The sequence below is a fragment of the Schistocerca cancellata genome, chromosome 4 (genome assembly GCF_023864275.1).
Source record: "Schistocerca cancellata isolate TAMUIC-IGC-003103 chromosome 4, iqSchCanc2.1, whole genome shotgun sequence".
In the NCBI taxonomy this organism is placed as follows: Eukaryota; Metazoa; Arthropoda; class Insecta; order Orthoptera; family Acrididae; genus Schistocerca; species Schistocerca cancellata.
The window spans coordinates 695,376,475-695,520,653 of NC_064629.1; the positions used below are offsets into that span (position 1 = coordinate 695,376,475).

The window sequence follows — 144,179 nt, forward strand, 5'->3', positions numbered from 1 at the left end:
GAGAGCATGTTCATTGACGGTTGGGTTATGCACTAAAATCTTCTGTTCAGTGGGAGACGCAGGATGCCATGGATATAAATCAACATACAGTCTTGCTGGATCAATAGTATAAGCAGAAAATTTCTCTGTCGTGTGTCCACTGGAAATAGCTTCTAGAGTAACACTGAATCTACAGATAAGTTGCAGAACTACACCATCTTCTGCTAGTATTTCCATTACTGCTGTTTCCACAGCCTTGCTTGGGAACATCTACAATTAACCCCAGTCGATTACTAGATGTTTCTTGTGTGTCTTTTTCTCTTTTGAACTGATTTGCCACTTCTTGACGTTTATTTTATAGGGAAAATACAACAAAAATTCGAAAAATCTAATTCAGGCATGGAGTATAGAATAGAAAGACTGAACTTAAGAGCTTATATATTTACTACTGTAGTTGTTGAAGTCTTTTGAAGTAGCCTTGTAAATACAGCATCTCATTGTTGATTCTGTCCTGTTGCTGCATCACAGACCTTTGCATCTACCACAGTCATCGGCAATGTGTTTTCAAATTTTTTTTAACTGAATTTGCGGTGAACAATCACAACCCCATTTACAGATAAGTTCCAATATATTTATGTACTCATTTGGAAGATCATTTAAAAATCCCTTCAAAATATAATGTTAGTCGTTCACGTTTGTGATTAAGCAAGGCTTGAAGTTGAATCTCCGCATATGTGGCGGTCACAGGGTGCCTCTTGAACGACACTGCAACAGGGATAGACCTTTTTCTCAGCTGTCAGCACTATATCATATTGTTTCCTTGACAGAGAGGCTTCCACAAAGTTTGAGAAGGCTTGGATATGAGAAAGTCGTTTTCTGCTTGTAAAAATTAAATGATCATGTGGCATCGTTGGCCAGGATATCCTAACTGGGGAAGTTGGACTGCTGGGTTGCAACTCTTACTTCAGGTGACGCCACAGTGGGCGACTTGCGCGTCGCTACTGCTGCTGATGATGACAACGCAACACCCAGTCCACGAGCGGAGAAAATCGCCAGCCCGGTCGGGAATCAAACCCAGTCATGCTGCATTGTAGGCAAACATGTTACCACTCAGCTAAACAGGCGGATGTTTTGCTTGTAAGCCGGCCGCGGTGGCCGTGCGGTTCTGGCGCTGCAGTCCGGATCCGCGGGACTGCTTACGGTCGCAGGTTCGAATCCTGCCTCGGGCATGGGTGTGTGTGATGTCCTTAGGTTAGTTAGGTTTAAGTAGTTCTAAGTTCTAGGGGACTTATGACCTAAGATGTTTAGTCCCATACCGCTCAGAGCCATTCGAACCTTTTTTTTTTTTTTTTTTTTTTTTTTTTTTTTTTTTTTTTTTAAAAAAGTCTCTACAACTCTCGTCTAGTGCTTGTGCATATTTAGCTCTTTGTGTAGGAGATGAGGTAATATCTTTAATTACTTTGGCACCCTATCGTTTCCACATTCTCAGAGCTTCATTTGAAAGGCATACGTTCATTCTGTGACTCCAAAATTGTTTCTCAGTGACTGTGTTTTATGCCTTTTCTGCGCTCGTTCAACACTACAGACGATTTTGATGGCCTACCTACTCCAGTTTTGTAACATGGAATTTTGATGGTACCTTGCAGCCAACTACAGTAATTTCTTAAAAAAGTGCGTTCAGCTTTGTGTGACACAAACCATCGTATTTTTAATTGTGACCTGGTAAAATACAGTTTATATTTAAAACAATATTTTCTCTGTTGGGGATAGAAGGAACAGGCAATATATAATTTTCCATAAATTCCTGTCCTTTTTGAGACTCTTTTTCAGAACGTCTCTTCATAATGTTTCCTTGTCATAATTTTGATCTTTCAAGGACCTAGCGTAAATACAAAAAGCTTTGAGAATTCATTTCGTAGATGACATTTTTTAAGAGCTGGCAACCCGTTAGTAATAGGGCAACAAGGACATGAGGGCTTTTTGTTAGTACAAATTGCCTACATTCAAGGGCAAGTATACATTCAGAGATAAGAATATTGTTTTCTTTTGACTGAGAGGTCCTTAATCCATTGTTCTGCTAAGAGGATTACAACCCCCTGGTGATAATTTTTCCTTCCGACAAAACCCACTACCCTCCCTCCCCTCCTCCTTCCAACACCTCAGGAAACCTCCAACCCTCTGCCTCCCCCTCGCTGATGCAGGTACACTTTCATTGACTATTTAATTAAATTGATCAGTTAATTAATCCCTACCCCTCTGGTAGACCTTCAACCCTCCCCACTCCCCCCCCCCTCGCATACTGGGAAACTGGCAGCTCTGTGCTGGAGAGGAAGGATTTGCCGAATACAGTTTGCAGGGGTTGCATCTCTCTTGCTCATCATTCTCTGCTGTTTGAGAAGATGCAGATCTTGTAAAATTCAACAAAAAGAAGTAATTAAATTAATCCCTTTTTTTATTTCGATCGCGCTAGAAATACCATCATGAAACAGTCATTACACGTATTTACACTGTTAAAAATCTTTTGATTACTGTCAGCCATTCATGAGACCACACAGAACGCCAGCTCACGCCACCTCATACGCACATCGCCCAGGGTCCTGCACAGCAACATGTCCGTCAGCAGCCCATGGCACATGCTGGTGTCCAAGAGTGTCCACTGAGGCCCTGCGACTGACACACTGGAAGCAGTGATGTGGGAAACGATAGTTGGAATTTCAGATTTCTACGTGAATTTATACTGTCATGGTTAATAGAGCTCCCGCCCACTACAGGTTTGCTTAGTGTAATTTCTTTTTTTTAAGCACTATAGAATTCCTAATATGACTGGTTCTCTCCGCTACACCAGGTCGAAGAAGTAGCGAGGAAAGCGTCCACCATGTGACGGGATAGTAGCAACAACAATAACAAAGGACCTATACAAGACAGAGTCCACTGTGATGTACTGAGATCGCCATAAATCGGGAATCTGTCTTCGCGATTGGGTTTTTAAAGTGCCATAGAATTCCTAGATTGATTCTCTCTGCAACAAAAATGGTTCAAATAGCTCAGAGCACTATGGGACTTAACTTCTGAGGTCATCAGTCCCCTAGAACTTAGAACTATTTAAACCTAACTAACCTAAGGGCATCACATACATCCATGCCCGAGGCAGGATTGGAACCTGCGACCGTAGCGGTCGCGCGGATCCAGACTGTAGCGCCTAGAACCGCTCGGCCACTCCGGCCGGCCTCTCTGCAACATTCGGAAGAAAGAAAGCTCTACTGCGTGATAGGATAGAGACAATGGCAAATATCACTGTAAGCCAGAGTCCACTGTGATGTACTGAGAAGCACTAAACACGACACACTTAAACCACGACCCAGTCCGTAACAGTAGTTGCCCTGGGTAGATGTCAGAGAACGCTGAAGCACTTGCACATCCCACGCACTCACTTCCCAGACATCCACACACAGCACACCCATCTCCTTGTACACTGACAGCACCGACGTTCAGCGACTGAAGGAAACTACCGCAGCAGCTGCAGCCACAGTCGTGGATGCTTGTGTATGCCAAAGTGCACCATCCCTGGCCATGGAGGACATCTAGGGATGATTGGACTGGCAGTACTTCAGATGTTATCAGTATGTCCAGCACAAACATCCATCATTTTGAATCTTCTCTCACACAACACACACACGTCCGCTCTGCTGTGCTCAGCCAGCCCACTAGTCACATCGCGAGCCCTCGCTGCCGTGGACAAGATCAGACAGGTCGGGACATTCTTTGTACCCAGCCCACGCTGAGCCAATCCGTTACTTCCAGTTGCCAACTCCTCATAACCACCGCTACAGGCAGCCACGGTGCAATGCCAAACAAGCAGCTGCGACTTGGACATATAAATTAGTTCTAAGGAATTCAATGTCGAAATAGACCCACTAGTTTAAAAATACCCTTTACTCAATCTGAAGAAGCGATGTTGTTGACAATACACCTCGAATTTCTCACGCGAAATGTAGATTCTTCCCGTTTCTACGAGTTTTTTTCCGAAGACAGAAGCAATCGGACAATGCACGCGTTTTCACATCACTAAAACGTCATTACTTGTGAAAATCCTGTACACGACTAAGGCATAGTATATACAGGGTGTTACAAAAAGGTACGGCCAAACTTTCAGGAAATATTCCTCACACACAAAGAAAGAAAATATGTTATGTGGACATGTGTCCGGAAACGCTTACTTTCCATGTTAGAGCTCATTTTATTACTTCTCTTCAAATCACATTAATCATGGAATGGAAACACACAGCAACAGAACGTACCAGCGCGACTTCAAACACTTTGTAACAGGAAATGTTCAAAATGTCCTCCGTTAGCGAGGATACATGCGTCCACCCTCCGTCGCATGGAATCCCTGATGCGCTGATGCAGCCCTGGAGAATGGCGTATTGTATCACAGCCGTCCAAAATACGAGCACGAAGAGTCTCTACATTTGGTACCGGGGTTGCGTAGACAAGAACTTTCAAATGCCCCCATAAATGAAAGTCAAGCGGGTTGAGGTCAGGAGAGCGTGGAGGCCATGGAATTGGTCCGCCTCTACCAATCCATCGGTCACCGAATCTGTTGTTGAGAAGCGTACGAACACTTTGACAGAAATGTGCAGGAGCTCCATCTTGCATGCCCCACATATTATGTCGTACTTGTAAAGGCACATGTTCTAGCAGCACAGGTAGAGTATCCTGAATGAAATCATGATAACGTGCTCCATTGAGCGTAGTTGGAAGAACATGGTGCCCAATCAAGACATCACCAACTATGCCTGCCCAAACGTTCACAGAAAATCTGTGTTGATGACGTGATTGCACAATTGCGTGCGGATTCTCGTCAGTCCACACATGTTGATTGTGAAAATTTACAATTTGATCACGTTGGAATGACGAAACTAAAATGAGCTCTAACATGGAAATTAAGCGTTTCCGGACACATGTCCACATAACATCTGTTCTTTATTTGTGTGTGAGGAATGTTTCCTGAAAGTTTGGCCGTACCTTTTTGTAACACCCTGTATTCCCATACTTGACCTTATCTGTCATGTCCTGCATCACAGGACTAGAATATTAAACCCATTTTTGGCTCATGATGGAGTGTTAAGGTCTACCATTGTCACAGGACGCCTCCTCACTTTTGGACTCTCTCTTAAGGTAACAGCACAGAGAAGTTGTGAATAGAAGATTTATTCTACATATAAGTTTATAAATTATGTAATACATCTGATTTTACTATGATAGTCTTCTCTGCCTGTGTAGGTGAGAGATTCAATATTCGTTGAAAGATATCGCCGCATCGGAAAAAAAAACGTCTAGCCAAGAAACATATCCGTGGTGCCCTACCCATCACCTCCAACCGCCCGGCGGCATGTCACTGATATCAAATTTATAGGCTAATTAATTAGATAGATCATTAGAGTCACTTTGCAAGGCGAGTAATTTTTCTTTTCCAGTAGTCAGATTACTCTCACCAGGTAGTTCAAATGAGAATCCCTGGAGGGTAGACAATGTTGTTTTCGAGGAACCGACATTAGAAGCTGACCACTGGCAACATACAGTTCGCATGAGGACCGCGCTGTTGAAAACACGATCACAGCGACTATGTTACCCTCACACTGAATAAAAAGCTGTCTTGGTTCTACTGACACACACAGGAGTCGCTGATAGCGTTACGCTTTCCGGTAGACATGCTGTCTGCGATTTGAAATCAAGTCTATCCAGTCAACCACATACTTGCGTTGGATCCTATTGAGACATCTTTTAATGATTATAGCCACTGTGAATCATATTCATGCCACTCTCATATCACGAAACGAGTCACCTTTTCTGAACCTATCTGCTACAACAAAACTCCAACGTGGCTTTAGGCAGTCCCTCTGTATCATGTAACTGTTCCTCAGTCTCTGCCCACCCTCCCTACAGCTTCATCCATGTGATCATCCCAATTTAAGTCGGAACTGAACAGAAGTCAGAGAGCGCTATATGTACCACCTTCTGCACCCTGTGGAGAAACAGGCTGAGTTGAGTTAATGCGACAGGACCGCCGTTTTTGACCAATGGGTGGAAATGGGGCATTTTGTCATAGCTACGCCAATGGTGTACGATGTGTCAGGCCAGTGCCAAAACTAAGCTTTCTCCTGCAAAATGAGGTAGTATAAAAGACAGTACAGCAACTGAAAGAAGGATGAGGATTTTGCTACTGCGCTGCTGTGCATCCCCAAACTGCTTACAGGTACTACAGTCTGAAGGAGATCTGCATCCCTCAGGATGCATTTGCATCTGTCACCCAAACACTCTCTCTATCATCATTATTTTGTACCTTCCAACAGAGAATTACTATGAACTATAATGTCTCCTCTAACTTCATCCAACAGAGAACTCGATGAGGATTTACCACATCTCTCTCTTATGATATATCGAAAACAAATACCGTCTATGTGCTGGCATCAAGCATATGTGGCGATCCTATTAAGTATACAGGTATTGATCCATCGGAGCAGGTGACCACTGATTGAAGTCACCTGCACAGACCAGTGTAAAGTTTCATCGCCTATATTGTTATAGGACCTTATCCCAATGACTATCAGTCACAAGAAAGATCCCTGTTTTGTTATCTGATACATTGTTTTTTCTGCTGTTATATGTCCAAGCGACATATTATTACAGTTTTGTACACTGCCATACATTTTGCTTTTTCCACCATGACCCTGAGGTCTGTGTGAGGTTCTAAACTGACATTAACACGTTTCGATCCATTGGCTCTCACAGAAAACTGGACATCACGTGGTGTGAATCATGTTGCTGCTGCTCCCACAATACACACACTGGATGATTCAAATAAATGAAAGTCATAGCATAAGGAGACTGGAACCGTTTTTCAGCATTGTAGAGCGTTTCCAAACAGCTGTCCAAAGGTGATTGATGACCTCTACATTTAAACTCATCTTTCACAGTGATGGAGTAGCAGATAGCTTAGTGTCCCATTTCGATTGATTCCTCATATTGCAGTCATGTACGTGATCACTGTTTTGATGGTGGCCATCCCCGAAAGGTGTTAGTCACACCAAGACTCTCTCTCCAACTCAAACAAGTGTTGTCAGTCAATCATTGTGCATTAATCAACAGTGTATCAGTGGACGGATGGGATGTAAAAAGACACTGTCGATGTACTGTGTTAAGCACCACAGTTAATAGTGTGATCAATTTTAACTATTTTGACAATTTTTTTCTCTAATTTCAATGCTGAACAATGACATGGCAGCATGCTTCCCAATTTCTGTATCTTCACTAAACCGCCCCTCCACTACTTTGCAAGGACCACTGCGAACGTATATAGATGACTGTGCAATATGTCCATTCATCTTTAATTCTTGAACGTATAACAGGCAGCGATTTACACATTTCTAACACTTCGATCTTAGTGTGCAATTTACAATTATGATTGCCAACCTTTCCCTATATGGATGGAAGTCACAGAGCATTCTCGCATTCTTAGGATAAAGTTAAAGATTGAAAGATCTTCTGGCATTGTCTTTGACCAGCCCTCCCTGTAACACTGTCATCAATTTAATCTGCAGCTGACCAGAAGTAGACCACTACTTTCCGCATCTCGTGAATGAGCAGAGCAAGCTGAGTCTGTAACTGATGTTCTGCACCAATCTTACTCACGGCACCCATCCAAGTACGCAAGATTTCTCCAGATACACGCATGTCGAGGAGGTTAGCACCCCTTATCAGTGTACCATAGAGAGGGAAAGTGTTATGATGATGTAACAGACAGCTAGGAAGAAGAAGAAGAAGAAACGTGTGGTTTTTACGCATGATGCAACTCCAGGCGGATGGAGTTTGAAGCATTTTCCGTAAATAAACTGTGCTATCAATTCTAAAGTAGTGTTCTAGTGTCTTGAGTCAGTACCAAGAAGGTATTTGTTCTGCCGTAACCACAAGCGCCAGACCGAAGAGGAAGAACGCAAGTCCAGAGAAGGTGGTGAGGCGACGTCAGCCAATAGCCCACTGGCAAGGTCCGTGCTATGACAGAAGCGACCTCTGCAAGAAGTGAATATAAGCGCCACTCCTGCCAGCCTCGGCCGGACATTAGTGAACAGTATTAGCACGGCCTACCATAGTGTGCTACGATATCAGTTATAAGTGATCAATGTCCATTGCTTGTTTGGACTTTGTCTATAGCAAAGAACATTAATGTATGCATGTCGCCCATCAGTTGCGACACTTGTTCTAAATACAAAGTTAAGTATTGTCAATCTGCTTTATTGAAATAAAACTACTAATGTTATTTGCTTGAATTGTTGTATAGCATTGCGAGAACGCAGCATCTCTTAGGCACCCTATCCAAGACGAGTGGGGAAGACCCCACAGTACTGGTAAGAGAGAACATAAATACACGCATGCCTAAGGCTACACGATTCTGCACGTAAAATGTGCTATAATGGTACTGCGGCGCAGCTTCCAACCTAGTAGTCGTGTGGAATGCAAGACTGTTAATACACACATCAAAAAAAGTTTCGAATCACCCTGGTTCCCAGAACTCCTGAAGATAGACGTTGACTGCGGATAATGTATCACAGACACATCCCTTTGATTGTTCAGAGATGTCATTAAACCTGCCTAAAGATGTAAACAACCATGTATGAGCAGCGCCTATTAGATGAAGGGGGTCCAACAACCGATCAGTTCCAGTCATTCCACCAGCAAGGAGGTTAACGGTTCATTGTTCAACCATGCCTAGGCGGTCAATAACGGCGGTTTTATGGCGTCCGCATTGTTATTTAGTGCCAGGAAGGCCTCTCAACAAGGGAAGTGTCCAGGTGTCTCAGAGTGCACCAAAGCGATGTTGTTCGGAAATGGAGGAGATACAGGGGAGAGGAACTGTCGATGACAAGCCTCACTCAGGTCGCCCAAGGGCTACTAGTGTAGTGGATGACCGCTACCTACGGATTATGGCCGTGTTACGACTCAAACTGTACGCAATAGGCTGCATGTTGCGCGGCTTCACTCCCAACATCCATGGTGAGGTCCATCTTAGCAACCACGCCACCATGCAGTGCGGTACAAATGCCGAATGGACCGTTCAGGATTGGCATCTCTTCACCGATGAGTGTTGCATATGCCTTCAACCAGACAGTCGTCAGAGACATGTTTGAAGGCAACCCGGTCAGGCTGAACGCCTTAGACACATTGTCCAGAGAGTGCAGCAAGGTGCTGTTTTGAAGTGGCATTATGTGGGGCCGATGTATGCCGCTGGTGGTCAGGGAAGGCGCCATAATGGCTGTACGATACGTGAATGCCTCTGACTGATAGTGCAACCATATCGGCAGCATATTAGCGAGGCGTTCGTCTTCATGGACGACAATTCGCGCCCCAATCGTGCACATCTTGTGAATAACTTCCTTCAGGATAACGACATCGCTCAACTAGAGTGGACAGCATGTTCTTCAGACATGAACCCTATCAAACATGTCTGGGATAGATTGAAAAGGGCTGTTTATCGATGTGACCCACCAACCACTCTGAGGGATATATGACGAATAACTATTGAAAAGTGGGACAATCTGGACCAACAGTGCCTCGATTAACTTGTGGACAGTATGCAACGATGAATATAGGCATGCATTAATGCAAGAGGACGTGTTACCGGGTAATAGAGGTACCGGTGTGTACAGCAATCTGGACAACCACCTCTGAAGGTCTCGCTGCATTGTGGTACAACATGCACTGTATGGTTTTCATGAGTAATAAAAAGGGCAGAAATAATGTTTATGTTGATCTCTATTCCAATTTTCTGTACAGGTTCCGGAACTCTCGGAACTGAGGCGATGCAAAACTTTTTTATGTGTGTATTTCAATGTAAGAAATATATACTCAACACATGGCATACATTCCCCATGCAAATTCTCTACGACAAACTATGGTGACAAACTGAAAAGTTATAAAACTACTATCTTGCTCACCAAATAAAACATCGATTCTTTGTAGCACAAACACTACATATGTTTCTAGAGGTGTACGACACCTGCTCTTTACGAAGTTCATGGCCGATTATGGTTAGGAAATTATGATACGTTCACAACAGCACTATAAAATTATCGCCGACAGCCGAAAATGCGTACAAAGAAACAGTGACATCTTAGGAGGGAATAAACACTAAGATCAGTAGCCAGTGGAGATGTAATAGTCTTACCGCACTTTACCACCGCTCTGGTGACCTTCCTCTTGCATACTTCCTATCGTCCTTCAACGCAGATCCATGTAAGTTTAGAGGCAGATGACTCTGTTTCCCAGGAAAGCATCAAAGACAGTAGTCATCTTGCATGGATCACTATTACCTCAATAGACACACAGTGCAATACTGTCATACAGCACCCGTTTGTTAGCTGACACTGCAAGGTTGTGATTGACGGAGAGTACTGAGAAGCACATTGTAAATGCTGTTTGCTAGGGTCTAAATCGCCTAAACAGTCCTCCACAGGGTCAAACATGCGATCCATTCTGTAGCTGTATCCGCAGTCAACCCCAGCCAGTAATACAACACTCTTTAGCTAAGGGCAGGTTCTTTAAAATTTGTAAAGCGTGGCCGATAACTCTGGGGTCACACCTGGGCTTTTGATCTGACATATATAAATTTATTACTCTGCATTTGGTCGTCACCCACGTTATCGCTGTTGATGAGAAATGACAATTTCCCTGGTTCCCGGTGTTTCCATGTCAATATTTTCTCATATTCGTTTTGCTGTTGCATGCTCGTTCCCATGTACAAGAATTGTCCTGCACCAAGCGGAAGACATGAAAAGGCTAGCTTAATTTTCCCGCAATTCAGTCCATTTTCCCTTAATTTATATGTATTTACCGTCATTTTTCGTAATTTTATCGATTTCATGTCACTTCTACCAATGCGATCATGAAATCACTTCTCGTTTCGTATTCGAAAATTACTTGTAAATGTAGTACCATTCCCAACACCTAGCGCAAATGTCGGATAGCAAAGTATAGCACTGAACTCGAATGCAACCAGTCACCACCAACCACATATTCTACAGTTGCACTTCCTGTACTGTCTTTCATATTAACTCGTCTTGCAAAAGAAAGCTTAGTTTTGGCACTGGCCTCACACATAGTACACGATTGGCGTAGCTATGACAAAATGCCCCATTTCCGCCGACTGGTCAAATAAGGCGGTCCTGCGGCATTAGCTCAGCTCAGCTAGGTTCTCCACGGAGTGCAGAAGGTGGTAGATATAGTGTTCTCCGATTTCTGTTCAGTTCCGACTTAAATTGGGATTGATCACATGCATGAAGCTGCAGGGAGGGCGTGGAAGAGACTGAGGAACATCTACATGATGCAGAGGGATTGTCTAAAGCCACGTTGGAGTTTTGTTGTAGCAGATAGGTTCAGAAAAGGTGACTCTTTCGAGATATGAGAGTGGCAAAAATATGATTCACAGTGGCTGTGGTCATTAAGAGATGTCCAACGCAAGTATATGGTTGACTGCATAGACTTGATTCCAAATCGCAGGCAGCATTTGTACTGGAAAGCGTAACGCTATCAGCGACTCTTGTGTGCGATTGTAGGACCAAAACTGCATTTTATTCAGTGTGAGGGTAACATAGTCGTTGCGATCGTGTTTTTAATATCATGGTCTTTACGAAGAATGTACTCATATGTTGCCAGTAGCAGAGACTTTCTGTGGTCAACTTCAAATGTCAGTTCTCAATAGTGTTCCTCAAAAAGAGTATTGCCTTCCCTCCATGGAAGTGTTGGGACAACCTATGTACCACTCCATTCTCCATTGTTGCCAGATGTATCCAAGATGACGCTGATGACGTCATCCAAGATGGCGGTATATAGACTTGGCAACAGCACATGATGTGCATAACGAGTAATTTTTCTTTTTCAGTAGTCAGATTACAGTCACCAGGTAGTTCAAATGGGAATTAATGAGTATTAGGTCAACTTATGTACCACCCCACTCTCCATTGTTGCCAGATGTATAAAAGATGGCGGCGATGACGTCATCCAAGATGGCGGATTTTGGAGGGAAGATAGGTCAATTTGGCTACCTCCACTAACCTAACCCTCCTCCCCTCCGCTCCCCTCCCCCAGAGAAATGGCGGGAAGTTCAACTTCCAACAGGATAATGCATCACACCACGGTTATCTATACTAACCTAAGAAAATCGTGGGAAGATAGGTCACTTGGGCTACCTCCACTAACCTAAATCATCCGACTGCCACCTCATCCTAGGAACTGCCACCAAGTTTGAATTTTGGCGAGAAGATAGGTCAATTGGGCTATCTCTACTAACCTAAGTGAATGGCGGGAAGATAGGTCACTTGGACAACCTCCACTAACCTAAGTCACCCGACCGCCACATCCTTCTATGAACTGGTGGGATGTTTCAATTTTGGCCGGAAGATAGGTCAATTTGCATATCTCTACTAACCTAAGAAAATGGCACAAAAGACAGGGCACTTGGACTACCTCCACTAACTTAAGTCACCTGACCACCACCTCGTCGTAGGAAATGGCAGGAAGTAGACTTGACCTGTGCTGGACATAAGTCTTTATTATTTTTCATGCACCAATCTTTATTTAAGCAATTATAGGCACTACCACCATAGAGTGTAGCCGCCACGGGATCCGGACTCCAACTGACCTAGTACACAGTACCACAGCCAGAGGGCGCTCTCATTCGTGACATAATCCAAGATGGCCGCCATGACATCAGCTGATGATGCAAGTACCATTATCCAAGATGGCGGGAAACGGTGTGTTCGCCACGAGGCCTGGACCTAGTACACAGTACCATCAAAAGAGAGCTCTGACGTCCGTTCCGTGCCATAATCCAAGGTGGTGGGGCAAATGGCGGCAGACACTGTCTCCACCAAGAGATCTAGAGTCCAACTAACCCAGTACGCAGTACTGCCACCAGAAGGTGCTGTCAACCCTCCTGTGATGTAATCCAAGATGCTGGTCTGGAAGAGCAAAATGGCACGAAAATGATTCAGCCTGCACTGGGCTGCTAGAGAGAATAAGAAAGGAGTGTACTTTATTTATTTTGGAACAGTCGCCATGGGTTCTGGAGTCCACTGACCTTGTACACAGTACTGCCACCAGAAGGCGCTGTCGTCCATTATGTGACTTAACTCAAGATAGCGGACTGGGGTGGGGGTAAATGGCGGGAAAAGGACTCTGCCTGTGCTGCACCTAAGTCTTTATTTTGTAGGCAGTGTCTCCACCATGAGATCATGAGTCCAACTGACCTAGTACACACTACTGCCACCAGAGAGTGCTCTCATCTGTGATATAACCTAAGATGACTGTCTGGAAGGGAAAACGTCTCAGCCTGTGCTGGGCTGCTAGAGAGAGTACGGAAGGAGTGTACTTTATTTATTTTGGATCAATTTATCTAGGGACAGATTTTGAGAGATAGCACATTTATCACACTGACACAAAACACTCGCCCTGATGTGATTAGGGTCACAATACACAGTCTGCAGACCTGCAAACTACTCGTAAATAATGCAACAGACACGCTTGCTAATTGTAAACTGTCGAAATAATCCATTCCACAGCCAACACACATGCAAACTACTACACTGAAATAATTTCAGTACACAGCACACAGACCTGTCGTAAGCTGTCAAAATAATGCATAGCACAGCCTACTGACCTATAAATTACTCCTAAATAATGCTCTGCAGACACGCAAACAACTCCTAAATTAGACCTGCAAACTGCTCCTAAATAATGCAGTACACTGATGTGCAGACACGATATCAACTCGTAAACTATCGAAATAACGCATAGCACAGCCTACGGAGCTGCTAGTGAAATAATACAACAGCCACACAATCAGTGTACGCAGACACTGCCCGCTGCCGCCAGTCCAACGGACCGCACAGGAGGCTACTGACAGCCCCTGTGAAGTGACGCGGTCGTCAGCTGTCAAACCATGTACAGGCCCCACAAGCATGAGGCTGTGACATCCCTTTCATACATGACACTAGAGAAATTCCTCTCAAAATATGTGTTCACCTAGGCACCGTTGCTGACACGACTGGTCAGGAGCGAAAACCTATTTGCAGAGCGTGCCGCGGCCGCCGGGAGCCACTGCCGGATGCAAGTCAGCGCAAGCCACCACTCTCACGCCGCTGCTACCTGCAGCAAGCAGATGAAAGTTGCTTCTATTTTCGGGTATGCACTTAAAGTTCTCCGAGTGTTATACTGACGTCACAGAACTCCAACGTGCGCTCACGCCAGTCCCATATGCGAGACACCTCTGGGCAGCACGTTTTTTTACCATTGCTGATGCGATACCTGGGGATACTGACGTCGCCGAATAGCACAGGGTACATTGTTCCTAGAGCGACATGCGAGATGCGTTTAACTGTGCTTAACTGCCCAGCGTGACTGACTCACTTCAAAAATGGTTCAAATGGCTCTGATCACTATGCGACTTAACTTCTGAGGTCATCAGTCGCCTAGAACGTAGAACTAATTAAACCTAACTAACCTAAGGACATCACAACATCCATGCCCGAGGCAGGATTCGAACCTGCGACCGTAGCGGTCGCTCGGCTCCAGACTGTAGCGCCTAGAACCGCATGGCCACTCCAGCCAGCTGACTGACTCAGTGCCGCGAAGTGTGCACGCATAGCTACAGACCATTACAAGCGCATTTAACAACGTTCTCAATGTTATACTCAGACCACATCGCTATCTGTAATTAGAACCGAGTCGACCTAACGGAAATTGTATAGTGTCTGAGAAATAGTTAATGCTCGCTTTCTTGAAGTCTCAGCTTGTATGCACAGAAATTTTTGCCTAACACAGAAGGCTCCCAGGACTCGTAGTACACCAGAGTTAGCATTCGAGTGTGAATCTTCCGTGCATTAGATCTGGAGCAATGTTGAGATGCAGATTCACAATATGCTATGCATGGATTAGGGTTTGAAGGTGGATCCGCCATGCACAGTGTACGAAGCGGTGTTGGGATGCAGATCCACAATATACCAGATCAGAGTTAGTGTTCAAGTGTGGATCTGCTGCGAGCTATATAACCAGACCGATGTTCGGAAGTGGATCTGCAATAGGGTTCACAGGTGGACCAACCGCGAATTACGTCCGAACACATATTCTATGTTCGAAGATTGGTCCACCAGCAGAGGGGACTGGGTCCTGGGAGCCGTCCGCGACACATGCATATACACAGACATACGGAAAACAGAGCAAACACTCTCCAAATGTGGAGGTTACTGGATACAATCGAGTACAGTGCTATACTACACATTTGGGGTAGGTGTTGTCATCTGTGCTACATTTACATGCAGTTTTAGAATACAGAATGAGAGGTTATGTCATGATTGCATGGACAGAACTGACATCGATAGAATTGCGTAAAATGACGAGGAATAGGTATAAATTGACCGAATATACACAAAAATGCGGGGAAATTGAGTAAGTACTTACGTATCTTCTGGTTTGTGCAGAACAATTTGTACATGGGGACAAGTATGCAGCAGCAATGGGAATCCGAGAAAATGGCGACATGGAAGCGAAGGGAATCAGAGAAGTAGTCAATTTTTTCTCTTTCAAGGTAGCATTATACTGTATGTCTATTGAGGTGCCAGTGATACACACGAGTTGACTACTGTATTTGACGCTTTTCTGGAAGACAGACCACTATCCGCCTCTAAACTTACTTGCATCTGCATTAAAGGATTACAGAGAGTGGACGGGGTGATCGATTGAGATGGAGCTGTAACGAAGTACAATTTAATGATAGACTGATGATGCATTCTAGAGAGGGAGAAGTTGCTACAGATCAATTTTTCCACTGTTCTGTAGGGATGCATCAGCCAAGTGACATAACCTGCATTCGAATCATATACAGCCATGTCTTCTGTATGTGATTTAAAGCACTGTCTACTTGCGATCGTTAACGGTAAACCTGTCGGTCATCAGAGCACTTCCATCTCATGTGTGATGAAACGTGACACTTTCCTCTAAACTAACTTTGATTTATGCGATGTACCCCATCCCCCTGTAGCATCTTAGGTGTAAAATCGATACTTCAGCTTCATAACTAAGTTAGCGATAGGTGCTTGTGAGTTACTGAAGTCCCCGTGTATACATTTGCCTGACAGATGTGGTGGTTACAGAGTTAGTGGCTGAATGACTTGTAACTTTCACATGTCAGATGCAACTGCTATGTGTCTATCTGTTTCCTTGTAAGAGGTAGCCCCCATTACTAATGATCATTTTGTATAGGGCTGATGTAGGCATCGTATGATTTCTGAACCTTGATCAGATGTGAACAGTGGACGCTATACGTCTCTGAAAAGCTATATTGTGCTCGTATCGTACAGAGCAAATGTTTTACGGAAGTAGTTTTTTCGTTTTACTATTCAATAACATAGTTCATCATAGAGAAACCGGGAAGGAGGATGTATGTCATGTGCTTGAAATATATTTCTTACATTGGAATATTAACAGCGCTACATTCCATACGACTGATAGGTCAGAAACCCAAGCACTCTAACATTATAGCCCATTTTAAGTTCAGAACGTTGTAGCCTTAGGAGTACGTGTGTTTATGTTCTCTCTTACTAATGCGTTCCTGGTCCTGATCCTAGACTATGGAATAATATTTTAAAATTGATAGCTTGGTTGAATTACGTAAAAATTCTTCGAATTCTGGCCATCTGGAGCTCCATCATCCAAAAAATCATCCATTTCTTGTTCTCCTTAACCGTCTGCTATTACATCACGACACTTTCATATGTGTTACTATACATCCCTAAGGAGTGCTAACCTACTCAACGTGGGCGCATCTCGAGAAATCTTGTGCACTTGGATGGATGAGGACTCGGCAAGCTTCAATTCATTCGCGAGACGTGGAGTGTAGCGGTCTTCTTCTGGTCAGTTGCAGATTAAATCGATAACGATGCTGCAGGGCGGGTTCGTCAATGACAGTGTGAGGAGAGTCTTTGACTCTCTAATTTTACCCTGAGACAGCGAGAATGCTCTGTGACTCCCGTACGGAGAGAGATAGATCATAAATTAAGCGCTCTGCTCGAGATGCTAGAAATATGTAGAGCACTGTCTGATATACTTTGATGGTGTATGTGTTCGAGAATTAACAATGAATGGACATACTTCAGTCATCTATCCACGTTCGCCATGATACTCAAAAAGTGGAGAAGGGGTTGTTTAGCTATGATACTGAAACTGAGAAACATGCCCTCACATCATTGGTCAGTGTTGAAATTACTGTAAAATTGTTCTCACTATCAACTGTGATGCTTATTATTAGAGTACATCAATGGTGTTTATTCCATCCCATCCATGCACTGGCACACTGTTGCTTACCACATAATGATTGACTGATATCGCTTGTTTGAGTTGGAGAAAAGGTTTTGGTGGATGGGCAGCACCTTCTGGGGTGGATAGCACCGAAAGAGTGATCGCATACATGACTTCAATATGATGAATCAGTCAAAACGGAACGTAGACTTATCAGCTATGTCGTGACTATGGCAGATGAGTTTAAATGTAGTGAATCAGTTTCGGACTGTAGATTAGAAACCATCCACAATGCTGCAAAAACTCCCCCAATTTGCTTATGTTGTAACTCTCTTTTATTTAAAATCATCCAGTGTTTGTGTTTGTGTGTGTGTGTGTGTGTGTGTGTGTGTGTGTGTAGCGTGTTATGGCAGCCTTAGTAATAACAAAATCTACATGGTGCAGCATCTAATTTTCTGGAAGAGGCCATAGATCAGAATGTCTTAATGTCAGTTCAGAAGCTGACTCAGACCTCAAAGTCATGGCAGAAAAACAAAATGTATGGCGATATACAACGTGTGCTACAGCAGAAATTAATAATGCTTCAAACAACGAGACAGGGCAACAGGGAGTGTCTCTTGCGATTTACAGTATAGTCTGCGGGATACGATCATCCACCTACAGTACAGGTGATGAAACCTTAAACTGGCCTCTGCTCTGGATCGAGAGCTGTATATTTGATAGAATTGCCCCACACCGACAGCAACAGCAGCCTGACGGGTACATTTAGTGATGGACGGGCTGTTAGAAGTGCTAGGAGGAATGCTATTCTGGGAAGCATTGTGACATCTCTCTATCTGCGCTGGACCCCCGCCACATCTATGCGTCATCGCACCAGCATCGGTGTATAGGTGAGTTCTATATCGAAAGAAGTCAGTGGAGCTTTTATAGTTCGTTATTTTTCTCTGTTGGATGGTGCAGAATAACGATGATAGCATTTTGGGCCGATAGATGTGAATTGACGTGGATCTGCTTCAGACTGTAGTATCTGTATCTGGTTTGGAGACGCAGCACAATGCATACATTTCCTCCAAATGGTTAAAACACAGTCCTGTTGCACTAACTCAGGTAGTTCTGTTTCTACAAGGGTTGCAGAGGGTGGTGGATATGGCTTTCTCCGACTCCTGCTCAGTTACGACTTAATTTGGGACGATTACATGCGCTAAGCTGTAGAAATGGGATCAATTGAAAGATACGTAGGAGCTGACTAAAACCATGTTGGAATTTTACTGTAGCAGACAGGTTCGAGAAAGGTGACTCGTTTCGAGATATGAGAATGCCAGAAATATGATTGAGTAGTGGTTGTAATCATTAAAGGACTTGTCAATAGGAGCCAATGCAGGTATGTGCCGATTGAAAAGACCTGATTCCAAATCATAGACATCATTTCTAGCAGATAGCGTAACACTATAGATCTTAAAAGCTAGCGTACATTTCTTATGACCTCAATCAGCACACCATCTACTACTGGTTGTGATCCTTCTTAATCACTAATCGCCTATGACTCAGTGGATATATCACAGAACCTCTCACATGGTATCGACACAGAATACGTTACAAATACTATAGTAATATCTAGCGATGTGAGGGAGTTGCAGATAGCAGTTTCATACCACGTTCCTTAGCCGAATCACTTTCAAAATTCAACGATTTTACACTCCTGGAAATAGAAAAAAGAACACATTGACACCGGTGTGTCAGACCAACCATACTTGCTCCGGACACTGCGAGAGGGCTGTACAAGCAATGATCACACGCACGGCACAGCGGACACACCAGGAACCGCGGTGTTGGCCGTCGAATGGCGCTAGCTGCGCAGCATTTGTGCACCGCCGCCGTCAGTGTCAGCCAGTTTGCCGTGGCATACGGAGCTCCATCGCAGTCTTTAACACTGGTAGCATGCCGCGACAGCGTGGACGTGAACCGTATGTGCAGTTGACGGACTTTGAGCGAGGGCGTATAGTGGGCATGCGGGAGGCCGGGTGGACGTACCGCCGAATTGCTCAACACGTGGGGCGTGAGGTCTCCACAGTACATCGATGTTGTCGCCAGTGGTCGGCGGAAGGTGCACGTGCCCGTCGACCTGGGACCGGACCGCAGCGACGCACGAATGCACGCCAAGACCGTAGGATCCTACGCAGTGCCGTAGGGGACCGCACCGCCACTTCCCAGCAAATTAGGGACACTGTTGCTCCTGGGGTATCGGCGAGGACCATTCGCAACCGTCTCCATGAAGCTGGGCTACGGTCCCGCACACCGTTAGGCCGTCTTCCGCTCACGCCCCAACATCGTGCAGCCCGCCTCCAGTGGTGTAGCGACAGGCGTGAATGGAGGGACGAATGGAGACGTGTCGTCTTCAGCGATGAGAGTCGCTTCTGCCTTGGTGCCAATGATGATCGTATGCGTGTTTGGCGCCGTGCAGGTGAGCGCCACAATCAGGACTGCATACAACCGAGGCACACAGGGCCAACACCCGGCATCATGGTGTGGGGAGCGATCTCCTACACTGGCCGTACACCACTGGTGATCGTCGAGGGGACACTGAATAGTGCACGGTACATCCAAACCGTCATCGAACCCATCGTTCTACCATTCCTAGACCGGCAAGGGAACTTGCTGTTCCAACAGGACAATGCACGTCCGCATGTATCCCGTGCCACCCAACGTGCTCTAGAAAGTGTAAGTCAACTACCCTGGCCAGCAAGATCTCCGGATCTGTCCCCCATTGAGCATGTTTGGGACTGGATGAAGCGTCGTCTCACGCGGTCTGCACGTCCAGCACGAACGCTGGTCCAACTGAGGCGCCAGGTGAAAATGGCATGGCAAGCCGTTCCACAGGACTACATCCAGCATCTCTACGATCGTCTCCATGGGAGAATAGCAGCCTGCATTGCTGCGAAAGGTGGATATACACTGTACTAGTGCCGACATTGTGCATGCTCTGTTGCCTGTGTCTATGTGCCTGTGGTTCTGTCAGTGTGATCATGTGATATATCTGACCCCAGGAATGTGTCAATAAAGTTTCCCCTTCCTGGGACAATGAATTCACGGTGTTCTTATTTCAATTTCCAGGAGTGTATCATGAGATTGCATTGTGGGCTATGTGTAACCGGGCTGCTGCTATGATAATATACACTCCAGTGATCACCGTCTCGGTATTTGTCTGGACAAAAAACCACCCATTCAGAGGTAATGTCGTACTTTGATTTATAAAGGAAGTGTAGCTTTTAACATGGATACTTGTGTGCACCTGAAGAACCAAGACCGTTTGTGACAGTGACATACAGTAGTTGTTGCGATCGGTTTTTTTTTTTTAACATATGAGACAATTACGGCTCTCTTTGTAAGACACAGTGGTATTACTCACAAGAAAAATTTGTGAGACATGTCACCCATAGCTGATTTTCTCTCAGTATTATTTTGTATCGTAGGCAACCAGTTATTGATGAAGTATTATACTCAGGAGTAGTAGGGGATGCGTGATAGGTTCACCCTGAGATTCAGAATATGTCAAGTCATAAGAATGATAGAGATAGTTCTATTCCCAGACCCACAGCCATCAGCAGGATGTATTCCTGATACATCACTTATTGTCAAATGTCATTCAACTGAAACCGCAATTGTAACATTTAATTTTAAGTAAAATGATAATACATATACAGGGTATTACAAAAAGGTACGGCCAGACTTTCAGGAAACACTCCTCACACACAAAGAACGAAAATATGTTATGTGGACATGTGTCCGGAAACGCTTACTTTCCATGTTAGAGCTCATTTTATTACTTCTCTTTAAATCACATTAATCATGGAATGGAAACACACAGCAACAGAACGTACCAGCATGACTTCAAACACTTTGTTACATGAAATGTTCAAAATGTCCTTCGTTAGCGAGGATACATGCATCCACCCTCCGTCGCATGGAATCCCTGATGCGCTGATGCAGCCCTGGAGAATGGCGTATTGTATCCCAGCCGTCCACAATATGAGCACGAAGAGTCTCTACATTTGGTACCGGGGTTGCGTAGACAAGAGCTTTCAAATGCCCCCATAAATGAAAGTCAAGCGGGTTGAGGTCAGGAGAGTGTGGAGGCCATGGAATTGGTCCGCCTCTACCAATCCATCGGTCACCAAATTTGTTGTTGAGAAGCGTACAAACACTTTGACTGAAATGTGCAGGAGCTCCATCTTGCATGCCCCACATGTTGTATCGTACTTGTAAAGGCACATCTTCTAGCAGCACAGGTAGAGTATCCCATATGAAATCATGCTACATCAAATGGGCATCTGCCAACTCCGCATTTGTAAACATTGCACTGACTGCAAAACCACGTTCGTGATGAACACTAACCTGTTGATGCTACGTACTGATGTGCTTGATGCTAGTACTGTAGAGCAATGAGTCACATGTCAACACAAGCACCGAAGTCAACATTACCTTCCTTCAATTGGGCCAACTGGCGGTGAATCGAAGAAGTACAGTACATACTGACGAAACTAAAATGAGCTCTAACATGGAAATTAAACGTTTCTGGACACATGTCCACGTAACATCTTTCCTTTATTTGTGTGTGAGGAATGTTTCCTGAAAGTTTGGTAATACCTTTTTGTAAGACCCTGTATGTGACCGGTTTTCTAGGATGATTCTGTCTATGTGTGGTCTGTGATGGGAGTGACAGGAGCCGTCTGAATGCAAAGGTCTGTTGGAATGCAGGAACGTAGCTGAGTTATCTGCATCGTCCTCTTGACGGCAGAATAGCGAACTAGTACTTAGTATGTATTGGATACCTTCCGTGATCGCGCAGAAATTTGAGAAGATTCAATATGGACGTGTGCTTCCACTGGACCTTTCTTCCCAACCATGTAAATTGTTCAGTTCATTGTTTCTGCACATTTCGCGCCTTTATTTAGTTGAGGGAACATGGATTGTGGTGTGTGCATCTAACAGGTGAAAGACACGTTTGTTGGTTCTCAAGACATGAGAAACACTTTATTTGACTTTCTAAATTATAGGCATGATTTGGAATCTGTTACATCACCAACATCAGTAGTAGCGACTGGAAATATTAGTTTCCTCTATTTTTATTTTGTCAAGTTTTTTTCACGTGAAGGTCCTCGCACACGGGATATGTTTCTAGGTACTCAGTGGTCTAGGAGAGTGTGGAGGCCATGTTTACAAATGCGGAGTTGGCAGATGCCCATTTGATGTATCATGATTTCATATGGGATACTCTACCTGTGCTGCTAGAAGATGTGCCTTTACAAGTACGATACAACATGTGGGGCATGCACGATGGAGCTCCTGCACATTTCAGTCAAAGTGTTTGTACACTTCTCAGCAACAAATTCGGTGACCGATGGATTGGTAGAGGCGGACCAATTCCATGGCCTCCACCTCACTAAAGTTTGGGGTTTGTAGAAAAATAATTTCCAGTCTATATCTTGGGATTTATGTCGTGCGAGCGATCGGTAGGATGCTGCCATGTGCCTGATATCGAGAAGTACCGCGAAAATGGTATAATATTATCGCAAACCATGTGAAAATACATCTGTTCTTGTAATCCCAGAGCTCGGTGATGGGTGTGGAAAGGAAGCAAGCAATCAGGTCCAGACCAGAAACGTGTTTGTGCCGAGGGGAAGCGTGCCCGAATTTGTAGCACTGTTCTGAGAGTGACTTTGGTCCACTGAGGGGCATTCTGTTCACCTGTCGGGCGTGGATGACCACGGACTTCACAGGGAAATATCTAGTGCTGCAAGGGGTATATGTACGAGTGATGTAAAGGGAGGATTTTGTATGGCGCAGGATACGAATTGTATGTATACTACATCGAGATGGTAGGTGGTGATACATTCCTGGGTTAGAGATCGGTTTCATGCTCTTATATTCAAGCTCTTGTCCTCAGTGGGAGAGCAGTGTAATTGAGTAAGAGTCTTTCCATATTTGACGAGATGTAGTGGCACTTTGCAGGGTTTAATTTGTCGATGCAATATGGCGATCTATATAAAATAGTTTTTTGCCTCTGAAAGTCCTGTCTGCAGAAAGAAAGAAAAGGCAGACGGTGCTTCCACACTGGCGGCATCAGTCATTCAGGGAGTAAGTTTGATAAGAGCCAATCATAATGCTTGATTCGTTCACAAGACATTCTTTTGTGGTGGGTTATAGGATTGGTTGGTTGGTTGTTTCGGGGAAGGAGACCAGACAGCGAGGTCATCGGTCTCATCGGATTAGGGAAGGATGGGGAAGGAAGTCAGCCGCGCCCTTTGAAAGGAACCATCCTGGCATTTGCCTGGAGCGATGTAGGGAAATCACAGAAAACCTAAATCAGGATGGCCGGACGCAGGATTGAACCGTCGTCCTCCCGAATGCGAGTCCAGTGTCTAACCACTGCTCCACCTCGCTCGGTGGGGTTATAGGAGTCTCTACATAACGTTGGGAACGTTTTTGTGTGTTGAAAGCAGGAAGGGTCATGTGATGGACGGGGTACCATGTTAGGACCGTGAGGAAGACTGCATTCGATGTTATTATGCGCTATTTTCGTGAACAGGTTCTGTTAGGGCGAGAATTTCCGTGTGTACAAGCTGAGACATCAAGAAAGCAAGTGTTAACTATTTCTGGGACACTACACAATTTCTGAGAGGTCGACTCAGTTCTCATTTTAGATAGTGATATGGTTTGAGTATAACATTGAGAACCTTATTAGATGCGCTTGCAATGGTTTGTAGCTACGCGCTCCCACTTCGCGGCATTGCGTCAGTCATGCGGGGCAATTAAGGGGAGTTTGCAGGCAAAAATTCGAAAATTTTCACATTTTTTTAAAACATGCCCTAGAATATTATGTACTCTTTCTTGCACAAAATAGTGCATAAATTATCTGTGTGTGACGTTTAGAAGTATTTTATTTTTAATTTTGAAGTGTTACATGCGTATCTGCGAGATCATCAAATTTTGAACGTGCATCTGTTTATATGTGAATATCTCGGAAACTACATTTTATAGAAGGCTATGATTTTCATCTCTGACATAAAAAACATGGCGCTCATGTTAGTCACACTGATATTTCGCAGTCGCTTGGCAATTGTTTGTTTGTTTTGAGTGAAACAGTGACTTTCGACGCAATCTGGTGCAGTTTGACATAATATAAACATGCCCAGAAGTGCTAGTCTATTCAAGAAACGTAAGTTTGGTGAAAACCAACACACTGCAAGTGTAAAACTGTGTGTTGTTCAAGAGTTGTAACCCATAAGCAGTGTAAAATAAAATAACTTTGATGTGCCACCAGAGAACAAGGGAGATGCGACCTCACCCAATGCAAGTAAAACTAAATTACATAAACAGTTCGAGGAACTAGGATTACTGCAGGATAATTTAGAAAATAGTACTTCTGGTCTGGGCTATGTTTTGTGTGATATGAACATTTTAATTCAGTGTTGTGTGATACACTGTGCTGTAATATTTGTGGTGGAAAAGTAATTATTGAAGAAGATTTTTCTGCAAGAATAGGACTCACTACGACAATAGTAATTATTTGCACTGGCTCAGACAACAAAAACTCATTTTTAACTTCAAATGAAAGCAAGAATAATCTTTATGAGGTAAATGTAAGACTTCTCTGTGCCATGAGAGCTATCGGAAAAGGTCTTAGTGCAGCTCAGTGTTTCTGTTCGGTTATGGTTCTACCACCACCACCTACAAAAATTCATAGGTATACTGAAGTTATAGGAGACTCTGTTGAATCTGTCGCTTCCCTGTCAATGAAGGCTGCAACAAATGAAGCTGTTGAAGTGAACAAAGGCAACATTGATTTACCAGTTGTATTTAATGGGACATGGCAAAAGCGTGGTCACACGTCGAAAAACTCAGTGGCCACAATCACAAGTGTAGAAACAGGCAACGTAATTGATTTTGAGGCACTTACAAAACATTGCTATAGCTCCTGTGACAAAAATGGAAAAAATGAACATAAAAACTGCCAGAAAAATTGTAAAGGAACTAGCAGAGGAATGGAAACTCAAGCCGCAATGAAAATGTTAAGCAGATCACTGTAGGAAAGGGGTGTACGATACACTCATTTCCTTGGGGATAGAGATACTAAGGCGTATAAGTGTGTTGTTGAAGCTAATCCATTTGAAAATATTGTGATAAAGAAATTGGAATGTGTTGGTCATGTGCAAAAGAGAATGGGCACACGTCTCAAAAAATTAAATCAATCTCTTTGCACGACCACACTGTCTGATGGCAAGCCACTTAGAGGTCGGCTGACTGATAAAACAATAGATCAGCTCCAGAAGTATTACGGAATGGCCATCAGAAATAACGAAAATGATTTAGAAAGTATGAGAAAAGCAGTCTGGGCCACATACTTCCACAAACTTTCAACTGACAGAAAAGCAACACATGTACTCTGCCCACCTGGATCTGAATTGTGGTGTAAATTCCGGAAGGCTGAAGTTTCAGGAGTTCTCTTGAATACAAGAACTCTATTCCTGAAGCTGTTATGGAAACAATAAAACCAATATATAGGGACCTAGCTCACCCAGACCTCCTCCGAAAATGTCTACATGGGCAAACACAGAATCCTAATGAATCATTCAGTAATATTATCTGGACACGAGTGCCCAAAAATGTTTTTGTAGGGCTCAATACACTAAAACGGGGAGTTAGTGATGCTGTGTTAACATTCAATGATCGAAATATTTGAAGAATAAGAGTTCTAAAACATCTTAACATCACTCCAGGCTACCATACTGTAAAGGACTTGAAATTATTGGAGAAGATAAGAATCGCCAAGACACAGCATGCAGCTCAGTTCACCACCAAAGAAGCAAGATTAGTCAAGAGAAAGAAGCTTTTGGAGAAGGAAGTTGGCAAAGATGGTGATGCTGACTATGCTGCCGGGTGTTTTTGAGACTTAATTTAAAATTACAAGTCAGTATTTATCATTTTATACTTTATATGTGATTTTCTGAAAATGACATTTTTATGCTTTATGTTCCTTTATATCAAAACCTACTTCTGATAGCTATATGAAACTTTGGCACCTATTTCATTATAATATATTGTATCTACTGAAACACAACCATAGCAATAACTTAAAAATAGAAGGCCATCTATGGCATTATGTGTACAATTATTTCTAATAAAAAAATAGTATAATGGAAAATACATATAGACCTCTCCTTCTTTTGTACCTCATCTCTTAATTCTGGTTCAGTAGACATAAATAACATGGATAACACATCTGTAAAAAGTGTACAGTGTTATCTTCATGGGTTCCAGAGACAAATGTACATGAAGTAGGCTAATTTAACATTGCCCGCACAGGCCCTGCAAAGTCCCCTTAAGCACGGTTAGAGGCATCTCGCATGTCGCACTAGGAACAAAGTACCCTGTGCTATATGGTGACATCTGTACCCCAGGTAGTGCATCAGCAATAGTAAAACACACGTGCTGCCCTGAGGTGTCTCGTATATGGGACCAGCCTGAGCGCACGCTGGAGTTCTGTGACATCAGTATAACACTCGGCGAACTAACTGTATACCCGAAAATAGAAGCAACTTTCACCTGCTCCCTGCAGGTAGCAGCCATGTGAGAGTGGTGACTCATGCTGGCTTGCAGTGGCATCGGCGGGCTCTGCAAATAGGTCTTTGCTCCCGTCCGGTCGCATCAGCAACAGTGCCTAGGTGAACACATATTTCGAGAGGAATTTCTCAGGTCTCACGTATGAAGGGGATGTCGCAACCTCATGCCTGTGGGGCCTGTGCGTGGTTTGACAGCTGACAGCCGCGTCACTTTGCGGGGGCTCTCGATAGCCTCCTGTGTGGTCCAATTGACAGGGGGCAGCGGGTGGTGTCTGCGTACGTTGATTGTGTGACAGTTGTATTGTTTTGCTAGCAAGTCTGTAGGCTGTGCTATGCATTATTTCGACAGTTTATGAGTTGATTTCCTGTGTGCACATCAGTGTACTGCATTATTTAGGAGCAGTTTGCAGGTATGCACTGAAATTATTTCAGTAATTTAGGAGTTGTTTGCTTGTCTGCAGAGCGTTATTTAGGAGTAGTTTACAGGTCAGTAGGCTGCGCTATTCGTTATTTGGGCAGTTTACGAGTAACAAGCTTGTCTACACATCGGTGTGCTACATTATTTAGGAGCAGCTTGCAGGTGTGTGTGCTGTGTACTGAAATTATCTCGGTGTTGTTGTTTGCATGTGTGTAGGCTTTGGAATTTATTATTTCGACAGTTTACAATTAGCAAGCGTGTCTGTTGCATAATTTACGAGTAGTCTGCAGGTCTGCAGACTGTGTATTGTGACAAGTGTTTTGTGTCAGTGTGATAAATGTACTATCTCTCAAAATCAGTCCCTAAATAAATTGTTCCAAAGTAAATAAAGTACACTCCTTCCTTACTCTCTCTAGCAGCCCAGCGCAAGCCCAGTCATTTTCGGGCCATTTTCCTCCTCCAGACCGCCATCTTGGATTATGTCACAGGAGGGATGACAGCACTCTCTGGTGGCAGTACCATGTATCAGGTTAGTTGGACTCTAGATGTCTTGTCGGAGAGACTGTCTGCTGCCATTTGCCCCACCATCTTGGATTATGTAACGGAACAGACGTCAGTGCTCTCTTGTGGTGGTACTGTGTACTAGGTCCAGGCCTCATGGCGAACACACCGTTTCCCGCCATCTTGGATAATGGTACTTGCATCATCAGCTGATGTCATGGCGGCCATCTTGGATTATGTCACGCATGAGAGCGCCCTCTGACTGTGGCACTGTGTACTAGGTCAGTTGGAGTCCGGATCCCATGGCGGCTACACTCTATGGTGGTAGTGCCTATAATTGTTTAAATAAAGACTGGTGCATGTAAAATAATAAAGACTTATGTCCAGCACAGGTCGAGTCTTCTACCTGCCATTTCCTATGATGAGGTGGTGGTTGGGTGCCTTAGTTTAGTGGAGGTAGTCCAAGTGCCATTTCTTATGCGCCATTTTCTTAGGCTAGTAGAGACACGCGAATTGACCTATCTTCCGGCCAAAATTCAAACATCCCACCAGTTCATAGAAGGATGTGGTGGTCAGGTGACTTAGGTTAGTAGAGATAGCACAATTGACCTATCTTCCCGCCAAAATTCAAACTTGGCGCCAGTTCTTAGGATGAGTTGGCAGTCAGATGATTTAGGTTAGTGGAGGTAGCCCAAGTGACCTATCTTCCCGCGATTCTCTTCGGTTAGTAGAGATAACCGTGGTGTGATGCATTATCCTGTTGGAATTTGAACTTCCTGCCATTTTTCTGGGGGAGGGGAGGGGAGGGGGGTTAGGGTAGTGGAGGCAGCCGAATTGACCTATCTTCCCGCCAAAATCCGCCATCTTGGATTACATCATCGCCACCATCTTTTATACATCTGGCAACAATGGAGAGTGGGGTGGTACATAGGTTGTCTCAATACTCATGAATTCCCATTTGAACTACCTGGTGAGTGTAATCTGACTACTGGAAAAGAAAACTTGCTCGCTATGCAAAGTGACTCACCATGCAAAGCGAGCGGTGACCGTGAAGATTCAGCAACCAGAAGTAACGGATTAGCTCATCTGGGCTGGGTACAAAGAATGTGCCGAACTGTCTGATCCTGCCCATGGCAGCAAGGGCTGGTGCAGCGACCAGTGTGCTGGGTGAGTGCGACAGAGAGAGGTGTGTGTGTGTGTGTGTGTGTGTGTGTTTTGCACAAGAGAAGATTCAAAATGATGGACATATGCATTGGACATATTCATAACACCCCAGTTCCTATCACTCCAATCATCCCCGGAGGCCCTCCATGGCTGTGGGTGATGAGCTCTATCATACACGCGCACCTGCCGCTGCAGTGGTTCCTTCGGTCCCTGATAGTTGGTACTGACAGTGTATGAGGGGATGAGCGCGCTGTGTGTGGATGTCTCGTAGGCGAGTGTGCAGGATGTGCAAGTGCCTCAGCAATCTCTGACATCTACCCACGGCAGCTACTACTACGGACTGAGTCATGGTTTAAGTATGTTGTGTTTAGGAGTTCTAAATACATTTCAGTCAACTCTGTCTTGCATAGGTATTTGTTGTTGCTGTTGTTGTTGTCATTGTTGCTGCATGGACCCTTTCCTCTCTCCTTCTCCATCCTGGTGCAGTGAAGAGAACCAGTGAACTTAGGAATTATATATCACTTTAAAAAAGAAAATACACTAAGCAAACCTGTAGTGGTTGGGAGCTCTATGACCATGGTAGTATAAATTCACGTCCAAATCTGAAATTCCAACTATCATTTCCTACATCACTGCTTCCAGTTCTGACATCAAATAATAATAGATTTGGATTATTTAATGAAATTTCTCTTCAAAAATATAGCATTCTTCTTTATGCATGGAAACTACTGTGCAGTGTTGGTCTTTTTGTATTTGAGTAGTTTCAAACTGTGTGAAGCAAATTGTTTAAACGCTATATTAACGGGTTTAATTAACATTTCCCATCACTAGTCCACTATATTAACCATTTCATTAATACTATCCATTACAAATCTTCTCAAGCAACATTTGTGATATCTTCAAGATGTGATACTCCTCGCCAGACTTAATAACTCGTGAAGCAGTTTGTGAAATGCAGCACAAGGAAGTGCTGCAGGTGGCTGGGGTAGCTTAGAGCCCATGACAAAATCGATTCTAAGTCAGGCATTTGCCATGGAAGCAGTTCTCGTGTGCATCAGTATTCGACAGGTGTTAACTGGGTAAACGCTGCTTCGGTTGTGATTCGGTCTAACCACAACCGACAGCGCATGCAGGCCTGGCATTGGCATGCTGCTGGATGAGAGAGAGAGAGGGAGAGGGAGAGGGAGAGGGAGAGGGAGAGGGAGAGGGAGAGGGAGAGGGAGAGGGAGAGGGAGAGGGAGAGGGAGAGGGAGAGGGAGAGGGAGAGGGAGAGGCAGAGAGAGAGAGAGAGAGAGAGAGAGAGAGAGAGAGATTGTACTGGAATAAGCTGTCGCCACCACACCAGGTGGCAAACAGGCCAATAACAGATTCGCAGGCAATGTGTTGCCAACACTCTCTCGACCGCCAGTATTTAGATCGCTGCCATGGACCAGAGGCCCAGTAAGTCATCCAGTGGATCACCGAATCGATTCATCAGTCACAGGCGCACTCAGTAAGTCAGTCACAGATAGTCAGGCAAGTCGCAGGTAGAGTCAGTACCTAGCCACTGGAGCAGTGTACTTAGCAGGACTTGTACTCCACCAGCAGTGAGGCAAACGTAGACTATTGTTTTAAGATAAGTGGGTCTCTGTTTATGCTAATAAAGAACCCTGTTAATATTTGTGTGCAATTCTGTTGTAGAAGAGGATACCGACCACCAAACAACATTCTCTCCTTGTTTCCTATGGTACAACCCTACAGTGACAACGAGACGACAGAAAAGAGAGAGATAGCACATGTTCTGATAGGAATTTCTTAGGTATCAAGTATCAAAGGGTTGCCGCCACCATGTGCTTTTGTTTGGGGATTAGCGTGATATTCGGCCTGTCAGTCACAGGGCCTCAGGAGACATTCTTGGACACTGGTATGTGGCGCATCCATTGACAGACACGCCGCTTTGCAGGACCCTGAGCAACCTGCACGTGCAGTGGCTTGAGCTGCTGTTCTGTGTGGGCCAGTGGACAGTTGAGGGCGCACTGTGTGTGCTTCACAGTCAAAAGATTTTTTACAGTGTAATTACATGTGATGACTGTTTTATGGTCGTATCCTTGCATGACCGAAATGAAAAAGCGATCGATTTAATTACTCCTTTTCGTTGTATTTTACAAGCTCTGCATCTTCTCAAACAGCAGAGAATAATGAGCAAGAGAGATCCAACCCCTGCAAACTGAATTTTTTTATAAATATATGGTATAACCTCTGCTATGTAGTTAAATTTCCTGTCGAGAGATTCTTCCTTTCTAGCACAGAGCCACCAGTTTCCAGGTAGGGGAGGGGGAGAGGGGAGGGGAGAGTTTAGCAGAGGGGTAGGGGTTAATTAACTCATCAATTTAATTAAGTATTCAATCAAATTGATAGAGTGGGAGGGGGTTATTCGAATGACTTGGGCCTGAAAGTGTACCTGTATCAGTGAGGGAGAAGGGGAGGCTTGGAGGTTTTCTAAGGGGTTGAGAGGAGGAAGGGCAGAGGAAGGGATGAGGAGGGGTTTCTCAGGAAAACAGATTATCCCCAGGGGCTCATAAACCTCTTAGTAGAACAATATGCCAAAGATCTGTCAATGAAAAGAGAACAACAGATTTGCCCTTGAATGTATACTTGCCCCCAAAAGTAGGCATTCCGCAGCAACAAAACGCCCTTGTGTCCTTGTTGATCTACTACTCTCATTAATGTAAAACAATCGTAAAAATCAAACTTAGGTATTCAGTGACTACGTTTTTGAATTTCCAGTAGAAGAATTATTTTTCTATCACACATTTTCTGTATCCAGAAAGGCTCGTACAGGACCTGCAACATGCGGTCGTACATTACCCTGCTGAAATGTAGGGTTTCACAAAGATCAAATGAAGGGTAGAGCCACGGGTCGTAACTCATCCGAAATGTATCATCCACTGTTCAAAGTGCCGTCAATGCGAACAAGAGGTGACCGAGATGTGTAACCAATGGCACCCCATACCATCACGTCGGGTGATACGCCAGTATGGCGATGACGAATACATGCTTCCAATGTGCGTTCACTGCAATGTTGCCAAACACGGATGCGACCATCATGATGCTGTAAGCAGAACCTGGATTCATCCGAAAAAATGACGTTTTGCCATTCGTGCACTCAGGTTCGTCGTTAAGTACATCATCGTAGGCGCTCCTGTGTGTGATGCAGCGTCAAGGGTAACCGCAGCCATGGTCTCCGAGCTGATAGTCCATGCTGCTGCAAACGTCATCGAGCTGTTCGCGCAGATGGTTGTTGTCTTGCAAACGTCCCCATCTGTTGACTCAGGGATCGAGACAGGGTTGCACGATCCGTTACAGCCACGTGGATAAGATGCCTGTCATCTCGACTGCTAGTGATACGAGGCCATTTGGGATCCAGCACGGCTTCCGTATTGCCCTCCTGAACCCACCGATTCCACATTCTGCTTCAGTCATTGGATCTCGACCAACGCGAACAACAATGTCGCGATACGATAAACCGCAATCGCGATAGGCTACAATCCGACCTTTATCAAAGTCGGAAACGTGATGGTACGCGTTTCTCCTCCTTACACGAGGCATCACAACAACGTTTCACCAGGCAACGCCAGTCAACTGCTGTTTGTGTATGAGAAATCGGTTGCAAACTTTCCTCATGTCAGCACATTGTAGGTGTCGCCACCGGCGCCAACCTTGTGTGAATGCTCTCAAAAGCTAATCATTTGCATATCACTGCATCTTCTTCCTGACGGTTAAATTTCGCGTCTGTAGCACGTCATCTTCGTGGTGTAGCAATTTTAATGGCCAGTAGTGTATATGCTTGCATTCAACATTCTGGCAGTTACACCATTCGTTAATGTAACAGCACTTCACATTTGCAAAGGCTTATCTCTCGCTTACATTAACATGTGATATTGCAATGTTAATCACTTAAATATTTTACCTAGAAAAATTTATTTCCGAAATTTCATGACTCTACGTTAATTATCTTTTGGTGTTGCGGTTTTTTTCGTCAGTTTATGTAGGAGGGTAATTAATGCCTTCTATATTTGTACTGTTAGCAGTCTCATGGCAAACTCAAATTTCACCTCTCATACACTACACGGTGGGTTCCTGAAGATGACACGTCCCACCAAAAAGATGTGACAGCATCAAGAAACAGGATCTATTTCAGTAAGTAATGTTCTCGCTCACTCTCCCTAGCACATCTTGAGGCAACTTGTTTACCTCCTGTCTTATAAAGATGTCTCATCGGATTCTTCTCCACTGGCCACAGACTTTGATGTGCATGTAGTAAACAGTGCACAACGAAGTGGCAAATGGGAAAAAATTCCGTGCTATTAAAAATGTAATTACAGAATATTGGTATACCATTTGATTTTATTTCTATTTATAGAACCATGATATCGAGCAAATGGTTCTGAGAGCCAGCCTACAATCAGTATTCATGGCAAAGTTTCCAGATGCTAATGATTTCTAGAGCACCGCAAAAAGACACAATAAAGTAGTCCACACGATTTTAGAATTCATGTGGAACTAACACAGTTTTAATTCAAAACAGTTTTAATAAGTTATTCCGTCTTAACGCGAGATCACATTTTTCACAAGGAAAAATACCCTAGTACTTCAGGGTCGTCCAGGTGAGACTTACTATCATGCACTGAACCATCTCTTTGCCACTTAGCTATCCAACTCCATACAGTATGGACATACAGGACATGCCTGTGATTGTTAAACTGCAGAGAGCTACTGCTGATTTTGTTTCAATGTAAAGCTCTACCACATTAACACGGTATTGCACAGTCCATTTCTCCATCATAACTGAATTTCCCACACCCTTGCAAGGCTGCTAGAATATCACTGACTACCTGTGCACACACCCATAGTCACAATAACCTACTGAAAAGGGGCTTTCTTTAAACTCAATCTGTGTTAACAACTTTCATTTAAAGAGGTATTGATGTGTAAGTAGGGACCAGAACTAGAAAATACCTTTTACCACACACTTAGCAATATCAAAACACTTCCAATAATGTGTACCACCGATTTAATGACCAATACAAAAAATTAGAAAATGTAAATATCGCCCATTATTGTTGACCTTTGCTCTCAACATAGTGTTTAATGTGTAAGGCTCTGAACCTGGAAATTTGAATATGACATTCATTGGGGAAAGTGACATCTGGTAATGAGACTTAAATTTTTGAGTTAAGTTTAACTTGGAAATTTAAAATATATGTGGAATCTGGTAGAAGAATTCCTTAGAAACAATAAATATTTTTTTTCAAACCCTTAAAGAATGTAACTGAATAATTACAATATTTTCAAAAGTTGGACATAAAGTACAACCCCCCCCCCCATCCTTGGTACTGCTAAGGTTAATTATCTTGTGACTGAACCAGTGGCACCTCCTGTGTAAGAGCATGTGAACAACCCAACTTTTGACACCTTGCGTATTTATTGGTTATTTTTATTTGAATGCTGTTAATCATAACATAGATGCTGCGATCTGAAGGATATGACACTTAAATCTAACACACAACTGCTCCTCTAGAGTGCGTGAAACTTGGCGACAGGGTGGCGAGCACACCTTCAGTTGTGCACGTTTTAAGGGGCTTTTGCACATGCGCAATTCGCGTGACTTAATGGCCTTACAGGCCAAATACATACGGATTTGATAAACAATGTGCACGGTTCACGATGTGCGAAACTAGACCTTGCTTCTAAACTACAAGCTTATGTGGTAGCACACTGCAGCAAAGTTTTATCCCCGTTCACTCGGCATAAATCCTGCTATATAAATGATAGCACTCTCCTCGCAAGGGAAACTCCTCATGGCAGCCCCCTCAGATCTAGTGGTAAGAGAGCCCAGTGGACAGCCCGTCGAAAAGTGAACACAGATCAAGCATGAAAGCAGGAAGAAGATGTTCTGAACTGTGAAATAAAAGCAAAATAGAAACAGTGAAAGGTCAAGGCCAACCAGTGCAACACAGAGCAGCTTCGAGGAGCAATGGCGTTGTGGTTGGACTGCCGAGTGGCCGAGCAGTGTTGAAATCTCCGTCATGCGAAAGTTTTTTTTTTCCGCTGTTCGCTGTATCCCAGTTTGTCTCTCTGTTGTGGTGTAATGTCCGTTTGCAACAGCGAGATGTAAGGTAGGGACCTATAATGATAGTTGATTCTGCATAATTACCGTATTAGTAGCTGAAAGGACGTGGCTTTCTAATGGGAACCAAAAACGTTTGATAACAAGGCGACAAGTCAACCGAATCCTCCACCGGAAAACACGTCTGGTGTGTCATACATGGCATTAGTGACAGTACGTGTGTCATATGATAGCACCTAATTTGTTTGCCCGGTGAGTGAATGAGATATGCCTCCTTGCCCAATTTAGGTGTTCATGTGAAATCCCAAGGGAATGGTGAAAACATAGTAGTTTGTCACATTAGCTGCAACAAATGAACGCAACAGTTTCACCATCACAATGTTTCTCTCTGCTGTGTCAAAACATGTGTTTTTAACATTTTTGAAGTTGTGTTCGGTTTTGAAAGTTTTGACTCTTGAATTCCTTTGTTGTAACATAGTTCACACCCATTTATCTGTTATTTGATTTCTGTGAGACGTCTATATGGTATCTCGCCTGCTGTCACTATTCGCCGGCCGGAGTGGCCGTGCGGTTCTAGGCGCTACTGTCTGGAACAGAGCGACCACTATGGTCGCAGGTTTGAATCCTGCCTCGGGCATGGATGTGTGTGATGTCTTTAGGTTAGTTAGGTTTAATTAGTTTTAAGTTCTAGGCGACTGATGACCTAAGAAGTCAAGTCGCATAGTGCTCAGAGCCATTTGAACCATTTTTTTGGTCACTATTCATCACACTTACGCCGGTAACGTATTGTTACCGCATTACTCATATTCTATAACCAATGTATAGTATGACAACGGCCAAGAATACACAAAGAGAAGATTTCAATGACTGGATGGACAGTTCATAATCTGGTGGAAAAAAAGGCATGAGGGAGTTTTGAACACTGCTCGTGCAAGTGTACAGTCCAACACCGTGACCACTTAACAACGCCACGGCTGTTCAGCTTGTCTCAGTATTGCGCTTGTTAAACTTGGACCGTCCACTGTTGGTATTCTGCCTTTTTTTTCACAGTTCAGTACATATTCTTCCTTTTTCATGCTTGGTCTGTGTTAAGTTTTTGACGGGCTATCCTCTAAGCCATCTTACCACTAATTCTGTGGGAGTTGCGATGATGAGTTTTCCTTGTCAGATATGCTAATTCACTCACTATATACTGCAGTAAAATTAGATCGGACGTCAGTATTTCTTAAAAGTTGTGATGACAGTAAACCTATTTTGTTGATTTCTCAATAAGTTGTAGTATACTAAATTAAGAATTTTCTAATACAGTAATCCATTTGAGGCACTGAGAATCGTAAGTGTCTGAAGCAAATCACCGTCAATTGTGAGATTGCAGCATTTATTCATGCTTCTGAAATCTTTTGATCTTATGGAGAGTCATGTTTATCTGTGATGTAGGCCGACATTGCATATATGAAAAGTCACGAAAAGCTGTATCACTGTTTTCTTTGATGTTCACTGAAATGTGGAACTGACGGCGGTGTGGCTTAGGACCTTATAGATCTCAGTGCTCATCTCTATTCTAGTCAAGTGACCATGTTGGTAGACATCACAGTCTGGTACACATCACTACTTGAGTTTCATCATTTCCACGAACGGCACTTTGTGTTTGGAGTTGGTTGTTTACTGTGCGGGAATTGTCTTTCGTGTACAGTGTAAACATGAACTATGTTAAATCTATTTTAAGAGCTGGCAGAAACTAAAGTTGTGAGGAAGAGTCATGAGTCTTGGTTGGGTAGCTCAGTCAGTAGGGCACTTGCCCGCGAGAGGCAAAGCTCCCGAGTTTGAGTCTCAATCTGACACACAGCTTTAATCTGCCAGCAAGTTTCACATTAGCTCACACTCCACTGCAGAATGAAAATCTCATTCTGGTAACATAAAAGTAAATTATAAAAAAAAATTTAGCCAGAAATGAACTAGGGCCTCCGAGAACATCCTTTGACTGAGAGAGTGGCAAAATCAAATAAGCGTGACTACAAGGAAACATTTAACAAGGGTAGTATACAGTTAGCAGAAGTTTTTGTGTGGGTGCAGCATAAGAATATCTGATTTTCAGCCCGGAAGTAAATTCGTGAACTAATACATCTGTTAGGGATCTTGTACATTTGTACGAAAAAACGGAAAAGCACAAAAACTCCCACTTACACAAAAGAGCGAAATGGAGAGTTGCAAAAGCTTACACATTATTTCATTATTGCTTCAAACTGTACTTAATTATGTACAAAACCAGGAGCTATGTTGAACTCACAAGGTGAGACGCCTTCTGTTCAGTTCTTAGTACGGCGTTTGGAAGGGACGATCTACCAGCGCAGCTTTATTCGTACAGAGTCTGCTACTGGATGGCTTTCCGTGCTGTCAACACATTATTGTTATATGAAGTATATAAAAAGCTTACAACAGACTGTGTCGCCATCACACCCTTCCTATACTGTATGAGTTGGCTTACAGAGGTCCTCTCCCATCTTTTATTTAGAACTTTTTACACCCTGATCTTTCAAGTCGGTGCCTTGTGTAGTACACTTCATCTACAAGGGATTGGGATACCTCAGGGATCTTTGTTACGTGTTACTCTCTTCTTAAGATCAATCAGTGGCCTTGCTGAATCTATGGGACTTACAGTCTTCCCAGCCCATCTCTCTCCACATTTCATTATATTTTATCATCACATTTTAACATTTAGTACAGGAAAATAAACGTCGCTTTAATGTGGTAAGAAGCATTCACGTCATGTTATGCGACAGATGGTCTTAGCATGTGAGAACGGTGTGATGAGTAAGAGCCATACCATGCTGAAACCTATACAGATTAGCGATTCACTTAAGGGCTTGGCACGAAGGAGTATAACTTTCATCATTTGTATTCACTTTTTAAGTTTTAATATACATCTTCGGCCATGCTTCTGACATTTGAACTCAGAGCTTGTTAATAATAATTTCAACGAATTTCAATCCTCACATAAAAACTAAATACACATTTCAGTTAATGTTGATAGTCGTTGATGGAAACTGTGGTCCAATCACAGGTGTGCCCTCAGCGGCCAGGTGCCAAATGCTAAGATGGCTCACTACTAGTCTGTGATCGTTTATGAAGGAGGCAATACATGACATTTATTCCCTGTAGTGAGAGGCATTTGCAAATTCTTTCCTCGCATACCTAATCTAAGATGCGTTATAAAATGTGGATTATTCGTGTTACCATATTGGTCAGTAGGCAATAGGAATCCTACATCTCATAGCATACATAACTCTTTTTTTTTTTTTTAAAAAAAAGTGGACAAAGCACATTCATTTTCTGTACTCTTAAAACGTTGTTAATATTTACAGATGTTGGGTTGATTAAATGAAAATTGGCATATTACAATACTAAATGCATGTGTGTTGACATATTACACAAACTACTGTGAGTCCTCAACTTCCAGGCAGGAGACACACATCACAATTCCTTCTGGACGTGTGTTACATAGATGATTACGACACAATCTACACTATTGTTTTGGTTTACTTAGATTGTTGTACTTCTGCTTCTGAGTTTAAGCTTCTTTAACACAAACATGGCTTCAAACTTCCCCTGCAGGAGGCTGATCTGTATGCGTTGTTACTTCTTTTATTTTCTTTTGTATAGTGATTTCCACTGACTGAACAATCTGGTTTGATAAACCTCTTATATCAGCCTGCAGTTTCACTGGCTCCAATTCACCTCACAGAAAAAAGTTAGTTTGTAGTGTTTCTTCTCATCCCATCTTGGATGTTGCTGCATGAATATGGTGGTTGCATTGATAGCACATATACTGATGGGAGAGTAAAATGCTGATGGAGACCACCTCCCTGTTCCCCTCTTGAAACACGTGTACTTTGAGGGGATAGGCAAAATAATGTGAACACCTGTACTTACTTGGGAATTGTTAATTAAAGAGAGATTGGGCCCACATTTGCCCTTAATACAGCTGCCATTCTCCTTGGAGTACTGACCTTATTGCATAGTCTCCAATGGAATGTCATGCCACTCTTTTTATGAGAAGGTCTTCTAACTCCTGTACTGACGAGGTAGGCGAAAATATGCTCCAGAGTCTGCACTCCAATACCGCCCACAAGGGTTCGGTAATATTCAAGTCTCGAGAAGACGCTGCAATTCAGTTGCATGCTCCTCATACCACGATTGTACTGTCCATGGCTGGATGAATGGGTGCATTATCGTCCTGCAATATAGCATCGCTGTTGGGGAACAACATTTGAATCAGGGACTATACCTGATCACCTAAAATATTCACATAATCGTTGGATGTAACACGGTCTTTGAGAGTAATGGTGGGACCAGCAGAATACCATTATACGGCTGCCCACGCCATCACACTTCCACCTTCATGCTTGACTGTTGGAATCAAGCAAGCAGGATTGTAGGCTTATTTTGGCGTTCTCCATCTACATCTATACTCCGCTAGCCACCAAGCGGTGTGTGGCGGAGGGCACTATTCGCGCCAAAGTCATATCCCCCAACCCCCTCTGTTCCTCTCGCAGATCGCGCGAGGGAAAAACGACTGCCTGAACGCGTCAGTAAGAGCTTTAATTTCCCTTATCTTTGAATGGTGATCATTGCGTGATTTGAAAGTTGGTGGTAATAATATATGCTCTACATACTCGGCGAAGATCGGATTTTCGAATTTAGTGAGTAGCCCCTTCCGTTCAGCGTGTCATCTATCTGCAAGTGTGTCCCACTTCAAACTTTCAATGACATTTGTAACGCTCTCGCGATGGCTAAATGTACCAGTCACGAATCTTGCCGCTCTTCTTTGGACCTTCCCAATCTCTTGAATCAGATCCAACTGGTAAGGATCCCATACAGACGAACAATACTCTAAGACTGGACGAACTAAAGTATTGTAACCAATTTCCATTGTTGAAGTATTGCATCGCTTCAGGATTCTACCAATAAACCGTAATCTACAGTTCGTCTTACCCGTTACACGTGTAATCTGATCGTTCCAACTGAGATTATTTCGAATAGTCACACCCAGATGCTTGACGGATGTTACCGCTCCCAAAGACTGGGCATTTATTTTGTACTCGTACGTTAATAGGGATTTTCGCTTTGTTATACGAAGTAGGTTACACTTACTAATATTGAGAGATAACTGACAGTCACTACACCACGCATTTATTTTCTGCAAATCCTCATTGATTTGTTCACAACTTTCGTGTGATTCTACTTTCCTGTAGACTACAGCATCATTGGCCAACAGTCTAATGCCGCTGTCAATACCATCAACCAGATCGTTTATGTAAATCTTAAAAAGCAGCAGACCTATTACGCTGACCTGGGGCACACCTGATGTTACACTTGTTCCTGTTGACGTCTCCCCATTCAGGACGACATACTGCTCTCTGTCTGTTAGAAAACTTTCTATCTAACCGCATATGTCATTGGATAGATCGTAAGCGAAAACTACGAGGTGCATTCAAGTTCTAAGGACTCCGATTTTTTTTCTAATTAACTACTAACCCGAAATCGATGAAACTGGCGTTACTTCTCGACGTAATCGCCCTGCAGACGTACACATTTTTCACAACGCTGACGCCATGATTCCATGGCAGCGGCGAAGGCTTCTTTAGGACTCTGTTTTGCCCACTGGAAAATCGCTGAGGCAATAGCAGCACAGCTGGTGAATGTGCGGCCACGGAGAGTGTCTTTCATCGTTGGAAAAAGCCAAAAGTCACTAGGAGCCAGGTCAGGTGAGTAGGGAGCATGAGGAATCACTTCAAAGTTGTTATCATGAAGAAACTGTTGCGTAACGTTAGCTCGATGTGCAGGTGCGTTGTCTTGGTGAAACAGCACACACGCAGCCCTTCCCGGACGTTTTTGTAGCAGTGCAGGAAGGAATTTGTTCTTCACAACATTTTCGTAGAATGCACCTGTTACCGTAGTGCCCTTTGGTACGCAATGGGTAAGGATTACGCCCTCGCTGTCCCAGAACATGTACACCATCATTTTTTCAGCACTGGCGGTTACCCGAAATTTTTTTGGTGGCGACGAATCTGTGTGCTTCCATTGAGCTGACTGGCGCTTTGTTTCTGGATTGAAAAATGGCATCCACGTCTCATCCATTGTCACAACCAACGAAAAGAAAGTCCCATTCATGCTGTCGTTGCACGTCAACATTGCTAGGCAACATGCCACATGGGCAGCCATGTGGTCATCCGTCAGCATTCATGGCACCCACCTGGATGACACTTTTCGCATTTTCAGGTCGTCATGCAGGATCGTGTGCACAGAACCCACAGAAATACCAACTCTGGAGGCAATCTGTTCAACAGTCATTTGGCGATCCCCCAAAACAATTCTCTCCACTTTCTCAATCATGTCGTCAGACCGGCTTGTGCGAGCCCGAGGTTGTTTCGGTTTGTTGTCACAAGATGTTTTGCCCTCATTAAACTGTCGCGCCCACAAACGCACTTTCGACACATCCATAACTCCATCACCACATGTCTCCTTCAACTGTCGATGAATTTCAATTGGTTTCACACCACGCAAATTCAGAAAACGAATGATTGCACACTGTTCAAGTAAGGAAAACGTCGCCATTTTAAGTACTTAAAACAGTTCTCATTCTTGCCACTGGCGGTAAAATTCCATCTGCCGTATGGTGCTGCCATCTCTGGGATGTATTGACAATGAACGCGGCCTCATTTTAAAACAATGCGCATGTTTCTATCTCTTTCCAGTCCGGAGAAAAATAATCGGAGGCCTTAGAACTTGAATGCACCTCGTATTTGGAGCAAGCGACAGTGTGGAAGCGAATCGAACACCTTTCGAAAGTCGAGGAATATGGCATCAACCTGGGAGCCGATATCTAGAGCCTGTTGTATGTCATGCACAAAGAGGGCCCGCTGTTTCCTACAACCGTGCTGTTTTCTGCAGATGAGCTTCTCAGAGTTTAGAAGGGTCATATTTCTGAACAAAAAGTATGTTCCATGATTCTACAGTAAATCGATGTCAGTGAAATTGGCTGGTAATTATGTGCATCCGATTTTCTACCCTTTTTATAGATTGCTATGACCTGGGCCTTCTTCCAGTCCTGTGGATTTTTCCGCTATTCCAATGATCTCTGATAGACGATGGATAAGAATGGTGCTATATTTGTAGCATAGTCAACATAAAATCTCATGGGGATACCATCTGGGCCAGATGCCTTCCTGGTATCTAAGGATCTTAACTGTGTTGCAATCCCAGATACACTAAACACTATGTCAGCCATCCTTGCGCTTCTTCGATAATTGAAAGGCTGCAGTCCTTTACCGTAAACGAGTTTTTGAAAGCTAGGTTTAGAATTTCGGCCTTCTGTTTATCATCATCAGTTACATTACCCATAGTGTCAGCAAGAGAAGGTATTGAATTATTTTTAGTGCTCATAGATTTTACGTATGACCAAAATTTTTTGGGGTTATTTTTAGAATCTGCAGATAAAATATTGCTTTCAAATTCGTTAAAAGAATCTCTAATTGACCTTTTGACAGCTGATTTCATTTCGTGTAATTTCTATTTGTCAGTGGGGCAGTGACTACATTTAAAACGACTGTGCAAAATTCTCTGCTTTCTCAGCAACTCCCTAATATGTTTGTTGAACCAAGGCGGATCCTTTCCCTCCCCTATATTTTTGCTAGGCACATATTTCTCTAGCATGTGGTGGACAATACCTTTAAATTCTGACCAAATATGCTCAATATTTTTGTGTCCCGCAGTGAATACTTGGAGCTGACTATGAAGATATTCATTAATGACACTTTTATTTGCTTTCCCAAACAAGAAAACTCTACGCTGTTTATTTGGTTTCCTTGCAACTTCCAATGACATAGAAGTCACAACGACATTGTAGTCCCTAATACCTTCTTCTACTTCCTCAAAAAGATCAGGTCTGTTTGTCGACAAGATATCTAATATGTTCCAATCTCCAGTTGGTTTTCTAAACAATTGCTCAAGACTGTATGTTAAGATCACTCCTAGAATAACTTCACACGAGTCTTTGCTTCTGCTCCCTGTGATAAACGTGTAATTTTCCCAGTCAATGGACGCCGGATTAAAGTCTCTACCTATAACTAATGGATAATTTGGATATTTATTTCCTATGTACTCAAGACTTTCCCTGAAACGTTCTGCGACGTTTGTTGTGGATGCTGGTGGTCTATAACACCACCCTAATACAATGGTAACTCCTTGTCTGATTGACAGCTTTATCCAGACTATTTCACAGTCCGACCCAGTATCGATCTCAACCGCTCCAGACATAAACCTGGCCCAGTGTTGGAAATAACGAAAACATTGACTTGTTGGACCATATGACATATTTCCACCGATCAGCCGTCCAGCACTTATGTTCCTGACACCATGTTTTACACTTCTTTGCGTTGGTTGTCGTCACTAATGGTTTCGGTACAGCGGCTCGTCCATGAATATTCGCTTTATGGAATTCTCGGCGGACAGTGTTGATAGATGCGGGGTCTCGAAAATGGCTATTGGGCTCTGCAGTCACTTTAGCCACTATAGTTTTGTGTTGTTTTGACACAATTCGTGTTAGCGTACGACGATCTCTGTCATTTAGTTTTGATTTTAGCCCACTATTACGTTTACACGATTATGTCTTTCCATGTTTCGTGTAGGCTGCCATGACTGCATGACTGTCGAAACAGTTGCTCTTTGAAACATTCAATAAGTTGGCTGTCTTGGTTACTGATGCTCCAGCTAATTGGGCCCCAACCATCTGCCCTATTTGGAACTCTGTTAGGTATTTCATTGCACGTCAACCTTGGCCTCTGAATGCAAATACAAAGTCTGCATTACTCACAAACAACCTGCACTGATGTATAGTCCGTACTGGACACACACAGCCAGCGTGACAAGTGCCTTACCTGCATTGTTGACCTTCAAACACAACCATCCCATTACTACCACTGTTCACATTTTTTTGCCTATCCCCTGTGCGAGCCGTTCGATCGGTGGATTCAATTCCGCCTTTAGTGTAATTACAACATGTATTTATATGAGTTTTATTCTTCTCCCTCCTTCAGTGCCTTGTTTATAAAATCAGCAAGTTTTTACTAGGTTTTGTTTTTACTGTGTCGGATACCAAAGTAACTGGTGGCCTACATGCTGTTGAATCTGTGAACAAGAAAACTGATGAGTACAGCTCTAATATGCTTCCTGTTTGACTGGAGAGTTCCCATTGTAGTAACTCTGTAGTCTTTAATATAACTCTCTTGCCAAATCTGCTGATGAGTTGTACTGGTCTGTGGTAATATTTTGACAAGTATTTTTCACAGGCACTGACAGATACTTAACAACAGCTACCATAGCTCGTTTTTTGTTTGGATGAACTCTGTACTTTACCTGCATAGTGTTCTATATTCATGATGTATCTGTTTACTGCATCTGACATGTGTATAAAGATACCACACTTGCCCGGTTTATCCTTCGTAAACACTTTGAAGGGGCAGCGTCCTCTAAACAAGCTGAGCATCCCATCAATGGAGAGATACACTCCTGGTTTATACCGTAGTGGAAACCTATCACCTACTTTGTTGAAAGATTCATGGATTGCTGTGAACTTATCTCATTCTTTTCTTTACTGATGGGTAGTTTTGTCATCAAATCTAATAATCCTGGTAAGTTCCTTGAAATGTTCTCTTGCCACAATACCCTAGTAAATGGGCCAACCCATTACGTTGACCAGAGATTGTTAACAATGACGGAATTGTTCTTATTTCTACCTGTTAAGTACCAGTATTCATATAAAGAGAGACAATTCTTTCTCATTAGTAGTAGTGTTTAGCCTAACTGCTTCTTCATTTGAATGTCTTACTATAACATCCACAATGTCAGATGTAAAAAGTAACACCAAGGCTTCTCCAGGAGATTGGTAAACACTGGCTGGAGTTACTCCTGACTGTTCTCTTAGTATATTTGCAAGAGACCACCTACATTTTCTTGCCTGTGTGATTACATACCTTCTTCCAAACTTGGCCAGTCACTTCCAAGTGGTCACTATCTGAAGCTATATTATCTTCATCTCTAACACATACATCACTTTCCCAGTCTGAATCATACTTCACAACACAATTCTCATCTTCATTCTCACTCCATGGGTGAGACTCTTCATCTAAAGGTTGATTCAGATCTCTTTCTAAAGATGATTCGCATTTTTTAGTCTCAATGTGAACAGCAGAGAACTGAACTAATTCATTAGAAGTATACAAGACAAATAACGGCTGAATGTCATCAAAAATCACCTCTTCTGAAAATAAACATTGTTGAGAATATCAAGAACGCCAACCAAAAAAGAAACAGACTTGCATTGTTGTAGAGGAAGGAAATAATAAATTTTGCATAGAAAAATTCTCTGTAGCACTGAGATCTAAAGGGGTATGGAGGGAGGGAGGGGGGGAGTGATGAACCCACACTGAAAGTTTCATCTTTTTTCTTTCAATGGAGGAGTTTTCTACAAACTGAAGTTTCATACAATATTCAGTTAACAATAACGCAAAGGGAAAATGTTGTATGACAATTACTTGGGCAGAGACTAAGGAACATGAAAAGTTGCAGGTTCAACAAACCCCCGACTTTGGCATCGTAGGCTTAAGGGAATTCCAGATCACTTCTTCTGTGTCACCAGTTCCAAATGGCACGTTAGGTTTTATATTTCTGATAGTATATCTCTGATGTTTTCACCTCTATGAAAACCTTTTTAGGTTTAAAACACAGTTGCTGTGATTTTCCAAACAGGATATGCCTCATTTCTTGGCTTCGATGAATTTGTACATCATTGTAGGGTTTCTTTCAGAAACAGAAGTTCCAGGGCTACAATTCGTTTTTATTTTATTTGTTTACATACCATTTCTTGCAGTATTATCACCTACAGACCCACAAATAGCACTCCCCTTCAAAAATAATGGAAAAGATCACGAAAATCATTGCAGCGATTGAAGTTTCGATCCACAAATCAACATACAACACTTGTTTGAAGACCAGGGAAGGTGGTGAGGGAGGGAGAATAGTATCTCATCGCCCTTCCAGTACCTGCCGTGAAATGTACACACAAATCAACATATGGATGCAATGTTTACAAGGTAACCTGTGAAAATTCCATGCAGACTGACTAACTGAAGTGATAGATTTCCTGCACTTTTTCATCAGCAAGTGCAACAGTTTTCTGCCCAAATGCTAGGTGCAGCATGTCTCTCCTCACTGACTGATCCTTTCCTATAGGCACATCACCATTGCCTTACCTTTCTTTGACTGTCTGACTCCCACAAATGTGACACTATTTACAGTAAATTACAACCACATTGTGACTTTCCTATTCATAAGTCCAATGCTCACACTTTTTTGGTACACATTTTAATGTAGTGTCAGATTAACAATGACAGTATGAGCAAGAGACTACTTGTGCACGCATGATCTGCTTAAGCTAATGTATGAATGCAAGGTGACCACTGCACACAGTAATATTTCCTGCTTAAACAGGCCTCACATTTGAGGCTCTTCTAAATATGTATCAACATATACATATGTGCTACTCCCCCCCCCCCCCCACCCACCTCTGACTCTTCCCATTCCTTAGTATTTTAAAGTTGTTGACAATGTTGTGATTAAAGGTAATCTAATTCCCCACATGACAGTTGCTAATAGGGAAAGAAGTTGACTGGAGTTTTGTAAGAGGGAGAAGCCTCATGTTTATTAGGAATTATTTAAGTAAATCTAAGTAAACAAATGGCAGGGCTGTAGTACAAAATTTTCAGCAATCACCACATAAAGTAGTTTGGTCCCACGGTCTATTTAAACAAAACATCTCCAACATTGATGTCACATTAGCTGCACTAAGAAATAAAGCCCAATGACTTGACCACTGTAAAGAAGCACCACACACTTTGGTTAGCCTGCTCACACTGATCTCCTATTAGCACACCTCTGAGGAAAAATATTGTGCACAAAGAGATTTTTCCTGTAACCGTACATGCACACCTGTGGTAGCTGTAACTATCTATGAGGAAAAATGGTGTGTATCACTTAGGTCATAAGTCCCCTAGAACTTAGAACTACTTAAACCTAACTAACCTAAGGACATCACACACACCCATGCCCGAGGCAGGATTCGAACCTGCGACCGTAGCAGTCCCGCGGTTCCGGACTGCAGCGCCAGAACCGCTAGACCACCGCGGCCGGCTGTGTATCACTTAGAATTAAGTTTAATAAATTATGGAGAAAAAGTTCAAATTTCTTATAATTAGAGTCTTTATTTAAGCACTGTTTACATCACACACACACTCATCTTAATATACACCACTTAAAATCCTTTTATATTTAAAATATTGTAAATACATCAGTCTCTGGTAAAATTAAATATCAAGTACATTTGAGGTTTCAGAGTTCAGAATTTGACACATCTATAACAAACAATATTACCTGTACAAATGTCATGCTACAATGGATACTGCAGCTTAAGTTAAAAAAATGTTTGCCTTTGGCAAGGTTGAACTTTGAACATCACAGCCATATAAGGATATAATGCCCACTGCAATAGACACAAACTCTGACTATATTTTATGTGTTTAATTAAATACCAATATATGGTCTATCATAAATAACACATTTCTTCACCAAGAAGTAAGGAACTATAAAAATACCACTACTGATCACTCCTGAAGGGAGGAGATACATTATTTATCCTATACATCACAGCTTTACATCACAGCCTGAATAGATAATACAAGTGTGTTCATAACTATGTTACAAAACGTATTACAAGTAGATCTTGCAAAAGTTCCATAAATATTGTGGTCTATTAAGTTATTAGTGTAAAAGTTGTTTCTTTATTTCAACTTGATTTTAAAGTGTAAAACATGAATGTCACAGCACGGGTTGGGGATTAACCAATTAGATTTTATTAATGATTAGAGCTATACACCAGAAATACTTACCCCCAAAATGATAAGTGAGACTGATCAACAGGAACAGAGAGCAAAGTTCAACTGACCCAGTATTATCATTTCTGTACAATCAAAGGAGCATAAGGGGTAGTTAGGAATGTGCTGTGCATAATCTGATAATGTTGGAAATCAATATGTTGGAAATCAATACGTTGGAATGTTATAGTGTCCTCTTAGCAATTTCTTTCTAGGTATATTAACTTTCCATTATAGAGCAGAGGATTCAGACAGTATTTCTTAATGAAAAAAAAACTGAACTAATTCTCTAATAATTAGCTTCTTTGAATTAGATTCAAATGGAGTAAGACTCCTGCATGGTAATATAGTTCAATTGTTTTCCAATCAATGGTGTGAGTCACGACTTACATTCACATTGTGAGAAGGCGACATTGGAACAAGAATGGCTAAATAAGGTTTTTAATTGATTACCACAAGACTGTGCTGAAGGGCTACTGGGAGTCTGAAAATAAATAAACGCAACTGAAGTAGCAAAAGTGTTAGTCATCCACCTGTTCAAATAATTACCTACATTTGGAATAAATTTGAAGCTAATAGTCCTGTTACTGATGTGAATAAGTGAAGATACAGGAGAAAACAAAAAAACCAAATTCAGCTACAAGTGTTGTATTCCACCACTTTACACAAATACTGAAACATCTGTGAATCAGCATGCACACAAATGTGGAGTATGGCAATCAGAAGAAACAACCAACTGTAAAAGGTGTAAAATGAATTGCTCATTTCAAAACTACTTACTGTTATGAACAAGCACAGCCTGGACTAAATGTTTCAGTATTGTGGTTAGTGTGGAGACCTAGGTCACAAGGATGAAGGGTTTTAAAGAAATAATAAAAGTGGTATGTCTGATGAGGTGTAAACTATCATAAATATGTGATCTCTGATCTTGTAGACACACATATTCTTGTGGGTATCAAAGTGAATCTGACAGGGGATCACTATGTTGTTCATCATCACATGGTTTGATTGATCAGTTCTTTAAATGTACTGTAACTGGTGAGGTGTATCTTAATATGCTCCAAATAATGATTTTTTTCTCCATTATTCCATCACTTTTAGGAGACGAGAAATTTTACCTATAACAAGATGACGATGATAATGATGCACACTGCTAACATTGACTCACGTCAATGGACAGATAGAAAATGCCTTTTGCCTGCCACACACTACGGGCCTCACATCCACATTTCTACCAATAGAAGATCATGTCTGAAATTTCTTAACAACTGCAAACTACAGTGAAGGTTCTACAAGAGAGCATTGAAGCATCATGTGCAGTCATCACAGCAGACACATTGACATGTGTAGTTGGTATAGCATTTAGTGGCACTGACACTTTAGTGCTTGATGATAACTTTGGGGACCCAGAATGACTCATGGATGGAATCTGTAGTCATACTGTTCCAAAGATAGTGAATGTGAAAGAGTGAATACTTCTTTATACCCTTTGGCAAAGCAAACTTCTCAAACTGCACTATCATCTTTCCTCTTTGAGAGTATCGTAAAAGAGAATCTATCATTTATCCTGATCTAAGTTACGCATAAAGTAAAGTTCTAAGAAAATATTTACTTACATACTTTGGGCACTTCTAATAAAGGACAGACAAAAGGAGACCAAACATATATTTAAGATTTCCATGTATACAGTTTAGGCAACAACACCCACCAGGGCTGTTTCCCCACAAGTAAATAGTTCTCAAATTTATTTTTACTGTATTAGTACTCATTTTAGGAATTCGGATCTACTCATTCCAATGTTCAGGAAACTAAACTATAAAGCAAAATATATATTTCAACATACTACTCACTTTTTTACACAATAATGATGATAGTGCATATTCTTATCTAAATCCCAGTATTTCAGAGAAAGTATGAAAGTTACAACAATAGTGATGTCTGCAATTCTGGACATTAGTATTGATATCAAAGTTTTATAACAGTGTAACAAATCTCTTCTAGAACTAGATAACCAGTACTATACACTTATTGTATCATAATTGTAAGTGGTATCTGTCAGTTTCATTCCAGCTACAATTAAGAATGGTATCAGTACAGTAATAATTACATATAAATAATATGGTAATGGGTAAGTTGTACCGCAGGGCCAAAGCCACAATCCCCGTCTAGTAGAATCTCTAATGTGATGACTGAGTAATGCTGCAATAAGTAACCATGAATATCTTTTCATCATAGAGTATTTCAGTACATAACCAACAACTACTCCTATACCAAAAACTAACAATGGTATTGATGTGCAGTGCAGGAATGGACGAGACTTCAATTGTAAAGCATTCTGAAACAAAAATTTAGAGTTAAATTAATTTCATCTTCTAAATCAATGATAATTTTAATAATTTACTTTTGTGCCAGTAAAAGTTATCAGAAAGAGTGGCCAAATGTGGTGAGTGGTGCAAGTGTTGACACAGTATCTGAGCAGTCTGTGTGTGGTGAGCATGGTAGCACATTTTGAGGTAATAGACTGAATGTGAGACGATAATCAGTGCAAGATACATCTGTTGCACAATATGGGGGAATCATAAGAATTAGGGTTTCCAAAGTCAACAAACAGTATCTATGATGCATCTTCAATATTGCAGAGACTATCAGAAGTGCTTGATGAATGGGAACTTATTTCTCCTAGGACTGTCCACAGAGGAATGCACCACAAGGGCTTCAGCAACTGATAACTGAAATCACATCCAGTGCCTTCCCACAATGTTTGGCACTCAAGTGTAGTATTAGAAATCCAGTGCCTTCCCAAGACATTTGGCACTCTTGGTGACAACACAACATTAAGTGATGCTACTTCCAGCAACAGGCCAAAGACATATTACTTAAATATGCCTTTGTGAAGGACACCTTCTTGTAATTCCCATCACCATTTCTCTACAGTTTATTTAAAGAAGCAGCTTGATATAGTTTACATTTCATATATTAAAAGTCACTGAAAAGAACTCTGTGGCAGGTATTTCCAGATTAGATACAACCTAAAAAAGTTAGAGTTTGTCCATAAACTCAAATTAACAATAAAAAAGGATAATATTCAACAGCTGGGATCCATTTATACTATGAAACAAATCTCCTTAGACCAACAAACAGGAATAATTAAAAAGGATTGATAAATCAATGCAGTATTCAGTATGAAGATGATCTTTCCCCACATCAGATTGCACAAGTTCCATCACTTATAAAATTACAATATGAATCCTGATTGAAATATCTCTATCAATTGTGGCAATTTTGTCCTTATGAAGAGTTGCTCCATTTTTTTCAATCAAATCTGCAGTACTGGAACATCATTCCTGAACATGCAAGTTTACTTTTACAATGACATTTTATGAATAATCTTTTGAGGGCATCCAAAATGATAAATCACTACAAATGTCTGAAATGAGAAAACTCGTGATATTATGAGTGATGATTTAAAGATGCAAATGTTTAACTAAACAGACAACTTTCTGTGGTGGTGGTGGTGGTGGTAACTGTCATCCACTCAAGATTCACTCCTGGATGACAACAACCCTGACACTTTCCAATCCATTGTAGTCTTCAGCTACGAACATCCACATTGCTTCTGTATGTTTTGTAATGTCATCTAGCCATCTATTGTTACCTCATTATCTTGGACTTTGTCTTACACCTCAGAATCCAGCAAAAACCTTTCTTGGTCCATTGCCATTCATTTTCCTTGGTACATGTCCCACTGACCTAAGTTAATTTTCAGTATAGTGATAATCATATTATCTACTGCATTTGGTTCCCTATCTGTTTACTTGTCTCTTCTAGTTATTCCCAACATGCACCTCTCCACTGCCCATTGAGTAACCTGGAAGTTTTGAATGTTTGTCACATTAAAAGTCCATTTCTGACTGTCACTAATAAGAACAGTTAATACCAACTGTAAAATTTTCTTTTTGATCTTATTGGAAGCTCAATATTGAAAACCCAATTTAGTTTCCCAACAATGTGCAAGCATATTTGTGCTGTTTGTTTATTCTGCTGCCCATCTAGTCAGTCTCCAACTGCACTAGATACAAAAACACAACTGGTTCTATGAAGTCATTATTAACAACTACAACTTTCCTTTCAATGTGTTGACTGTACATCATTTTAGTTTTGTCAAAGTTGATTTTTATACCTACTTTCAACCTTGTCCCACTTAAGTTCTTCCATTTGTTGCTGATTTTTACCTGCACTGGAGACGAACCGTATAATTTCATCAGCAAAATGAAGCTGGTTTAGATATATTCTACTACAAAGTATTTCTTTTTTCGTTTTCCCAGTTTATGGATATGGTAACTTCCTATAGAACTGCTGAGAATACTTTTGGAGATATGGAGTCTCCTAGCCCGACCCCCATTTCAACTTTAAATTTTTCACTATCCTTGTTAAATCTAGTGGAAACTGTAGCACTGATATTTATACTCTTCAGCATACTAACATAGATTGTTTCTCAAGGACTGTTTGTACAGAGTCAGTTTAAACTGAGTCAAAAGTTTTCTGAAAATCTATCAATTCCAGACAAAGTGTTAATTCATATGCACTACTCAATTCTATAACTTCATTCACGACCAGCAAATGGTCCACAGTGCTATATCCCCTTCTCAAGCCAGCTTGTTTCTCTGCCTTATTAAAACACAATTTTTTGTTTTGTTTTGCTTGGTTATAATTTTACTCAATATCTTTTACATTATAGAGAGGAGTCTCAAAAGACTAAAGTTTCTAATTTCTGTCTCATTTTATATCAAGTACAACAATAATAGCATTTTTCCAATTTTGGGAAATTATATTTCCCAACTGGTGTTCTGTAAATACATCTTCAAGTTTCTTTTCTTTTCTTTACCTTTCCTACGGCTTTCACAATTTCTATTGGAGCACCATCTTCAGGCATCACTCCTTTTTTCATTCCATGAATGATCTTTCACACGTCACCTTCGGGATGTTTTGGAATGCCAACTTCGTGACAGGCCTCACCGACTGATATCGATATCTCTCCTCAGTGCAGCACTCCATGAAGAATGGGCTTTTGAATGATGTATCCTGCTTTTTATACATTATATCAACTTACATACTATGCATAAAAAATTTAAGCCTGTAGGTGAACTTCATTACTGAGTAGCAGGTCACTGAAAATAGGAAAACTGATGCATGACTAATGATTGGGTACACACCCTTGAGTCTTCAAACATGAATTAATCAGAAATGGTTAGAGTTAGGGCAGTGCAATTTGGTAGTTTTACTATTACAACACATAGGTATCCATGTACCAAACATGGCTAAATTCTGAAATGGTCACCCTAGGATCCACCAAAATATCTGTGATTTTACACACAATGGCCCAGCATAATGTTATGAATCACAGTTTGGACCCCTCCAGCTCTGTACCTCTTTGACTGAAAAGGCATGTTCTGCTTTTACTACCACATGGTATATTTGGTTATTGAATTTCCGTGTTCCAAAATGCATTCTTTTGTGTGGCAAACAGGTAGTCTTCACAAGTAAATAATTTATGGCTGCAAACTGACATCACACAGCTCAATTTGCCATTAGTTTCTTCATGTAAAGTTTATCTCCCTGACACACTTCCACATTCATATAGGCCAACCTATGTACTAAAGTCTCCCAAAAAACTAACAATACATACTTTAAATGTCTTTATAAAACTTTTCTTGCATTCTTTCTGCTTGCTCTGTAGCAAGCATACACATCTGTTGTTATTGTTATATTCCTGAATTTTCCTTCCATTCTCAGCTCACTGTGTCTTTTGCTTATAAGTTAAATTCCAAGAGACTTCTTCTTATTTGTTTTGTTGTTATAAATCCTGCTCCTTGCCCTTGTCACTCACGTCTGCATCTACAGAGTACTTCTCATACCACTAACTGATTCCTCTCTTCCCTGATATACTCTCAAATGGCGCATGGGAAGAATGATTGTTGGTAGGCCCCTGTATTAACTATAATTTCTTGAATTTTCTCACTGTGATCATTTTGTGAGATTTATGTGGGAGGAAGTAATATGCTGTCTGACTCTTTGCAGATATTGCTCTCTCAATATTTGAACAGTAATCCTCTCCAAGATGCACAATACCTCTCTTATAAGTCTGCAACAGGAGTTAGTTCAGCACCTTTGAAATGCTCTCACAAAGACATTATGAGGGTGTTCATGTAGTTAAGGCACAAACAATACTTTCAGCCCAAAATAAAATCCATCATAAATCTTAGTGGTGTTAATTCACAACATTGAAGTCAGATTCTAACAAACTGCTTCTTTTTGTACTGACATCACTATATCTATAAAGGGCTACCAGTATTAAATGTGTGGTTCTGAAAACGAAATTGCCTAAAGGAACAGTGCAGCTAAATGTTTCAAATAAATATTTAAATACAATTCAATAATGTGTATGGCATTCTGAATCACAGGTCCCAACATTTTCAGAGGATCACAGTAGAGTTGAAGGCTGCCGATTACAAAAAGCAGATTCTCAAATCAAAGTTGTAACCATTTCTCTAGACAAATTCTTGTTCCACACAGGAATGCCTTAGGTTCACTTATTTGTCTTATGAAAATCATGCCTCACTGAAATGAACAGTATAGAAAGAAAAATAAATTAATGCAAAGAATATTCCTGCATTTTCATCCATTACAGCCCTACTTATATGGGTTTTTCTCCACAAATTTCTGTTAAATATAGGATGGTCCTACCGAGAAGTCATGACTGACAAATCCAGCATTTCTTGCTCATTATTGAGTGAATTGAATTAAATTTCTTATATTGAAGGAACTATGAAATGAAAGCTAGCAAGTAATGATTAAGTTGTACTTATGGTGTTCCATAAACCAAGCCATTTCGACTAACTGAAATGCTTTATACCACTTCGACAACACACAACCACATAGTCACCTTTCAACCTAACCTAGACCTTGGGCTATGCTGCAGGCCTGTCTGTAACCGCAAAAGACATTAAAAAAAAAAAAAAAAAACTAAGATAGATGCAAGAGAAGTACTGTCAGTGTCCTGCACTCTTTCTGTTTAGACATGTCTGGTGTCACAACACATCAGCATTACATTATGAAAGGAAGCAGATATCCAGTATCAGTAGGTTCAGATGATCCACCATTCCTCCCCAAGTGTTGCACATCAACTGAAGGCTCAACACTTGTCCTTTGCAATCGGACAACCAAATAATTCATTCTTTATAAGGAAAAAAATGATTGATTGAGGGAAACTCTCACCAAGCCTGCAAAGAAGTAAGATAGGGTTTCTTAGTGGTCAAATAAGATACATGATTTGAATACTATATCAGAATTTTAACAAACTGGCACAGGCTGGTCATCATTAAAAAGTATATCTCTGGTAATAGAAAACAACAGATTCAAGAGATTTAGATGAGTAATTTAATGACTATTGCAGCAACAGACCAAATTAGTTAATCCAAAAGCATTGTGCAGCCACACCTAAGAACCTTCTAAATAATTTAAGCATTACTCTTAAGTACGCATTCCTTCATGAAGTCACAAAGATTGAAGGTAATGCTGTCATTAAAAAATTAGGTATGAACTGCATGATCTCTCTGAAAAATCGTTTAAAAAGGCATCTCATTATGTAATACAGCCACTAAAACACATAGTAAATATATTCTTCTCAACCTGAACTTCCCCCAGTAGCTGAAAAACTCATTTGTACAATACATGGGCTACTAATAATGCAAGCTGCCATTATCCAGTAACCCAATTAAGTGTATTCTTAAAAAATAAGAAAGAGGCAAAGTATGAGCATTTCAGTGCTCTCTTTGAAGTATTGGGTGAAAGAGAGCATGCAACTGACACACATCATCTTCCTAGAACTGTCAAAAGCATTTGAAAAACTGTGACAATGGCATTTTTTCTCACAAACAAGCCCGATAATGTGTGAAGTCAATGGATAAAGTCTTAAAAAATGATACAACCAGTCTAGTCACAAGAAAACCATATCTATTACAAATGTTCCTGTTAATCCCTGGCAGCTGAAGTCGGAAGTCTAGCTTCAGCTGCCAGAGACTGTGGTCATATGTGTGCAAGTTGTGTTTGCATGAGTGTGTTTGTGTGTCTGTTGTTTTTCTTGACAAAGGCGTTGTTGGCCAAAAGCTCATTTTGTGACAGTCTTTTTGTTGTGCCTATCCGCAATTCAGCATTTCAGCTATATGGATAGGACCAACTGTCCTTCTCATAATATTGTTACATTCTATCCTAGATTTTCCATTGTTTGATTGTTTAGGAATGGTTAGTCATAATTTGTTTTTCCTTCACAAACTTCACTTTTGAGGCAAAAAAAAAAAAAAAAATGGTTTTAACAAATAACACTTTCAGACTCAAAATTAATGTGCACACATTTCTAGAACAATTGCCACATTTATGACAATACTGGTACTGACTTTGTAGCAATCAAATTTGTATTACACACACAGAAAATTGCTCTCTGTCTGCTGGATTATTCATTATTATCAAACTTATTATATGGGGATAATTATTAACCTTTAACTTCCCAGCATGTTCATATGGACACAACTGCTGTATAGTTCTCTTCTCTCTACATTGTCAGTTTAAAATAATTTTTTTGTGGTGGCAGTCATGTATTCTTGTCAGAGAGGGTCTGAATTTTACTTTCATTGTTTTAACGCTTCACTGGTACCATGTACATTGTAACTGTTACAGTCTGTTTTGTAGGTAGTGCTTTCATAATAGCAATGGAGCATACCGAAGCAAGTATGTTTTATGAAGAACATCATTTTTCCAAATGAACATTTTTGCTCTTAATCTAAATAAGTTTATTGAGATTTTTATTTTAGAGAAGTTGTCATCCATCGATTCACTTTCTGTTTATGATGTGAGTATTTCGAATGTGTCGATATGGACACACTGGGCAGTTGCAGGGTCAAAAATGATTCAATTTCTTTCTCTCTTGTATTTCATAACAGAGGGCTGGCACAATCTTTCCAGCATGGTTTGACTGCAGAATGTGTTAGACATCCCATCTGAGGAAACGAACCTTCCTCAGTGTGATGGAATTTACATCATACCCCCCCGATCCAGCAGTTTTCATGGATGAGGATTTAGGTGTTGGTGAGGAAGGGGAATACCAGATAATCTCAACACTCAATATCTCTGGGACAAAGCAGAAATAAAATACACAGATACGCAAATAGAAACTGATTTGAGAATTACACATTACAGACAGAGAAATAAGCAAAAACCTGGGTTAATGGGGCACTAATGTTAAATCTGAAATCTTTTTCTGATCCAAGCATTCACATAAATGTTGACAAGTCTGCTGTGGAAATTTTAGAGTCATTTCTTGATGTGATAGAATTCCTATTTGATGAGTCAAACAACTACACACTTTTTAGGAACTTTCCAAATTCTAACATAACATGAGAAGAAATGAGATGTTTCCTAGGCATCCTCGTCAGTAAGAGGTTATACTGGGATTCCAATCTCGGCACAAGAAACAAATTTGTATGCATTGCCATGAGAAGAAATGATTTTGAACAAATTCTTAGGTGTCTGCACTGTAACAACAATAACAAGTTTGATGAAAAGGACAAGATGTGGAAAATTAGACCCTTTACTGGAAGAGTAAGAGGCAAATTTAATACACTTTTTGTTCCTAGTTCCTCAGTGACATGTCTTATGATGAATCAATGATAAAATATTTTGGGAGACACTCTTGCGAGCAGTTTATCAGTGGGAAACCCATACGATTTGTTTACACACCACCTCTGTATATCTTGTAAATTTTTCCTTTTGTCAAGGAAAATTGCTACATGCAAATACAGCATATAAAAAGAGTTTGGTAATGCTGCTGCCCCACTCATTCAGGTGGCAGATGATTTAAGACTGAAAACTTCCATTTAATTTCTTTTTTAACAACCTATAAGCTACTTCCATTTAATTTCTTTTTTGACAATCTATTTACATGATTTGCTGTTCCGTCACTCCTGAGAAGAAAATGTTTTGGAAGAACAGGCACTATTAGAGAAAACAGAGTTCCCAAACCTTGGCCCATTTCTTCAAAGCAAGTACTAGTTAGAAAGGGGATATTTTGAACCTTCACTTTTCAAGGATGGTGGCGTTATTGTCAAAAAATGGGTGGACAATTCAGTGGTTGCTGTAGCTTCTACCTGTGAAGGAGTTGAAACCATATCATCCATAACAAGATATTCTGCAAAGGTAAATTAAGCAATTCAAGTACAATGTCTGCAGTTTATTGCAACTTATAATAAACACATGGGAGGAGTGAATAGGGTGGATCAAAATATTGCCATTTACAGAACAAATATTCAAAACAAAAAATTGTACTGGACTTTACTTTCTTGGCTCACTGACATACCCATACACAATGTGAGGCAGCTGAAAAAAGGAACAGGGGCTGCGATTATGCAGCTTGAATTCAGGAGAGAATATGTGAATCCTGTAAAGGGAGCAGGCAGGCCCTCTATCAGTTCCACATGTGGATATAATTTGCATGTTCCAAGTGATATAAGATATGATGGTATACAAAACTATATCAAGAAGACTGAGAAAAAGAGAAGATGTGTACATTTGTACTGCAAAGTGTGATGTAGAATTGTGTGCAGAATGTGTTGAAGTATACCACAAAAGTCCAAATTTTGCCTTAGCTGTAATAAAATGTACTTAATAAAAAATATCTGTAACTTAATTTCAATGCCATGGACAAATTTCAAACATGCATTACGCGCCTAGTGTGTTCACATGGACACATTATGTTACAGACACACTATGAGAAAGAAAGATCAAGTAATAGCTTGTTTGCATTATTTAGTTGTATTTTGCATTATTTCAATGTATAAGAAGCTAATAAACTGAAAATAAAGTAAAACATCCAATTCTGAAAAATGTGGATGGCTAGGGGTTAAGCAGTTAACAGAATTATTAAACATGATATGTACTGTCCTGAAATGTGATGCAATCGATTCCCAAAAGTGGTAAACTATTTTTTTTTTTAATCATGCACTTCTGCAAACTAAAATGTGTATTTCCTACTACTGTTGACAATAATGCAGCAGTAGTTGTGCTGTATTTCTTACTCTTGTTGACATAGTGCCCCCAGAGAATAAACACTGTGCTAGGTTTTCATGTTGTTAGTTGGGTACCCACCACTAGAATCTGGTACACATGGTGTTAATCAAGTATTTGTTGGAGAAAAAAGATTTTCAAGTGTTGTTCCTCCTGAATCTCTTTTATAGGTATTATTTGTTACATTCTGCCATATATAATCTAGAATGAAATGTTCTGATAAAACTTCCTAGTGCACTTAAATTTATTTTATGCAAATATCTTGCTATATTAAACTGGAACATGCAGGGTTACAAACGGAGTGCTTGGCCCCTTGATGTAAGAAAAAAGAAAGCCCATACACTGAAGGTGATGTTAAAGCTAATGGTTCTAGAAGAAGTGTAACCTCTATTGGGTCAAGATGAATGTTCAATATCAGTTGTTAGCTTTGGCCAGTGACATGACATTAATTGCTGCTGTCATGGTACCTTATGCTGCACATATTCACAGCTTTCTTGTTAGTTGGCAAAGTTAAGGAATATGAAAGTACAAAACAGGTTGTGGTGACACATTCATATGGAGCTTAGCTTGAGGTATAGGGTAAGTTGGAAGGTGACAGTTTGGTTGAGATCTGGCAAAGCCAACAAAAATGAAACTAATTAAAGCTGGTTGTGGTGACAGACTGAATGTAGCTTAGCATGTTTGGTTTTTTAAAAAATGCCAATAACATTACGTTATATTCCCCTTACTGTTTGTGGATTTGCCACATATTTCCTACGTCACTGGTCAAAGCTGATGCTCGTATCGAAAATTCCTCTATATCCACCGCTGTTTGCAGTAGTGAATCTTCTGCAAGTTTTGAGAATTTGCCTCTTCAGAGGATTTTTTTTAAAAGAGTGACAAACTTATGTCCAAGTGTGGTTGGTTAGACTTATTATCACAGTTAATAAACCCCAGAAGAGCACAGTAACTCACTACACAGAAGAGAAAGGAAACTGAGTAGACTGATTCGGATTCAAATATATCCCTGAAGAGTGATGAGAGCCTAGATGTGTCAGGCCCTTTGAAGGATCCATGCCAGATCCTACTATAATGACTACTCCAACACCTATAGATGGAGAAGATTATATCTTGGCTAAATTTCAAGGAGAAAAGAGATACTCATAGAGCTACAGGTATGTTTCAACCAAACAAAAAGTACTACAAAATGACATAGAATGAAAGTGTTGTGATACGGAAAAATGCCAGTTCCAGGGGGTGGGAAATTTCAATGAGGGATCTGCTTTGTGTTTAATGGTCCTGTTGATGTTCACGAAATATATTATTACAAATAGAAAAAAACCAATCAAGTAATTTTTGTAGTTCACTATTACACGTTTTATGCTATAATTATAAAAATACAGAAAAATACCCATTATATGTAGGCCTACATAATTTACTGGTTTCCCTATCTCATTTTTATGACCTCAACCTCTTGTCTTCATTGTACACAAGAATATCAGCGTATGTCATATTTCAGACCGGCTGTGTCATATTTAAAATTTTCAGTCAAAAAATGATAGCTTTCTAATTTTTTTCTGGTCTGCATTTGTAACTTTAAAGACTGAAACACAGTGTCATTTTGAAGTAGTTTTTACCCGTTCAATTGTTATAGTAAGGCAAGATAACATTAAATAAAATTTCATTAAATTTACAGCTGCCTTCATGAGGGTCAGGCCATGCTATTTTTTTTTTTTTTTTTTGTTACGGAAGGACACTTTTTCTGTGAAATCTGGGTAAAAAACTTTAATTAGAAATGGGAAACTAGGGCACAACATATATTCTGCAAACTGTTACAAGCAACAGGAATTTCTTTATGCATTTAAATAGTAATATTATGTTTCCATCTTTTCAATATTAATTATTTTACTGAGCGTTACGGAAGGACAAGAAAAAGCACATCTTTTTTGATACTTGAATATAAAGATTAATTCCTGCTCTGATATTTATGTTTCACTAAGCAAAATTTTTAATTGGTTAACTGCACCTGTTTAGTACATAAATAAGGGCATAATAGATTTTTTTAGCTCTTAGATTAAATGCTGCATCCAAGAAAGTGAATAGCTGCAGTGTTATGGAAGGACATTTTTTCCCAGCTATACAAATTTGACTTTTAACATAAAATACATTGTTATTTATTGAATTTTATAACAATAAATGCTATGATACATGTTACATATTAATTTATTATTGAAATTAAAATTATGTAGCATAGGAAATTGAAATTATTGTTCGTAAAATATAGACTTTGTACATACATAATTTAAAACACTGTTCTGAGAAAGTACCCTTCACATTTAATAAAGTAACACTGGAAAATGGTTTATAAATGTCAAAATAATTGAAAAAATATATACTTAGGCATAACTACTTGCTTTTTTGTTTTTTTAAGAAAGTACCAGGAAAAAAAAACTTTCATTTAGTTATTCTTCATAATCATCAACAGGATCTGAAAATTTATAAGTCTTTCAGAACTACCAATAATATATGGTTCACTTAACACAGAAATAATGTCAGCAGCAGAAACATTAAAGACATCATTCTGGACAATTTTAAATGTGTTTTTAGTATTGTCTGTTGACTTCATTCCCAACACTTCATAAATGTCTTTATCAGCATGAAACTTCTGTATAACGCATCCATACCTGTATACAACAGCTGTATCACTAAACACTTTGCAAAGTAAAAATGACTCATTAGACAAGACTGAATCATTTGTTAACTTGCTTTGAACTACTTGGTTCTACTGCTGCTTGAAAACACTTGCACTCTGAATAAGTTTGTAGGTCCTTCCACTACTATGCTGTATGGAAAAAACAGAATTTTACAAAAGTGTGAAGTGTTTTGTATCAGAAGAGGGTTGTGCAAAATGATATTTTTGAAGGCCACTTATAGGCAAACAGTTATTCCATCAGCTTTCCAACATTTTCTTTACTGCTTCAATTCTTGACTCTGGAACGTAAATCACAATAATACTTTTGGCAAGATCTTTTGTAGCTGTTGCAAATTCTTCTGCATTATTTACTACTATTTTTTTCCGTAGTATGGAACGAAAAATGACTTTCTTCAGTTCTCCTCCGATGTCATCATGGGGATCCTTTCCATGAGCTGTTTCGAAGTAACTTCGATCAGCTGTTACACAAAAATCTTCTTCAAGAGAAAGAAGATCACAAACAGAGAACCGGCTTTTGAACTGACTTGCAGCTCCATCACTAAAGTAATGGACATGTGAAACTGGAAACCCAACTTTTGTTTTCAGATGTGCTAAAACTGCCTGATTGAAAGCATGGACACTGTCCTTACTATTTTCTAAAGAATCAGATACAACACAGTAGTTTATATGCTTCAGTTCAGGACACTTGTAATAAACAATGGCTGTAAAAATAGACACACTGGGTGAACACCAGTGAGCCTGCATGATCTCAGATTGACGTTTTATCGAAAAGTTTTCCGAGAAATCCTCTAGTACAACAATGTCTGTTTCAGGAAGGACACGTTTTAACGTGCGCAACTCGGAGTGCTACCTACGTGCATTGTAAACATGCCTGGTCAAAGTCTGTAATTGTAAATAAAGTTGTACCTTTTCTTCCGACAACTTTGTTTGTATTTCTTGTTTCTTTGTACGACCTTCTTCTAGACACCATTTATAGAAAGTTATTCTTTTGTTTGAATCTAACCCTTCAAAATAGCTGTCAAGGTTTGAAGTGCCACACTCTTCACAATTCCTGCCTATACAGCTGATATTGGTGGAATCACAAACTGTTTTCCCAAGTACTTCATCTAAACTTTTTGGTATGCTTGGCACATGCTTGTTCAAAGACCTTAATAACATAGCAGCATTTTCATGATAAGTGCAGACACAAACTTCTCGATCTCTTAGTGTTATAGATACAACATGCTTTGGTCGTAATTGTTTAAATTTTGACAGTCCAATGGGTAACTCCCCATACTCTTTGCAGAAAAGTTCTAAATTTCTTTAACATTGTATAACAAAAATCTCTTTTGCCTGTACTCTTTACCATGTTTAATAGAAATGAATTCCTTTCTGCCAGAGCACTGCCAGCTAATGTTATCTCTTTCATAAAATTATAGCACCTTCTGTATTTTTTGATTTGGCACAGAATCCCTTCTTTTTTTTCTTTCAAATACTGATTGTTTTGATTTTGCATTCCTATCAGTAAAGCCAACAACTTCAGAAAAATTATTAAGTTTTTGAGGTGAAAAGGTTTTGACGAGTTTTCCAAGAACTTCGGGCTGCTTGGAAGGTGATTTTGGGAGATATCTCTTGATCCAAGTGGTAGCTTTACATAACGTGCTAGGTGACATGTTTAATGTTGGATTTGCACTGGTTTGACAAGCAAGGGTGCATTCCATATTTTTCTTATCTTTTTCATATTTTCATAAATGACCTATCTTTCCCTCAGCTATTAACTTCTGTCATTTTGCTTTCTTTCTCTCACAATCTTTTTGACGATACACTTCTGCTGTTACTAAATCATTCATTTTTCATTTTCTGCATTCCTTAGCACGCTCGGCATCAGTTTTGGCCATCACACCTGCACATATATTCAAGAAACTTGTTAAGTCTATTACTGAACCAAAGAAGCAATTGAATTTACATTACATTTCCAAAAATTTCATAGTAAGCCATTGATGTACATTACATTTTATTTGCAAGCTCAAAGAGTGAACGTATTTTCAACTCAAAGGAGACATGCCATGTTTGTTTAGAGTATAAATTAAAAATTACAAAGCCAAAAAACTGAGAAATTCTTTTTACATGTTTTAAAAAGTGTTGCACATAACAATGTCACCTAGTCTTTGCAGAGTAGGCTACGATATTCCTTCACTGTTAATAATTATAAAAATATTTGAAAGTTGTCAGATAAATACCAACAATATTAACAATATGCCTCAGCATGTAAATATTTGATACACTTGCTCATATAGCACATGAAATTATAGCCTACATTCTCCACTCAGGCTTTTGAAGTAATCAGGCTTATTTGATAAAAATGTTTCAGACTTATGCATAAATAAACAAACTGTGTTTGCATTAAACAAATACTTACTTTCAAATTGTTTAAAACCCGCAAATTTACACTTCCAACATGAACAGCCACTTGAAACCTATACAACAATGGAGAGTGAGAACAGAAAACTGGAGGGAAAACATCTGACAGAATTGTTTCATTGGCTAGCTTGGTAAAGACATGCTGTGAGTGGCTGGTTTCATTTTTAGAGGGAAACTCAAATAGGCATTTATAACAAATGTCCTTCTGTAACAAGTTTTACAAAATAAATATTTATTAAATAGTCATGTTTCATGTGGCTTTATGGTACTGAAGACATCATAATACTCTTCTGTTAGGAAATTATGGAAAAGAAAATTTTATATTAACTGTTCATTATATTTTATATTGAAATTATGTCAACAAATTGTTACGGAAGGACATTTACAACTTTGGGGGGAATTTTATGTCTTTGATAAACATACCAAATTCCTTCTTTTAATCCCAATTTATTCCTGTTAGGCTAACTTAAGTGCCCACATAGATTTTGTCACAGGATCATCAATTTGTGTGATACAAATAATAAAAATGAAATGTCCTTCTGTAACAGAAAATATTTTATTGTTTCTAAATTTGTGAGAAAAAAATCACACTAATAATTTTTTAAAAACGAAAATGACTATACCATATGAAACCACATAGTTTTCTGAACAAAATAGCAGAAGTTTTTTGGTGATCAAAAGGTTTTTGAATTTCAGTACTTGTGGCATACAATGTCATGGCCCGACCCATGAATTTCCACTCTTTCCCACTTCTACAATAATTAACACTGAACCATTCAGTCTTGACAACACATAATTTCTGAAATCGGCTACTGAAGCTCGAGAAATAATAATAATAACTACTAAGACTTTGTAATTCGAACAAACTGGAATCTTGTCTACTATACTTCATTCAGCTGGAAATATAGAGCCTGACAAGCATTCAAATAAATGAATTTCCCCCGTCTGCAAATGACTACGTTTTAAACAGAACTGGGGAAATGAGACAAAATAAACGTGCCCATAGCCACAACACATGAAGCACATATAATAGCATCCTGCATAACTATACAAAAGTTACTTTAGTGATTCGTACAAAATTCAGATAACTCACTAGCATAATCAGTCATTCAAAACAGCAGGGACAGAAAAAAAGGTCTGAAAATAATAGGATACTGGCTTTACTATATAAACGGTAATAAAGGGTTAGTCGTAGAAATTACTGGATCAGAAGAACAAATGGACTAACCTCAAGAGACACGGATCTTGCTGCTACAAAATGATCAACATCAATTGCAGAAGCTGCCAAACAACAAGCAGCAGACTCAGCTAATGAAACGTAGGCTGATACGTGTGCATAATGAACGCACACCAACAACCATGTTAAAAAACCAATTACTCCATGAGTTAAATTGTCTGATAATGACTTGGCTAATCGGTTGTCACTTGCACTAACCACAAAATCCCCAATCATTGGAACAATAGCCAACAAACAAGCTACAACATACGTCGTATAACCCATCACAACATTGGGATAACATGTCATAAACGTCAACACGCATTTCAATTCTTGCCCGCTTCAAGCAAAGTTCACACTTCACAAGTAAACAGAAACGTCAGTTATCATCTTTGATTGAGCCAGTGGAAAGAGCAACTTAAATGAGTACAGTACAACTGGCGTTCGGCTGAAACCGATGGAACATTAAAGAAAACTTTCATAAATCCTTCTTAGGTGATTTAAATATTGGTTCACATGTTTCCTGAATAATATATAAAGTGGTGCGCTATGGGATTCGAGTACGATATTGGAAGCTGGAGTAGCTTTCGATTGTTACTAAAAATCTTAAGCTAACCACGACACAATCTTTAGCAAATGTAACATTCATGATTAAAAAATAATGAAACACTGAATAATTTACGTATTTTTTCACAATTTGTACGATGCTTTGTCAAAATTTATTCTCATGATTAAGTACAAATATTTGCATAGATATTTTATCGGATGTTTCGGAAAATCGGACAAAAGAAATCCGTCCAACTGCAGTAAACTGTAAAAACACATGGCAAGAGATGCAGAACAACAGACATACAAACACTGTGTAAAATACCTAATAAATATTTTCTCTTGATGATAAAAGTAAAGTCTCGAAATGTATCATACCAAGCATAAAAATACATTACTAGCGCAGTGTTTCATTATTCAAATCATGAATGACAGTTGCAGGCTTTCCAAGAACATCAGTTGTGATGAATGGAATTGAGAAATGTCGTTACTCAATTAAGAATACAATATGCAAATGCGAGGGGCCATTTTCATGAGGGTAAATAAAAATGTTTGCTTTAGCATTACCAAAAACTTTTCATTATTCTTTATGTCCTCACTCTGTAGCCCATGAAGCAAATTCCAGTGAACACTTCGAGTTTCTCTTCTTGCCATCCACTGTTTCATCTCTCAATCGTTTCGAATTATCATTCTCTTCAAGCAATGTGCTCGTCACCAACAGATACTGCCGTACAGGGGATTCACTGTTTGGCTTCCGTTTCCAAACAACGACGATATAACTTTTTGCGATAGTGTAATCACTTGAGTCATGTAATCGGGTTAAAGAAGTTTGACGAAATCCTTGACATAGATCTTTTACGGTGTTATAGTGGCCTCGCGCTTCATTCGTTTGTGTGAGCCGGCACATTGATGACGTAATACGGATGTATTTTAAACATAGCTGCACAACAGCAACGGTTCCACGTAATAAAATTATAAACAGCCGACCAGTTGCAATGGATAAAGAATTCTTTACCTAGGTTTCAACAAATTTAAATTTGTCTTCTTCAGAAGGTGGAAATTTTACATTAGTAAGGACTAATGTACCATCGCCGTTTTTACAAATTTCGGCATAGATCCATTTGTCAAAATTAAAGTATAGCGCTAGAAATAGGGTTTGTCACGTAAATATAAATTAGTACATGGATCTTGCAGAGCTCACAACCGACAGATGTGTATTTATGGTTGAACACGCCTTTGACGCAAATGACGTCACTCACGACTCACCACGACCACTAGCCTCGGAAATCATCTTGTTCCAAGTGAGTCGACCAGGTCAGTTAAGAACAATATTCACGCTGACTGGTGCATTATTTGTTATTGTTTTTTCAGCTACTAATGTGGAGGTTATATAGCTGCAGTTATACTAACAGTAAGTATTTCTTAACTACTAGTATAAGTAGTTACGGTAATTTCTTAAAGGACTTCTCAGATATTGTTCCCAGGTTATATCTTAAGTTATACAGTTCCTGGCCAATTTATTAGATGCACTACAGTTTTTAAGCAAATTTTGATTTATATCTAAAGTAAATTGTTTTTAATACATAAATTGTCATAAAGTGATTATGTGTAGTCGGTGTCATAACTAATGTGATATAACAAATAAATAAAAGTAGTATTTGTTGAAAATATTTTATTTCAATACCTACAACAAAAATTAAAATATTGTGAAAGTGAAAACATTAGCTTTAATATCTTGTTGAGCCACCTTTTGAAACTATGAGAGCCTTAATATGATGTGGCATACTGTCATTGCAGGACTGTACTGTGTCCCACATTTGCAGATGATGATACCACATATGGATGATCTTCTCCAAGAACTGTGTTTTTGTTGTGATGACATCTTTTGCAACCTCCCGCTTAATTAATTCCCATACATTTCTACGGGGTTTGTGTTGGGACTATTACCTGGCTAGTCAAACAGAGGGATACTTTGTTCCTTTGGAAAGGATTTAACTGTCCTGGCTGTGTGTCAGAGAGGACCATCCCGCATAAAAATAAATGATTCCCCACTTGGGAAAAATTCTATGAGATGTGGTATTAAGCGTTTTTGCAGGACTTCCTTGTACTGGTCTTACCTCATTATCCTTTTAACAACATAAAGACATTCTGTACCCTTGTCAAAGATGACAGACCAAATCATCACCTTAGTTGCATGTTTTATGGTCTGAATAACGCTACCGCCATGAAATTTTCCCCCAGTTCGAAAGCGCACATACTGAGATTTGTTAGTTAAAATTTCAAACGTGCTTTCATCGCTGAAGCATACCAGTAAAAATCAAGAAAGATAATTAATATTCTATCAATAAATGTACGTAGGTTATACCATATCGTAAATAATAATTTTAAATTAAAATTACCGATCTCCAGAAGTCCGCAACCTTATCACAGCACTGTTTAGCCCACTCCAGACGCTTTCCTTTCAATGCGGCTGTTAACATAGGTTTTATAGTGGGCCGACAGGTCTTGAAATCAATTTCCTTCAACTTTCTGCAAACTGTGCGTTCAGAAGCAATCACGTTAGCGTATTCCAGTTGAGATTTTATCTGTTTTGTTATTATAAATCTGTTTTCTAGGCAGATTCTTTTGAAAAATATTTCTGACCTTGGGGTGAAAATTGGTTTTCTTCCACATTTATTCTTCTTTCTCGGGCTCAATTCTTCACCTGAATCAATTTTCTTCTTTATGCGCTTCATGCTATCTTCCGACATTTAAAAGCTTCGTGAAATTTCCCGATTGGAATACATTTTCGTATTAATGAGGGCTTTGACGTCCGATTTTTTACATGGTGAAATATCCCCTCTTTTACCCATTTTAAGGGTCACAACTAGTAGTATCTGGGTGTTAAACAATCGATTGTGATGTCGATATTACGAAATTGATAATCAAAGAGAACAAAGTATTACACCAGTTACATGTGAGAACGCCACTGAACAGGCCCTTTCCCTTATGCTGTACTATGCACATTAATACATACAATAAGTCAACAATACAATGTCACGTGGACCGAACGAGGTGCCGCAGTGGTTAGACACTGGACTCGCGTTCGGGAGAACGACGGTTCAATCCCGCGTCCGGCCATCCTGATTTAGATTTTCCGTGATTTCCCTAAACCACTCCAGGCAAATGCCGGGATGGTTCCTCTGAAAGGGCACGGCCGACTTCCTTCCCCATCCTTCCCTAATCCGATGAGACCGATGACCACGCTGTCTGGTCTCCTTTCCCAAACAACCAACCAACAATGTCACGTAACAACAATAGATACAAAATTCGACAATGTAATATGTCCCCTTAATAACTGTCATAAATTTTCCTATTATATGCATTAAATGTAATTATTACAAATAACATTAAAATGTGAAATGTGTCTAATAATTTGTAGAAATATATGCAAATACTTCTGTAAGTTGTGGATAAATGTTCTTTTCCAGACACTTAAAATCTCGAGTGACTGCAGTGTGGCTGGGTGTAGAAGTAATTACAAATCACAAAACGAAACAGTCACAACATTTTCTTCAACCAGCAATAAAGAACTAAAGGAAATGTGACTGAAGAATTCCTTGTGGTATCTCAGAATTAAATAAGCCTTTAATATCCATAAAGCAGTTTAGTGAAGAATGCTTGGTAAATGCAGAACAGTTTCTAGTTGATGGAGAAGAAGAGACATTCAAAGCTGAAACCAGATGCAGTGCGATCGAATTTCCTTAATTTGCTACTGTATTTGACAACATCCAGCGCTTATTGCTGGAAGTTATGTGTTGCAGAAAGTGATAATTATGAAAAGCAGTGATATTAAACTAGAAAGGGTGTATGGCGAACGAAATGGTATTAACAATTTAGGAGACATACAAATATTTTTCAAGTGCTTCTCATATAAACAAGAATCAATAGTGTGAGTAAACAAAATATAGTGCTGTGCTTAATTGGTACTGGTGATTTAATACCTAACATTATTAGATCAGGTAGCTGTTAAGACTGATCTGAGTGCCCTCTTTTCCTTGAGAAGGTATAAAACGCCCCAACATGAAGTGTACAATGAATATATGCCATTGAATTCCCAACATGTTAGTGTAATTAAACATGTTGAGTCAACAGCATCTTCTTTAGACACCTGAAACAAGAGTTCTGCAGCTCAAAACATGGTGAATATGTTGAAGGAGAGTTTTTCAGGTGACAGATGTTGACACCCACTATTAATAGTTGAAGAAACCAATTTATTAACAAAAATAACAACAATCAGGTACAGTATATATTTTAATAACTAAAAAGTTGTAAATAACATATTTGTTTTATTCATTCGCTTCCACTTCTCCTTACGAAAAATTTTAACTATGAAGTTGGAAGAAACATAAACAAAAGAGACTATTCAATTTTTAATTTTGCTTGAAAGAGAGATATAGGTTTTGGGACATACTCATTCATTTCAAATTTTGCCATGTACCACTGAATATGTACACAGTGCTTGATTTGGGACAGTACATACTGGTACCTCTGGCCAAATAAAACCAGAACCTCGGGTTTTGAGATGTGGTATGATAAAAATTTTTGGGAAAAAAATGTGACACTTGCAGTTCGCCTTCAGTTGAACAAAAAGCATTTATTCAGTATGTTTTGACAATTGTGAGCCTTCCGCTGTGGCCGAGCGGTCCTAGGCACTTCAGTCCAGAACCATGCTGCAGCTATGGGTGCAGGTTCGAATCTTGCCTCGGGTATGGATGTGTGTGATGTCCTTAGGTTAGTTAGGTTTAAGTAGTTCTGAGTCTAGGAGACTGATGACCTCAGATGTTAAGTCCCATAGTGCTTAGAGCCATTTGAACCATCTGACAATTGTGAGAAATTTGGTGGAAATTGTGAATACAAAACAAATCCCACAAACTAGCTTCTGTTGACAGATAACATAAAGACAGTTCCAGTGTTCATCTAGTCTATGGGAATCTGATCATCACTGTCAACAGAGCACTCTATTAACAAAAACTGTTTGTTAACTACTTTTTCTTAAGTGGAATGGCTGACCATTGCCTTGTTTTGACCCTTCAAAGTATGTGGAATCATGGCTGTTTTGTGGATGGCACTCCGCTATGGAGGCCAACAGCAAGCAAAGAGAGAGAGGAGGTACATTCGACTAAATCCTTTCAAAGATTTGGACAGTTATACAAACTGTAAGTTAAACCATTTAATATTTTCCCTCTTTCATTACCCTATGTTTCAAATGTATGGATACTCATATTACTGAAATTCATTTTTTGTAACAAATCGTAAATTGAGAAATAATGTTTAACTCAATTAATGAAACATCTAATAAAAGATTGCTGGTGAATATGAAGAGTTCTATTTTTATTTGCACAAATACTGTTTTAATACATTTAAAATGCTCAGGAAAGCGTTAAAATAATGTTTTAAGAAGTCTAAATTTCAAAAACACCCCCTAGGAAGATCACAGTACTGGATCCCCATTTTTTACAAATCATGCATTATATAACAACACAGAATTTGAAGGGTACAGTATTTGATGTAAAATTTTTGTGATGAACTTAGAAGAAAATTATGAATGAAAGAAAGTGCGCATGTGTGTTTGTATGTGTGTTCTAGTGATTTAAAAGAGTTAGAAGTACAGTACTTGACATAAAAGTTTTTGTAGTTAAGTTATAAACAGTCTTCATTTATGGAAATGTGTGTCAGGAAAACTAGTGGCAAGACAAAATATGAAGTACAGAATTTGCCATGAACATTTCTGTGGGGTCATTCCACATCAAATAAAAACCCACTGTCTCATTTTTTGGTATGACTTAGCTTGTTGTTCAAAATGGATCAAATGACTCTGAGCACTATGGGACTTAACATCTTAGGTCATCAGTCCCCTAGAACTTAGAATTACTTAAACCTAGCTAACCTAAGGTCATCACACACATCCATGCCCGAGGCAGGATTCAAACCTGCGACCACAGCAGTCCCCGCAGTTCTGGACTGCAGAGCCTAGAACCGCATGGCCACACCGGCCGACAGCTTGTTGTTCATTTTAAGTATCTATATAAGGAACCAAACTATTCTGCTCTGTCTCAAACAGCTTAGATTTCACCGTCTATTAAAGTTTTTGGAATTTAACAGATTTTGGTTGTCAGATGAAGGGAGGACAGTGTGTTCAAATACATAAAATAATTTATTTCTACCTTATTTACCAACGATTACTGATAAAATTTTAATTGTGTATGCATTAATGTGTAAATAGTTCAGAGAAATGTGAATTAAAAAATCATGAAGCTTCATATGGTCAGAAGAAAATACATGATTGCAATCTTCAACTTTTTTGAAAAACCAGGTATAGATACCCACATTAAGAATACTATCATCGAAAGAAAAAAAGATAATCCAATTTTTTGTCCTGTTCTAAAAGATACACTCTTTCAAAAAAGAAAAAAATTGATGGTATTTTCAGTCCTTCATGCTTCATTACTTCACAGACGAAAACAATTAAGAAAATTCACATGCTTACAGTGTGTTGAGTTAAAATTTTCCTTTTGTTTAAGAACATCCAATTTGTTTTAAAAACTTAAAAAGAAAAAGTACTGTTCGATCACAATATTATTGCATCTGCGACTGAGGTCACTTCTGTGGACTTATTGTGAGGTTTTTATTGCGATATTTCACGAGCATACACTGAACCACTTGGTGGTATATGTACAGATGAACTGAAAGCACTGACAGTGTTATGCATTTTCCTTAGTCACCACTGCGCTTGTTTACTGTAAGGTCACTGTGTGTTTCTGATAATGGCCACACGAGGCCAAGTGCAATAATATCATGGTTGTAAAATAATGTGTATAAAAACAAGATTACGTACTTTGTTTAACATGCAGGCAAGAAAACTATTTATGTAATGTGATTCTTCAGATTCTCTCGGCATATTTCTTGCTTGACCAGCCCACGGGTGTACTGTTCGAGCTATTTATGTAATGTTTTGAATTGATTGCATATTGCTTCTTTTTGCATGAATGTATGAATCAACACTATTTCTACTTTGGAGAGGTGTATAGCATTATAGAGTTGTTCTCATATTTCAGCAAAATGCTGAATTACATTCCTTTACACTGCATATGGGTATGTATACCTCAACTATTTTAGTAAATAATTCTTCAGTTTCAAATAGAAGGAATAAGATGTTAGCCATTTTTCTTTTCTACATATTTAAACAGTGTGAAAGTACGAAATTTTTGAGGTTTTCGTGGCCACTTGATGACAAACTGTCTATTTGCCTCTGTCTCGGGTTCTTTGGCCGACGTTCGTCTGATGATTTTACTGACGTTTTGCCAGCACGAGTGACTGGCATTGTCAGAGTTTTACCCTCCATTGCCGGTGGTGAACTGAAGCCGAGTTCACGGCCGCAAACGATATGTACCTGGCACGCTAACATCTAAGGTCTTCTCTGCTCTCATTTTCGGTGCGGTTCTCCTCTTGCTTTCTACGACGGTCGTTCGTTGCAGTACGGGAAGCCAGGATCCGTTTACCTTAAGTCATTCTTCTTTCTTGTTGAAGCTATTTCTGTGTTTGTGTATTTCTACAGCTTCTCTGAACAAACGGGTGTGATAGTGCTTCTCTACAGCCAGAACTTCTGTGTCGGTGAATTTTATAACATTGTCGCTCTCACTTAGCACGTGCTCTGCCACGACCGATTTCTCCACCTGTCCCAACCTGCAGTGTCGCTTATGTTCTTTGATCCTGGTGTTGATTAATTGTCCAGTCATTCCGACATAAACGATTCCGCATGTGTATGGTAAGAGGTATATTCCCGACATTGCAGGTGGGTCTCTTTTGCCCTTTGCCGGTCTAAGACATTCTTTGATCTTCTTTGTCGGTATGAAAATTGTTTTTACGCCGTGTTTGTGGAATATGCGGCCGATTCTATCCGTCAGTCTGGGAGTGTGTGGAAGAAAGGGCGTACCCAACATTTCTTTTTCTGATTTCTTACTTCGCCGAGTGTTTGGTTCTGTTACACTTCTGATATAATTTGTGGAGTATCCATTGCTCCTCAGAACATTTTCCATGTGTTGCGTTTCGCGTTTGAGGTGCTGTGGCTCACATATTCGTCCTGCTCGTGTTACGAGCGTATGAATCATGCCTCTATTCTGGCTCGGGTGGTGGTGTGATAGTTTGTGCAGGTATCGGTCCGTGTGTGTCGGTTTTTGGTACTCGCTATGTCCCAGGTTTTCGCCATCCCTTGTGACCAGCACATCTAGAAATGTTAGTTTTTTGTCCTTTTCTACTTACATGGTAAATTTTATGTTGGCGCGGAGGCTGTTCAAGTGCCTTAGGAAGTCACTGAGCTGTTCTTCACAATGGCAACCACACTATGAAGATATCATCGACGAATCTACACCACACCTCACGTTTGCAAGTCGCCGAGTCCAGTGCCTGTGTTTCGAAATGTTCCATGAAGAAGTTGGCCACCACTGGACTAAGAGGACTACCCATGGCAACCCCATACAGCTGTTTGTCGAAATTGCCATTCCACGTGAAATAGCTCGTGGTGAGACATGCATGGAAGAGCTTTGTGATGTCTTGTGGTAAAATGGAACCGATGTGCTCCAGAGTGTAACTGAGTAACACTTTCGTAAGCAAATAAATAATATCAAACCTGAGCAGGATGTCGTTTAGTGCAAGTTTTAGTTTCTTCAGCTTCTCAGTGAAATGTCCTGAGTGCTTTATGTATGTGTCGGTCTTCCCCACATGCAGCTGGAGCAGAGAGGCCAAGTGTTTGGCCAGTTTATACGTTGGTGAGCCAGGAGTGCTAACAGTCGGTCTTAGTGGACCATTGTTTTTATGGATCTTACGTAATCCATACATCAGTAAAATCATCAGATGAACGTCGGCCGAAGAACCCGAGACAGAAGCAAATAGGCAGTTTGTCAACAAGTGGCCACGAAAGTAGTAGTAGTAGTGGTAGTAGTAGTAGCTTTATTCATCCGTACATCTCTTTTTACAAGAATATAGGACATGTCGAAGTATTTACAAATTTAGATCAATTAAAATAAGCTAATTCGTATACACATATATTTACAGACTTCTAGTTAGAGACAATCTTTAGATTTACCCCTGGTATACAATACTTTTTTTACAAATAACTTATTAAATAATGTAATGCTACGTTGCTCACTCATATCTCACTATTAGTCACTGCACACACTATACACACATCGTTTCATAACACTTCACTCACTACACATACACACACACACACACACACACACACACACACACACACACACACACACTGGTGATCTCTGGGCCATTTTCTGCACCACAACTTTCCATTTGCTATCCTGAAAAACTGTGTCAGCATCCATGCATAAAGAGTGAGATATTGAGCTCAGAAAGAGGAAGAGGTGTCAGTATTGTGCTATGCATAGTTTGGGGGTAAGTATTTCTAAAAAGGAAAAAAAAGAAGGAAAAAACATAAAGTGAGGATGTTATGTGGAATTATGGATATTTTATAATCATTATTATTATTATTTATTTGTATAACATTTTTTATCAAACCCCTACTCTGTTTTAGTTATGTAATCCTTCAATGTATAAAATGTATTGCAGCACAGATACTTTTTAGCTGTCTTTTTAAATAAGTGTATTTTTGCAATTTCTCTAATCTCTTTTGATAATTTATGGTACAGTTTTATTCCTTGGTAGAAAATGCTGTTTTGAGTTTTATTTTTATTTTTTCTTGGTAAATGTAAGCTGGCTGTATCTCTTGTTGGATGGTCATGGACAGAGCCGTTTGTGCAGTAATTATCAATGTTATTTTTGATGTATGCAACTGACTCGTAAATGTATTCATATGGAGTTAAAATCCCCAGTGTTCTGTACAGATTTTTTGTTACTATTCTTATGGCTCTTTTCAGAAGTTTGATTGTGTTCATATTCTGTGCATTTGTTCCCCAAAAAGAATTCCATAGCTAAGAACTGAGTGTACATATGAACAATATTTAACTAAAAGACACTGCATGTGACATACTGATGATAGGATTCTAAGAGTATAACATGCTGATGACATTCTGTTTGCAAGTACCTTTGAGTGTTCACACCACTTCAACCGAGAATCAATATTCATTACTAGAAATTTTGCGTTTGTTACACAGTCTATAGAGGCGCCATCTATATTTAATTTAACATTGTCATTTTTCCTCTTCAAACTGAAATTCATGGCAATAATTTTCTTTATGTTCAATCTCATTTTATTACTTATTGACCAATCATAAACTTTGTTGAGAGTTTCATTTACTTTCTCGGCAAGGAGATCTCTTGTTTTCTCAGTTACTATAATATTGCTGTCATCAGTGAAGAGGATTTTTTCACCATGAGTAACACTACTGGAAAAGTCATTGATGTATGTCAGGAACAGTATTGGTCCTAATATGCTACCTAGCGGAACCCCTATATTAATGTATTTTGGTTCTGGTAAGTGTTTTACTAAATGTTTAGATCGATTTGAATTATGAGTTATTTCTACTCTTTGTACCCTATCTGTTAGGTATGATCGAAACCAGTCGTTAGCTACCCCTCTTATTCCTAATGCTTCTAATTTATTTAATATAATCTTGTGGTCGTCTGTATCAAACGCCTTAGAAAGATCGAAAAATATGCCTGTGGCACACTCGTCTTTATCAAGAGCATCCAGTGTAACTTTTGCGAATTCTACTATGGCTGACTGCATTTTTGCCACTCTGGAAACCAAACTGCGATTCGCTTAATAGATTGTATTTATTCAGGTAATTCATTAATTGGTCTTTCATAATTGCTTCTATTATTTTTTAGAATGCTGAGAGCAGGGAAATGGGCCAGTAATTTTCTATGTCTTCTGCATTACCTTTCTAAAGCAAAGGTACAACTCTTGCCTGCTTTAACTGCTCTGAAAATGAGCCCTGATGTGAAGGATTCATTTATTATATTTGTTAAGGGGCCTTGTATAATCTCTACGCATTGTTTCAGTACACACATTGGTACTTCATCTAAGCCTACTGACTTTTTATTTTTTATTTTTTGAATTGTTTTACTGACAGGTGTTGTATAAACCTTAACAATTTTCTATTAAGCCTCTATGGGGAGGAGATTTGCAGATTGTACCGACGCCTTTACCAACACCGGAAGAAGAAAGCGCGATTGATGTCCTCCCTCGCCTTCCTTTTGTGGTGCAGAGATGAAGATGCTACACTGAAATTCTTGAAATGTACGCGCCCATTCACCACCGCCCAAGCACATCGAATCTATGACGGAATGGAATGAGCTTTTCTTCGTGAGCGAATTCATGTAACATGGAGAGACTTGACAACGGATCAGGAATTTTGGACATGTTCTATCAACCAAGTAGCACAGTGCATGGAGACGACTGGGACAAGATCGACAGCATCACTCACAGGAGCATGCAGAACGAACTCGAGCGCTGCACTGAGCGACAGAAGAACAAGTTTGAAAGATGGTTCAAATGGTTCAAATGGCTCTGAGCACTATGGGACTTAACATCTGTGGTCATCAATCCCCTAGAACTTAGAACTACTTAAACCTAACTAACCTAAGGACATCACACACACCCATGCCCGAGGCAGGATTCGAACCTGCTACCGTAGCAGTCGCGCGGTTCCGGACTGCTAGACCACCGCGGCCGGCTTTGAAAGATGCTGGAAGCAGGCTGACAAGGCAGTTCCCGACATGTAACGAACAGTGGTCAACCTCACTGAACGACAATTGACCGAAGAGGAAGTGTCTGTTCTTCAAAAAGGAGGGAATTTCGCTATCATCCCGAGAACTATAGCTATGGAGGACATCACTGCTAACACCGAAGCGGCCATTCGGACCCTTCCTTGTGAAAGGGCAGAGGAAATACGCACTGAAACAGCCAGGATACTGCGTCGAGCTAAACCACCAGCTTGCAATCTGAAGAAAGAAGAGGTAGAAGTTATTAAGAATCTCAACGGCGAGAAGAGTATATTGGTACTGCCTGCTGAAAAGGGGAATGCGACCGCCGTAATGAAGATCGAAGATTATAAGCAAAAGATCCGAGACCTATTAGATCCGACGACGTACCGAAAACTAAGCGCAGATCCGACGCAGCGTATCACACGGAATATGAATCGGTTAATCAAGGCGTCTTCTCTGCCGGCGGACATACAGAGAATCCTGCGAAACATAGAAACCCTACCACCTAGGCTGTATGGATTACCTAAGATCCATAAGAAAAACGTTCCACTAAGACCGATTGTTAGCGCTCTTGGCTCACCGACGAATAAACTGGCCAAACACTTGGCCTCTCTGCTCCAGCCGCACGTGGGGAATACCAACACATACATAAAGCACTCAGGACATTTCACTGAGAAGCTGAAGAAACTAAAACTTGCACTAAACGACATCCTGCTCAGCTTTGATATTGTTTCTTTGCTTACGAAAGTGTCACTCAGTTACACACTGGAGCACATCGGTTCCGTTTTCTCACAAGACATCACAAAGCTCTTCCATGCACGTCTCACCACGAGCTATTTCACGTGGAATGGAAATTTCTACAAACAGCTGTAAGGCGTTGCCATGGGTATTCCTCTTAGTCCAGTGGTGGCCAACTTCTTCATGGAACATTTCGAAGCACAGGCACTGGACTTGGTGAAGGCAAACGTAAGATGTGGTAAAGATACGTCGATGATACTTTCGTTGTGTGGAGCCATGGTGAAGAACAGCTCAGTGACTTCCTAAGGCACTTGAACAGCCTCCGCACCAACATAAAATTTACCATGTAAGTAGAAAAGGACAAAAAACTAACATTTCTAGATGTGCTGGTCACAAGGGATGGCGAAACCCTGGGACATAGCGTGTACCAAAAACCGACACACACGGACCGATACCTGCACAAACTATCACACCACCACCCGAGCCAGAAAAGAGGCATGATTCATACGCTCGTAACACGAGCAGGATGAATATATGAGCCGCAGCACCTCAAACGCGAAACGCAACACATGGAAAATGTTCTGAGGAGCAATGGGTACTCCACAAATTATATTAGAAGTGTAACAGAGCCAAACACTTGGCGAAGTAAGAAATCAGAAAAAGAAATGTTGGGTACGCCCTTTCTTCCACACACTCCCAGAGTGACGGACAGAGTCGGCCATATATTGCACAAACACGGCGTAAAGACAATTTTCAAACCAACAAGGAAGATCAAAGAACGTCTTACATAGGCAAAGGACAAGAGGGACCCACTTGCAATGTCGGGAAGATACCGCTTACCATGCACATGCGGAAACGTTTATGTCGGAATGACTGGACAATCAATCAACACCAGGATCAAAGAACATAAGCGACACTGCAGGTTGGGGCAGGTGGAGAAATCGGTCGTGGCAGAGCACGCGCTAAGTGAGATCGACAATGTAATAAAATTCACCGACACGGAAGTTCTGGCTGTAGAGAAGCACTATCACACCCGTTTGTTCAGAGAAGCTGTAGAAATACACAAACACAGGAATATCTTCAACAAGAAAGAAGAATGACTTAAGGTAAACGGATCCTGGCTTCCCGTACTGCAGCGAACGACCCACACAGATAGCAAGAGGAGAACCGCACACCGAAAATGACTGCAGAGAAGACCTCAGACGTTGGCGTGCCAGGTACATATAGTCTGCGGCCGTGAACTCGGCTCCAGTTCACCACCGGCAATGGAGGGTAAAACTTTGACAATGTCAGTCACTCGTGCTGGCGAAACGTCAGTAAAATCATCAGACGAACGTCGGCCGAAGAACCCGAGACAGAAGCAAATAGGCAGTTTGCAGTGTGAAAGTAGCTGTGAATGACATACTCCAACTGAACGTTAAGCTGAGCCTCTAAATAATACAGTGAACAATAATTTTTTTTATGAGTGTGAACAGTTCAAGCTTTCTTTTTTTTTCAAATTTTTGTTTTGCTGTGTAATGGAGAAATGCAGTGTTGGGGAAGTAATCATAGCAGTTCTCATTTATTAAACTATGACAAACAAAAAGAATGCCATGGGTGTAAACATTAGTCTTCGCTACTGTTCAGTTTGTTACCACAACCACATTTTCTGCTTTCAAGTTCACTGTATTTGCCAACTTACAAACAAATTTTCACCTAACCTTGATCAGAAACTGTGCTATAGATCAATCTGTCACCGCAACCAAGATTTTGGGTTTCCAGTCCGTACGTTTAGTCCAAAAGGCCAAACAATCTATTGAAGACCCGTCTAAAAGTAATTTAACTCTCTGAAAACTGAAAATGGAAGAAAGTGTCAAGTTAACAACGATTTTTCTTCACCACTGGTGTGTTTTATTGAAAAAGCATGTCTTTTTCAGAAGCTTTGTCAAGACTCATTCAAGAAACATAAATAATCAAATAAGAAACACCTCAAATTCTAACGGTAGAATAGCAGAAAAGTTTTATCACAGTGAAAAAATGTGAAACCAGGACAGGAACCGAGTACATCCTGCAGGAAACAACTGACTGAAATTAAAAAATTGATCAGTGTGGTGTTGAAGTTATATTAAATGACAAAGATGAGATACTGGATGATGCTGGATTATCACCTGATGAAGTACTCCAATAACAGAAAAATACTGTCACTTGGAAGCATAACGCTTCATTCAGTGAAACTGGATGTTTCTCTAGAAACTGCATGCCCTTTGTGAACATAGCAAGTTCTGCTATGGCAAATAAAAGCTAAAGAGAGTACCGAACATGAAAATGTAAAACGAAAAATTTGAACTCTTCTCGAATTTGATTAACGATCTGAGGAAAGAAATGACTAGGAAATGGGTGTGGGGGGATAATCTAAATATATGGACATACTTGTTCATTTCATTAGAAGTGAATTACTCGCTACATCGCAAAACAAACAGATTAGGATGCTGACAGATCCAGTTGCACTAAACTGGTCTTGGAGTAATCGAGATTTTCAATGTATCTGATTCTTTTGTTCATAAAGCTAAACACTATTGAAAGAGCATAACTTGATCACAGATGGGAGGGGTGGAGGTGGGGGGAGGGGTTGGGATTGAGTTGTGAAACTACTGAATCAGTAAAAATGTTTTGTAAGAATGAGATACTGGATGATGCTGGATTATCACCTGATGAAGTACTCCAATAACAGAAAAATACTGTCACTTGGAAGCATAACGCTTCATTCAGTGAAACTGGATGTTTCTCTAGAAACTGCATGCCCTTTGTGAACATAGCAAGTTCTGCTATGGCAAATAAAAGCTAAAGAGAGTACCGAACATGAAAATGTAAAACGAAAAATTTGAACTCTTCTCGAATTTGATTAACGATCTGAGGAAAGAAATGACTAGGAAATGGGTGTGGGGGGATAATCTAAATATATGGACATACTTGTTCATTTCATTAGAAGTGAATTACTCGCTACATCGCAAAACAAACAGATTAGGATGCTGACAGATCCAGTTGCACTAAACTGGTCTTGGAGTAATCGAGATTTTCAATGTATCTGATTCTTTTGTTCATAAAGCTAAACACTATTGAAAGAGCATAACTTGATCACAGATGGGAGGGGTGGAGGTGGGGGGAGGGGTTGGGATTGAGTTGTGAAACTACTGAATCAGTAAAAATGTTTTGTAAGAATGATGAACAGTCCAGAATTTTGCTTGGTATGAAGGATGTTTAGGAATAAATATATACGAGTGAAAACGATAGATTTTATGTAATCTTCGTCAGATTGGAACATTCTGACTTAAAAACTCGTATTTCAAAATTTTGTTCTCTGTGACCTAAGTGGTCTGTTTTGACCGATGCCAGTAGCACATACGTACTCTGCATATGCACAATACCACAAAAGATTATTTTATTGATTCATGGGGTTGGTCTTGCAGGGAATAACCAAGAACTTACGTCATATTGTCTGTGAATTAGCAGGTAGGAGATGTATGGTGAGACATTGTGACAAACATCCATCAAAAGGAAAGGCACCCATACAATACCATAAGACGATCCAGTTTCTACTCTGTTAAAAACCTGCAGAATACCGATTTTTAAATCATTTTCTTGAAAGAAAATTACATGACTACACTATTCTCTTTTACCTGAGAGCTGGGGGAACAGAGGAGGCAGTGGCATGAATGCCCCCTGGCCCCCATGTGCAGGCACCCTTGATCAAACGAAAATCTTATCATTTTTTGCAAACATAATTTGAGGACATTGATGCACAGTATTGTGTCAAGTACAGTAAGTGGGTCTGAAGTGACGGAACTGTGATATTTGGGTACTGGAGCCCAGTTGGGAAGTTCATCGATAAGTTAGTGGGGCAGCTGAACAAGTTAATACTCCAGTCATACATAGCCAAGTCACAAGTCTTACTTTTTAGAACTTTAAACGGAATGACCTCTTCAAACACAGCATTCATTTCAATGGATTTCGGTAAAAACTATACTTACATAATTCAAGAAGAGGTTCAAGGTTACCAAAGCGTGGAGCGAACTGCCTCCGGCCACAACACTTATGGTATTTATACAGTTATAAAAAATTCCAGTACAATGATTCTTGACATTTGTGGATACTTCTTGAATGTACTCGAACCGAACATAGAAATTAAAATTTTACAGTTGAGGCGAGTTTTGAACTCGCAACCCTCAATGCAACAGTCTAGTATCATAACCACTACACCATTTTTTTTATTGCTCCACTTTGTTCGTTATTGATTGTTGTGTTTGGTCGTTGCGGACGTCATAAGACATCCTGTTCAAGTTCGGTGGTTGAACCTTCCACTCAGCTTTTTATTACAGAGGCTAACCGGCTCTCTGACAGAACACGCTGAGCTACTGTGCCAGTGTTCCATTGTCAATGTGCTACAGAACTTCTTCTGCGACATTGTTCCATCCTTAAGCGAACAGCGTCTCGGAGTTACGTCCTCCTAGTCCGGGAACGATTCATCGGTCCTTCATACTCCGACTCCCGATGTCTGATGTTCGCCCTGGCGGTGATCTTCTTAGAACGTCCTTTGCTGATACGCTCTTCTACACCTTTCCGCTTGTTGCCTGTCGATGGAGCTTCGAATTTATCCTGGTTTGCAGGATCCTTAAAGGGCTTCACTCAAGGGACGTGGACCGTATCTCTGATCTTTAGTCATCTTGTGTCGGGGTCGAAGTCTTCAACTTCATAAGTAACATCAGACAACTGTTTTAAAATCTTATATGGTCCAACGTAGCGCGTGAGGAGCCTCTCAGAGGGACCAACCTTCCGAACACGAGTGAAGATCCAGATGAGGTCACCAGGCTGGTAGACAACAGGGCGGTAGCTCGCGTCATACCTTCGGCGATAGTTTTCTTGAGCCTGCAGCGTGCAAAGTCGAGCTAACTGCCGAGCTTCCTCAGCTCTGGTTAACACATTGCCGATGTAGTCGTCGTCCACATCTGGATGTAACGGAAACACAGTGTCCGTTGTTGTAGTCGCCTCACGCACATGCACGAGGAAAAATGGCGTAAATCCCTATGGTGTCTTGTTTGGCGGTGTTGTAGGCAAACGTCACGAAAGGTAGCACCTCATCCCAGTTGCTCTACTCAACATTGACGAACATTGATAGCATGTCGGCCAAGGTTTTACTAACTTATTCAGTAAGCCCGTTAGTTTGCTGATGGTCGGCAGTCGTCATGTGAAGAGTAATGTAGCACCGACGGTTTATCTCTGGTACAAGATTCGATTGAAAAACTTTCCCTCGACCCGTAATTAACGACCTTGAAGCACCGTGTTTTAATACAATGTCTTCCACGATGAATTTGGCTACCTCGAATCCTTCAGCTGGTCCGAGGAGGTCAATCCCAACACGGTGGAAAGGCGTTTCGACTGGTGGGATTGGTATGAGTCGGCCAGGTGGTTTCTCAGGAACTGCCTTTCTCCTCTGGTACTCTCGACAGTGCGACACGTAGCGACAGACACTCGTAAATAAACCTGGCCAGAAAAATCTCTTGCAGATCCTACCATATGTCTTAATAAATCCTAAATGTCCGGCCTCAGGTGTGTCATGGAATTTCTCTAGAACACCTAAGCACATGTGTTTAGGAGTCAGTGGTACCCACCTCTTTCTAAACGGATCAATGTTTTTCTTGCAAAGTAATCCATTAACTACCTTAAATTATCCTTCCACATCCTCTGATCGATTTAAGGCAAGCATAATTTGAGATATCTTGGCGTCCTTCTTCTGCTCAGCAGAGAGATCCTGGAGCGCAGCGAGACAGTCTTCATCAAAGTCTTGATGGTCTTGCACAGGGTTTCTTGAGAGAAAGTCGGAATCTTGGTGTTTTCTTCCACTTTTGTACACTATGGTAATGTCATACTCTTGAAGACGTAGTGCCCATCTGCCGAGTCGTCCTGTTGGATCCTTAAGAACTGTCAGCCAACAAAGTGAATGATGTGAATGGCCTTCCATAGAGATACTGTCAAAATTTGCACATGGCCCAGATCACAGTAAGACATTCTCTTTCTGCAGTTAAGTAGTGTCTCTTGGCTTTTGTAAGTGTCCTAGAAGCGTAGTCTATAACCTTCTCTTCTCCATCCGAAATTTGCACCAGAACAGCACCGATCCCATACCCACTGGCATCTGTGTGTAGTTCTGTAGGTGCTCTCTCATCACACAGACCAAGTACAGGGTCAGTCGTCAGAGCTTTTCGCAGCACATCGAAAGAATCTTGTTGAGCACCATCCCAGATAAATTTAGCATTGGCTTTTAACAACACTTGGAGTGGCCTGGCTTTGATACAAAAGTCTTTGCTAAAACGACAGTAATAAGAAGACAATCCGAGGAAGCTTCTCACATCTCTAATACTTTTAGGAATAGGAAATTCCGTTATAGATCTCACTTTTTCTGGGTCAGGCCGTGCACCTTCGTTTGACGCAAGGTGTCCAAGTATTTTGATTTCTTTTGCTCCAAAGAGACACTTTCTTGGATTAAGTTTCAGTCCGCCTTGTTGGAGACACTTAAAAACGGCCCTCAGTCTTTTTATGTGTTCATCAAATGTCTCTGAGTACACTATAATGTCATCTAAATAACAAACACACACCGTTCACTTCAGGTGACTTAGAAGATTATCCATCATCTGTTCCAAAGTTGCTGGGGCATTACACAAACCAAACGGCATTACCTTAAACTCATACAGGCCTGCAGGGGTGATGAATGCAGTTTTATTACGATCAGACTCATCTACTACGATTTCCCAGTATCCCGAGTACATGTCCATGGTTGAGAAAAACTTAGCCCCCTTCAGACAATCTAGTGTATCGTCAATTCGTGGAAGAGGGTAAACTTTTAGTTATCTTATTAAGCTTCCTGTAATCAACACAAAAGCGCCAACTGCTATCCTGCTTCCTGACGAGAACTACTGGTGAAGACCATGGGCTGTACGAAGGCTGAATGATGTCATTCTTCATCATTTTCTCTGCCTCGCCGAGAATTATTCGACGTTCTGTTGCTGGTATGCTCTCTGGCTTATTGGTTCCGGTGCTAATCCGGTGCTTCACCGTCAATTTGTCTAATTTGCTCATCACCTGTGGATTGAAGCATTCAGAGAACTCTTGAAGAATGGGAAGTAGGTTATTCTGTTGTTCCTTAGTGAAATCTGGTGATAGTCGAGCTAGAAGATTTTGTCTCGTAGTGGTAGCGCTAATTTCGCCCACAGACTCAGCATGGGAGGTTTCTATGACGCTCAGCTGTTCGGCAATTAACAGCTCAGCGTTTGCTATGCACATGTAGCTTGGAAGGATCTGCAGTTCTCGGCGACCGTTAGCTATTCACAATTCACCAAATCTGTTTTTAAACGAGACAACAGAGACTGGGATGACCAAGTTATTCTTCAGTGCTATGCTTCTCTTACATTCCACTACAAGATCCATGGGTTGATGCATGGCAAGACGAATGACAGTTACCTTTCTAGCGCTGACTGTAGGAATGATCACTTCATCCAGCACAAATAGTGTGCACACACTCTGATGCACAGTAGCTCATCTCGTCTAGCACAATCTTTGAGTGACCACAGTTTATAATTGCCTGAGAAGCTTTCAAAAAGTCCCATCCGAGAACGATGTCATGACTACACTCTTATAAGATGATGAATTTTAAGGGCTGTGTATGGCCACTTATTCCCACACTAATGACACGTTTTCCTGTAGGTTTTACATATTTCCCATTAGCCACCTTCAGCAGAGATGTTTTGTTGTCGGCAAATACGGTTTTCTGCAACTGGCGACGGTACTTCGCCGAAATGACTGAATATAATGCTCCAGAGTCCACAAGAGCTTGGGCTGGTCGGCCATTCATGAGGATATTGACGTAGTTTCCTATCATTTTTGTAGTGATCGACGGCAGAAGATTTTTCTCTTCGGTGGCCTCACCTCCAAGGAAGGTCGCACCGTTTAGTTTTCCAGTTTGCGGCGACTAGGTGATCGGCTGGCGTTCCTAATGGGCGATGGAGACCTTGATCGGAGTGTTGGGGAGCGTCCTCTCCAGCGGCTAGCTTGCGGCAATGGTCACCTACGTCGTCCTGCACCCACATCTTCTTGTTCATCTTCGTCGTCCCGGAGTTAGCGTCGGCTAAGATCGGCCTGCTGTCTTCTGGCGCGGGCGTCATCAAATATCCGCCGCCTTTCTCGACAACAGCGCACCATATGTCTCGGTCGTCCGCAGTGGAAACCTACTGGTTGGTTATCCTGGGTCCTCTAGACGTTAGTCTCCTTTGGTGCCCAAACAGGTTCCTCATGCGATATTGTAGGAATGTAACTTTTCCTGGGTCTCGACTTTTTCACCGTTTTAAATGGAAATGAAGGACGAGAGATTGGGTTCAATGTCTGTTCCACTTCCTCCCTTATGACCTCTTTAATTGTCTCGGTTTCTTGTTCACCGTGCATTCCAAGTGCCTTCTGAACTTCCTCTTTCACTATCTGACGAAGAACACTTGTGAAATCAGTTCCTTCCTCCATCACAGACATCGATACGACGTTTCGAAGCCGTTCAAACTTCTTGCGTGTAATTCTTTTTTGATGCATTGTCTCGATATACTGGCACCATTTTATGAAGTCGTCTGCTGTCGAAACCTTCGTCAGGAGTAGGGCTTGATACATGTCCTCAGCAACATCCTTCATGAGATGTACAACCTTATCTTCCTCCTTCATTGTAGGATAAACTATTTTACACAGCTCCAAGACGTCTTGAATGTAGGATGCTGTAGTTTTTCCTGGACGCTGTGCCCTGCACTTCCATTTATCTTCAGCCTCGCACTTCTGTCGTTGTGTGTCGCCGAAATACTTGCGCAGTTCCACCTGGAATACTTCTCAGCTTGTGAACTTCTCCTATTTTTTCTCATACAGTGCCCTCCAAGCAGAAAAATACGTTAGCCAAACACACGGTGTCATCCCATATGTTAAATTTGGCTATACGCTCATATACCTTCAGCCACTTGTTTGGATCTTGCCCATCGTCGCCACCGAACCCGGAAGGATGTCTCACGTGGTGGCACACAGTTGCTGTCATCGTAGCGCCCTCTTCTTCTTCTTCTTCTGTCTGCGATAGATTGCGATCGTTTTAATATGGCTCGAACTCTGGTTTCTAGCTACGCAAACAGCGGTTCTGTCGTGTCCTGATGGGAGCCCCTGTGTCGTCGATAATGTGCGTTATCACAAGTTGCAGTACCCAGCGCCTCCACCAGAATAATGTCACGTAGGAGAAGGTGTAATTAGATGTATGACAAACACCAACTTCACTTAACGAAGGTTTATTCAGCACTTGCACATACAAGAGCGTTGAGCAAACTGCCTCTGGCCAGAACACATACAGTATATGTACAGTTACAGAACATTCCAGTACAATAATTCTAGACATAAGTGCGTACTTCTAGAATGTACTCAAAACGAATACAGAAATTAAAATTTTGCAGTTGAGGTGAGTTTTGAATTCACAACCCTCCATTCAACAGTGTAGTATCATAACCACTACATCACAGTGACTGTGCTACTCAGCTTCTACTGCGACAATATATATAATTTAATAAATATTTTTCTGAATCAGAAGCAAGCACTTTGAACTGAAAGTCCTGTGATTATTTTTTTGAAACTATTCACAGTAAAATAGAATTCGATAGTACAGGTAGTACTGTAAAATACTTAGCTAGGAAGGAAAGTCAACAGCGACATCTGGACAGGCAAATAATAACAAAAAATGAACTATTCGAATTTTGCAATGCCAATATTACAAATATTAACTTTAAACTTATCTTTTAAGAAACGACTGATTCAACTTGTCAGACTTTGTAGATTCACATGAAAAACATTCAGACTCTTCCAGGAACCATTACTTTCCACAAATTCTAACCAATGTATGACTTGAGAATAACTGAGGCTACAAGAATAATGATGCAAAACCAGGTTTCACATTCAACTTACTTAACAAGAAGTAAACCGTATTTTTGAAGCTAGATGATGTATATCCCCCCAACACAATGACTTGGAGAAGTTACAGATTCACTCAAGAATGCATGACGTGTTTTCATATTCAACTTTAGAAAATACTGAAGACACTTGTAGTGACAAGCATTTTTTGTTGGAGTTACGAAGACTGCAGTAACCTGTTTCACTGATTGTTATCTTTTTGTATGTAGTTCTTCTTTCTTGTTCTATGTATGATTTTGGCACAATGTGCAAGAGATATTTGGATTTTTATGTTAATATTAACAATTTTGTATATAATTTTATCTTTGTACATATTAACACACATTAATATATCAATTAATGATGAACACTTAAATAAATGTTGTTACACTATGTACAGAGAGATAACATTCAATCCTTCTTCTGTATGAGACTACATTGGGTTAACATAGAAAAATTTATTTTTGTAGAAATTCAATTAGTGTGTAAAACCAGTGATCAATCACATACAACTTCAATTTAGATTTGAAGTGGAAATGGAAATGAGCATTTGGCGTCATTGGCCGGGAGGCCCCTTGCGGGGCAGGTCCTGCTGCCTTGGTGCCAGTCTTATTACATTCGACACGACACCACATTGGGCAACCCGCACGCCAGATGGGGATGAAATGTTGATGAAGGCAGCACAGCACCCAGTCCCGAGTGGAGAAAATCCCCAACCCAGCAGGGAACGGGCCGGCCGCGGTGCTCTAGCAGTTCTAGGCGCTCAGTCAGGAACTGCGCGACTGCTACGGTCGCAGGTTCGTATCCTGCCTCGGGCATGGATGTGTGTGATGTCCTTAGGTTAGTTAGGTTTAAGTAGTTCTAAGTTCTAGGGGACTGATGACCACAGATGTTTAGTCCCATAGTGCTCAGAGCCATTTGAACCATTTGAACCAGCAGGGAACGAACCCGGGCCTGTAGGACGACAATCTGTCATGCTGATCACTCAGCTATATGGGGGGGGGGGGGATCTTTAGATTTGAAGAGACCAATGTTCTGTATGTGTTTAATGGTATCTGGTAAGACAGTGTATAGTTTGATACTATGGTGTATAAGATGGTTTTGAAATAACTTTGTGTTGGCACTTTGAACTGGTATATCCAATTTTTGTCTTGTATCATAGCTGTGTATTGTGTGATTTTGAGTGATGAGTGGTCTTTTTGTGTGTAAGTTGTGTTTTAAATACATTATATTTTCAAGTATATATATACAAGGAAGAAGTAGGATCATTCTTTTTTGAAATGATGGTCTGCATGATTTGTGATTATGTACCTGTTCCATCATTATTATAATTTTTTAAAATTTTGAATGTTTTGATGGCATTTCCAGAATTTCCCCAGAACAGAATCCCATACCATAGGTGAGATTGTATGACTGCATAACAGCCACACTGAAGAGTGTTGTAGCTGGTACAGTTTTTAATGTATGCAACACAAAACAAGAAGTACTTAATTTTTTGTTCATTTGTTTAATATGTGTTTTCCATTTCAGGTTGTCTTGTAGATGAAGTCCAAGAAATTTCGTACAGGCTGTTTAGGTAGTTGTCTGTCCATATAGCTCTAGACTGGATGATATCAGATTTTTTGTTTGTGCTGTATGTATATCCTTAGCTACAGTTTTTCCAGTGGTTATTATGAAGTCATTGATAACAAAGTAACATGTTAGCCTGTCAGCGGCTTCACTTATGCTTTTATTCTGAATTTCCTGTAATTAGAACGCTTGTATCATCAGCAAATTGAAATATTTTAGTGCTGCCATTGCTTGCATTTAGGTCATTTACATAGAGTAAGAACAGAACAGCACCCATTACTGATCCTTATGGCACGCCATATTTAACAGTTAGTAGTTTGGAATTATATTTCCTAATGACATTATCCCTTTCCTGATCTATTTCCACATATTGTTCCCTGTTCTTAAGACAAGAGCTGAGCCAGCTGTTAGCTGTCTACCTCTGATGCCAAGACTTTGCAGTTTGTGCAGCAATTTGTCATGATTTATGGTGTCAAATGCCTTTGACAAATTTAAAAATATGCCTATGGTAAGTTGTTTGTTATCTAATGCTAACAGCGCCTCAAACAGAAAGGAGTGAACTGCTGATTAGGTTGAACAGTTTGCTCAAAATCCATGTTGAGATTCTGACATAATGTCATTATCCTCTAAGAAGTCTGTTAGTGTCTTATTGAAGAGCCATTCTAATATTTTTGAGGAAACAGACAAAAGTGCCAATTGTCTGTAGTTGGAAATATCATCATTGTTTCCTTTCTTGTTCAATGGCTTTACTTTTGCTGTGTGTGTTTGTGTTTGAATTTCGTCATGAAATCTATTTAATAGCATCTCAGGCCACTAGACTAAGCTACCGGACGGAGAGCAGCGTTATTTTTCAACAATGCCACTGTCTTGCAAATTTTATAAAGAGATGTATCCGGAAGTGGAAGATGTTGTTATGATCAATACATGCAATATTGTGGAAATAGGGATGTACATCCAGTTATTGAAGTATAGCAGCATAGAAGAAAAGGTATTACTTTCACAAATTACCCATCGTCATATACAGTCAATCAATAAACTGATCAGGGTTGGAAAAACAGAACTTGTTTTTGCAATCAGGGTCGACAAAGAAAAAGGTTACATTTATCTGAGCAAGCAATGTTTTCGCCAGAAGACAATGAGAAGGCAAAAGCTGTGAATTCAGCTCTTTGGGATGTCAGAGAGCTATTGCAGTACGAAACAGATAAACAACTTGAAGAGCTCTATCAAGAAACTGCATCGCACTTTGAGAATAAAGTGAATAAGGAATTATCTCTTATGCTCTCTTCAAACAGGCAGTACTGGATGCATCAATACTGTTAGAATGTGTCTTAGATGAACAATCGAGAGAATTAGTTCCAAACAACATCAAGAGGACATTAACGTCATAGATAGTGAAGATTTGAGTAGATAATGAGATTGCCTTATATGGTTATGAAGGGACAGATGAAGTGAAAAAAGCTCTCTGAGCTGGCTTGGCTTGTTCGATGGAAAAACTGACATTAAAAATAAATCTTACTGTACTTCCACATCATGTTACGACAGTATCAACACCTGAAAAACAGGCTGGTTTAAAAGCATTAACTAGTGTAATCAAAAAAATTGAAGAGACTATAACAAATATGGGAGGAGTATTCGCAATTCAGATAGCTGCTAAGGTAGTACTATAACACATGAAGCAGAACTGGCAAGGCAGATGGAGTGTGCTGAAGCAGAAAATGTAGAAGCTGCAGGAAACGATGTGGTGATGAGGAAGAAATCCAGGTGTTCAGTGATGAGGATGAAGAAAGTGATGATTCTGATGTGAGGAGCAAGATACCATGAATAGGAATACCGGCAAGACTGCGATCAAATCAGAGCCACAGCAACCCCCTCAACACTCAGCGACATACAATATTACTCCAGAGGCAAGCTTTTCACATGCACCAACAGTATCTACAGTTCAAAGTAGGAACTCTGGAAATGGGAAAGTCTCCACCTTCTGGACTAAATAGCTGCATCTGTCTTCAGATAACTTATGGGTTTGCTGCCGGGTGACGTCGTCGAACACCGCCGATATTTCGACAGAAGCAAAGCCTGCCATTCTCAAGGCACAAATGCAATGAGGAAGAAATGTTCAAGGAAATTTAATACCTCGGTTCACAGAGGAGAAACAAGGAAGCTACCACACACAGAACAAGTGTCAACAGAGACAAAGGTAACCAACATCATAAATATCGATAGTTACTATTAACCAACAGGCGAGTAGCACTAATTCTGTCCCTCTGTTTTTTGATGAGAGACAGAGCTGGATTCCAAGCAGCATTTAAGCAAAATCCACCATCTCTGTTAATAAGGTTGCTTGATAGTTTGATTTCCACAGCTTCCTTAATAACACTATCCCAATAGCTGGACGTGCAAGCCAGAATCTCCGTGTTGTTGTATTCCATAGGATGACCGGTGTCAAGGCAATGTTCTGCAATAGCGGATTTGCTCGGCTGTTGTAAGCGTGTGTGACGCTTATGTTCAATACACCGGTCTTCCACAGTCCTGATTGTCTGACCAATATATGACATGCTACAACTGCAAGGAATACGATAGACCCCAGCCTTAGGCAAACCAAGATCATCTTTTACGGACGCCAGCAGGGCCTTAGTCTTAGAAGGTGGTCGAAAAACATATTTCACATATTTCCGCAAAATACGGCCAATACTGTTGGAAATGCTTCCTACATAAGGCGAAAAGGCCGTAGACTTAGGTGCCACTTCGTTGCTATAGTCACTCACCCGTTGCACAGAAGGCTGATAGCGCAACGCATGTTTGATCTGCCTCTCACTATAACCATTCTGACGAAAGATGACTTCGAGATGTGACAGCTCAGCTGCCAAACTTTCAGGGTCTGAGATAACGTGAACCCTGTGAACCAAGGTATAAAGTACTCCTTCACGCTGAGCTGGATGGTGACAGCTATCAACTCGCAGATACAAGTCAGTGTGAGTTCCTATAAACAGAATGTCCCAACGTACCATCAGTCTTCCTTTTGACCAACACCTCAAGGAAGGAAGGCATCCATTCTTTTCCACCTCCGTATTCTATGGTCAGTACTACGAACAGACTGATGGAGTTGCAATGGGAAGCCCGTTGTCACCTATTGTGGCCAATTTGTTTATGGAGGACTTTGAGGAACGTGCATTGGAGTCAGCGACCTTGAAACCTGCGTGTTTTTTCAGATATGTAGACGATACTTTTGTTGTTTGGCCTCATGGTAGTGAGACTTTAAACCGATTTTTGGAACACCTGAATTCAATCCGCCCGAATATTCGGTTCAGTATGAAGGTGGAAAAGAATGGATGCTCCTGTCGAAATATCAACTGTGTTCGACGACGTCACCGGGCAGCAAACCAGTAAGTTATTTGAACATTCAATTCGCCAGGAAAAGTTAAGGTCTCACAGCTGCATCTCTGATTCCAGCATGTAGATAGCACTTGTGCAACATAATGTTCTGGCTTCACTGGACAGATATCATTCTGTTGTGGCACACTTGGATTAGGCTAAACTTATGCATGAAAAAGATTTGTCAGCTTCACAAAATTGAGGTCCTTAAAGAAGGTTTATTTAAAGAATATTCCTTAACTCTAGAGAAAAGATTCATAAACTGTTATGAGAAACACTGATTGGTGACATGTCGCCAGGACAAATATTGGCGGAGCTAAAACCGTTATTCCCAGCTCAGACTAACAAAGTGATTGACAGTGAAGCACAGTTGACCATGGTATTTGTTTATTTATTTAATTCATTCGTGTTCTGTAGACCCATTAGTGATAAATCGCTTGGGTGTAGAACATGTCATTTACATAGATTTGAAACATTTGTTTATAATAATAGGTTGTACAATGAATAATATATTACATAGAAAAAATGTTTACAAGAATTGTTTTTTGTAAAAAGTTACAAATTACATTGAACAAACTTACAATAGATCAAAATCAATTCACATATTCCCATTAATAAGTTGGTCCAGTAAGTAAATGGTTTTACTTAGAAGATACTGTTTAAGTTGATCTTTAAAAGAAGGTAGATCGGTAACTGACATTTTTATTGCCTGAGAGAGAGCATTAAATATTTTTAGGCAAGAGTAGTGTACTCCTTTTTGCACCATACTTGGAGGCTTTTGTTGAAGATGTAGATCATTTTTTACCCTAGTGTCATAGTTATGATACATGCTGTTCGTTTCAAAAAGGGAATAGTTTTTACACAAGAAACACAAGAGAGAGAAATGTACTGAGTGACTGTTGTGAGTATTCTCAGTTATTGGAAGAGTTTCCTGCAGGAATTTCTGTAATTGACACCACACAGAATTCTAATGACTCTTTTCTGGGCTATGAGGATTTTGTTTGCCTTTGGCTGGTTTCCCCAGAATATAATTCCATAGGCCATCAGGACATGAAAATAACCAAAATATGCAGCTTTCAAAGTATTTAAGTCACTGAAGGAAGCAATCGCACGAATAGTGTAAATTGCTGAGCTTAGTTTTTTTTATATAGGTAAGGAATTTGTAAGTACCAGTTTAGATTGCTATTAACAAGTAGACCCAGGAACTTTGTTGACTCCGCTCTTGCTAAATTCCCATCATTGTATTTAACATTAATCTCACCACCTTGGCTTGTATGGAATTGAATCAACTGAGTTTTTTCAAAATTTAGTGATAATCCATTAGAGGTAAACCAGTTAAAGGTCTCCTGAAAAATTGCATTTACAGTGATCTCAAGATTAGTATTTGTTGAATTGTCTACCAGAATCGTTGTGTCATCGTCAAACAAAGTAAATTTTATCTTAGCCCTTGTACACATTGGAAGGTCATATATGAAAATAAGGAACAGTAGAGGACCCAGAATAGAGCCCTGTGGGACTCCACAGTTTATTGTACCCCAAGAAGAGGAGACTGGTTCCGCATTAGTGTCGTTTACCATGACTTTCAGTTTTTGATCCTTTAAATAGGAGGCAAGCCACATCCCTGCTTCTCCAGTTAACCCACAAAATTCTGCCTTTCTCAGAAAAATCTCATGGTTCAAGCAATTGCACACCTTAGAAAGGTCACAAAAAATTCCAGTTGGAGATATTTTATTATTGATTGATTCAAGAATTGCATTGGTGAAAGAATATATTGCATCTTCTGTTGAGATGTTTTTCTGGAAACCAAATTGGCTTCTATTGAGAATATTGTATTTACTAAGATGTTCAAGAATCCTTCTGTGTACAAGTTTCTCGAGAATCTTGGAGAAACATGTTAAGAGTGAAGTAGGACGATAATTGGTTACTTTGTTTCTGTCACCCTTCTTGTACAACGGTTTCACCACTGCATATTTAAGTCTATCAGGAACAGTTCCTATTCTCAGTGTTTCATTAAAGATGTGGCACAGGACTTCACAAATGAAAATGTGTGTGTGTTTCAACACTTTGATGGAAATACCATCAATACCAATTGAGTTTTTGTTTTTCGTGTCCTTATTATCTTCTTAATTTTCTCAACAGTGACAGGAGGCATGCTAATCTGGGGTGTTGCACTAAGTCCACTTCCTTGTAAAGGATTTAGAGCCTCATTTATAGAACCATTACATCCTATTTTATCCGCTGTAATAAAAAAATACTTGTTGAAAATTTTGCAACATTCTCACCTTCATCAATGATATTCTCATTATGTCTAACTTCAATATTTTCTGCATCGTTTGAGTAACTACCAGTTTCTCTTTTAATAATACCTTGGATGGTTTTTATTTTGTTGCCAGAATTATCTATTTCTGATTTGATGAACATACTTTTTGCCTTTATCAGAACTTCATTTAAGATCTTGCAGTACCTTTCATAATGAACTCAACTCTTATTTCAGGATCATTTCTATTTCTTTCTACATGATGTTTTTATTCCTTTTGTGAGCCACTGTTTGCTGGTATGGCTCTGGTACTTGTTCTTTGCAGTTCTAAGAGGGAAGACAGCTTCAAAGTGGCACATAAATGCATTTATAAATAGGTTTAATTTGTCATTGACTTTCAGTGCTCTATAAATTGGACTCCAGTCAATGAGTTGAAGATAACTGTTGAAGATCATGAGATTTTAATTATTAATTACCCTAAATGACCTTTTACAGACTTTGTCCTTCTTGTGTGGTCATATATGATTGATAGTTAGCAATTGGCCATCATGGTCTGAAAGACCATTTAGGTCTTGTTTTACTGTTGCATTGGTGTTTCTATTCTCATCAATGAAAATACACTCCTGGAAATTGAAATAAGAACACCGTGAATTCATTGTCCCAGGAAGAGGAAACTTTATTGACACATTCCTGGGGTCAGATACATCACATGATCACACTGACAGAACCACAGGCACATAGACACAGGCAACAGAGCATGCACAATGTCGGCACTAGTACAGTGTATATCCACCTTTCGCAGCAATGCAGGCTGCTATTCTCCCATGGAGACGATCGTAGAGATGCTGGATGTAGTCCTGTAGAACGGCTTGCCATGCCATTTCCACCTGGCGCCTCAGTTGGACCAGCGTTCGTGCTGGACGTGCAGACCGCGTGAGACGACGCTTCATCCAGTCCCAAACATGCTCAATGGGGGACAGATCCGGAGATCTTGCTGGCCAGGGTAGTTGACTTACACCTTCTAGAGCAAGTTGGGTGGCACGGGATACATGCGGACATGCATTGTCCTGTTGGAACAGCAAGTTCCCTTGCCGGTCTAGGAATGGTAGAACGATGGGTTCGATGACGATTTGGATGTACCGTGCACTATTCAGTGTCCCCGCGACGATCACCAGTGGTGTACGGCCAGTGTAGGAGATCGCTCCCCACACCATGATGCCGGGTGTTGGCCCTGTGTGCCTCGGTTGTATGCAGTCCTGATTGTGGCGCTCACCTGCACGGCGCCAAACACGCATACGACCATTATTGGCACCAAGGCAGAAGCGACTCTCATCGCTGAAGATGACACGTCTCCATTCGTCCCTCCATTCACGCCTGGCGCGACACCACTGGAGGCGGGCTGCACGATGTTGGGGCGTGAGCGGAAGACGGCCTAACGGTGTGCGAGACCGTAGCCCAGCTTCATGGAGACGGTTGCGAATGGTCCTCGCCGATACCCCAGGAGCAACAGTGTCCCTAATTTGCTGGGAAGTGGCGGTGCGGTCCCCTACGGCACTGCGTAGGATCCTACGGTCTTGGCGTGCATCCGTGCATCGCTGCGGTCCGATCCCAGGTCGACGGGCACGTGCAACTTCCGCCGACCACTGGCGACAACATCGATGTACTGTGGAGACCTCACGCCCCACGTGTTGAGCAATTCGGCGGTACGTCCACCCGGCCTCCCGCATGCCCACTATACGCCCTCGCTCAAAGTCCGTCAACTGCACATACGGTTCACGTCCACGCTGTCGCGGCATGCTACCAGTGTTAAAGACTGCGATGGAGCTCCGTATGCCACGGCAAACTGGCTGACACTGACGGCGGCGGTGCACAAATGCTGCGCAGCTAACGCCATTCGACGGCCAACACCGCGGTTCCTGGTGTGTCCGCTGTGCCGTGCGTGTGATCATTGCTTGTACAGCCCTCTCGCAGTGTCCGGAGCAAGTATGGTGGGTCTGACACACCGGTGTCAATGTGTTCTTCTTTCCATTTCCAGGAGTGTATGTGGCACTGAACAGCATCTTGTTGACAAGAACTGTAGTTTGTTACTCTTGGTTCCGTACTTCTCTTTTTACCAGGTATCTGCAGTTTGGATGAATCAGGCTCTTTCCATTCTGCACAGTGTTTCTCCTTACAGACTTTGCCAACAGTTCAAATGGTTCAAATGCTCTGAGCACTATGCGACTTAACTTCCGAGGTCATCAGTCGCCTAGAACTTTGAACTAATTAAACCTAACTAACCTAAGGACACCACACACATCCATGCCCGAGGCAGGATTCGAACCTGCGACCGTTTGCCAACAGTATTTTTGTGTATCTTCAAAGCATCTGCAGTTCCTCGACTTCCTTCCTAGAGGCAACAGGGTCATACCATTATCTATTTCCTTCTCGAAATATTTCCACATGAAGCATACAAACTCACGTATCTGTCCAAGCAAAATATGAGCAGATTTCTGAACTTTCATTTAGCCATCACACTTTTTTGCACACTTTTTCTGCTACCCTCAGAAATTCTGTAGCACAAAATAAACTTGCCACACAGAGAAACAAGGCACACAACGAAACAGACCACAACTGTTTACGTTACCTGTCACGAGCATCGTATACACTTGGCTCCAGTAGCCGCTATCTGCAGTAGCAGAGAGATTTGACAATGGTGAACGGAACAGGAGGTGCGGCCAATAGCATTGTCTGATTGGCTGTTGCTATGGCAGCAGCTCTGTAAACAGCTAGGTGCCAGTCACTTTGTTATTCTGATCTGGATGTAGCAAATAATCATTTGTTGCTAATAGATTCCCTCTTTTATAATGGCGTTGACAGCTTCTGCAAACAATTAGCACTGTCTTCATGGCACATGCTGATTTGTCTTTGGTAGCATTGACGGATAAAACGGAGGCGATAACTGTGTGTTCAGAATGTAAAGGTTGTGGCATTGTGCAGTAGACCGGCATAGACGTGGGCCCCGAATCGAGCTTCAGCAGTGAAGGTGGGCAGTGCAGCCCTGACACAAGAACGTCACGAGCCACATCCGCAAGCACAGTAGAACAACTGACTACATGCATGAAATATTTACATGCCACAGTGGCAGCACTGACACGTGAGCGAGTATTCACACTGGAACCTAAAGTAAAGGCATCTGAGTAGAGAATGTTGAATGATACCTTGTGGCGTTCATTCCATCAACACTTTGGAAAGAACATATGTCAGTATAACAGTCCATGCAATTTCCCAAATTTTTTCAATGGCACTGTCACGGTGAAGGTCACCGTCAACATAAAATGCGCGCTACTATTTCCTTTTCTCCTGCATCTACCGTGCCAGTTTTTAAGGAGCTGAACAACTCCATACACACACAATTCGTTACATACCCAGGTATGTCACATTGGAAGACTTCTGTGGGCTTCTAATTTGATGATTAGCGTTCAGCAGATAAGATACCTCTAACATACAAAGATACACTCGGAACAGTTTCATGCCTAAGGATAGTGCTAGCTGCAGTGGTTCACAGAAGTCTACAAGAAGAGAATCCATACCATTTGTTGATGGTTTTGAAAACTATAGATACGAAGGGCTCCAGTTTACAGATAGGATACAACTCACAAAGAAGTTTGGTCTAGTATGTTCCATGGAAGGACAGTCTCATCGATTATTTGTGAGGAACAAGAAGTCAGGAACAACATTTTTGATTGACACCAGCTCTGACTGCAGCATTTTACCAGGCAGGTACTTTATCAGAGGTGGTTCTCAGCTATGGATTATGCTAATGGCAGCAAATAATTCTGGGATAAAGATAACTGAAAAAATGTATTGTCATTGGGTTTAGGGCTACAATGCACATTCACATGGCCTTTCATCATGGCAAATGTAACAGAGCCGACTTTTTGCATTTCTTCCAGTTGGCCCCCCAATCTGCCAACAAACTGCTTAATCAGTTAGTGACAGTTACCACTGTATGTGACGCTGTTCTGACGGATTTCCTGGAAATTATGGAGGTTAGGAGATCAGGGACAACATGCAAGCATGAAATGCAGCACTATATTTGTACATCACCTGGTCGTCTCGTATAGGCTCGTTCTCGGGCCAGAAAAATTTGTTGTGGCTAAAGAAGACACTGACAGACATATAGTGAAGGCACTGTGTCCCCACTGCATGGCCGCATGGCCGGCCGGAGTGGCCGTGCGTTTCTAGGCTCTACAGTCTGGAACCGAGCGACCGCTACGGTCGCAGGTTCGAATCCTGCCTCGGGCATGGATGTGTGTTATGTCCTTAGGTTAGTTAGGTTTAAGTAGTTCTAAGTTCTAGGGGACTGATGACCTCATAAGTTAAGTCGCATAGTGCTCAGAGCCATTTGAACCATTTTAACCCACTGCATGCCCATTGGATACCTACTCATCTAGTCAAAAAGAAGGACAAAAATTGGTGCATGTGTGGGGATTACAGAGTCCTAAATTCCCACATATTCCCGACAAATATCCATTACCTCAGGTGGACGACTGCAACAACGTCATAGCAGGAGCAAAAAGAGTTTCAGCGTAATTGACTGCAGCAAGGTGTATGTGCAGATACTGGTGGCAAATGGCAATTGGAAGAAGCCTGATATCACTACTCCAATTCAACTTTATGTCCTTTTTTTCTAAAAAATGTGGCGCAATCATTGCAGAGGTTTATTCACCAAGTACTAAGAGGCCTGCCCATTCTGTTACATGGATGACATTCTCTGCTTCTCATATAGCTAGGAACAACATGAGGTGGATCTATGATCGCTTTTCCAGAGGCTTAAGGATTTTGGGGCGATGATCAATAAAGACAAATGTATTTTCGGTAAAGGGAGTGTGCGGTTTCTGGATTTCACCATTTTGGTAGGAGGTCTGTCTCCAAACGCCGATAGGATGGCGATAAATTGTGATTTTCCAGTTCCAAATACATTCAAGGAACTACGACAGTTTTTGGGAACAATTAATTTCTACCGACGCCGTCTCCTACAAGAAGATGTGGGACAGGCACCATTGACAGCATTTCTCAGGGGCAAATTAACCTCTCGAAACAAAAGTGTACCTTGGAACGAGAGATTGTTAGAGGTCTTCAAACAGATAAAGGATGCAATGGCCAATGCAGTACTATTACATTATCCTATCCATAATGCCAAAGTCGCAACCATGGTCAATGTCAGGAAGTAGGTAATCATAGTAACCTTACAACAGGGGATTGATGGTCACTGGCACCCTTATCGTTTTTTTCTCGTCTCGTAACAGAGGCACAGCGTAAGTAGAGTGCTACCGCACTGTTCGAGAATTGCTCGCCATCTACACAGCAGTAAAATTCTTCAGAGGATTCCTGGAAGGCAATACTTTACAGTATACACAGACCATGCACCACTTATGAAATTTCCTTTCAAAACTACAGACTTGGCTTTTCCACGACAATGTTGCATGGTAGACTATATTGCACAATAGCCTACGGGTGTTACGCATATCAGTGGTAAGAACTGTGTCGCTGCTGATTATTTATCACATAGTTGTGCCAGTGTGAAAGCAGTAAGCTGGAAGAAAACAGACCATGATCAACAAGACAATGCGGAATTAGCACAATTATCAGAAACTGAATCGCACACCTTGGTGTTGACCCAAACTGAATTGAAAGAGCTGGAAATTCCCTTATGGTGTACACATCACAGAAAAGGCATCATCCACACATTCCACTCAGACACAAACGAGATGTTTTTTGCGCTTTCCATAACCAAGCACAGACTGTGATTAAGGCTTCATTTAGATTACTGTCAAACTGTGTCATATGGCCCAGGATCAGAAAGGACACTCACTGTTGGGCACAATGTTGTTTACAGCATCAAAAAAGCGAGGTAGGCCAAGATGTACATACCATTTGGATCATGTGTTGAGCCTATCGCCCACTTTATGCATTTACACATTGATCTAGTGGGACCTCTTCCATGTTCAGAGACTTACAGCTATGTAATGACAGTCACGGATCGGTTGTCACTTTGACCAGAGGTATTTCCCATTTCCAACATTTTGGCTCAAAAGGTAGCTACAGCGTTACTCTCCAGATGGTTTGCCTGCTATGGGACTTTGCAAGTCATTGTGTCCAACTGAGGAAGACAGTTTGAGACCTGTTTGTTTCAGGAACTTCTTCTGATGAGCAGATGTCGACACATTCGGACAACTTGTTATCATCCAGCAACCAGTGGGTTAGTTGAAAAATTTCGATGGTTCCTCGAGTCAGCATTAATGACATATGGTTCAAAATGGACCAAGGTGTTATTAAGTCTTCGTTTGGCCATGAAGAAGGATCTAGGATGTTCATCTATGGAGTTGGTTTTTGGTGAACAAGTATACATTCTGAAGATATGCTTACCCCTAAACTGGCAGTCCTTCCATTTGATTAGCAAACATCAGATTTCTGTCGTTGTTTAAAAGGAAGAATGTCGCTGCTCAACATTGACTTCTGACAACATCATGGCAACAGAACAGTATTTGTACACAGGGATCTGGCTACATTGATGCACAAATGGTTATGGGATGATACTGTTCATCCTCCTCTTTGCCGACCACGTACAGTGCCTTTCCAAGTACTATGAAGATTATCAAATGACTGTGTGATAGATCGGAATGAAAAACAGGAAACAGTCTTCATAGGGCAGCTAAAATCCATGAACCTCGGCACAGATGACGTTGTACCTTCGAGTTTGGCAGCCACAAACAACAAACCTCGAGTTGCACCCTAGACCTCATGCTACAGATCTCACCAATGTACCAGGCAGCACTCCAACATCTGTGCTAGTGATTCCCAGGGCTGGAAGAGCTGTTCGCCACCAGAACCCCAGTATTACTTGGACCCTGGACTTAAAAAAGTTTGGCTGGTGTAGCAACAAGTCAAATCAATGAGAGCAACAAAAACTGCAATGACCTGTTTCAGTGTGTGTTAGCTTTATGTGTTTAAGCGTTGCTGCTTCTGGACCACGGGTTCCTGGTTCGATTCCCAGCCAGGTCAGAATTTTTCTCTACCCAGGAACTGGGTGTTTGTGTTGTCCTCATCATTTCATCATCATTTGGGCAAATGGCGAGACTGGACAGAGTAAAGACTGGGAATTTGTACAGGCACTGATAACCACATCGTTGAGCGCCCAACAAACTGAACATCATTATCATCATTTGCATATGTAGTTCTTTGTTTTTGTTCTATGCATGGTTTTGGTAGCAATGAGCAGATCTTCTAATTCCTGTTTTTAGAAAAATATATTGTGTTATCATGCACGTGTGGTCAGCTACTCGCTTTTCATCCCTGCCATCCAAGTTGAAGAAAATAACCAAATACTTGAAGAACAATGACCTACAATTTAGAATTATTTAACAAAGCAGCAAATACAATCCTACATATGTGTTTACAATGGCCATTTTTTAAAACTATGTTCTCTCAAGCAGTGTATCTAATCTTGTTTGAGTTACTCAGTACTGTTTACTTTTCAAGTATTTGAAGAAAAATGGATGGCGCTGAACAAAAGGAAATGTAAACTCAACACACTGTAAGTGGATTTTCTTACTTATTTTCATCTATGAAGTAATTAAACAATGAAGGAGTGACAAACCCATTAATTTTATTTTCTTATTTGTTAGAGGAAATCTTTTAGAAGAAGACTAAATGAAAGAGTTATTTGATTATCCTTTTTCCCTTTCAGAACAGGGAATCAGCGATCATACAGCGGTTACAGCATCGGTGATTTCAGCCGTAAATAGAAACATTAAAAAAAAGGTAGGAAGATTTTTCTGTTTAGCAGAAGTGGCAAAAAGCAGATTTCAGAGTACTTGAGACCTCAACACAAAAGTTTTATCTGAAGTACAGATAGTGTTGAGGATCAGTGGACAAAGTTCAAAACCAGCGTACAATATGCATTAGATGAGTATGTGCCAATTAAGATTGTAAGAGATGGAAAAGAGCCACCGTGGTACAACAACCGAGTTAGAAAACTCCTACGGAAGAAAAGGGAACTTCACAACAAACATAAACATAGCCAAGGTCTTGCAGACAAACAAGAATTACACGAAGTGTGAGGAGGGCTATGCGAGAGGCGTTCAGTAAATTCGAAAGTAAAGTTCTATGTACTGACTTAGCAGAAAATCCTAAGAAATTTTGGTCTTATGTCAAAGCGGTAGGTGGATCAAAACAAAATGTCCAGACACTCTGTGACAAAAATGGTACTGAAACAGAGGATGACAGACTAAAGGCCGAAATACTAAATGTCTTTTTCGAAAGCTGTTTCACAGATGAAGACTGCACTGCAGTTCCTTCTCTAGATTGTCGCACAGATGAAAAAATGGTAGATATTTAAATAGACGACAGAGGGATAGAGAAACAATTGAAATCGCTCAAAAGAGGAAAGGCCGCTGGACCTAATGGGATACCAGTTCGATTTTACACAGAGCACGCGAAGGAACTTGACCCCATTCTTGCAGCGGTGTACCGTAGGTCTATAGAAGAGCGTAGCGTTCCAAAGGATTGGAAAAGGGCACAGGTCATCCCTGTTTTCAAGAAGGGACGTCGAACAGATGTGCAGAACTATAGACCAATATCTCTAACGTCGATCAGTTGTAGAATTTTGGAACACGTATTATGTTCGAGTATAATGATTTTTCTGGAGACTAGAAATCTATTCTGTAGGAATCAGCATGGGTTTCGAAAAAGACGATCGTGTGAAACCCAGCTCGCGCTATTCGTCCAGGAGACTCAGAGGGCCATAGACACGGGTTCCCAGGTAGATACCGTGTTTCTTGACCTCCACAAGGCGTTCGATACAGTTCCCCACAGTCGTTTAATGAACAAAGTAAGAGCATATGGACTATCAGACCAATTATGTGATTGGATTGAAGAGTTCCTACATAACAGAACGCAGCATGTCATTCTCAATGGAGAGAAGTCTTCCGAAGTAAGAGTGATTTCAGGTGTGCCGCAGGGGAGTATCGTAGGACCGTTGCTATTCACAATATACATAAATGACCTTGTGGATGACATCGGAAGTTCACTGAGGCTTTTTGCGGATGATGCTGTGGTATATCGAGTTGACGCATGGTGCAGGGAATGGCAATTGAATCTCAATGTAGACAGGTGTAATGTTTTGCGCATACATAGAAAGAAAGATCCCTTATCATTTAGCTATAATATAGCAGGTCAGCAACTGGAAGCAGATAATTCCATAAATTATCTGGGAGTAGGCATTAGGAGTGATTTAAAATGGAATGATCATATACAGGGTGTTACAAAAAGGTACGGCCAAACTTTCAGGAAGCATTCCTCACACACAAATAAAGAAAAGATGTTATGTGGACATGTGTCCGGAAACGCTTAATTTCCGTGTTAGAGCTCATTTTAGTTTCGTCAGTATGTACTGTACTTCCTTGATTCACCGCCAGTTGGCCCAATTGAAGGAAGGTAATGTTGACTTCGGTGCTTGTGTTGACATGCGACTAATTGCTCTACAGTACTAGCATCAAGCACATCAGTACGTAGCATCAACAGGTAGTGTTCATCACGAACGTGGTTTTGCAGTCAGTGCAATGTTTACAAATGCGGAGTTGGCAGATACCCATTTGATGTATGGATTAGCACGGGGCAATAGCCGTGGCGCGGTACCTTTGTATCGAGACAGATTTCCAGAACGAAGGTGTCCCGACAGGAAGACGTTCGAAGCAATTGATCGACGTCTTAGGGAGCACGGAACATTCTAGCCTATGACTCGCGACTGGGGAAGACCTAGAACGACGAGGACACCTGCAATGGATGAGGCAATTCTTCGTGCAGTTGACGATAACCCTAATGTCAGCGTCAGAGAAGTTGCTGCTGTACAAGGTAACGTTGACCGTGTCACTGTATGGAGAGTGCTACGGGAGAACCAGTTGTTTCCATACCATGTACAGTGTGTGAAGGCACTATCAGCAGCTGATTGGCCTCCACGGGTACACTTCTGTGAATGGTTCATCCAACAATGTGTCAATCCACATTTCAGTGCATATGTTCTCTTAACGGATGAGGCTTCATTCCAACGTGATACAACATACTGACGAAACTAAAATGAGCTCTAACATGGAAATTAAGCGTTTCCGGACACATGTGCACATAACATCTTTTCTTTATTTGTGTGTGAGGAATGTTTCCTGAAAGTTTGGCCGTACCTTTTTGTAACACCCTGTAAAGCTGAACGTCGGTAAAGCAGATGCCAGACTAAAATTCGTTGGAAGAATCCTAAGGAAATGCAATCCGAAAACAAAGGCAGTAGGTTACAGTACACTTGTTCGAAAAACTGCTTGAATATTGCTCAGCGGTGTGGGATCCATACCAGATAGGGTTGATAGAAGAGATAGAGAAGATCCAACGGAGAGCAGCGCGCTTCGTTACAGTATCATTTAGTAATCGTGAAAGTGTTTTGGAGATGATAGATAAACTCCAGTGGAAGACTCTGCAGGTGAGACGCTCAGTAGCTCGGTACGGGGTTTTGTTGAAGTTTCGAGATTAGATTAGATAGATTAGATTAGTTTTTCGTTCCATAGATCCATGCTGAGGAGATCCTCGTGGATGTGGAACATGTCAACTTTTTTTTTAGCTGAAATAACAATACTAATAGAATGAATATATACAATACATCATTTGTTTCTATTAAAAAATTCGTCTATGGAGTAGAAGGAGTTGGCCGCTAGTAAGTCTTTCAGGCTCCTTTTAAAGTGATCTTTATTTGTAACTAAATTTTTTATGTTTGCTGGCAAATTATTGAAGATGAGTGTTCCTGAGTAGTGGACCCCTTTTTGAACTAAAGTAAGTGCTTTTAAGTCTTTGTGCAGATCATTTTTGTTCCTGGTATTGTATGTATGAACTGAGCTGTTTGTTGGAAAAAGAGATATATTATTTAGGACAAATTTCATTAAGGAGTAAATATACTGAGAGGCAGTGGTTAGTATACCCAGTTCTTTGAAGAGGTTTCTACATGACGTCTGTGAATTTACTCCACAAATAATACGTATTACACGCTTTTGGACTCTGAAAACATTTGTTTGCCTTGAAGAGTTACCCCAAAATATTATACTGTATGACATTATGGAATGAAAGTAGGCAAAGTATGCAAGCTTTTTCATTTTTATGTCGCCTATGTCTGCTAACACTCGAATTGCAAATACAGATTTGTTAAGGTGTTTCTGCAGTTCTGTGGTGTGCTCCTCCCAACTGAATTTATTATCAAGTTGTAATCCCAGGAATTTAAGACTGTCAACCTCTTCTATCTGCTCTTCTTCGTACTTTATGCATATGCTGGGTGGAAACCTCTTACAGGTTCTGAATTCCATGTAGTGAGTCTTTTCAAAGTTTAATGTCAATGAGTTGGCTTTAAACCATTTATTAATATCCATGAAAATATCATTAGCAGATCTTTCTAGAACTACACTCAACATACTATTTATTGCAATACTTGTGTCATCTGCAAACAAAACGAACTCTGCTTCTGGTAGTGTAACTGATGAGAGATCATTAATGTACACAAGAAAAAGCAATGGCCCTAAGATGGATCCTTGTGGGAAACCACATGTAATTTCTTCCCATTCTGATGATGACTGATGACTTAATTCACTAGTCCCTTGTACTGACACCCTTTGTTTTCTGTTAGCTGTTTTCTTGAACCATTTTGCAGCACTGCCCGTGACACCATAGAATTCTAATTTATTTAAAAGGATGTTGTGGTTCACACAATCAAATGCCTTTGACAAATCACAGAAAATACCTGCTGCTTGTAATTTGTTATTTAATGAATTAAGTACATTTTCACTGTAGGTGTAAATAGCCTTCTTGATATCAGAACCCTTCAGAAATCCAAACTGTGTTCTTGATAATATGTTGTTTGTGGTCAGATGGTTGAGATGCTGCCTGTACATTACTTTTTCTAAAATTTTTGAGAATGCTGGCAAAAGTGAAATCGGTCTCTAGTTTGATGGTATCTCTTTATCCCCTTTCTTGAATAGAGGCTTAACATCTGCATATTTTAGCCAGTCAGGAAATGTCCCAGTTATAATTGACTGGTTACACAAGTAACTTAGAATTGTACTAAACGCACAAGAACATGCCTTAATTAACTTTGTTGATATTTCATCGTAACCACTAGAATGCTTTGTTTTCAAAGATTTTATTATGGAAGTTATTTCTTTTGGTGAAGTGAGTGACATATTCATGTAGCTGAAGCTATTTGTAAAGGCTAGTTTCAGATATTCAAGGGCATTATTTACTGATCCTGACAATCCTATTCTATCAGTAACAGATATAAAGTGCTTGTTAAATAGATTTGCCACACTATGCCCATCGATTACTAATGTGTCATCTACCCTTAATGCTATTTGCTCCTGTTCCTTTCTGGTTCTACCAGTCTCCTCTTTCACTATATCCCATATTGTTTTTATTTTGTTCCCTGACATTGCTATCTTCTTCTCATAGTGCATTTGCTTAGCTGTCTGAATTACTTTTTTTAATATTTTACAGTATTCCTTGTATTTAGCTAAATCATCAGTATTGGAGCTATTCTTGGTCGACAGATACATTTTCCTTTTTGTCTTACAGGAAATCTTTATTCCTTGTGTAATCCATGGTTTTATTATAGACTTATGTTTAATTTGAGTAACTTTTAGAGGAAAACAGTTTTCAAACATGGTACTGACATTGTTCATGAATGTATTATATTTTTCATTCATGTCATGGGCACTATAAACATCTTTCCAGTTCATATCTTTGAGCAGTTTTCTAAAACACTCAATTTTTGGTTGACTGGCTACTCTCCTGTACTCAGACTTAGCAGTCTTGATAATCCGCTCAGAATTCACATCTAAAACAAGGAGCTGCATGTCATGATCTGATAGTCCATTTATTACAGGTTTTATGATATGATTTTGTCCTTTGATTTGTCTATAAAAATGTTATCAATGGCTGTCCTTGAGGATTTTGTGATCCTAGTTGGAAAGTTTACAGTGTGAGTTAGATTGAAAGACAACATTACTAACTGCAGTAAATGTTTACTGGAAGATTGCATTAGAAAATCTGTATTAAAGTCACCAGCAATCAAAATTTCTTTGTTTCTTCCTGTTAAATAGCCCAAAAGAGCTTCTAGATGATTTATGAATAGATTATAATTTCCTGCAGCTGCTCGGCAAATAGTTACTATTATATAGGATCTGTTATGGAACTACTTCTGTTGCACATGCTTCTAGATGCTGGTCTAAACAGAATTTATTAATGTCAATGTTCTTGAATTTATAGCAGTTTTTAATAAATGTGGCAACTCCTCCTCCATCCATATCTATTCTGCAGAAGTAGGAAGCTAGCTTAAATCCTGAAATGTCTAACATATCTATGGCAGTGGTCACTTGATGTTCAGAGAGGCAGATTATGTCAATTTGGTTAGATGAATTCATTTCATCAATACAAATGAGTAGTTCATCAATTTTATTTCTGATTCCCGGAATGTTCTGGTGTAATAAAGATAACTGATACTGCATACTAATGGGATTATAACTGCTTTGGCGAAGATGAACTGGCAGTTTCTGATTACTTTCTGTTAAACATTGTTTAAATGGAATCTGTATGCTAAAATCTAACTCCTGTTCATCTGTTTTCTCAAACTGAGTGTGTCTGCCAATCTCTTAAAACTCGTTTTCTTTCTCCCTTCCCTATCCTAAAAAAGGCATCCCTCTGACACCTGTGACCACTGGTATAACGTATCTTCACCGAAGAGTCAAGCAGTATATTGCTCCCTCATACGTATATCTCGCGAAGAGACCATGAGGATAAAATCAGAGAGATTAGAGCCCACACAGAGGCATACCAACAATCCTTCTTTCCACGAACAATACGAGACTGGAATAGAAGGGAGAACCGATAGAGGTACTCAAGGTACCCTCCGCCACACACCGTCAGGTGGCTTGAGGAGTATGGATGTAGATGTAGATGTAGATGTAGAGGCAGTTAATAGAAATTGTGTTCCTTTCGCTTCAACAGTGAACAATAATCCACAAATAGCTACTTTCATTTTACTTAATATAGTGCAGCATGAGGTTTTGCACATCTCAACCCATAGACCATTAGCAGCCACTGTTCAGATACAGAACTACTCTGCTAATGTCATCAAAGTGCACCCAGGCCAGTATGTTTAGTCAGCCATGCCTATTGGTCAAAGTTTTGTAAATAGTTAGAAGTCTTATCAATACTGATATTGGCACAGGCTTAATGAAGGATGTAACACAGCCCGCCAGACAGCATTAGGCACATGTCTCTACTGTGGCACCAGTTGCCAAACAGCAGTCAACATGGTAAGAAAGAAGATTTGAGTGTGGTAAACTTTGAATAAGGTGACAGACAGATCCATAGACTGGATTGGAAGGTAACAGACTGAAGCCAATGAAAGTAATTACGAATTACTAATTGAATGATGGGCTGATGTGCAGCATGTACCAGGTCTAGGTTATCAGTTTAATTAAAAAACGGATGAATATATTGTAGTTATCTCAGTTTCCATTGAAAGTTATGTATTGGACCCTCCTCTACATTTTTCGGTGTGGCATGGACATAAACATTTGTATTCCCTACCAGTCAATTTGTTACCACAATCTTTATTTGGCTTTACATTCGTTGGTTTCACTATCTCACAACCAAACTGTTGCCATCCAACCTAACCTAGACCCTGGGTTGCTCAACAGATCAGTCTATTATCACAACCAATATGTCATGGGGTGTAGGTGAAGTGTTGGCAGAAGTGCCAACACCTTGTAGCTAGAGGAGGCCGAAATGCACGCTATAATCTCACGCAGACTGGCGTGAGGTCTGGAACATTACAAGGTTATTAATATAGCAAATAAAGTACGTCGTTGAAGTAATACTTAACTTTATTCCATAATTGGAGAACATAGGTCTTGATTATACATAAGTGCAATCTCCATCAATTGGTAATGGCGCCTTGCTAGGTCGTAGCAAATGACGTAGCTGAAGGCTATGCTAACTATCGTCTCGGCAAATGAGAGCGTAACTGTCAGTGAACCATTGCTATTCACGTCGGCTGTACAACTGGGGCGAGTGCTAGTACGTCTCTCTAGACCTGCCGTGTGGCGGCGCTCGGTCTGACATCACTGACAGTGGCGACACGCGGGTCCGTCGTATACTAGCGGACCGCAGCCGATTTAAAAGCTACCACCTAGCAAGTGTGGTGTCTGGCGGTGACACCACAGTAGGTGTGCCCAATATCACACTTTAACCCAATTTCGTCTGAGTTGGAAGCACTTATGAGTACTACATTTTTGGAAAATACATAATTAGGGTCATGATAAAGTTGTTTACGTGTGCATACTTTGTAATCAGATAAGTGATTTAAATATTGCCAGTACAAGGTCAAATGATCATAAAAGTTATCTCTATGCCTTTAAACTTTATTTACACTGTCTCCATATTGTTGATACTAATAATTACACACTGTGTAGTTACTTAGTTTATTTCATGTTCTACGGGTCATGGAAATTCTAAGGGTAAGTGTGAACTATGTAGGCAGATCTTAAGAAGTATTGCCAATATCAAAACAGAGAAAAATGTGACAACCCCATTGTCAAAAAAATTAAGTCCTAGACCATTTAAACTGGCATCTTGTGCAGCATATTCAGCTAAGGTTCCTTTACAGATGTAAAAAAAAATATCAGGTTGTATAAGTGGTGGAAGGACTACTGGCTACTGATTTGACAACACACTTAAATGGGTTATCATGTGCCAGTGACACGTAGGGCACTCAACACACTAGAGTCAGAATTATTGGGATCTGCAGCAGCGACCACAAAAGTAACGAAGCTGAGAAGAAAGAAGATTTCTACATTTCAGGAGGATTTTTGGTATCCTGTACCACAGAGGAAGAGGTATATAAGAGGATCGGCAGCCCAAACGGCCAGTACTTGTGCTCAGTGAAATTACCCTGATACCTAATAATTCTAAATAGGTGAAAATTTAAACAAGTCTAAATCTGTACCAATTTCCTTCCATAACAAAAGATGACATACTAAAGAAATAGATCAGTTAGTAATGAATCTAATTGATATTGAATGTGAAAAGCCATTTGACATATTATTTTTTGCAGAACACCATGTCACTAGTGGATCTCACAGGCTGTGCACTGGCAGAGTCAGTTTAGGATCTCATTATTGCAGATATGCCATGGACAAATGGGAAGTAATGATTTATGCTAGAAATCTACATCTACATCCATACTCCGCAAGCCACCTGACGGTGTGTAGCGGAGAGTACTTTGTGTACCTCTATTGATTCTAGTCCAGTCTCGTATTGTTTGTGGAAAGAAAGATTGTCAGTATGCTTCTGTGTGGGCTCCAATCTCTCTGATTTTATCCTCATGGTCTCTTCGCGAGATATACGTACGAGGGAGCAATATACTGCTTGACTCCTCGGTGATAGTATGTTCTCGAAACTTCAACAAAAGCCCGTACCGAGCTACTGAGCATCTCTCCTGCAAAGTCTTTCACTACAGTTCATCTATCATCTCCGTAACGCTTTCGCAATTACTAAATGATACTGTAACGAAGCGGGCTGCTCTCCGTTGGATCTTCTCTATCTCTTCTATCAACCCTATCTGGTACAGATCCCACACTGCTAAGTAATATTCAAGCAGTGGGCGAACAATCGTACTGTAACCTACTTCCTTTGTTTTCGGATTGCATTTCCTTAGGATTCTTCCAATGAATCTCAGTCTGTCATCTGCTTTACCGACGACTAATTTTATATGGTCATTCCATTTTAAATCACTCCTAATGCCTACTCCCAGATAATTTGTGGAATTAACTGCTTCCAGTTGCTGACCTGCTATATTGTAGCTAAATGATAAAGGATCTTTCTTTCTATGTATTCGCAGCACATTACACTTGTCTACATTGAGATTCAATTGCCATTCCCTGCACCATGCGTCAATTCATTGCAGATCCTCCTGCATTTCAGTACAATTTTCCATTGTTACAACCTCTCGATATACACTCCTGGAAATTGAAATAAGAACACCGTGAATTCATTGTCCCAGGAAGGGGAAACTTTATTGACACATTCCTGGGGTCAGATACATCACATGATCACACTGACAGAACCACAGGCACATAGACACAGGCAACAGAGCATGCACAATGTCGGCACTAGTACAGTGTATATCCACCTTTCGCAGCAATGCAGGCTGCTATTCTCCCATGGAGACGATCGTAGAGATGCTGGATGTAGTCCTGTGGAACGGCTTGCCATGCCATTTCCACCTGGCGCCTCAGTTGGACCAGCGTTCGTGCTGGACGTGCAGACCGCGTGAGACGACGCTTCATCCAGTCCCAAACATGCTCAATGGGGGACAGATCCGGAGATCTTGCTGGCCAGGGTAGTTGACTTACACCTTCTAGAGCAAGTTGGGTGGCACGGGATACATGCGGACATGCATTGTCCTGTTGGAACAGCAAGTTCCCTTGCCGGTCTAGGAATGGTAGAACGATGGGTTCGATGACGATTTGGATGTACCGTGCACTATTCAGTGTCCCCTCGACGATCACCAGTGGTGTACGGCCAGTGTAGGAGATCGCTCCCCACACCATGATGCCGGGTGTTGGCCCTGTGTGCCTCGTCGTATGCAGTCCTGATTGTGGCGCTCACCTGCACGGCGCCAAACACGCATACGACCATCATTGTCACCAAGGCAGAAGCGACTCTCATCGCTGAAGACGACACGTCTCCATTCGTCCCTCCATTCACACCTGTCGCGACACCACTGGAGGCGGGCTGCACGATGTTGGGGCGTGAGCGGAAGACGGCCTAACGGTGTGCGAGACCGTAGCCCAGCTTCATGGAGACGGTTGCGAATGGTCCTCGCCGATACCCCAGGAGCAACAGTGTCCCTAATTTGCTGGGAAGTGGCGGTGCGGTCCCCTACGGCACTGCGTAGGATCCTACGGTCTTGGCGTGCATCCGTGCGTCGCTGCGGTCCGGTCCCAGGTCGACGGGCACGTGCACCTTCCGCCGACCACTGGCGACAACATCGATGTAGTGTGGAGACCTCACGCCCCACGTGTTGAGCAATTCGGCGGTACGTCCACCCGGCCTCCCGCATGCCCACTATACGCCCTCGCTCAAAGTCCGTCAACTGCACGTACGGTTCACGTCCACGCTGTCGCGGCATGCTACCAGTGTTAAAGTGACGGCGGCGGTGCACAAATGCTGCGCAGCTAGCGCCATTCGACGGCCAACACCGCGGTTCCTGGTGTGTCCGCTGTGCCGTGCGTGTGATCATTGCTTGTACAGCCCTCTCGCAGTGTCTGGAGCAAGTATGGTGGGTCTGACACACTGGTGTCAATGTGTTCTTTTTTCCATTTCCAGGAGTGTACTACAGCATCATCCACAAAAAGCCTCAGTGAACTTCCGATGTTATCCACAAGGTCATTTGTGTATATTGTGACTAGCAACTGTCCTACGACACTCCCCTGCGGCACACCTGAAATCACTCTTACTTCGTAAGACTTCTCTCCATTGAGAATGACAGCAATTTTTGTATTGAGCAACACTTTGAAATTTGTGATATAGAACTGACAGCAAGTAGTACATCAATTTTCATATTATAAATTTATAGGGACCCATATGGGATCTGGGAATCTTTTCCAAACAGAGTGAAGCAGTCTAGTCAAAATTGCACGAAAACATTTCAGTAAAATTACTATAAGACTTTACTTTAAATTTATTGGCTGAAAGTAGTAACAGAGCAGAACTGGAACAATTGATGAGCTCTTACAATTTAGTGCAAGTATTAGAATTTCCCACTAGGCTGATTGACCATTCTAGTGCTTTATCTGATAATATTTTTGTTAGTAAGTCTAGACAGAGCAGCTTGACAGTCAATCAAGTCTGAAATGGGCTATCAGACCATGATGCTGGAATTCTTTCTAGCCCTCAGTTCAATCTTAAGATACAAGCAAAACATGTATAGCAACCTGTCAGATTAATAAATAGAGAAATACTGGTAATGTACAGACAGAAGCTGCAGTTAGTAGACTGGTATGTTGTATGTAACAGATGTTACCTTAAAATTGAATATACAGGTGTCCATAATTAAAGTCCCGGTTTCACAACACTGTAGAAAGAGAACCACCACTCAGAATGATGCTAAATTTGAGCAGAATAATATCAACACATGGGGAAAGAACATGGAAGAAAAAAAAAATGAAAATTTTAACAACAGTTGGCACTGTAAGCGTCTTACTGTAAAAGGGGTCAGTTACAAATGACAGACGAATTTAAATATGGCAGCTACGGTTTGACTTGCATATTACACCATCTGTACTGTTCAATGTGCATGGGTGCATCCACCAGGGCAAGGTCATACCACATCAGATGGTAAAAACTGGTTTTTAATTGTCCTAAGACCAAAACTGCAAAAAAGCTAAATGACATTGGTTTCTAATTGTCATGAGAGTGTTGCATGATATGTTCAACATACCAGCCACCATTTTTTTGTCACAATTTGAAATCGCTAGACAGCATATTCCACAACTGATCGCAGTGTCTTGGGTGCCACATTCAGAATATGTTGCACAGTGTGTGCCTCTGATTCAGCTACGTTCATAATTGGAGCACAGAACATATTATCTTTCAGATAATCCATAGCCGGAAGTCACATGGATTAAGATCAGGTGATCTGGACAGCCATACTGTATGGAAATGATGGCTGATAATTCTAATATTTCCGAAATGCCTCAGCAGCAGCCGTTTCACTGGCTGTGCATTATGCGGAAGAGTACCATCTTGCATAAAAATGATTCTACATACACATCCACATTCTTGAAGGGTTGGAATCATGTTGGTGCACAAACGACTCTCATAGAATTTACCACTGACAGTATAGGTAACAAGACCTGCAAGACTCATATCCTTGAAACAACGTGGCCCTACAATAAATGATACCGTCAACACAGACCACACTGTCACCTTTGCAGACTGAAGTGGTACCACGTGATGTGCATGTAGATTTTCCACTGCCTGTATTCTGCAACTCTGCATACTGACATATCCTTGGAGATCGAAATGGGCTTCATCTGCCGACAGAATGTTTCATGGCCGTTCATTGTCCACTTCCATGTGAGCAAGAGATTTCACAACAAACGTTTGTCTTGTTGGAAGGTCAGCAGGAAACAACTCCTGAATATGAGTGATTTTGTATGGATAGCAACATAATAGGTTTTGTAGGATTTTATGCACTACACTCACAGGCATGTCCAACTTTTTGGCAATGCTCTGTGCATTGCATGTTCGTACACCACCATTCAACCCCTCCTGCAATGCTGGGTCCATATCTTCGACAGACGTCGGATCAACTGCCTTTCTCCCATTGTGACATTGCTCTTCAAAAGAACCTGTCTTTTCGAATTTCATAATAATTTTTCGCAGACCCTTAGCAGACATTGAACTAATTCCTTTGTTTCATACCCTTGAGTGTCCAGACCTTCTGCAGGGCTACTGGCACACAGTCACAATTCTTGTAAATAAGCCTTACCAGTAGCAAGTGATCCTTCAGGAGACAGCCATGTTGGACATCTCGGATGCTAACTAAGGAATTGCTGTGTACTGTGTATCTCGTGTGCGTGTCCTGATGGTAACAGCGCCATACACTCGTCAAATTTTTGTTTTTTCCATGACGTTTCTCCCTGTGTCAATAACATGCTGTTCAAATCGGACATCATTCTGAGCAGTGATTCTCTTTCTATACAGTTTTGAAACTGGAACTTTAATTACCGATACCCCACATTAATTAATCAAGTTATAAGTTTTTTCTGAGGAAGTGTTTCCAAAGAAAAGATTTATAGAAAACCAGTGTTATCTGGGACCTGAATAAAATGTTTAAGTTCGTGGAACCATACTATGATTGTCAACAAGTTAGTCTGTGAGAACACATATACTAGAGAAATGTTACAGAGGTGTAACAGAAGTTTTTGCTGACACAGCTGTCACCAGAAATCGAAGGAATATTGAAAACTTGAGTGTAAGTTGAGCCCTGCAAGGTGAAGGTAATAATCATTTGCTTGGAAACTAGACTCTTCCCTACATTTCGGTTTGCTGTGTTGGTTGTGTCTCAGCACACTCAAACGACTGTGAACGTTGGCCATGGTGACTGCAAAACTAACCAGTCATTCAATACCATGGCTCCTCTTTTCCAAAAGGCTAAGTTCAACTTAGATTGGTGCACACCACTCAGTCATTGCCACAAATACAGAAGTCTACAGTTGATAACATGAAACCTGGAGTCCAAACTAAGAGAAGTGTATAGGTGAAAGCCTGAGAAAGAAAGGAGGAACTGTAGCTTCCTGAAGATGAAGTCTCTATTGACAGAGTGTTTAGAATAAGGGACGCTTACATTTCTATGCCTTCTTGATAGCAAACAATTGTGAAGAGAGCAAATTATTGTCAGCGCCAGTCAATGAAAAGTTTGGTATGCGATTTTTGTTGGAGGAATATGAATACTTGTCAGCACTGACCAGTTAAAATTTCCCTTCTAAATTTGCTGAGCTCTCCCCATTGTTTTCGCATGAGAAAATGGGAGATGGCCTTATATATTTTTAGAACGCTTGTTAACCCTTTTGTGGTTGTGGGATAATATGTCCTACTAAAGTAATGTGTAGTTTTGAGCATTGGGACGTATATGTCTCATATCTGTCTAGTGCTAGGATGTAGTTATATTCTTTTTGAACTTGGAGAAAAATGCTACAGACCATGGTGTGGATTTGTTAAAACTCGGGCTTCTCCTTTTGGTAGACACTCTCGGATTCCTGAAGTACATGCTGTATTGTGCGAGGGCAGACACGCAGTGACATATTTTACAAAAGACAGCCTGTACGGCAGTCCCGTATCAAGAGGTCGGGGGCAAACTGGGCTATCTGCCCTAGGCGGCAATTTCAGGAGACTCCATATTCATATTCTTGAGGGAAAAGCCTTGTTTCAGAAAACGCCTAGCATCCAGTTCACTTTGATCTATTGCTTATTCATATGATTTTGAAACGCATCCCAGTTGGTTTTTGAACACATTCTAAGTTGATTTCTGAACGAATCGTAAGTTGATTTTTGTATTCGTGCATAGTGTACGTGGTGTCTCTGCAAGGGGAATTCCCGCCGAATCTAGAAATTAAAAAAAAAAAAAAACCTCTCTCGCAAACAAAAGGGGACGAGGCTATAAGAGCTGAGCCGAATAAACCCGAACACGTGAGCGTCAATCGGTGTTTGTGGGCTGTGTGGTTGATTCGGTGTGCGAATGATAAACGTTATTATAATTAATAGCAAAATCGATAGATTCAGACTGCCATAGTGGAAATAAACGGCCAACAGGAATAACAGGTAAGAAAGATTGCATTGTATCCAAGAAAATGAAATTTTGACAAAGAATTTTGCCAGATCGGTAAACTACTAAGGGCCAGTTGCACAGTCCCTGATAGCAGCCGCCTTTTCTATTCTCAGAATAGCACGGAAAATGTGTTGTACAAACACCTAACAACGACTAACCGGAGAATGAACGCGGAATAACTAATCCGGTGGTTCTATAAAGGTTAGTGAAGTTAACTGGAGAATAAGTTTTGACAAGGTAGGAATAGTTACAGAATTAGTGATGATAACACACAGAGTATATGGAAGAATATGACGATTCCAGATTTATATAGAAATTTCGTACAACTGCTACTTTTCGATCTCATGCTTGAGAATAGTGGGCGTAATAGGCATTTGATATTGCTACTGCGTGAATTATATTCTGTCGTATTATTCATGTAAATGACGTAGATAAAAACGACCATTTTCGCCAAAACAGCCTCATTCATTTGGTGTGTGCCACAGTTGCTGCAATATTAGAAAGGCCTATTTCGTTTTATCTAGCAGACAGCGACGAAATAGACATAGTCAAATCGAGAAACCACACGAGTCTTTGGTACTGTTCGTATGATCAGTTTTTACAGTATTAGACAACGACAGTTTGATATTTCGTGTGGCGAAACGTTTCAAGAACTTCCACACTAAAGAGAAAGTTATTAGGTATAGGCAACAGAGAGTGCAAATTTTCTGAAAAGTTTTTCTCCCAGTCAAAAATAATCCCACCAAGTCTTAATTGTGAGGGTTTTTTTTTTTTTTTTTTTTTTTTTTTTTTTTTTTTTTTTTTTTTTTTTTAAGAGGGGTAGGATGTCATACTAGCTGACAGAGCAGGAGAGGCAGCACAGGACATTTTAATTTCCATTAAAAAATATACACGTTTGAATTCCACAGAGCGAAATACAGTGACGTGCGGTAGAGGAATGCTGTGTGAAGAGGCATGGCACTACACTTTGGCACACTTAAACCAAATAACATGTGTCACATTTCCTCGAACATATATGTTTTATATGTAAAACTCTTCAGAAAGATATGCGCTATAAAATAAACATATCTTTGAAAAATTGATTTTTTTAAATTTTTGATGTCCTTTTTCAAACTCGAGAGAGGGAGGGGGCACTATCAAATTTTTGCCCCGGTTCGGAAATATCGTAGACCTCAGGGTGCTGTACGGTTTACTGTCCTTGTAGGATCCTGTTCTCTTTCTCACTCTAGGAGTGGCAAGGCTGACTCAAGACAACTGACCACCCATCAGGTTTATGGGTGGTGGAAGCTTTGCTCACTGTCCCTTGCTCTGGCTGCTCGGCTCCAACTGCTTTTCAAAGGCCCTACCATACTACAAGGCATCCCATTTAAGAGACAGTTACGTTTTAATTAGCTATACAGTGACAACCATGATTACTGAGCCATACTATCATTTACTTCAGTATTCAATTTTATTTAATTTGCATAACCTTTAACGATTATATTCAAGGTACAAGACAGTTCACTAATATTTTCATTTAACACTATAAATTATCAACCAGTTTCATTAATTTCTTGTTTTCTAAGGTACTGGAGAATTCAAAGCACAGCAGAATGGTTTAGTATTTAAGTAAATACTATATTCTCAGCAATAGCCAGTTTGGTTTTCAGGAAGGGGTATCACCGGAGAGTGCAATGCGTGCACTTATTGACAGTGTTTTAGAATCCATAAATGACACATTGTTTCAAGAATAAAATAACAATTCAGATCACCTCAACAGTTGACACAATGTCAAACATATCTAATATGATAACAGTTGGAATACTTGTAACCTCTCAAAAGCTTTTGACAGTGTTAGTGACCATATTCTCCTGAATAAAGAAAAAACCGTAGGTATGAGTGGAATAGTAGTTAAGTGGCTAGAATCTTATCTGTGTGCTACAAAGCAGAAAGTTATCATGGACACAATGCATGGTAATCATGTATCTTCAGTCAGGGGCTCCACTGCCATTGGAGTGCCTCAAAGGTTAGTACTGGACCCACTACTTTTTCTTGAAGTGCCTCAAGACTTAGTACTGGACCAACTGCTTTCTCTAATAGTATTTACAGGGTGTTTCAAAAATGACCGGTATATTTGAAACGGCAATAAAAACTAAACGAGCAGCGATAGAAATACACCGTTTGTTGCAATATGCTTGGGACAACAGTAGATTTTCAGGCGGACAAACTTTCGAAATTACAGTAGTTACAATTTTCAACAACAGATGGCGCTGCAAGTGATGTGAAAGATACAGAAGACAACGCAGTCTGTGGGTGCGCCATTCTGTACGTCGTCTTTCTGCTGTAAGCATGTGCTGTTCATAACGTGCAAGTGTGCTGTAGACAACATGGTTTATTCCTTAGAACAGAGGATTTTTCTGGTGTTGGAATTCCACCGCCTAGAACACAGTGTTGTTGCAACAAGACGAAGTTTTCAACGGAGGTTTAATGTAACCAGAGGACCGAAAAGCGATACAATAAAGGATCTGTTTGAAAAATTTCAATGGACTGGGAATGTGACGGATGAACGTGCTGGAAAGGTAGGGCGACCGCGTACGGCAACCACAGAGGGCAACGTGCAGCTAGTGCAGCAGGTGATCCAACAGCGGCCTCGGGTTTTCGTTCGCCGTGTTGCAGCTGCGGTCCAAATGACGCCAACGTCCACGTATCGTCTCATGCGCCAGAGTTTACACCTCTATCCATACAAAATTCAAACGCGGCAACCCCTCAGCGCCGCTACCATTGCTGCACGAGAGACATTCGCTAACGATATAGTGCACAGGACTGATGACGGCGATATGCATGTGGGCAGCATTTGGTTTACTGACGAAGCTTATTTTTACCTGGACGGCTTCGTCAATAAACAGAACTGGCGCATATGGGGAACCGAAAAGCCCCATGTTGCAGTCCCATCATCCCTGCATCCTCAAAAAGTACTGGTCTGGGCCGCCATTTCTTCCAAAGGAATCATTGGCCCATTTTTCAGATCCGAAACGATTACTGCATCACGCTATCTGGACATTCTTCGTGAATTTGTGGCGGTACAAACTGCCTTAGACGACACTGCGAACACCTCGTGGTTTATGCAAGATGGTGCCCGGCCACATCGCACGGCCGACGTCTTTAATTTCCTGAATGAATATTTCGATGATCGTGTGATTGCTTTGGGCTATCCGAAACATACAGGAGGCGGCGTGGATTGGCCTCCCTATTCGCCAGACATGAACCCCTGTGACTTCTTTCTGTGGGGACACTTGAAAGACCAGGTGTACCGCCAGAATCCAGAAACAATTGAACAGCTGAAGCAGTACATCTCATCTGCATGTGAAGCCATTCCGCCAGACACGTTGTCAAAGGTTTCGGGTAATTTGATTCAGAGACTACGCCATATTATTGCTACGCATGGTGGATATGTGGAAAATATCGTACTATAGAGTTTCCCAGACCGCAGCGCCATCTGTTGTTGAAAATTGTAACTACTGTAATTTCGAAAGTTTGTCTGCCTGAAAATGTACTGTTGTCCCAAGCATATTGCAACAAACGGTGTATGTCTATCGCTGCTCGTTTAGTTTTTATTGCCGTTTCAAATATACCGGTCATTTTTGAAACACCCTGTATATGATCAACACAACTCTGTTCACTATCATAGAATAACAAACTTCAGTAGTACTTATGTCTCTCACACCAGAACATTGGTCCATCAGAAAATCATCCATAGTGGAACATAATCATATAATCACCTTGTTAACATCGAGTTTATGTAATTACCCACAAGTTTTTATCACATAAGAACACTGCATTATTAACATATTGTTTATTTCCAATCTGAAATTCATTATGTACCTTGTCAATATAATGTGGCTGTGAAAAGAAAAGCCAATCAGTATTATAAATATCACTAACAGTTATGTTTCTATCCTCAAATTTATTACAAAACTCTGGCCACATCTTTTGATCAAATCTAGAAAACTCTTTTCACTCCCAGTTATGAATCTTTAGACTCCCGCAGCTTTTAAAGCTAAACCAGAATTTAACAGCAATGGCTTCCTGATCAGATCTACAGAGGTGCAAAACACCATTATGCTGTTCATGACCAAAGTGTGTTCTGAAATAAACAACAGAAATGATTCTATTTTTTTGTCAGTTAAACTCTATGGCACCAGTGCAATGTCTTCCCAACTTGTTACTGCATTGTGATTTCAGCAATCTTTTGCCTTCTGTCTCAGATTTCAGATTCTCATCTCTGTGACATTTAAATGTGACCTTTTGAGATTCATTCCTCACATCCCAAGAACCACCTTGTTTCACAAAACCACCATTCCTTCCATTCTCCTTTTCAGCCTTCCACTGAAGAAAGTCTGAAACAGCCATACGTAAAGCATATTCTCTCCTTAAATCTGGCACTGTAAATCATTCATAGCAAATATATAATATCTAAAAGCACCAGTACTGTCTAAAGTTACTGTTTTAATATTGAACATGCAAAAATAACTGTGGGCACAAGAATGTGTTACTGAAAGAATCTGAGATGCAGTAATTTTATAATACAAGAGTGTACAGTTTGCAGCATACAAGAAAGAATAGGCCATTAATACAAAGTTACGATCTTTATATATGCATTGAAATTTTCAGTTGAACACTGTGATCTGAAAGGATGAAACTTGTTTCATGTACAATAACAAACTTATTACTGCTGATATTTGTCTTATGGGCACAAGGCCATGGCCAATGCATAATTCCCTACCTCAGACCACAGCTATCTGCCAACAATGGACAAGTGACTTTCAATTAAAATGTCTCCCCTGTATGGGAACAGACATAATGCATGTACGAGTGCAAATTGTAAACATATGTATGATGACATATGGAAATTTGCTGTCTGCCCACGAGTCACGCTCAGATAACCTAATGGTAAAGTGATCACCCGCAGTGAGTGGGAAATTTGAGTTCATCTCCCAAGCCGGCACAAATTTTCATTGATGTCATTCCATTATACAGCTGATGATTATCCATATTCACAACTGCAAATATATTTCATAATGGCTGTAGTTGCCACAGGGACATATGTGTCTGATGGAATACTGCATCGTATTTCTGAACTACACAGGCACTGCAATATCACATTTGTCCAGCAACACCGGCCAAGCAACTTTTAATTAAAATGTCTCCCCTATACAGGAATATACATAATGAATTTATGAGCGCAGGTTGTAGACACATGGTTGATGTCATATGGAAGTTTGGGTTGGGCTGTGGGTTATGCTCAGGTACCATAATGGTAAGGTGACAGCTCACGATACATGGGAAATCTGGATTCGAGCCCCAGTCCAGCATAAATTTTCATTGTTGTCATTCCATTATTCAACTGATGGTTGTCCACATTCACAACCTTGAATACATTTTGTGTGTTTCATAATGGCTGTAGTCACCACAGGGCATGAATGCATATCCAAAGGAATACTGCATTGTATTTCTGAACAATAAAGGCACTGTGATATCATTTTTATCTGCTGACACTGGGCAAGTGACTTTCTATTACAATGGCTCCCCTGCATGGGAATATTCATAAAGAATGTACACTCTTTCATCATCGTGAACGGGATGTACATGGTCTGCAACCAGTGTATGATACTCCTTGAATGTCAAGGTGCCTTGCATGAGCTCCTCTGGACTCACGAATGCCTACGTGAATGTTCCCTAGAGTATAACGAAATCGCCGCCAACATGTCTCTGCTCCGCAGTACAAGTGTCGAGGAGATGTTCCCCTGGAAGACAATGGATTTGCGCCCTCCCATTGGCATGATGAAGAAGGCATTAGGATTCCTCAGACCACACAATGCTCTGCCACTGCACCAATGTGCAGTGCTGATGGTCATGCACCCATTTCAGTCATAGATACTGATGTTGTGATGTGAACATTGGCACATGCACGGGTCACTGACTGTTGAGGCTCATTGTTAGGAGTGTTTGGTGCACTGTGTGTTGAGACACACTTGTACTCTGACCAGCATTAAAATCTGATGTTAGTTCTGCCACTTGTCCTGTTTTACCTGACAAGTCGTGCAGGTCCTCAAATGCTCGTGCCAGGGCTCAGAGCCATCACAGTCTGCCCTCGGTTAAACTCAGATAGATCGCATGCCTTCCCCATTCTACATATGGACAGTGTGTTCACTGATACTATATACACCATGCATGTGTCTGACTAGCAGTGATTCCTCTCCAGGTGATGCTGCTACTGCCTGGACGGGTTTATATCAATAGTGGGTTGGTGGTAATAATGCTCTGGCTGATCGGTATTCATAAAGGATCATTGATTGGTTTTATTGATAATAGTCTCACTATAAATTTAAAAAAAGACACAATATATTCGGTTATGCAGATCTAGCAGTACTACACCAATGATAAGTGTAACTAACACATGTTGAGGAAATATCTAGGACAGAAATGTAAACATTTAAAGTGTTTTAGGTGTCGATAATTTAAAGAAGAAGAAACAAAGTTTCAAACTCCCAAACAACTTAGTTCACCCACATTTGCACTTCGAATCATTGCAAATCTTGGGAGGGGGGGGGGGGGGGAGGGAGGAGAAACCAATCGGCAAGCTGACATATTTTGCGTATTTTCATTTGGTAATGCCATATGGCTTGTAGGGTAACTCATCTTCAGCATGATGACTGCCATGTGATCGCTGGCACTGACACTGTGTGGCTGCCAGCGACCACAGTATAGCGCTACACTTTAAAGCCATTTGCATGGTGTGGCCTGGCAGTGGAACACCCACCACTAAGTGTGCAGCAGTCAATGTGTTGAAAAATGAAGTAATCATTGCTCAAAACCGTGTTGCAAGAATAATATGTGGTGCTCACCCATGGTCATCTCGTAGACCTCTTTTTAAGGAGTTATACATTTTGACTACTGCTTTACAGTATATTTACCCATGTATGAAGTTAGCTGAAAATAATCCACGCTAGTCCAGAATGAACAATGATGTACATAACGACGAGAAGAAACAATAACATTCATTACTCCACATTAAGGTTTTCTTTAGCTCAAAAAGGAATGCACAATACTGTCAGCTAAATTTCTGATCACTTACTCAATGATATAAAATGTCAGACAGATAGCAAAATTAAATTTGAAAATAAACTGTGGAAGCTACTCCTTGACAATTCCTCATCCATAGAAGAATTTCTAATCCATCTAAAAGTAACTGGCTTTGATTTTCTATAAACTGTTTCCAACCAGATGTTTAATTTGTGATGGGAGGGCACTAAAATTCTTGGCGCCACTGTAGAGCAACCCCTTTTGCATTATACCCACATTGTTTTTACTAATTTTTTTTATCATAGTGAATATCAATTTTCCTTGGGGTGTTATAGTATGAACTATTGGTTTTGAGTAAGTTGCTATTTTTAGTATCAGAGCATATCAGAAAAAAAAGATATTGGGTATTTGCTGCAAAGATTTGAAGATCTCTAAAGAGATTTGTGCCTGAGTGCCTGGAATGGACTCCACACACAATTCTTAAGGCTCACTTCTGTGTAGAGAACACTTTTCCAGCTAGTGGTTGATTTCCCCAGAATATTATACTGTAGACAATAAGTGGATGAAAACAGCCAAAGTATGATGTTTTAATTGTGCTCATCATCTTACTGCAATATATAATTCTTAAGGCAAACACTGCTGTGCTAAATCTTTCACACAGGTTTTGAAGTGCCACTTGTTTGATGTCTATATGCATACCCAAAAACTTGGAGGACTCACCCTTTAAAATCTCATGCTCCCCCTGTTTTTAGCTTTACTTCATATGTAACATTAGTATTAGGGGATAAATGAAAGTAATTAGTCTTCTTTTTAACTGAAAATGAAACTTCCTGGCACATTAAAACTGTGTTCAAGACTGAGACTTGAACTCAGGACCTTTGCCTTTCACGATCAGGTGCTCGCTCTTCTTTCAGAATGATTGAAAGACTGTTAATTTCAAACCAGTTTACCACATTTGCAAATTCCTTTGTACTACTTCACTTTATACATTACTTGAAGGATTATTAACTGATATAGTGGTGTCATCAACAGACATGGTGACTTTCCCATGTTCTGTATAAGGTGGCATATCATTAATACAGGGTGTTTCAAAAATGACCGGTACATTTGAAACGGCAGTAAAAACTAAACGAGCAGCGATAGACATACACCGTTTGTTGCAATATGCTTGGGACAACAGTACATTTTCAGGCAGACAAACTTTCGAAATTACAGTAGTTACAATTTTCAACAACAGATGGCGCTGCGGTCTGGGAAACTCTATAGTACGATATTTTCCACATATCCACCATGCATAGCAATAATATGGCATAGTCTCTGAATGAAATTACCCGAAACCTTTGACAACGTGTCTGGCGGAATGGCTTCACATGCAGATGAGATGTACTGCTTCAGCTGTTCAATTGTTTCTGGATTCTGGCGGTACACCTGGTCTTTCAAGTGTCCCCACAGAAAGAAGTCACAGGGGTTCATGTCTGGCGAATAGGGAGGCCAATCCACGCCGCCTCCTGTATGTTTCGGATAGCCCAAAGCAATCACACGATCATCGAAATATTCATTCAGGAAATTAAAGACGTCGGCCGTGCGATGTGGCCGGGCACCATCTTCCATAAACCACGAGGTGTTCGCAGTGTCATCTAAGGCAGTTTGTACCGCCACAAATTCACGAAGAATGTCCAGATAGCGTGATGCAGTAATCGTTTCGGATCTGAAAAATGGGCCAATGATTCCTTTGGAAGAAATGGCGGCCCAGACCAGTACTTTTTGAGGATGCAGGGACGATGGGACTGCAACATGGGGCTTTTCGGTTCCCCATATGCGCCAGTTCTGTTTATTGACGAAGCCGTCCAGGTAAAAATAAGCTTCGTCAGTAAACCAAATGCTGCCCACATGCATATCGCCGTCATCAATCCTGTGCACTATATCGTTAGCGAATGTCTCTCGTGCAGCAATGGTAGCAGCGCTGAGGGGTTGCCGCGTTTGAATTTTGTATGGATAGAGGTGTAAACTCTGGCGCATGAGACGATATGTGGACGTTGGCATCATTTGGACTGCAGCTGCAACACGGCGAACGGAAACCCGAGGCCGCTGTTGGATCACCTGCTGCACTAGCTGCGCGTTGCCCTCTGTGGTTGCCGTACGCGGTCGCCCTACCTTTCCAGCACGTTCATCCGTCACGTTCCCAGTCCATTGAAATTTTTCAAACAGATCCTTTATTGTATCGCTTTTCGGTCCTCTGGTTACATTAAACCTCCGTTGAAAACTTCGTCTTGTTGCAACAACACTGTGTTCTAGGCGGTGGAATTCCAACACCAGAAAAATCCTCTGTTCTAAGGAATAAACCATGTTGTCTACAGCACACTTGCACGTTATGAACAGCACACGCTTACAGCAGAAAGACGACGTACAGAATGGCGCACCCACAGACTGCGTTGTCTTCTATATCTTTCACATCACTTGCAGCGCCATCTGTTGTTGAAAATTGTAACTACTGTAATTTCGAAAGTTTGTCTGCCTGAAAATGTACTATTGTCCCAAGCATATTGCAACAAACGGTGTATTTCTATCGCTGCTCGTTTAGTTTTTATTGCCGTTTCAAATATACCGGTCATATTTGAAACACCCTGTATATTGTTGGAGGTTCCTAAATACCCACTTACAAAGACTGTTGTTTCACATACACATAAGTGTGAGAGGTTCAGTATCTTTAGTGTAGGGAAAAGACAACACAAATCTTGTCTAAGTTGCATATGATCTGATAACTTGTTTTTGAGTTTTGAATAAGATTTGATGGAAAGGTGCAGTCCCCCATAATATTATTCCATATGTAATTGCTGACTGGAAATGTGCATGATATACCTGTACCACTGTTTGTTACAGCTTGTGTTCAGTATCAGTAGCATATAACGAACTGATGATAATATAGCTGTAAGACCTTGAATATTTGTTCAATTTTAGAGCACTCTGCAGGTATATTTCTAGGCATTTCACATCAATCTGTTTCAAAATTTTGTTTGCAATGTGTGGTCATTTTGTTGCCTTTGATGGGATTTATGGAAGCTTAGGGGAATTTTCCCCCCCCTCGCAGTTTGTTACAAACTAATTTTTTTCAGGCCAGTGTGTTAACTACATCAGCGATCTATCCTGACAATTGAAGTTCTCTTCAGTGTATGTCTGTAATCAAAATCTGCGAATAATTTTTTGTTTGGCATGAATATTGTTGTTCAGATCTAATACAAATGAGTTTTGAACCTAATATTGACCCGTGTGCCAAACCCTATTTGATTGCAGTTTTTCTGATGAATATATTCTACCTAAAATGTTTCCAGTGGTTTTATCTTGTTTAAGAAAGACATTTTGTCAGGTACCAATATATGATCCAATTTGTTCATTTGGAATACTTCTAATTCCATTTCTTTACAACTCAGTAGAATAGCTGAGTTATAATGTCAAGTGCTTTGGATATTTTCAAAAATATTCCAGTAGCCACTTTCTTTTCATCTGTAGTTTTTAGGATAGCATGCAGGTACTCGTATACTGCTACGGTTGTGGATCTACAGTGTCTAAAGCCATGCTGATGATTTGACAGCAATGAGTTTGCTCTTGAAGCTACTAAGCTGAGCTACATGCATGTAATAAACATTGTCTGTGGCTCCCTTTTGGTGCAAGGGGGAGGGGACCACCTTTGCAACCATTAGATGATCTGGAACCTGTACCTGTAGCTGTGGAAAAAAATGATTAATAATATGCTTCAAAGGTTTGACAGTGTAATTTCCTCTTCAGTTTTTAATAAAGTGTGAAATTTGATCAAAACTGTATGAGATTATCACATGTGACGTTTTCAGAAATAGACCCTCTGCGGGAGGGGAGATGCATGGGGGGGGGGGGGGGGGTGTAGTTTTCAGTGCAGTGAATGTGAAGAGACTGAAAGTTATTTTGGATAACATCATTTGATTATTTGCTGAAGTACTCATTAAAATTATTAGCCACTGAGGTGGTATAAAGCACTTGTCCATTTTCCAGTTTTAGACTAATACTTTTTGCCACTAGCTTTGTGTGTTTCAGACCTGACAATACCTCTAGCCTCTGTCTCCTTTTTTATTTGCAGATGTATTCATTACCACATTTTTTTTACTTCTTTAGGAACTCCATAGCAGATTTTACTTTATTCTTTGATATAATTCTGCATTTTTGCGGACACAGGATTGCTTTTTATATGAATACAGAAATCTTGTCTGGAGATTTTTATACAAGTTGTAATCCAACTTATGGGTCTAGCTGGTTTCCATTTACGTTGCTTAAGTTTGAAGACTATGTCAATATAAATTACATGAAAGTTATTGAACATTCTGTTTACATTTGCTTCATTGAACATTTCATCCCATGTTTCCTGGCTTAATTGATAAAAGTTTGGTATATTACCGTCACTGAGGTCCCTGCATTAATTTTGATGGGTGATATTTTGTCTGAACACAATTCCAATGTTAACGGAGCCTCATAATTGTCGTAGCCCATATTTACTACATTACTGTGGTGTTGAGAATAGACTTCTGGAATAAAAATTTGATATAATGCAGTTTTTCAATGCATAGATTCTTTGTTGGAGCATTTATTGTAGGGATTAAATTGAAATTGTTGTGCCCAGTAATTGATCTCTGTAATTTGAGGGTTTCAGAAAAAGGGCCATTCCATGTCATTTCAACCAGGGGCTCCAGCTCACAGATTTCACTGAAATTCAGTACACTAATTCTACCATGTGTGGAACACTCATGTGCAAAGTATTAGTTTCCCCTGACAACTAGTTCCAGAATTATGACTTGTGAAAAAGGTGGCATGACCCAGAAATTGCAACCCACATCTGGCAATCTATCTTCACACCCAACTTCAGGTCTTAATAACTTTGGAACTATTCCACACAGTCCAGTGAAATTTATACAACCCAATAACATCCATTTAGAGAACTCACTCCATGAATCAAAACACCAACAACATATTTCTGAGGGAAAATTAAAAAATTCCAAAATGTGATTTTAAAAAATGTAATACGTTAAAAGGTACATATTGTAGGTGCCCTCTATGCCAAATATAATTCACTCAAAAATGGTATAATTTTTTTTGTGGTAAGCTTAATGTGGCCTAAACACATACAGAACTCATCATGCCCATATCAGTCACAAAAACTGAGTTACATGCACATGAAAATACAAAAATTTGAAAAATTACCTGAAAAACATGGATTTTTCGAAGTGTGGTAGCACAAAAGGGACAAGTAGTATCCAAGCCAAATTTCACACACTGCATAAGTAGACCATAATGATATATATCTCAAAATTTCAGCATGTTATTGCAAGACATATTTGTGCACAATGGAAGTTGACAGATGTATTTGGTGATGTGGCCTTTGTTCCACAACACAATTTTGTAAAAACATATCGTTAACTGTTCTGCCTCTTCTTATCCTCTCCCACATCTGTTTAATCACTAAGCAACAACATATAGACAGATTAACACAACCTATCATTAATGTTTACTGCACCTTAACTGCTAAAAACCAGTCGATTGTGCCTCGAACAGAAGTTCTCCCATACTTTAGCTACTGTACTCTGTACATTGAGTGGCAGATTGTACTGTCTTCCTGACACTTTGGTAGGAACTGGAACTGTCATAAGAATATGTTCAAAAGGAATCCAACACCTGTCTGCCAAACGTGGCCAATGAAATGATCTTGCTGGTGCTGCTGGTGTCATAAAGTTCACAAATACATCATCTTCTGCTTCACAGCACTCTGCAACACGTCCTAAGTATGATTTGTCATCATAAACAGCAATAACATAGCAACCTGGTTGTATGTTGATGCTTTTGCTTCTGAATCCTGAGTCAGACACACTGTGAAGACACACGTTGTGCATGAACTTATAGTTATAACCGGACAGTCTGCTCATCTGCACATTGTCAGAGTCTGCTGGAGAGAAGTGATGATGGCTCCTTGTGCCTGCAACAGTTTTAACATGTTCTAGTCTGCTTTTTAGCAACTCTTCGACTGATTTCACCTCATCTTTCGAAACATTGAATGATTGTATGCCAGAGATATTTTTCTGTACCCAGGTAAATAATTGAAGAAGTGTTAGAATGTGACCTTCTGTAGGGTGCTGCAGACTAGCTCATGATGCAATGCGCTTAACGGTATGACCAATACCATCACATTCATTTTTACCATGACTTGTTGCAAAAAAATTCCATGCTGCGTGAATCTGAAAATCATGGTAATGCATGCATAAATTTTTGAGATTTTTACAGTTTTTGTACTGACTAGCTGCCCCATTACTGAAGTACTTCGCAAAATGTATGTGAGGCAGCTTGTTTTTCACGTGCATAATTTTCAGAAAAGTCTAGTATTACTATAATTTCATCTTGTTTCAAATGATCCTTACTAAACTGGAGATAAGCCGACTGTGCTGTTGCTGTGAAGCTGTGTGTGGTCAGTTTGTCCATTTTTTGACAACACATTTCAACAAAATCTTCCATTGTACTTTGCTTTGTTTCAACTTGTACGATCCATGTGTGTCCATTGTTTATAAGAAACAAGTTCATCGTCAACCATAAGGAGTTCACCATACAGTTTGTTATTCATATGTTCTGCAAGAGTTGCCTTACCAGGACACTTTTCACACCTGTGTATCATGCACTGGTAGGAACTGATGTCACACACTAGCAGCTTCATTGCAACTTTGCAATCCAAACCAGAATCCTATATAGCAGCAAACATCATCTTAGCATTTTGATGGGTCTCACATACACAAACATTGTGTGTGCCCCTTGCACTTACAGGCGCAACCCATTTTGGCCGAAGATTGAAAAAAGATGATAAACCTACTTTGGTATTGGGATACTTTTCCTTGAATTCTACATATAGTTCTGATTTGTTGCATAGCAACAGTCTTTTTTGCATCTGTACATGTACATTTCCCATTTTCACCAATACATAGTCTTTTTTCCAGGCATTATTTGGCTGTAGTCATTATTTTCATAAACCTCCGACACTAGCACCTTTATTTCTGAACTCAATTGCTTACCCTGAGCCTGCTGAAGTTGTGGAAGCACTCCTTGGGTTGCTTTTATTTTCCTAGCTTGCTTTACCATATATGTAGAAACATTGAATTCCTTTGCAGTGTAGTCAATAGACCAGCTGGAAGGTGTAAGGGTAAGAATAGCTACCTTTTTCTGGCGTGTGGATATGGCACATTTTTCTTTCAGATCATGCACAATTTTGTCCAAATCAGAGCATTTCTGGCATGATTTCGGTTCCTTTGGAGCAGATAGTTCTTCCTCTTCCACCATTAGTGTGTCAGCTATTTTGTGTTTTAGTTCCATTTGAGCTTCTTGTAGTTTTCTTCTACCATATCTGGGCCTCTCTCTTTTCCCAACTTTGTGTGTCTTCATGGGAGACAAACCAAGAGCAGTCACTGAAGTATTTAATTGCTCATTCGCTGTGGTTATGGGTAGCTGATACTCTTCGTCACTGTCATGTAAATTATCAGAATATTCTTCATTTTTTAGCAGTGTTACACACCTGGAACATAACTTTTGTCCTGGTTTCATGTTAAGTCCCATGCACTGATTCACTTTCAATACTGATTTTATATCAATTTCTCTGAGGCTACACTTCACTGTCTTCTTATGAATCCGAAATGGATCAAAACAACTTCTTTGTAGGAAAGAACACTTGTCCAGAAACACTTTCATATGATGATAACAAACACTAAAGTTTCCTGGAACTGTACTTCTTGTGCCCACAGGGTGTATCTCGGATCTCCATAGCAACAAATCTTGGTCCGATTCATCCAGATCATACAGTACAAAGCGAATGCCACATTTTGTTCCACATGTTGTTTTATGACATTCAGATGCTTGTACTCTACCAATACTGCAACTTGTTTGAACAAAAGCACCACTAGTACACTCTTCTGCCTCCATACTGATTTTCCACAACAGTACTGACCAGTCTGAACTAGAATCTTAAAAACATGAGTAACCTGTAATTGTTGCTTGTTTCCTTTGTTGTTCCTGCCTAACAATGACTCATTCTGTCTCTGAAAACTACCATTGTTTAAATTTCTGTTGCCTAATGGTTCCCAACAATTGCTGCAGCTTTATCTGAAACAATCTGTCTGCATCATCACTATTACTTGCTAAATCGTGTTAAAAGAAACGTAACCAAATACTTCTCTGCAACTTTTATTGTACACAAATGCCTCGCAATAACAAGTTTAAATTTTGCCACATATTATATTAAGGTCTACTTATGCAGTGTTTGAAATTTGGCTTGGATACCACTTGTCCCTTTTGTGCTACCACGCTTAGGAAAATCCATGTTTTTCAGGTAATTTTTCAAATTTTTGTATTTTCGTGTGCATGTAACTCTGTGTGACTGATATGGGCAAGATGAGTTCTGTGTGTGTTTAGGCCACATTAAGCTTACCACAAAAAAATTTATACCCTTTTTGAGTCAATTATATTTGGCATAGATTGCACCTACAATATGTGCCTTTTAATGTAGTACATTTTTTAATCACATTTTGGATTTTTTTTTCCCTCAGAAATATGTTGTTGGTGTTTTGATTCATAGAGTGTGTTCTCTAAGTGGATGTTACTGGGTTGTAAAAATTTCACTGGACTGTGTGGAATAGTTCCAAAGTTATTAAGACCTGAATTTGGGTGTGAAGATAGATTGCCAGATGCGGGGTGCAATTTCCGGGTCATGCCACCTTCTTTCACAAGTCATAATTCTGGAACTAATTGGCAGGGGAACTTAAAATTTTGTACATGAGTGTTCCACACTTGGTAGCATTGGTGTGCTAAATTTCAGCCAAATCTGAGACTATCAGCTGGAACATTTTCTCAAATTGGTTGAATTGACATGGAATGACCCAAAATCAATGTTAGTCACCACAGATCATTTCATTCTCGACTATTTAATATATCATATTTATCAAGGAAATCTACAGAGTCCCCTTCAGGGGATCCGTATATAGTTTTTAAAACTAAGTGCGTGTCAAAAAGTTCGAAAACTGCTATTTCAAATACTTTTTCCTTTATGAAATCAGGATGTCTTGGATTGCTTTGTATCTTAAATTGTGTATTGCAGAGACAGCTGTCCTCCATGTTTATAGTAGAATTGGAAGAATGAACTGCGTTGAAGAAGACCAGGGATCTGGTTTCCATTTGCTGTTCCTCTAGCCTTTGCTCTGTTACGCAGATCACAAACATTTTGGTCAGAACCCAGTGTTATTTCTCATTCATCTAATTTGTGGGTTAGAATCTGAACACGATGCATTATACAAAAATGGGAGAAAGCTGGTTTCGTTCTGCTTACTGTTGCTACTATTTTGTCATTTCTGATGAACTACTTACCTCAAAGAAGGTCCTGACTGTTTACAATGTGTGCTTCATCTTTGTTCTGCTTTCTTCTAAAAAATCATTCAGATGGGAAGGAGACATTCCCCTTTCTCGCCCACCTCATTGGACACTGCTACTGGGGCTGTTCTTCTGTGTTCCTTTCCACAGGAGAGGGTAGAACTGCCACAGATGTATTCAATACGCTAGCATAACTTAGTCTGGGTTCATCTTCCTTGAGCAGTATCTGGTTTGTCACTGTGTACTGTCAGTCCAACAGCAATCTACTAATACTGTTCCTGTGGTTTGGGACACTTCACTGCATTTATTGTAAATATGGTTTGCACTTTGTGAAACTAGTTGGTTTTTCTGAACTAGAGAAGTGGCAGTTGAACTAGATGTGTGATGAGCAGTCCTGAGAATTTCCACAATTTTTGTATGGATAATTTTTATTCTCTCATTAAGGTGTGTACCATGCCTGTAGAGTTCCTGATCCATATCCCCTCTGTGGAAAAAGTGTGTTCTTAAAGGCTTGGCAGATTAGGGTAGTTTCTTGGCTTTCTTGATCTCTTTGCTTACACAGAAGAAATCTCTGTGGAATTCCTATAGAAATCGTTGTTTGCTTGTCCTGTAACATCAGGGTTTTCCTTAAGCATCTTGTGGCTTGAGTTCATTTTTACTGATGTTATTGACACCATTCATTGTCGGAGAAATTCTTACGTTTACACATAGCTCTTGCTTTGACAAAACTGGTGGCACTTACATGCTGATCATTTTGTAGTGCTGTCTGTCTCTCTTTCACAGACTTAAAGAACAATACAATTTTGTTTTAACTTCTGTTAAGAAGAATTTATGTATACTTTAAATGTCTGTTCCTGTGGTCCTAGCTGAACTTCAGTAAACTTGATACCTTGCGGGATTCGGCATTAACATTTCAGACCCTTTATCATTCACAATTCAGCCTGATAGAATTATAAAAACACGGAAACATAGTTTTAGTTAGTAGTATTTGTTTAGTGGTATGCTTATAGCTGGGCTAACAATTGAAATGTTGCAGCTAAAACTTCAGGTGTGAGTCTGTAGAATATTTTGGACAACATAAAATATTAGATCAATACTGAAGAATTAAAGGTGATCCACCTCATTACTCAGGAGGATCTCCATAACATAAAAAAGGGATTTTGGCATAAATCTTACTCAACAACACACCAGTGATGACGTTAGTGTTAGTTTGTGGCTGGAGAAGATGAAAGATTGTATTTTGTTGCACAAAAAAGTGGTGAGCAGATAGACCACATAGATAATAAGGACATCATAACTGATTTAATGTCATGTTTGCAATGTGAACTTTTGCAAAAATTTGGACGAAACTTGTATAAATTACTGGTCACAACCTCGCTAGTTGTTGATGAATTTAGGTGTGGTATTCCAGTTGCTTTCTGTGTATCAAACTGTGAGAATATTGTGGTAATGACCCATTTTTCAGAGCAGTGAGAGAATAAGCCGGAATAATAAAGGCAAATGTATTTGTCAGATGCCACAAACATCTTTCGATGTGCTTGGTCTAAGATTATGGGGTTAGCAGAAAATACACTTCCATGTATATGGCATGTTGATTGCAATTGGTGGAGTAATTTGAAAAATGTTCATGGCCAAAACAAACAGGCAATGGTCTACAAGCCCCTGTGCATGCTGCTGGAGGAAGCTGACACTGACAAATTTCAAGAGTTACTTGAAGCTTTTGAAAAAGAACTAAGGGAGGATAGTGATACTGAAGGTTTTGGTGTATATTTCACAGACCATTATGGGTACAAACTGCAGCAGTGGGCACTTTGTTACTGCTGAAAAATACATGTATTTAGAGGCAATGCATCAAGGGCTGAATACTGTTACTCAGATGGTAAAACAAGCAACAAATTGGGCAAGTTACTGGCGGTACTTTTGAAATTAGTGCAGGACAAAATGTTGGAAAGGGTGAACAAAATCTTACAGGGTGGTAGAAATTTGCAATTAATTCAGCTAATTAAAGACTGCCATATATTATCAGAGACTATAAATAAGAGGCAAATTACCATTAATGATAATGGTTTAGAATGTAAGGTGAGATTGCAAAAAACATTGGCACTGAGTACAGCATTATTGTATACAATCTGGAGTGTGAATTGAAATCTAAACTCAATTGTTCTGCATGCAATATTCTTGTCCACACTTTCAGCTGCTCTTGCCCTGACAATTTGTTAAAACTAAACTATGTAAACACATAAACACAGTTCAAAAAACTATTCATTGCAGTCCAAGAAACAAACTGAAACCACTGTGGAATTGGAGACCTCTGCCATTCTGGCTTCCTCTTTTCCTTTCTTTTTTTTTCTTTCTTTCTTTTTTTTTTTAAAGAAAAGAAGAAAAAGAAGAGAGAGAGAGAATGATGAAAAGGAAATTACTGCTCAGGAAAGAGAACTGCATGCTAAATTGCAGGCCTTGGCAAGCTGTGTAATGTCATCAAAGTTGAGTGCAGCAACAAAGGGTACAGTGGACAAAGAAGTACTTGGGTCATTCCGAAAGTAATGCCTCCAATTTTTATTCATGGAAACTACAGTTGATACATAAATCACAACAGCACAGCTAAAAGGAGCAATATTTCAGCTACAGACTGTCATTTTTCCACATAGTCACCACCATTCATAATGACCTTTGCCAATGATGGACCAGAGCCTTCATGCCACCCTTGTAAAAATCAGGACCAGCTGAGGCTAACCACTTCCTTACAGCTCTGACAACAGTGTCTGAGTCCTGAAAATGTTCACCATGTAGTTCATCTTTCAGAGGCCCAAAGAGATGGAAGTCTGAAGGCACTAAATTGGTGGGTGTGGTAAGACAGTCCAGCAGAATTCTGCAATGAGTTATGGGGTCACAAAATTGGTGTGGGGTCTGGCATTATCATGTTGCAGGTGACAGTTGGTCTTCTTCTCTGGCATTATCCTGGAAATTTGGGCTTTCAGCTTAGTCAGTGTTGTTTTGCCGTGTGCTGAATTGACAGTTTCTCCAGGCTTCAGGACATCCAAAAGAACCACACCCTGTCTATACCAGAAGACTGTACACATCACTTTGCCTGCAGGCAGTTGTATCTTGAATTTCTTCTTTGACAGAGAATTCGCATTTTGCCATTCCACGGACTGTCTTTTGGATTCTGGCTTGTTGTAGTGACACCACGCCTCATCTCTGCTGATAATGCTATTCAAAAAATTGTCACTTTCTGCTTCATATTGGTTCAGCAGGTCCCAACAAATTTCCATTTGACGAGTTTTTTGTTCATCTGTAAGAATTGGCGGGACTCATCTTTCACAGACTTTGCGATAACCAAGATGTTCCGGCATTGTTTCCAAGACATTACAGCCAACATTCAGCTTTGCACACAATTCTCTAAATGTTATCCACTGATCAGCACGGATGAGTTGATCAAGACGCTCTTCATTGCAGGGGATGACAGCTGTGCAGGGTCGACCGGGCCATGGCTTGTCATGCTCACCCTTTTAACCACCTTGAAAATGGCGTACCCATGGCCTCACATTGCTCACATCTATTGTATCATCTCTGTTCACCTTTAGCAAGCATCGATGGATTTCAGTTGGCGCAATTTTTTCAGCTGTTTTATATGCGCCTCCATATCAGACTCCATTTCGGAACTCTACTCTGCTGGCGCCAACCACAGCAGAACAACGGAACCACCTGCAAATTAAAGAGGAAGGTTGAAGCATTAGAACTACACCAATGACATCCAGCATGGACATTCAAAGTCACCACAAAAAAATAAGAGCCATTACTTTTGGCTATCACTTTCTAACTCTGACTACCATAGGCATGCTGTGTGTTGCGCCAACAATGAAAAGGTTAAAGTACACCAAGTAACTGAAAAGAATAACACCTATCCAAAGAGCATTTTTGGAAAACCAATCCTTGCCAAGAAGTCAAATGTTGCAGGCATACTAAGGCAATCTGTGAGTGAAGTGTTGAAGGTTCATGTTCATAGTGATCATACATACTGTGCAAATTAAATTGATCTGCCTTTGACACTTTGTGCACATCACGGTTTGTAGACCTGTTGGGGAAACTCGCCATGTAAAAAATAGAGTTAACACATCAGACTTGGTACCTCTATTGTGATGTGAAAATCCAAGTGGTGTCAATATAGAAAATAAATAATTTGCCTCTGTTTCTTATTCATGCCTTCATCCTATTAGACATAGTTAAAAAGTTTTTACTCTTAATTATACTATGTGCATTTGGTAAAATTAATGACTTTTTTACTTTCCACAAGCAAAGTATCAGTACACAATGACATCCATTTTTGTGTATTTATTACTCAGTTGTAGAGAGAGAGAGAGAGAGAGAGAGAGAGAGAGAGGGAAAAAAAGGGGGGACTGAGGAAAAGAGCAAAATTTTGAATTTGAATTGTTTTAAACATAGAGTATTCCTGAGATTTTACTTTGCTATCTTTCCTTGTATATTTTTGTGATAGATAAATGAAAATATAATATCTTTTAGAAGCAACCCTGACAATTATTAACACGAATCAGACTGTTACAAGCATTACTTGTAGTTGTAAGTAATGTAGTCAAAATACTTGAAACATTTTATTAGAAAGTACACTGCTATGCAACACACTTATATAAAATATGCAATGTCTGGTTGAGGTACATCTATATATGAGAAATTTTCACTTAGGTACTTAAACTTTGACATTACATTTATTGTAACAGACTTGACTGCAGTATTTGATGCAACATATTTTTGAGAGACAGTATAGGAAAGTATGACACACATTTAAATATTTAGCAATGAAATTCGCCAAACAGCCATGTATTTGAGAAGTTATTTTATTTTCACTACCAGTTTCATCAATTCATCAGGCCATCTTCAGGCTCCATATGCACCTCTCAAAAATAATCGATATTGCCATATTGGGGCCATTAATTTCTGGATTTCATGAGTTCATACATCAAGTACTTCCTTCAAAGACTTGACTGCAACTGAAACTGGTAGTGGGCATAAAATAAAATAACTTCTCAATTGCACAGTTGTTTGGTGAATTTCATTGTTAAATATTTGACCAGGTGCTGTCCCTTGTCCATAATTGATCGACAGAGACTGTATTTAAATAGGTTAGGCTCATGAGTCTTTAACTGCCTATAGACATCTCCAAAATAATAAAATGGAAGAGAAATTAATTGGGGTGATGAGCCAGAATTGCATCCTGAATTTAAAGATATAATTGAACTAAAGCTGTACTTGTAAATCACATGGAGGAAAAAGAGCTCAGTGCATTGGAATATAAATGTACACAGCAGAATTTCCAAATGTTATTGGCTTCTTCAATCCAAATACTGGTTTGATCCAGCTATTGACACTAGTCTACCCCGTTAAAGCCCCTTCATCTCTAAATAAGTACTGCCATCCACATCCATTTGAACTTGCTTATTATACTCAGATATTGGTGAGCCACTAGAATTTTTACCCACCACTCCACTTCTTCCATTACCAATCTGACAATTCGCTGAATGCTTCAAGATGTGTCATATCAGTCAACCACTTCTGTTGCCAAGTTGTACCACAAACTTCTTTACTTCCCAGTTCAATTCATTACCACTACATTAGTTATCCAAACTATCACTATAATCCTTAGGTTTCTTCTGTAACATTATGTTCCAAAAGCTACTTTATTTTACATTCCAAAAAATAAAATTAGCTGCCTAAATGAACACTGGCATAACAAGGTAGAATATCTATTTGGTTGTGGTGATAAAACTGATCTGTAGTGTAGCCTGAGGTCTAAGTTGAAAGGTGACAGTTTGGTTTGTGATGTGACAGCCTTATTTGGGGCTTCTCCACTGATTTCAATTCTCAATTTATGTAAAGTAAAATTAAACAATGGAAACTCCAGGTTGGAATATCAACAACGTAGGAAAAGATAAGATTGCTACTTACTGTAAAGATGACACATTAAGTTGCAGACAGGCACACTTAAAAATACATTCACATAAGCTTTCAACCACAGCCTTCATCAGAAAAAGAAGGAGAAACACACGTCACTCATTCACACAAGCAAACACACCTCACACACACATGATGGCCAACTCCAGCAGCTCAGACCAGAATGAAACTTATCACATGAAATGGAAGCAGCAGTTTGGAGGAGACTGGGAAGGGGAAGGGATAGCAGTGTATGGATGGGGAAAGAGAGGAGCACTGTCTGATGGAGTGTGCAGGGATTAGACTGCCAACATGTGCAGCATCGGGAGGTTGTGGGGGAGGGAGGTGGGGAAAATGGAACAAAAAAGTAGAAGAGCGGAAAAGATGGCCGGGTGGATTGGCAAAGGGTGCGAAACAAAGAGCATGGGAGACTAGAGTGGGATGGAGGTGATAGGACAGAGGGGCTGGAAACTGTTGGGTGGAAGGTGTGGGGACAGTATGTTACTGTAGGTTGGGGACAAGGTAATTATGGGAGTGGAGAAAGCGTTTTAAGGATAACTTCAATCTGTGCAGTTCAGAAAAGCTGCTGATGGAGGGGAGGATCCAGATGGCTCAGGTAGTGAGGCAGCCATTGATATCAATCATATTATGGTCAGCTGCATGTTGAGCTACAGGGTGGTCTGCTTTGCTCTTGGCCACAGTTTGGTGCTGGCTGTTCATCCTGATGGGCAGCTGGTTGGTAGTCATACCATTATAAAAAGCTGTACAATGATTGCAGCAGAGCTGCTGTATAACATGGCTGCTTTCACAGGTGGCCCGGCCTCTGATAGGGTAGGATAAACCTGTGACAGGACTGGAATAGTAAGTGTTGGGGGGATGGATTGGGCAGGTCTTGTGCCTGGGTTTTCCACAGGGATATGATCTGTGGGGTTAGGAATGGCATAGGGATGAACTAGGATGTTGTGGAGGTTGAGCAGACGACACCACTTTAGGAGGGATAGGAAGGATCTCGGGTAGCATATCTCTCACTTCAGGATGTGGTGATAGGTAATCAAAGCCCTGGTGAAGGATGTGATTCAGTTGTTCCAGTCTAGGGTGGTATTGGGTGATGAAGGGGGTATTCCTTTGTGGCTGATTGTTGGATGGGAGGACTGCGGGTGTCGGGAAATGGCACGGGAGATGTGTTTGTGGACTAGGTCTGGAAGACAGTGCCTGTCTGTGAGGGCTTTGCTGAGACCCTCAGTATACTGGGCAACGGTGTTCTTGTCACTGTAAATAAGCCATCCCTTGGTGGCTAGGATATATGGGAGGGATTTTTTGGTTTGAAGGGGATGGCAGCTGTTGAAATGCGGGTACTGTTGTCAGTTGGTGGGTTTAGTGTGGACAGAGGTGCACATGGAGCCTTCAGAGAGAAGGAGGTCAATGTCTAGGAAGGTGGCACACTGTGTTGAGGAGGACCAGTTGAAGTGGATGGGAGAGAAGGTGTTGAGGTTGAAGGAATGAAGATAGGGTGTCTTAGCCTTGAGTCCAGTTCATGAAAATATCATCAATGAACCCGAACCAGACTAGGGGTTTGGTGTTATGGGAGGCTAGGAAGGTCTCCTCTAGATGGCCCATAAATAGGTTGGCATAGGAAGGTACCATGCAGGTGCCCATGGCTGTGCTGTGCTGTGGATTTGTTTGTATATCTTCCCTTCAAAGGAGAAGTAATTGTAGGTTAGGATGAAATTAGTAAGGTGTATAAGGAATGAGGTAGTGAGTTTGGAGTCTGAAGGATGTTGGGAAACAGCGGTCAAGGGCAAGGGCATAAGGGGCGTTGGTTATAGGGATGTGACGTCAACAGTGACAAATAGGGATCCAGGAGGTAAAAGGGTGGGGTAGTGGAGAGTTGGTGAAGGAAGTGGTTGGTATCCTTGATGTGGGAGGCCTGATAACAGGCAGCTGATTGGAGGTGTCGCTCAATGAGGTTCAAAATTCTTTCAGTGGCGGCATAATAACCAGTCACAATGGGGCATCCAGGATTGTTGGGTTTGTGGATTTTGGAGAGCATATAGAAGGTGGCTGTGCAAGGTGCTATAGGGGTGAGGAGGGAAAAGGATTCAAGGGAGAGGTTCTGGGAAGGGCCTAAGGCCTTAAGCAGCGATTGGAGGTTGTGTTGGACTTCTGGGATGGGATCACTCTGGCAGAGTTTATATGTGGAAGAGTCAGATAATTGGCAGAGGCCTTCTGCCGGGTAGTATCTGCAACTTATAACAGCATTGGTGGTATCTTTGTCTGCAGATAGGATTAGTATGTCAGAATTTGTTTCAAGGTTGTGTGTGGTTATTCTTTTTGTGCTGAAAGGTTGGTGTTCTGAGGAAGGGACCTGGGGAAGGGTGGTGAGGCTAAGTTGGAGGTAAAGAATTCCTGGAAAGTGACCAGCGAGTGGTTAGGTAAAAGGGGGGGGGGGATAACGGTTGGATGGTAGTATGAACTGGACGAGGCATGGTTCATTGTTGGAATTAGTTTGACTTTGGCTGGAGAGGGATTGGGGGCAAAGAAGTGTTTCCATTGCCAGGATTGTGAGAAGAAGAGTACATCTTTGACAAGGCCAGCACGGTTAAATTTGGGTGTAGGGCTAAGGGTGAAGGCCTTTGGCTAGGACTGAAACTTCTGTGGGGCTCAGGGTTTTGATGGAAAGTTTAACAGCAGTGTTACGGAAATGGATGAGGACGATCACTGTGGGTAGGATAGGGTTTGGATAGTGGTGCCCTGAGGTGGTAGTAGGATGTCAGCAGATTGGATAACTTATGAGGTTGGTGTCTGGAATGCTTCTCCAGGTTGGAGAGCAAGGGATTCAGTAGAGGGAGCAGAGCTGATTCTGGGATGCCTGTGCCATGGAGATGTGTTTGTGCAGTACTTTTCCGAACAGGTGCAGAAAGATGGAACAGGGGTCCATTGTGCAAGGATGGTTTAAAGGAAATGAGAATAACAGGAAAATAGGCAACATAAAGCACTTATAGTTGTGAGAGGAGCTGGATACGAGAAAACACTTGTAAAAATACGTAAAAATATGTAAAAAGGCATGAAGCTATGTAAAAATATGCACAAGTACATTACAATTGCACAGAAACATGGAAGAGAAGGAACGGATGAGGTGTGGAAGTATGTGTGTATTGCGGTAAGGGAAGACAGGGGAAAGGGGCATAGGTTAGGTCGATGATCGCAAATTCATGCGGCATGGGCAGGTGTGGAAAATAACATGCTGAAGTACATCAGGATGAGGGATGAAGTGGGATCAGAAGAAATAAATATAATTATCAGAGGAAAGAATCTGGGGCGTATATGCTGAATCGAGAATTTGTGCAGTCAGGAAGCCCGTGTTGTGTGTGATAGATTGTTGATACTGTGTGGCTTGGAAGTAGATGCAGTTTGGAAGGCAGTGAATAAACACAGGAAAGGAGAGAAATAATGGACACTGAGAAGAGTAATGCTACAGAGAATAGTAAGAAAGGAAACATCACAGGGTTGTGGGATGGATGAAAAGCCGTTCGGCAAAATCAAACAATGGAATTCCATGTTACAG

At 40.6% G+C, this 144,179-nt stretch overlaps 1 protein-coding gene and 1 pseudogene across 1 annotated transcript; one reads left to right on the forward strand and one right to left on the reverse strand.

The window, feature by feature from the left end:
* Nucleotides 1-50,059: 50,059 nt before the first annotated feature.
* LOC126184336 (transmembrane protein 267) lies at nucleotides 50,060-65,912 on the reverse strand. Its single transcript, XM_049926713.1, has 2 exons — nucleotides 65,559-65,912; nucleotides 50,060-50,458 (listed from the first exon to the last, which is right to left on the reverse strand). The coding sequence occupies exons 1-2, from the start codon at nucleotides 65,853-65,855 to the stop codon at nucleotides 50,141-50,143; spliced, it is 615 nt and encodes a 204-aa protein (XP_049782670.1). The 5' UTR covers nucleotides 65,856-65,912; the 3' UTR covers nucleotides 50,060-50,140.
* A 25,045-nt stretch (nucleotides 65,913-90,957) lies between these two features.
* Nucleotides 90,958-91,922, forward strand: LOC126184385 (eukaryotic translation initiation factor 2 subunit 1-like; annotated as a pseudogene).
* Nucleotides 91,923-144,179: the final 52,257 nt, after the last annotated feature.

What these genes read in the sequence shown, in the direction of transcription:
- LOC126184336 (XM_049926713.1), bottom strand. Translation starts at nt 65,855, where the DNA reads ATGACATGTTATCCCAATGTTGTGATGGGTTATACGACGTATGTTGTA. An exon ending in CAAGATCCGTGTCTCTTGAG is followed by an intron (nt 50,459 to 65,558) that starts GTTAGTCCATTT and finishes TTTTTGTTTCAG; the next exon opens with AATGCTTTACAATTGAAGTC.